Source organism: Lissotriton helveticus, chromosome 10 (genome assembly GCF_964261635.1).
Source record: "Lissotriton helveticus chromosome 10, aLisHel1.1, whole genome shotgun sequence".
NCBI classification, from domain to species: domain Eukaryota; kingdom Metazoa; phylum Chordata; class Amphibia; order Caudata; family Salamandridae; genus Lissotriton; species Lissotriton helveticus.
Window position 1 is genome coordinate 52,141,234 of NC_136071.1, and position 144,179 is coordinate 52,285,412.

The following is a 144,179-nucleotide window of genomic DNA, read 5'->3' on the forward strand; positions in this document are numbered from 1 at the left end:
CCTACGCTATCCAACGCTTTCCCTACTGTAGCACTCTTTGGAGTTGGAATAGTAACTTTTACCCCTACGCTATCCTACCGCTTTCCCTACTGTTTAATCCACTAGAGTGGGAATAGTAATTTTTACCCCTACGCTATCCAACTCTTTTCCTACTGTTGCACCCACTGGAGTGGGAATAGTATTTTTTACCTCTACGCTATCCAACGCTTTCCCTACTGTTGCACTCACTGGAGTGGGAATAGTAATTTTTACCCCCACACTATCCAACGCTTTCCCTACTGTTGCACCCACTGGAGTGGGAATAGTAATTTTTACCCCTATGCTATCCAACGCTTTCCCTACTGTTGCACCCTTTGGAGTGGGAATAGTCAGTTTTACCCCTACGCTATCCAACGCTTTCCTTACTGTTGCACTAGTAATTATTACCCCTACGCTATCCAACGCTTTCCCTACTGTTGCACCCACTGGAGTGGGAATAGTAATTTTTACCCCTACGCTATCCAACGCTTTCCCTACTGTTGCACTCACTGGAGTGGGGATAGTAATTTTTACCCCTACGCTATCCAACGCTTTCCCTACTGTTGCACTCTTTGGAGTGGGAATAGTCATTTTTACCCCTACGCTATCCAACGCTTTCCCTACTGTTGCACTCTTTGGAGTGGGAATAGTAATTTTTACACTTCCGCTATCGTACAGTAATAATATTGGATATTATTTAATTATAATATGTTAATATATATATATGGTTTAACAAATATGATTGTAATTTTTTTAATAACTTTTATTAATTATTTAATTATTATAAGGTAATTTAAGTATGTTTACGTGTATTTTAGTTATTAATTTTTAATATTAGTTTAATTTAACATTGTTTTTAATAAAGTCGATATTTTTATAAACCATATTTTTGTAAACGATATTTTTTAGTCGATATTTTTGTACTTACCTGTTTGTGGATACAAACTCGATATTCTGTCTGTCGATATTTTTTCGCCGATATTTTTGCTAGTCGATATTATGTCCATCGATATTATGTCAGTGATCCGCATAGTTTCCAATCAATCTAGGCAGAGTTAGTGGTTATAGGAATGATACATTGATGATGCACGCTTTATTAGAAATGGGAGTAGACAACAGGCAATTGCATGTAACCCTTGGATAAATAGCAGAGTTCCTCGCCTTACCATTACAAACACCAGCAGCAAAAAAAGTTTGGCATTCCACGATTTATTGATCATGGCAAAATAAGGTTAATTACTTATGCAGGTTAATTTCGAACCAAATTCAATTCCTAGGTTTTAAAGAAATGATCCAAAAGCTTACTGAGAGAATTTTCTTTTCAGCCAATTCCAATTCATTTGGCCACATAAGAATTGCTCTGAATTTCGATCTGTAAATTCCCAATAGGAAGCCTTGGAAAGAAAATTGAAAGCCAGAAATTATCCAAGAAAAACAATTCAGAAAGCCAAGAAAGGAGTTCTAAGCAGTAAAATATAAGTTGCTTACTGAAGACTCACACATATAAGGAAAATGACAGACTAATGGCCAGATTCACAATGGGTTTTAATTGTTCGCAAACTCTCTGGTTTGCTAAATCAAAGGATTTGCAAACACTAACAGCCTGATTCATGTACGGGCCGTTTTGCGTGGCCCTAATAGCGAATCATAGCGACTCGCTATTGAGGACACGCAAAACGGCATTCATGTAGGAATTGCTAAATCAATAGCGATTCCTACATGTTCTCTATTTGCAAGTAGCAATTTGCTACTCGCAAAAAAAGGAATAACTCCCCATTCATTCCTATGGGCCAAAAGGCCCATAGGAATGAATGGGGAGTATCCCTTATTTGCGAGTAGCAATTTGCTACTCGCAAATCAGATAGCGAATTTAAGGGTGCCAGGGGTGTCCAAAGGACACCCTGTAGCACCCCTTAAATGCACATTTGAACAGGTGTTGCGCACACACATGTCCAAAGGACATGTGTGTGTGCAACATGCAACTTAGACAAATGCTTTTAAAAGCATTTTTCTAAGTTTTTGCTATTTACCGAGAGGTCTGACCTCTCGGTAAATAGCGGCCCAAAATTGCTAATTCGCAATTTTTAAAAGTGTCATGAATAGCATTTAAGGAATCTATAATAGAGATTCCTTAAATGCTAATCCTCGCATATTTGCTAATTCTTAATTAGCGAATTTTGCATTTGGGATTGTGAATCCCAAATGCCAAAATTGCACTCGCAAAACGCAAGATTCTGAGAATCTTGCCCTTTGCGAGTGCAATTTAGCTTCATGAATCAGGCTGTAAGGGCCAGATGAACAAAGCATTTTTCCAGTCGCAAAAGGCCCGACTCGCAGAATCCAGTTGTTTGCAACCAGAATTTAATTTTTTTCAAATGTAGAAAATGCAATTTGGTAACTTGATTCTGAATCACATTTTGCATTTGCAATTTGGTATTTGGAAGGGGCGAAGCAGATACCGAATCAGTATGGCATAGATTTCTGTTTTGTGACTGAATTCTGGTTAAAAAACAGTAATACTTTACTAAGGTTGGACGATATACTCAGCTTCACTAGTGGAATTTGCCAAAACCTCCGTCCATTGCAGAGTAGCTGAGTTTACTGTCTACCCCCATACACTAAGCAAGAGCGGGGGCCCATGAATGTTAGCAGCACCTGCTGCGTGAGATGGAAGTCTATGCAGTGATTGGCTGAGGCCATGCTAGGCATGAAAGTAAGGAGAAGAGTGTGGCCCCGCTGCCTATCGCAATTGTCAGGCTCATGTCAGTCAGTATCTCACCCACCCCTTTCAAGCCACCGAAAGTCGTCCTCTAGATCTCCCCAATGCAAGTTGTCCTCAGCAAAGGTTGTCCTCGAGACCTCCCTGATGCAGCTTACAGAGAGCAGAAGTAGGTTCATATGGCAGCGAGGGCTTCCTGTAAGGTGAACAGACATGCAAAATGTCAGAATGAATTTGCTTACAGAAGGCCGGGTTTTTGTTTGAGCAGGCGGAATTCCAGTGCACTGAAGTTATTATATAACACAGTATTGAAGAACTTCCATCTTACATATAAAGTCTACATATAAAGTGCCCTTGATCCCTGTTCTTGTTAAGCTAAGAATGCTGGCCAAAAATAAAACTACTGGCTTTTGTTGATGTTTGTTTTTAAACTCTGTGCACCACTAAACTTCGAAAACATAGGGGGGCTTATTTATGAGCCCCTGCGTCCCTTTTTGTGACGCACCTTCAGGGTAAAAAATGTGGCATGTTGCGCTATATTTACAAAGTGACACATTTAGGTAGATGCGTCACTTTGTAAACCAGTGAGCCACATTATACTACCTGCCCCAGGTATAATGTATGCAGGGTGGGCGTTCTGATACAAGTAAGCATCGTAGAAGTGACGCAGTGAAATCTATGAGATTTCACTGCGTCACATTTAGGATGCAAATGCATCAATATCTTACGCCTACCTCACAGCAGGTGTAAGACTCACACAGGCACATTTGAAATGGGACTTGCACATTTGAAATGGGACTTGCCCATTTGAAATGACCCATTGATGGAGTTGCGTCACTTTCGTAACACACTCCAGCAATGCGTCATTTTTACGTCAGAAATACTGTAAATACTGTAAATATCACGCATCCAGCATGTTGCAAGGAGGGCAAAATGAAAAGTGATGTATTGCTGTTTTCACACAGCGATCTGTCACTTTTCATAAATGAGGCCCTGTGTTTGTTCTGAGGTTTTCCAGTCTTTTGATGTTGCTGTTCTGCTCGTATCTACTCCGTTGTGCAATTGAAAAGTGAGGGGCAGATTTACAAGCCCCTTGCGCCACTTTTGTGTCATTTTTAACATGGGAAAAGTGATGTAAGAGTGGTGCCCCTGAGATGTGAAGAGAGGGTGCAATAAAACATTATGAAAATCTTTCTCTGTCCTTATTGAATTGTGCACACTCGAACGATCATGTGAATTTTCTGCTCCCATTGTACAACCTAGTATGCCTGACAACATGACCGCCCTCAAACACGCCACCCGCAAGCACCACCAGCTTATCTGCACCACCAAGAAGAAATCCCTGAAGGAACGACTGGACAACAATACCCACGACAGCAAGGAACTCTTCAGCATCGTCAAGGAGTTCTCCAACCCCAGCACCGGCACCAACGACATCACTCCGTCACAAGACCTCTGCCACTCCCTCGTCTCGTTCTTCCACCACAAGATCGCCGACATCCATAACAGCTTCAGCGCTCCATCCATGCACCCCACCGTCGAACCAACACCCCCCACCACCACCACCACCCTGCGCACCTGGACCACGGTGACCACCAAGGACACAGCCCGCACGATGAACACCATCCACTCCGGATCACCGACCGACCCCTGCCCACACCACATCTTCAACAAGGCCGACTCCACCATCGCACCCCAACTCCGGAACATCATCAACACCTCCTTCAACACCGCCACCTTCCCGGAGAGCTGGAAGCACGCCGAGCTCAGCGCCCTCCTGAAGAAACCAACAGCGGACCCCTCGCTCCTCCCTTTTCCTGCCAAAGTCATCGAGAAGATCGTCAACAGACAGCTGGCCGCCTTCCTCGAGACGAACGGATCCCTCGACCCCTCACAGTCCGGCTTCAGAGCCAACCACAGCACCGATACCACCCTCATCGCAGCCACCGACGACATCCGGGCCCTGCTCGACAAGGGGGAAACAGTGGCCCTCATCCTCCTGGACCTCTCTGCTGCGTTCGACACTGTCTGCCACCGCACCCTAGTCCAGCGCCTCAGCAACATCGGTATCCAGGAGAAGGCACTGGAGTGGATCATCTCGTTCCTCGCCGGAAGAACACAGAGAGTCCGCCTCCCCCCGTTTCGATCCGAGGCCACCGAAGTCATCTGCAGCGTTCCGCAAGGATCCTCACTCAGCCCCACCCTCTTCAACGTCTACATGAGACCTCTTGCAGCCATCGCACGCCAGCACAACCTGAACATCATCTCTTACCCCGACGACACCCAGCTGATCCTCTCCCTCACCAGAGACCCCGACACCGCCAGAACCTGCCTACACAAAGGGATGAAAGACGTCGCCGAGTGGATGAAGGACAGCCGCCTAAAACTGAACTCGGACAAGACGGAAGTCCTCATCCTGGGATCTTCGCCCTCCGCCTGGGACGACTCCTGGTGGCCCCCGGCCCTGGGCACCGCACCCAAGCCAACCGACCACGCACGCAACCTGGGCTTCATCCTGGACTCCTCCCTCTCGATGACCAGACAAGTCAACGCCGTCTCCTCATCGTGCTTCAACACCCTGCGTATGCTTCGCAAGATCTTCCGCTGGATCCCGACTGAGACCAGGAAGACAGTCACCCAGGCACTCGTCACCAGCCGACTGGACTACGGAAACGCCCTCTACGCCGGAACCACAGCCAAGCTACAGAAAAGACTCCAGCGCATCCAGAACGCCTCCGCTCGACTCATCCTGGATGTCCCCCAACGCTGCCACATCTCCAGCCACCTGAGGAACCTGCACTGGCTCCCCGTCAACAAGAGGATCACGTTCCGGCTCCTCACCCACGCACACAAGTCTCTCCACGACCTGGGCCCCAAGTACCTCAACGACCGCATGACCTTCTACACGCCCACCCGCCAGCTACGGTCCACCAGCCTCGCCCTCGCCGCCGTACCACGCATCCGAAGAGCCACTGCCGGAGGAAGATCCTTCTCTTACCTGGCAGCCAAGACATGGAACTCCCTCCCCATCCACCTTCGGCTGACCCAGGACCATCTCGCCTTCAGGAGACAACTCAAGACCTGGCTGTTCGAGCAGTAGCATACCCCTTCCCCTAAGCGCCTTGAGACCCTCCCGGGTGAGTAGTGCGCTATACAAATGGTATGATTGATTGATTGATTGATTGATTGCGTTTTGTTTGATAATCCTTGAAGTTGTTTGTTTTACCGAAACTCTTCAGAATCCGCTCCAGCTGCATTGGAAGAATGCGCCACAGGGTGGTGCTTACTTAAACTCCGCTTTCAAAGGCTATCCTTTTATTGGATGAAATGCGTGGCTCTGAAACCTATGATGAGCAAATAGTGTTCCAATACATAAAGTGCACAGTAAAAATTTCAAAGCTTTCAAAGGTAATTAAATGTACATTGGTTCAGTGCACTTATAGATACCAATGCCTGCATATTACATGTGGAATACAATCACTCAGGTGTGTTTGCTTCAATAATACGGCAGATCATTCTATGCATGAATCTTGAAGGCACCCACTCTGCATGATTTGGGAAATGGGTTGAAGTTGGCCCGCGCGCCTCAACCGCTGACGTGGCAGCTAGCATGCTCGTCTCCCTGAGGTGCAGAAGGCTGATGAGCTCAGGAGTTTGAAGGGTACTTGTTATGTTATGTTATGTTATGTTACAGGCATTTATCGTGCGCACAGCTGCTCCAGCAAAGGAGCGTCCTGGCGCAAAACAAGGTAAAACACAACACCGCTAAAAGCAGGAACAGAAAAAGGACAACTGAGGGGCGGAGTTAAAATAAGAAAGTTTTGATAGCCTTACGAAACTGCAGAAGATCCTCCAACAAACGAATCTCAACCGGAAGAGAGTTCCAGATAGCCGCAGCTCTCACTCGAAAGGATCGGCCCCGGCACGGCAAAGCTTGAACCGGGGAACCACGGCGAGAGCCTGGCCCAAGGATCGGAGAGAGCCTGTTGGGACATACAAAGATAAAAGATTAGACAAGATCTATGGGGCAGTGCCTTTCAAAATTTTGAAGGCAAAACAAAGGACCTTAAAATGGATTCTCATCCTCACCGGTAACCAATGTAGAGAGCGAAGGGTGTTAGAAACGGGGCAAAATCTGGGCAAGCCAACTATCGCTCTGGCAGCAGCATTTTGGACACGCTGCAGGCGGGGGATTTCTGCTTGGTTAGCCCCCACCAGGAGGGAGCTGGCATAATCAAGCCGGGAAATTACCGTCGCCTGATTTACCAGCTGCCTGGTCGGGGCATCACAGAATTTGAGGACAGGTCTTAGGCCCCGAAGAACACCAAAGCAGCAGGCCGCGTTTTTTTTTTGTATGGCCAACAAAGTTAAGGCTAGAGTCCAGCCAAACTCCCAGGTTTCTTAATTCCGAAACCGGAGTCGGAGATGGTCCCAATTCCGAAGGCCACCACCTGTCCCCCCAGAGCTCCGCTCTCTTACCGACAATCATGATTTCTGTCTTTCTTGCGTTGAGCTGGAGACAGTTCGCAGTCATCCAGCTAGCCACCGCCTTCAGTCCGTTCTGATACCTAGGGGCATCCAGCTCCGCATCCCCACTTAGAGTAACCGCCAGCTGAGTGTCGTCGGCATATGAAACCATAGTCAGGCCCCACTGCTTTACGACCTCAGCCAGCGGTCTCACGTAGAGATTGAATAACGTGGGACTCAGCGAGGATCCCTGCGGAACCCCCATGGCCAGAGGATGGAATTTGGACTGATAAGGTGGGATGGCTACGCAAAAAGAACGATTGTCAAGGAAGGAGCGGGACCACTGCAGAGCAGGCCCCCCGATGCCGATCTCCTCCAAACGGTGCAGCAGAATGCGATGAGAGACGGTGTCAAAGGCGGCGCTGAGATCTAATAGTACAAGCGCCGCCGTCTGACCAGCATCCAACACCGCACGCAAATGCTCCACCATGTTGAAATGCATGTCTGAGCAACTTTGGGCCTCATTTATAAGGCCTTGCGTCAATTTTGTGCTTCCGATGCGTCACTATATGTGACGCATTGGCAGCGTAAAACATACCTCCTGTTGCGCACTATTTACAAAGTGACGCATCTAAGCAGATGCGTCACATTGTAACCCCCTGCGCTACATTATCCCTGCATCAGGTATAATATATGCAGGGGGGCGTTCCTCCGCAAAAAGCCTCGTAGAAGTGATGCAGTGATATCTATGAGATTTCATTGCATCACTTCCAGGACGCTGTTGCGTCAAAATCTTGCGCCTGCCTCACAGCAGGCGTAAGACTGAAGCAGGCCCTTTCACATGAGGCTTCCCCCATGTGAAAGGATGCATTGCTGGAGTTTCGTCACTTTTGTGACACACTCCAGTAATGCATCACTTTTGCGCTTACAGATACGTCAGAAATACTGACGTATCTGTAACTCCTTGCGACATGATGCGTCATACATTAAATATGACACATCAGGTATGTCGCAAGGAGTGAACACTGAGAAGTGACGCATCGCTGCTTTCAAGCAGCGATGCGTCATTTCTCATAAATGAGGCCCTTTGTATCTACACATTGGGCCATATTATCAAGAACGGCAATAACATTATCGCCGCTTTAGCAGCAGGAAACTACTGTTAAAGCGGCGATAAAGGGCTTGATAATATACCCTTGTGAATTCCCATAGAAGCCCAGGTTCTGGTGTGCAGGACATCTAACCTGGGCTTCTATGGGAATTCACAAGGGCATATTATCAAGCCCCTTATCGCTGATTCAGCTGCAGTTTCCTGTCACTAAAGCGGCAATATTGTTATTGCGGTTCTTGAGAATATGGCCCATTGTTTTTCAGGATCTTGAAGAGCATTTTTTTTTTTTTTTAAAGTTGTCTCTCTTCACCAGGCAGAGGCATGTTCTCATCTTATTTTATTCTGTGAACTCTGTTGTCACCTCTCACTCAAGCCGTGACAGGTCCCTGGCATTAATTGATCTATAACATTGTTCACTTTATGGCAGACGGTCACCGGGCTGTCCCAACCAACGCCATAAGCATGCTTCAAAGCAATCATTCTGAGACCACTGGAGTTGTGATGGAGAGAATAATGATTTGAGCAGATGACACTTTAGTTTGAAAAATGAGAGCGCTTTTAAAATTGGGTTCTATGCACGGATTCTGTGACTGTCCCGAAACACACACGTGTGCATGCTCCAATTCTCTCTTCACATTGATAAGCAAGTGCTTCTCAGGCTTCTTTCTCCCTGAGAGGAACAGAGTGGAATGGCGCAGAGTTTTAATGTAATGTGAATTCTGGAGAATGATACTCCGCGAGTTCCGCCCACTCCTGTACTTTACAACCAGTCTGAAACTGGTGGAAACCCATTCGCGATGGGGAAGGGCCCCTTCCCCTTTGAGAATGTAAATGAAAATCATTTTTAAGAGCAGGCAGTCCCACAGACCACTAACTAATGTTACTCAGGGCCACATTTATGAGGTTTTGCCATGGGGAAGCACTGCAGGCCTAACTGCTGCACTTCCCTACTGCAAAAGAAAAGGGCAGCGCCATATCTATAAGATAAGGGCCATTCCTGTCCTTTTCCCCTGCACCAGTGCACAGTGGGCTGCCGTGCGCCAATGCAGGCACCATTTCACCATGGTGCAATTGTGCCTGTATATAATTATTTAATTTAATTTAATTATTTTTGTACAGGAAGGGAAACCTTTCTGTACAAAAATAATCACAAGAGGCTTTTTCCTCTCTCTATATGTGCTGAATGCAGCACACATAGAAAAAGGAAAAACTAGGAGAAATAAAGATATTTTTCCTCCTTGTGCCTCCCTTACGCTGGAAGGAATAAGATTTAGCACTGCCTCACATTTACGATTTCTCGTCAATCTGGGGCAGTGTCAAAAGGCCATGGATGTTACTGGGAACGCCCCCAGCAACACCCATTGCACACACCTCTAACACAGAACACTGCGTTAAAGGGACTGATATTTATCAGGCAGCATTAAGCCAAGAAAAGTGGCTTAGTGCTGCCTGATTAATATCACACCAGCTTCTGCACCACGGAATGTCACAAAAAGTGACGTTCTGGCGGGGCAAGGAGTCTCATAAATGAGGCCCTGAGTACCCAGCATCCTGTTTCAGTTGTTGGAAATACCCAATTTAATGATAGGTTTTCATTCCAATGGGGTTTAGACCCTTGATACCCCAGTTTATGTAAGTTGAAGAGTGAAGTTAGTGTCTTCCCTTTTAGTAATGAATCATAGTGGCATCCACTTTTCTGTGACATTCACTTTTTATTTGAAGCTAAGTAAATGTTATTTGTAATACAGGGTTCTAAAAACAGCCAGCACATGTTTCGCTGCCTCAGGTTGATATGCATGGGGCTTTCTCAAGGCTGTGAGTATCAAAAAGACATTCCAAATTTTTGATTTAGGATCTATTGTTCCAAGATAACCATCATGATGAGTAAAAATAAAGGGCACTCAATGTTCCTTCTACTGTAAAGGGAGTAGAGATCTCCATCCATGATTCCAGAGATAGTAATGAGTGCATCAGATGATTTTGAGGGAAGCCCGATAAGGAGAATATAGTGGAGACCATAAGAATCAAAATAAATAATTGAATGGTAGCATAAAGAGAATTCTAGGGTGCTGGCAGGGCTCAATGTACATCATTAGTTCAGGCTGAACGTGGAAACAGCATTTGATAGGGTCAGGGGGGAAGAGTGAATTAATCTCATGCTTTAATCAATTTATTAGCATTAGTGTGTCTTAGTAAACCGATTCATGCAGTATTATGTGTGCTCCGGAAAACTAAGAGGGCAGCTGATGAGAAAGTGTAAATTCCAAGTTCACAATAAACCTGAATATCGCAGGTATACCTTAGAGAAAAAAGATAGTAAGTCCCTTTGCGTCTTCATTCAGAGAGTGATTGCAATTCTGTATACACCTAAATAAAATATGTGTTGCAAATATAAGTTTACATATCACTAACAATCAGAACAATGTCACAATAATGCATCATTTTTGTAAACACATCATTTCAGTCTGTATTTGAATGTCATCTATATTTCTGATATCTAATCCTATCTTATTTTCAAATACTTCAGAGAATCAAAGAGTCATTCATTCATTTAAATCTTTATTCAGCTATCAAGGAAAACAGCCATAAAAATACAAGCAAAAATAATACATCTAAAAAAGAGAATTATAAGCATATAATTACAGTGACAACTATTAAAAATCAGTTCATTTGTTACACTATAACATAATATTTTTCCTCACTTTAATCGATTATCTGATAAACAAAGCAACTTTATAACATGTTAAATGATCATCTAGTGTCACCAAAAATGTCATTGCTACTTTGTGTGACCTAATATTCTGAGCAGCAAACAATGGTTTAAGATAAAAGCACCAAATATTATGATAAAAGTTACAAAACAATAGAAAGTGCAATGTGCTTTGTTTACTTTTGTTATCACGGGGCATAGTACCATATCAGGTGGGCGGTACTTCATTTTTGGGAATGTGACTAGGTAATGAGCAATGCCGCATCTTAGTCTTATCAGCACAAAATGATTCTGTACATAAGTCACATGTGATAAGTAATTATTAGCTCCCTGATCCAAATGAAAATATTTACACAAGGCGACAGTTAGTTTATTCTGCTCGACCATTGATCTATGATCCAGTCTATGCTGGAAAAAGGAATCTTTAACGCCTTTCTTTGTAAGAGACAATACTTTTGAGGGATCTGACCAGACAAATATCTTGAACAGCCTTGAGAGAGAAACTGATATATAATAACCAGGGAATACTTAATGCATCATTCATGTTTAAACAGTCTAAAATAATTGATCTAGTGAATACCATTCCTTCCCTCTTCCAAAGTGAGGCCCACAATAGCAGTGGTCTAACCAATAAAAGAGCCTTTTAAAAACCAAAGTCCCGCCTCATGATGTACAATAGTGTTTGATGCAGAGGACGGTAAGTATAGTAAATGCTTTAAAAAGCAATTTTCTTCTGTTTGCAGGGCCGTGCTATTTGCACAAGTCCCGCCTCATGATGTAAAATAGTGTTTGATGCGGAGGATGGTAAGTATAGTAAATTATTTAAAAAGCAATGTTCTTCTGTTTGCAGGGCCGTGCTGTAGCAGGGATTCTGCTCATACACAGAACTGTGCATAGAGACTTGGAACCTCATTGAATTAGGGTGTACCAAAACTCACCTTAGTAGCCAAAATCCCCTACCAGACTAGCAATCAGTGTCTCATTGGTTCTTCCATACCCCCAATGATTAGACAACCCAGAACATGGAACTTAGAATACCTCAGGCAATGTGGAACACATGAACACTCTTTCGTTATACTCTCATACCAGTCCAAAACGGGGAGTAAATGAAGACACGTGCAAGTTTTAAATAATTATTTCTAATGCAGTGTTCTCAGGCGCAGTATCTTAGCTAATACAAGCAGACATATTATAAGCAACAAGATTATCAGCATAGTTACTATTCCATAAAATACAAAGGGAGAAAGCATGTGAAAATGCTAAATGAAAAAAGGCTAGATTATACATAGAAATCACCCTCTCTTGCTAGTACGTTATTTTATATCTACAGAAGGTCTCTTGGGTTTACAAGGGCGGCCCCATACCTCTGGTCCTAGTAGAAATTGATCACATCATTTTCTACACCAGCTCTCTGCATGCAAATGTTCTCCAAGTGTGTGAGCATGCCTGCGCAGTGCATTATTAAACGCGCCAAAATCAGAGGTGGCCACAGCTGCATATATGTTATGTCTAGAATGTGCCCTGATCAGACCGAACAACAACCACTGTGTTGGAATAACCTTGAAGGCCTCGGCACTCACTGATCAGACAAAGCTTACCAAGCAAGGCTGCTGGTATAGAAAAACATATTATTCTCGTGTGAAGCAAAACAGTCCACTAGACTCTAAACATTTATATTAATGTGTGCCGTGTGCAAAGGCAGCAGAAAGGAAAAATGGCGTTTAAGCTTCTAATAATCTCATGTCTACTTAACACAGTGTAAATGCAAGGCTCATCCCCATGACAGTGCTATTTGCACAACCCCAGAGACCTGCCCCACAAAGGGCTGCACTCACTCCTTTTGCTTTATAAATGGCTACCATTTTGTTAATTGGTCAATTCCCTAGTTTTGCGGAGAATTTAAAAATTCCTTGGGTTGCCCTATTCATTTTAGTTCTAGTATTTAAAATATGATGTGACGATGAGCACATCATATTCCCGAAAATAAAATACCAAGATAGCAAAAGAAATTCACTGTATGAATTGGAATGCTGTAAATAAAAAACGATTTGCAGGATTTGGGTTTAGGCCCACATACCATGGTGAATGTTTTAGATTTATTAATTACAATCTTCTATTGTGTCATAAAATCTAAAAAAGCGTCCAAAAGTCTCTTGAGGCCCACTGGGGTCTGTGCTAATAATACTGCGTCGTCTACATATAATAGTATCGGATGACAAACCGGGGGGCATCAGCCTGTTTCGTTTGTAAGTGGTTAACTACCCCATTAATGAAAATGGATAATAAAATTGGTGCTAGCACACATCCTTGCCGTATGCCACACCCTGCTTTACATTTAGGTGAGCATTCCCCCTAAGGACCAAAGCGGACTTGGCTAGTTAGGTTCTCATACAGACGGGAGAGAAACCAAATGATTGCCCTAGGTGCTCCCATAGAAATCAAAGTTTGCCAGTGTAAATTATGGTGGACCAGATCAAAATCACTACTTAAATTGGCAAAGCATAGATGAAGAGTACCTGCCTTGGCCCTAGTATACTTTCCGATAAGTAGCTCTAAGTTAATGCATTGCTCAATAGTCCCAAGTTGTTTCCTAAACCCAAACTGCACCGGGGTTCAGATCAAATGCTCTAGCGCCCATTCCTCCAGTCTTCATAACGAAACCCTACTCATCACTTTCAAGGAGTCTAGGAGCGAAACAGGCTGATAGTTTTTTTGGTCTGTTTTGTCCCCTTTTTTTAAATATTGGTACGATGATGGATTCTCTTCATGTCTTGGGGATCATATCTATTATGGCTGAGTTAAACACCCTGGTTAAAATGGGCCCCCATAATTCAGGGGCAGATTTAAAAACATCAATTTGAACTCCATCCTGGCCTGGGACCCGGCACCCGGCACTCACCTGAATAGGTATGCGACGTTAACGACGCAACCATTACAATGCCGTTACATTACGACGTGGTCATAACAATGAAAGTTGTTACAACGAATTGCGCTGGGGGGCGCTCAAGGATGATAAATCATTTAATTTACTATCCCAACACCTTCCCTACTATCCACGGCCCCCCCAACGCAAGTCGTTGTAACGACTTGCGTTGTTACAACCACGTTGTAATGGAACACGTTGTAAAAGTGTGCGTCATAATGACGTACATCCACCTGAATAGCCTGAAAAACTATTTCATTAGTTATATTCAGAGGGAGACGCCTCCCCTCACTCAACTCCCAATCAAACCCTTTCATTGTCTCTCCACTGTTACTAAAATTTCCAGAGAAATGTGTCACCCATGCATCTGAGGGAACAAAAGGACAAAACTCTGGGATATCATCATTATTTAATAAAGGAGCATTTACTGTGTCCCAGAAAAGTTTGGTATTCTTAGTTTTTGCAGAGATGGCCAGTTTTTCCCATGCTTCCACCTGGAGTGTCTTTTTCTGGGCAGCCATAGATAATTTATACTCGTTCCGAAGGAATTTAATCGTTGGTATATCTCGGGATTTAGAGAGGGCATACTTTAGTAACTGTAGTGCTTAAGGGCAAGTACCATCAAACTATCCCTTTTTGTTGGCACCCAGTGTACCTGGATACTTAGTTAAAAGTGATTTGATGGAAAGAGTGATGCAGGGGAAATTTTCAGTCACTATATTTGGGGCGATTTCATTCTGGAGACAGTTGGGTATTTCCCTATGGTTAGACACTGCTATTTTCTGCATGGTCATAAGTGGATCAATTCCCGTCCACTTAATTCTTACACTGTTTATCCTAGAGAGGTCAATAGTATTTACTAAATCAAATGAGTCCCTCCTTTGGCCCCAGAAGAAAAATTATAGTGTAAGTAAGTTATGTTCATTAAATATGGAGGGAGCAACACTAAGGTAACCCACACATAAAAATGGCGGAAGCAGACACTAATACGTGGTCTATGATAGAATACCAATTTCTCCCAGTAAGGTTGTGACTAGGGGGCATATTATCAAGGGCGGCGTTAAAATTATCGCCGGTTTAGCAGTAGCAAACTGCCGCTAAAGCAGCGATATTGGGCTTGATAATATGCCCTGGGAAATTCCAATGGAAGCCCATGTTCACACCAGAACAAGGACTTCTATTGGAATTCTCGAGGGCATATTATCAAGCCCATTATCGCCCCTTTAGCGGCAGTTTTCTGCCGCTAAACCGGCGATAATTTTTATTGCCGTGCTTGATAATATGCCCCTAGGTCCCCATTAGAACCATGGCCCCCTCTAAGTAATTGGAGATCATATTTAGGAATCATCCGGGTTAATGCTTCCTCATACTCGTTATGGCAAAAATGGGTGTTTCCCTCTCCACCGTAGTAAATATTGCTGCATGACTGGTTAGTAGATACTCTGCATGCCTGTATATAAAAATCTCCTGCCCAAAATAATAAAAACATTGTATTAATTGAAGCTAAAAAGTTTTCAAGGCAACGGTCAAGAGCTGTTGCCACACTACTATGTGTAGAGTTAAAAATATTGTTATAGAAGTTTAAAACTATCAGGTCTTTCCCTCCTTTTTACTTAGCCACACTAATTGTGCATAGGGGCTCACTGATGCAAACTTTTTAACATTAGTAGAAATTTTATTAGAAATAAGTATCTGTAATCCCCCTTTGGCTCACCCAGCTTGCTAAAAAATGTGAGGAGTATCCTTCTACATGTACAGGACTTATGCACCAGGTTTCGTGTAGACATATGATGTCATAGCCAGATATGGCACTAACCCAATAAGTATTCTCAGCCTTATCTAATAGCCCATTCCCATTCCAGGTTGTGAACTCGAACCCTCCTCAGATGGCTGACATACAGGGGAAATATTTGATGCACTTAAAGGTATGTTGCAAGAACTAAAATTATTTTCAGCAAATACCTTCACGGCCTTAGCTACAACCAGCCCACAAATAGCGGGTGCCCCCTCAATATATATATATACGATCTTTTAGGTCTTTGAGGTAGCTGGCTAATTATAAAATCCCTTCTCCAATAATTCCTAGGGTCCCCATCATAACTTTGATCAGGGCTGAGTCATTCATTATCATTTAATGTACTCAGTGACTCATATCTATTAGGCACTGCAAATTCCGAACCATGTGATGAGTGCAAGCTGGGAGTACACCAATTCAGTACACCAATAGAGCGTTGATCTAAACTCTGCAAGTGACGGTAAAAAAACAGTGGGAGTTTGCCCATATCTTGTGAGTCCATAGTTAGAACCCCCATCTTTATATGGATACCTCACTATCACCACCAATATGTTTTTTTCAGTGGCCCAATCCACCCCACTTTCATTGTAAACAGTATTTCATTTGCTCTACTGGGGGAGAATAAATGTTTAGAGCTAAGCCAGTGCACCACCTTGTTCTTCAGACATTCTGTAGTTTTTCTAGCACCTGGCTTTAGTGGAGGGAAGTTAACTAATACTACAACATATGTTCAGCTAGCGGGTGGCAAATGAATGCTAACTACATCTTGTGAAGGCATATTGGTATTAAGAGGGTATATGTTTGAACACGTTGGGTGTTGAGCCACAACATGTGTCATGGTGACAGGTCTCCTAGTAGATTCCCTATTAATCTCTTGTACATTTTCACCCAACATCGCATCTTGGCTGGAACCAGTCATAGCCCCAGCATGAGGGGGCATACCGCCTATAGCACTATTCAGTCAGTCTAGTGTCTAATAATGGGACCTCTCATCCAATGACATTTTGCTCACATTATTAGCTTTTTTCAATTCCTCCTCCACCCTACCCAGTTTTTCTTTGAGAGGGCTTAATAAACTGTTAATAACAGATGTTAGCTTATCCCAAAATGGAGCCCATATTGGTTTGTCCATAGAGTTGTTTTCATTTTCAACTCCCCCCAGCAGAGCAAGAACTTCCAGGGACCTTAGGTCAACAGGAGTTTCATGCTGTGCCTTTCTTCTCTGTTTGGCTTCTGGTTGACGAACTGCATTTGAAGCTTTTGCTGTACATATAATGGCTAGACCTGGGGGAGTAGAAGTTAATGCCTGCTCTGGTACAGTTTGTGTTTGGCAAATAGTTTCACTTTTGCATCCTGAGCTCTGGTCATCTTGTTCATTACCTAGGCCAGATTTCCCCTTTGTAGATGTTACACATTCGGTACACCCATTTTGGGCAGTTGTAGTAAGGGACATGCGCTGCTGAGCTGGATCAATTTCTTTGGATAAAGCTCCCACAGCAAAAGCCAGGAAGGTGTCTATCGTGGTTCGCTTAGGGGTGATAGTTTGCTCAATAGATGGCTTTGTATCCCGCACCTTTCATTTGCCCATATGGCTGGTTATAAGTTTAGATAATAAGGGGACAGAAGATGGAGGGTAAACAAACTTAAATTGCTCCAATCCTCGGAGTTACATGGCTGACATCCCTTACCGGCAGTACTGATCCACTAAGATCAATGAGTATATAAAACCAAGCAATTGGGCCCAGCTTGGGCTCTTCCGGCCACTGACTGGTGCAGACGGGCACGCCCACGCATGTCCTGCACTTTGGGATCCCTGAGTAGGTTTTATGCACCTCTTGCCACAAAATAGCAGAGGTGGTGGTGGCGGCGTGGGGCCTGGAAGCCACCATGCAGGCTGGAACATGTAGTTCCAGGCCAGTGGCAGCGTCCATACAACAAACTGGCTCCCGCACTGTGGGAGCCCTGAGCTGGTGATATCCGCCTTCTGGTGCGAAACTGCAGCAGTGACAGTGTCGACATGAGGCCTGGAAGCTGCTATGCAGGCTGGAGCATATAGTTCCGCACCCTTGGCAGCGTCCAAACAACAAACAGGCCCCCGCATTGAGTTGTATGCACCTCCTGGTATGAAACAGCAGCTGTGGCGGTGGTGGCGTGTGGCCTGGAAGCCCCTATGCAGGCTGGGACATGTAGTTCTGGGCCCCTGGCAGCATCCAAACAATCAAGGGGTCATATTATGCTTTCAGTAGTTGAGACCCGAAGTATAATTTGATCATATATAGCTCAAATCACGGGCACCATAGGTCTTTTAAAATCTCTTTGGGCAAAGCGTACGCTTTACTCTGTCGAAATCCCCGGTATCTAGCATTGGTGCACTCTGACTATTTGCAAACTAGGGGAAGTAAATCAAGGGAGTATTCCATGTGCATGTAAGGGTAATATTTAAGTGTAGCCCATGTGGATGATACAGAGAAGATTGCTGAAAACATGCATTCTGCATAGTTAAATTGAGTAATTTATTACGATTAATCTGTAACAATAGCGAGCTGCACTCGAAACCATTCTAAGGTCAGCAACAGGTTCTGTATTAGCTTTAAGAAAGCTCATTACATCCGTGATTGGTGAATTGTACAGAGTGTATACTCTATGGAATACAATTTGCATTGTTACAGAGAGTTAGTTAAATTCAATTATGAGTTAAAGACTCGAAGGATAATCTTTGAGGCAATTAGGTTCTTATTTCTACATCCACAGGGTGAATCCCTCACCAACGTTATTATTGCCGTTGTGTTCGAGCGCCATGTTTATGCATTCTTACAAATGCCGTTTTTTGTGTCACCTACAGTTTGATCAAGGGGACATCGACCGGCATTTCAAGGGCCGCCATCTTTGAATATGATCACTTTATGGTAATACTTCAGAAATTAACTGGATTATAGTTAAATGGCATAGGTTTATTTCAACTATTTAGAACGTAATTTGTTATAATGTTATTGGATCCAGAGCCGAAGAGCTGCTAACAAATGATAAAATCAATCTTTTTCTTGTCTGAATTGGATTATAGTTAAACGATCTTGTAAGTGTCAATGGGTTCATTCTGGTTGTTTGGAGAGCAATTTAATAGGATCTTCTTATTGGATCCAAAATCAATGAACAGTTTGGCCATAATAGGTTCAAAATGATCTTGTCTATGATACTCATCCCCATTTTCTATTAATATAATTACTTAGTTTTGAGGTATGAGCAGGGGAAGGACAATTCTTTTAAGATAATAATTTGTTTGATAAGGAAGTTGAGATGTAAGGATTAGGGGTGACAGAAAACTTTCTATCCTTAAGGAATATTCATAATGCTACTCCAACAGTTTTTCAGGATGTCTATTTGCATGGTGTCGAAATATTTTTCTTGATGTTCACAAGGGGAATAAAGTTAGTGTCACTCCCATGGAGAGGGATAAGGACAATGCAGTGAAAAGGAGATAAAACATTATTTCACATGGGGGGCATAGTTTGCCATGTTTGTTATTGGTAGACACTGAATGATTGACCGTGCACAAACCTAAATATGAGTTCATTTAGGTTATTGATGGCAAATTTGGACATCACAAGTCTTGCATACCGGGGCATGTATGTTTTATTGAGAGCCAGTAGTGCCATTCCACATCCGCATTTAAACCATTCTATACTGTTTTAAAGGGAACGATTAAGGCACTATCTTCTTGGCGTAGCTTCCATTTAACATCTCCCCCATGTTGACTCAATCTTGCTTTGAGTAGGCTGCAAAATGAAAAGGTTCGTTGATGCAGATGTTGTGTTAGGAAATGTTCAACTAGTGGGTGTTTAGAATCATCTTTATGGATGTTGCAATAATGTCCCTGTATCCTTATTGTGAGCGGTCTAGGTTGTGCTTCCAATGTAGTATTGATTACAAGGACAGGCTATTAGGTAAACCATATTGCAGCTTTCACAGTTTATAAAATCTTATATTGTGAAGATTTTTGCTCTTTATTCACATTTCCTTTGTTGTTGATGTTCCCAACTTACAAATTGAATAGTTCTGGCACAAATTGAATAGTTCTGGCAGGTGTAGAAGTCATTCAGAAACAAGAGGGCTCATTTGTTTTTTCCATTCGGTGCCCGCTTGAAGCTCAGTTGTGGAAATGTCAAGATCGTATCATGTAAGTTTGGGTTACAAGTGAGAAGGGACCAATGTCTCTTCAGAGTTTTACATATGTATTGATGACTGTTACTATATGTGGCAATGAAGTGACTTACTTGTTTGCTAGTGCTTTTTTTTTAACTCTATGTGTAAGTGGAATTTCTATTGGATGTTGAGAATTAGTTTTGGGATGAAATCAATTTTTGGTATCATATCCCCTAGTGGTTAAGCATAACCTGGGCAGAGTTCGCTGAGTCCGCAAAGTGCAAAAAATAACTCTGCCGCGCTATGCGGAGCTCCGCAAGTGGCAGAGTGCGTTAGATAAATGTCGCTAATGGCAGATGCTTGTCCACACTGTGCAAGCATCATGAGGATCACCCTACATGGGGCCCTCATGGCTGAATATTTCAGGGCAAAAATCTCACCCAATGGCCTGATAGTGAAGAACTTCCCCAGGATCTTTTGGGAAGATGGCCAATTCAAGATTGAATGGTCACAGATCTCATGGAAATGTACACATGATCTGCTCATTCTGCTTGTCAACACAGCCAAACGCCTAGCCGACGAACTTCTAGTGCGTATACAAGCGGGAGAAAATGCGCTAAAAACACCATGCCTAGCCTAGGTTTCAAGTCTAAACTCACCGAGCTTAATAAAGAACTTGCCGAACATAAGGAATACCTTATGAAGCAGAAAGTAACAAAACTCCAAAAGGACATTCAACGCTTCTCCAAAGAGAAGGTTTATCCTTACCTCAAGGACGACTATGTCCCCCCAGGTTCTGGGTATTTGTCAGACTCGAGTACTACATCATCAAGAAGGAATTCTAACACCGACAGCAACTCCAGTGGGGATGATGCTTCCGTCCAACACCGTGGAGGCAGAAAAAGAGGTGGTCGGCATGGTAGATACAACTACCCACAACAACCCCCCTTTCAGGGTCCTGCTTATTGGGAATACCCACAATTCCCACACCCATTCCCTCCTTATGGACCCCAATACCCCCCTCACTTTGCCCCACAAGGTGACAACCGGCCTTTTTTAGACAGAGGCTGGGGCAGAGGGTGAGGGCGAGAGCGAGGGAACGCACCAGAAAAGAGAGTGCAGTGGGAGAACACTCCCAATCAAGGGATGGACACGAGGAGCAAGACATCGAACAAGTGAGTCTGATGGTCAACCTCTCCTCACGCCAACTCAGCACAAGCGAGGAGAAAGTACTCCAAAAAGGTTTGGGTTTTGTTCCCACTCCAAAGGTCGACAACTTCCAACAAATGTGCGCACTAAAGCAATTTTTCCGTAAAATTCGGCTCAAAGCCTTCTTTGATGGAAGACCAAGGTAGACTCCTGAGGATTCAGGACTCCGTAATGCCTCGACATTTACCCCACACAGTGGCATGGTACCTAATGAGATATTGACATTTGAACAAGCGGTTCTTAAAGAGATCAGAGCCCTTCCGAGCTGTAATACTCACTCTAACATCTCTAAATCTGAGTCACAGCTGCTGTCCGCCCTAGCCAATGATCCGTCTATAACCATAAACCAAGCGGATAAAGGGGGAGCGACAGTCCTAATGGACACCACAGATTATGACACAGAATGTCTAAGACAACTGGGTGATAGAAGATATTATACACCCATTCCCAACAACCCAACTGAACGCCTAAAGGGTGCAATCACTGGCATAGTGGAATCTGCTGAATGCCAGGACTGGATCAGCAAGAAAGAAGCTGAATTCGTCATCAAGAGAGACCCCAGAGTCCCGTACTTTTACATCTTACCCAAGATACACAAGGGGACAACTCCGGTGCCAGGACTCCCTATAGTATCAGGTAAAGACTCTGTACTTGAGCCACTTTCACAATTCTGTGATCATTTTCTCCAGCCTCTAGTGAAACGCATCCCGTCCTATATCCAGGACACAACCGATGTCCTGCGACTGCTGGACAATTTTGAGGACAATGTCCAAATAGACTTCCTCATCACCCTGGATATAGAGGCCCTCTACACTAACATCCCACAGAGGGCCACACGAGGGGTGATCGAGGAGGTTCTCAACGCAGAACCATGGGCCTCACCAACACCGACAACTTTCATCATGGAATGTGCTACTATTGCCCTCACTGAGAACTACTTTGAATTCAAAGGCCAACATTATCACCAAACCCAGGGCACGTCAATGGGCAGCACATTTGCCCCGAGTGTGGCCTGCCTCTATATGGCAGATTTTGAAAGGCAGCACATCCATGATCAAGTCAACCCATACAATAACAATATAAGGCTGTGGAAGCGGTTCATAGATGATATTTTGATCTTCTGGACCGGTAACAAAGATGCATATGTTGCATTCTTTAGGTGGATTAACACTCTCAACCCATATCTGCACTTCACAATGACCGCGTCCCCGACACAGATCTCTTTTCTAGATCTGACAATTATGGTAGATGATGGACACCTCACGACCACCATGTTTAGGAAAGCAACAGATCGCAACAGCCTGCTCCACTACACGAGCCACCACCCAAAAGCTCTAAGGGAAAACCTGCCATTTGGGCAGTTTTTGAGGATAAGGTGGAACTGCAGCCAATTGGCTGAGTACAAGAAACAGTCCACTATCCTGTCAAGAAACCTTATGGACAGAGGTTACCCTAACAGGGAAATAACAAGAGCGAGGAAAAGGGCTCTGAACAACCATAGGGAGGGGCTACTGGAGAGAAGAGAACTAGATCCGGGTGAAGAGGAACCTCTAACATGTGTGACGACATTCACACCAGCTTTGAACACAATTAAAAAGGCACTTAAACGCCACTGGCAAATCCTGAATACTGGAGACATGGATTTTGATCTCCCAAGGTTTGCCTTCAAACGGTCGAAAAACATCAAGGATATCTTGAACATACAAGACCCAGGAAACCTAGACTGGTTAATCAACGAACTCTGTGGCACCTGCCACCAGTTACAGGTCACTACGCCTGTGGGTCCTGCAGTGTGTGTCCCTTCACATCTACATACAAGTCCATTCAATTAACCCCAACTTTTTTGTGGGAATTACGGGGCCACACTAACTGCAACACTAGTAAATGCATCTATCTCATAGTGTGCCCCTGTAATCTATACTATGTGGGCATGACCACTCGTCCAGTCAAGACACGTATGGCTGAACACCGCAGCAGTTTCCGCTGCAAAAAGAATAATACCAAGATGTGCAAGCACTTTCTTGACCCCAACCACAGCTCCGATTCCATCAAGTGGCTGATACTGGAAGCCAACACCAGCTCCACTAAACAAAGTCTGTTCTTCAAAGAACAGAGGTGGATCCACCGATTAACTTCGGACACGACGGGCCTCAATGAGGACATCCCCTGGGGTTCCCTATGAACAATGGCACACACTCCCTGCAGGAAATGAGCCATATTCGCAACCACCAGCACGCTCATTTAATCAATCCTATCTGCAACTTGTGTAGATAGGCTCATATCAAACTGGGCAGTAACCGGGTCCAAGCGAAACCTCCAGTGCATTATAGAAAACTCACTCACCAGTGCACGTGACTCCAATAACCTGAGGCACTTTCCAACCATTTTGCATACCAATTGGCGTGGGCACTGCTAGAATACGTTGAAATTCACACCCACAGTGGAACATACTCAACCGCCCCACTGGGTAACTCATCTGCTTCCACATGAATCCCAGTTACCGTGTCTGTCCCACATGGTAACTTGGCGTGAAGGAGGAGTGTCTGGGCAAACGTTTGGACGTGCTTATGCGCTATACTCTACCTAGAAGGAGCTAAACAGCGAGTCAGAACACTGGCTCGAGTTAATCTGTGCTCAATCCGGGGACAATTGCTTACGCAAGCCTTAGCCCTAAGGAGACGCAATACCGCTAGTAACCATTGTTTCCCTTGTGACACATGGCAGGACACAGTTCTTAGTCCTGATTCTACGTCGGGCAGAGAGCAATGTCACATAACACGACAGATGCCCCTATTGCAACACAGCGACTGTGCATTTACCTAGAAAGGACACCAATTTTCTAGCAATATTAATGTCAGTTGTGTATCACGCCTAGCCTGAATACTGTGAGGTTCACCCGCTGTTCTACCCACCGGGTACTGTTGTTGCCCACCATCATTTGATAGGTGAGTGCCATGAATGACTTGTTTTGAATTTGAATACTACTGCTGTGTTTTTAATTATCATTTTTTAACTACGTTCTTCCACATGAGCATGCTGATCACTGTGCTCACCATGGATGACATTTTATTGCTTTTAAATCACGTGCTAGTAGCACATTCACTGGCATGTATCACTGAGTGCTGTTAGGTCATCCACTATGCAATGCAACAGGTTATTTTACTCTGTGTGAATTGCTTTCTTTTGTCCCCCATTCCAGGAAGACAAAGCGCAACACAGGTACATAACTCCTTTCCATCTTATTATAACAATGCAATATAGAGGTAAAGGCTTCTTGTAGATAGTTTCCTGTCAAACAACATAATTAGACACTGGTCCTGAAGAATCGCCAGTCAATCTGACAAATAGGCGAGAAACATGTCGACCCAGTCACAAACTAGGTTAGCCTTGTACTAGGGTACATTATTTCCCTACAAGTCTAGTCCTTGTCCAATTTTAATTGGAGCTAAGGGACCTCTAGAATAAACTTGATCCTGGCACCATTGACTCCATTTTAATCACTTTCACATCTACACTTTCCAGACCCCACACCCGCACTTCACCCATACGGCAGTTGGAAAAAGATCTCCACCAAAGAGCCCCTCTTTGAGGTGTTGCCCGTTGGGTATTGCACCGCCGACCCAACGAGGAGCATTGCCGATGATGAAGCATGACACTCGCAAGGGTGTGTGAGGCCATTACATCCAACAAAATGGATGCCCGTTTGTAGGTACCTCATTGTGCCCTACAGCATCTTTGTCCTGACACTACCTAACACGCACTCTTCTAGGAACGGCCTGGTACCCTTTTTGTTCTACATGCTCATACTCGCCATCTGGATGTTGAGGATCGCGAACCAGGAAAAATCTCGCTGGGAGGTGGATTTTCCTAGTTCTTGCTCTCCAACTTGATGTTGACGAATGTGAGCTAGGCAAATAACTCTGCTCCGCTATGCACAGTTTTTCTGAACTCCGCGTAATGCAGAGTGAGGAAAACTCTGCAAACTCCTTGAGCAGAGCGGGGTTCACTGCTCAGACTTACTGAAGCATTTGGTGATCTGCTTGGCTTGTTGGTCATGATCTGTTTGCTTACTGCAGTTTGTTCTTTCTTGCCTGTATCCCCTTGTTATATTGGCAATGGTATATTATGGGTGGCAGCTGGTTGCATAGAGTATGAAGTTAGCTGCTGTCTGTTTATGGTCCATCATAGTGTCCAGGGCATTGCCTTCAAAGTAAATTGTAAGGTCAAGGAATTCAATTGGTTTGTGTGAGATGGTATATGTTACATCTATGCCCCATTTGTTCTGTGAGAATTTGTCAATAAATTGTCTGAGAAGTGTTTCACAACCTCGCCAGATTAATAGGATGTCATTGATGTAAGGATTCCATTTTCGGAAAGATGTTCCTGACCCTTGTTCCATAGCCAATGTCTCTCTACTGCCCTCATTAGAAGATAGGCATATAGGGTAGCGAATTGTGCTCCCATCGCAGTTCCATTCAGTTGAAAAAGAAATCCCCTCTGAACAAAAAGAAGTTGCTGTTAAGTCTCTAATATCATTACTTTTCTGACTATGTAATGTGCAGATCTCTTCGGTAGATATATACTTTTTTAGGTCGTAATTATTTATTGAAATTTAAAGAAGAACACAACATTGTTATAGACTCACAACATTGTACATCCAGGTAAGGTGTGACAATACAGGTTCATCTGTTTTGCAATAGGAGAGGGGGAAGAGGGGAGTGGTTAAGAGATTGGGAAGGATACTGCATACATCATATCCATTATATACAAAATCAGCATTGGCAGTGTACAGGTACATTCCAATACTATTACAGGCAATATGCAGTACTCTTGCACAGAATATTGTACAACATCTTTAATGTTGCAGCCAGATCCTCCTATGATAACTATATAGTAGGCATTGATGACAGGGTATCTGACTGGGGAAGGGGTAGGGAACATGCAATAGCACAGGTCACCTGTCTGATCTGAAAGTGTGCGAAAGATGTCTCGTCCATCGGTAACAGTTTACAGAGAGAGATAGATGGGATGTAATGTGTTGGGGGGAAGATGAAGGGGTGGTGTCATCTGGGATAAAAATATACAAGGTGGGTGCAGTGCAAGATGGGATCCCTAGGGGTGGGACATCAATATGCTAAGTTGTGAATATGCAAGAATAGCTGTCCAAATCATCTGAAGGGGAAAAAGGAATGGGTGCCAGTCCCCTCGCCCGGGGGATGTGAAAGAAGGAAGGAACAAGCAGGGGTGGAGGTTTGGGGAGGGTATAAGGGGATGGAAGGGGGGAAGGGAGGGAGAAGTGCTGGGTGGGGGTAGGTGGAGGTAAGAGTAATGGTCAGGCCTTAGGGAATGGTCTCCCGGAGAAAGGAGGCCCATGTTTGTTAAAACACCTCTTCTTGATCTTGCATGTTGTTTATGGTGTGCTTATGAGACGCAGTTTGGACCATCACCACCGTCCAGTCCTCCTGTGAGGGGGTAGGTGACCTCCATTGAAGTAAAATGCAGAGCTTAGCTGCAGGGAGCGCCGTATGTAGAAGGCAGCATTGTGGGTGAGTGAAGTCAGGGGAGTCTCTGATGTCATGCAAGAGGATACAGAGGGATTAGAGGGAGGCAGAGGGGCATGGACTCTCTCAGGGTCTCTACAATGTGGGACAAGAAAGGCTGGATGGAAGGGAAATCACATAGAATGTGGGGGAAGTCACAGCTCAGTCCTGGGCAACTTTAGTGTCTAGAATGTGCCAGCAGCACAACTAGTTGCAGCTTTAAAGGTGTCCAGTGCCAGTCATGTAGGGTTTTAAATAGGGAAAATTTCACTTGAGCTTCACGTGTTCCCTTGTCCAGGGCATCTATGATTTCCGACCAATCTCCGTCTTCTACAGTGATTTGTAAACACATGTGCCATTTTGCACAAAGCTTACGTAGGAGAGGCTTCTAATACAGGTGATTAATCAAGGCACCATAAAGTCCTGATATCACACACGTGTGACAGCCCACAAAAATAAATAGTCCACTATCGTCGAGAGTTGCAGTTTCAAAGGGTGGGAGCCTAGACAATGCCTCAAGCAGTGTTATAGCTGTAAATGCTGCCAGGCCTGTTGTGGAGGTAGGTCAAATTCTTCTCTGAGCTTGGAGAAGGGCTTCAGGTCACCGTCCTGCAGGACCTGATCTAGTATCTGTATGCCTGCTACTTTCCATCTGGGCCAGTGGATTTTTTTGCCATTCATTCGGATGCTATTGTTGCCCCATAGTGGTGCTTTGACATGTAAATGGTGGTTTACGCCTAGAAGCCAGTGCAGGTGATTCCATGCCTTGTGTGTAGCCTGTATCACTGGGTGTGGGGGAGATAAGTGGGAGCATGATTTCCTTTTTAAAAAAAAATATATTTATTAATTTTTACCCAACCACACAGCACATTAACAGCACAATAAGAAAACAAAACCTCACACCTCCAGAGAAACACAGCACATTATAGCACAATAATAGAATACACAGTAAATAATAAGAAACATTAAAAAAATACAGAAGAAACAAAAGATACCACTGTAGATACATGCTGTTTCCCCAGCTGCATCCATCCTACCTGCTGAGTGCGGGGTCCACAGATATCAACCCCTAACTATATAAAGAAAAAGCTGAACTAATATTCACTCATTATTCAGGCAAAACCCTCCTTCCAAGCCCTTATAGGCTCCCAGATTTTTTTACCTAGTCGCCGGCCTCTCCTCCCCCTCCTAGCATATATCCCTTTTCCCAAATTGTATACAACAAGGAGCATGGTAAGCCACTGTTGCATCACTGGAGGCATTTTATCCAACCATGTCCTAGCTATTGCTAGTCTAAACACCGCCATAGCCATAAATAAGAATTCGCCATATGTATTATCCAAATCTGTGCTGACTCCTAACATAATCAGAGGGGGGTGAGAGTGGTAACCACCCCCAGTGAATTGGCCAAAAAACCTTCGACTGCCTTGATAGGTACATGGAGCTGAGGGCAGGTAGCAAAAATATGAATACTGCCAGCCTCCGGTTCGTTGCATCTTGGGCAGGTTGTCCCGGAGGTTCTGCCCCACTGGGCTATTCTCGCCGGAGTGAAATATAAAGAAAATAATGTTTTATAATGTTGCGCTTGGAGTGAAGCTGAACAAAGCACTGAGCGTCCCAAATCTAGTGAGTCCTGAAAAAACCCTGAGTTGATCTCCAATTTATTCGTCCATTTGTCTCCATGTTTCCCCATGTTATCCGGTTTATTTGCTACCAGGGCTGCATACAGCCCTCGAATTGAACTCTCACCACCCTTTTCAATAGTCTCCATTATATTATTTCTAGCAAACCCACTAGTCCCCCCTCTCTTATTACTCAAAAAACTGCGCACATGGAGATACTTAAAAAAGCTCTGCCTATTTAAATGGTATTTAGCTTCCAGCGCTGAGAACTGCTGTATCCCCCATCCGATCCCAACAAGTCCCCTATTTTCAAAATCCCTTTGCTAGCCCATTCAAACATAATAGCATCGGCAAATATTGTTGGGGGTAAAGATCTATTTATACAGATCCGGGTATATCTATTATATCTTCCTAGGCCAAATTTCCTTGCAAATGCAGACCAGATCTTATATGCGGCTTGAATGGTCTTGAACTTTGTCCTTTTAAAATAGGAATAATCCGTACAGCTTAGGAAGCAATTTTCCGTCCTTGAGCCAAGAATAGTTGCATAAACTTCGGTGGAGGTTGATGTTATTCTACGGTCTGACCCCCCCCCCCTCCAATTAGACCCTGCATGAACTGAAGGACTGCTGCCCAGTAATAAAGTCTAAAATCCGGCGCCCCCCAACCACCCCTCTCCTTGGTAAAGTCATAAACCTGTACGCCCTCCTAGTTTTCCCGTGCGCCCATTTAAACCTATTCAAAAGTGCCTCCAATTTATTAAACCATATACCCTCTAAAAATAGTGGAATTGCCCTGAAAAAAATATAGAAACTTCGGGAGAATCAACATTTTAATTACGTTTGTGCGCTCTAGCAATGAAAGATGGAGGTTATTCATTCTCGCCAAATCCGAGGTCACTTTAGCCATTAGAGGCACCAGGTTTCGCTCCACTATAGTATTTAAATCTGCAGAGATCTCTACCCCAAGATAGATTGCAGAACTAACTGCCCTGGGATCACTGCACACTGCATATGAATTCTTAAATATTTGAGTCTTACTTCTATTTAATTTATACCCTGAAATTTCACCAAACAATCTTGGCTCAGACTCTATCTCTTGGATTGCTAGGGCAGGGTTGGGAGTAACTATTGCCACGTCGTCGGCGTACGCAAGAACATTAAACAGCCTGCCATTAAGATCTATTGGTGGTATATTATGGTTCCCTTCCAGCTTACGCAATAGAGGGTCCATGTACAATGCAAAGAGCAGAGGTGATGATTGACATCCCTGCCTAGTCCCCCTCCTGATGTATACCAATGCAGAAAGGCCTTTGTTGACCCTAATCCGAGCTGACGGTTCCCTATATTGTGCCTGAACTGCTTGAATATAACCGTCCCCTAATCCGTACCATCTCATAACTTCCCACAGGTAGTCCCAAGAGACCCTATCAAACGCCTTTTCTGCGTCTAAAAATAAGGCTGCGATAGGGTCTCCCGGGACTCCAGTGGCATCAAACAGGGTAATGACCTGCCTAATATGTTGGGTAGTACCCTTACCGGGTATAAACCCATGCTGAGATGAACTTACCATACCCTCAATCACCTTAGCCAATCTCTTTACTAATATCTTGGAGTAGACTTTTGCATCCAAATTCATTAGCGTAATAGGTCTATAAGACCCTGGAGCTGTCGATGGCTTACCTTTTTTTAAAATAACTATAACCTCAGCTCCACCCCATGAGTTAGGGATTGACTGTCCATTCTGTGCCTGCTTAACCGTATTTAATAAATCTGCTATCAACTCCTTCTGGAATACCTTGTAGAATTCCACTGGTATTTTATATGGACCTGCCGCTTTAGATGACGGGAGGTCTGTTATTGCTAAGGTCACTTCCTCCAGGTTGATTGGGGCATCCAAAGCTGCTTTATCTTCCTCTGATAACTCCGGTGCTAGGTTATGCCTAAAACAATCCTTAATCTCACTGCCTTTACCTCCCTCAGCTGTGGCATAGAGATCGGCATAAAACTCCCTTAACAACTCCCTGACCCCCTCTGTCTCTTCTACCAATGTACCCTGTCCATCCAGAATCCCCTTGATTTCTCCTGCTGCCGCCTGCTGTCTGGTGAGAATTGCCAGGATATGCCCAACCCTTTCACTTAATTCAAAGGATTGTTCCTTTTTAGCTAGGTATTTAGCAGCCACCTTACTAGCAATATCCTCTATTGCGTCAGATTTTAACGCCATGATTTTTAACAATTGTTGTTCCACAGGCATCCCTTGTTCAATTAATAAATTGAGACCCTCCTCTGCACTTGCTACCCTCCTAACAATTTCATCCACTCTCCTCCTTTCGGGCTTCTGCTTATGCACTGAGTAGCTAAGCGTCTCCCCTCTAACTCCTGCCTTGAATGTGTCCCAGGCATTCCCTCCTGATGTACTCCCTCTATTAATTGCCCAAAAGTCTTTAATCCAGTTATTCGTAAACCTAATATACCAATTGTCATTTAGCAGAGCCCTTTCAAATGTCCAGGTACATTGTTTAATAGCTGTCCCCATTAAATTTACTGTGAGAATCAGGGGGTTATGATCTGAAATAAGTTTTGGAGATTTTTCAATTTGGGATTTAGATACTAAAGAGTTGGAAATCAAAAAGTAATCTAGCCTGACCAGGACCCTATGGGGCGCTGAAAAAAAAGTACTACCATCCCGTTGTGGATTTAGCTTGGCCCATAGATCTACCAGCCCATTATGCTGTGCCATGGCTACTACTGCTCGGAAAACTCTCTTCTTCCTACCGGTATATCTACCCCCTCTTTGAATCTCATAGTCTGTGGGGCTATTGATGTTCAAATCACCGCAACAAATAATGGGCTCCGGCCAGCTAGCTAGTATCCGCGTCATCCTCTGTGGATCCATACACCGAAACCAAAGTAAGTTTCTCCCCCCTATATACTAATTCCACAATAACCCACCTCCCCCATACATCTTCAGCCTTTCTAGTAACTACGCAGCCCCTCTCTCTAGCCAGGATCGCAACCCCCCTTGTTTTAGACCCTTGTTTAGTGTGAGCTAGTAAGGTAAACCCCAGTTGTTCCAACAGAAAATCCTTCCTTCCCTCAACATGCGTCTCTTGTAAGCATACAAAGTCTAACTTCATTGTTTTAAGAAGTGCGGAGACCCGAATCCTTTTCTGTACATCGTTTAACCCGCAGACATTAATTGTGGCAATGCCACAAGTCATTAAAAAACATCAAATAATTGTTCTTCTATTTCCACCAAATATTTAGTTAGAAAAACCCCTGTGCTGTGCTGCATGTGCTGTGCGTGCCCTACCTCACCCTCCCCCCCACTCCCCCCTGCCACCCCACCCACCCCTAGTCTTCTACCCAGACCCTCTCCCCCTAACGGCAAATAGGTCATACATGTGGTCGCTTAGGAGTGTAGCTGCCGCCTCCTCCTCCCATCCTTATATATCCTTCGCTGAGAACTAAGTGATACCTTTCCTACCATCTTACCCATTACTGACCCCCTGTGACCCAGATCAGAGCCGTTACCCAACGCCTTTCACCCTCTCTAGTCAGCGACTCCCTTCCCTGTATACCAGAACCTCCATCATGTACTCTTTTGCTCTGATCTCTGAAAAAAACATGGAGAAAACAGGAGCTATCAGCTGCCTGAGCCTCCATCTGCGCTCCACCGTAACGTGGCAAAAGTCAGGTCTTGCAAAAAAAGAAACATTGTTAAAGGCGCGCTTCGCTTCCGGCTTTGCCTTTTCTAGTATTAATTGTCTCAACAAGAAATTTCTGATAAATATGAGGATTGCTCTAGGCCTCCCGTCTTTCCCCCCTCTTGATTGTAAAGGGGAAACGGTGTGCCCTCTGCACTTCCACCTCCAATTGCCATGAGGATAACTCCGGGAAAGCCCCCTTCAACAAATTCACCACAAAAAGCCTGACATCTTGTCCTTCGAGCCCCTCCTCAACCCCCAAAAGTCTAACGTTATTGCGCCTCAGGCGATTCTCGTAGTCCTCCAACTTCCACTACACATCCTCTGCGACTTTCTGTTGATCTTGCTTGAAAGTGTGGAAACTACCAAGGTCATCCTCCAACTTGCTCGTCCTTTCTTCGACTTGTGTAACCTAAGTATGGGCGAAATTTGCGAATTCGAATTCGCAATCCGCAAAATCCGCGAATTCGTGCGAATTTGCGGATATTTGTTTTTTTGCGTGTTCGCAGGGTTTTTTGCATGTTCGCGGGGCTTTTTGCGTGTTCGCAGGCCGCTTGCATGACGAAGTTACCCATGCAGTCGTGTATGGGCACGGCACCCTCTGGTTTACCACTGCCACCCTCTGGTTCATCACTGCCACCCTCTGGTTCACCACTGCCACCCTCTGGTTCACCCCTGCCACCCTCTGGTTCAGCACTGCCACTCTCTGGTTCACCCCTGCCACCCTCTGGATCAGCACTGTCACCCTCTGGTTCACAACTGCCACCCTCTGGTTCACAACTGCCACCCTCTGGTTCATCACAGCACCTTTGTTCACCACTGCCACCCTCTGGTTAACCACTGTCACCCTCTGGTTCAGCACTGCCACCCTCTGGTTCACCACTGCCACCCTCTGGTTCACCCCTGCCACCCTATGGTTCAGCACTGTCACCCTCTGGTTCCCCGCTGCCACCCTCTGGTTCACGACTGCCACCCTGTGGTTAATCACAGCACCTCTGGTTCACCACTGTCACCCTCTGGTTAACCACTGTCACCCTCTGGTTCAGCACTGCCACTCTCTGGTTCACCACTGCCACCCTCTGGTTCACCCCTGCCACCCTATGGTTCAGCACTGTCACCCTCTGGTTCACCACTGCCACCCTCTGGTTCACGACTGCCACCCTGGGGTTCATCACAGCACCTCTGGTTCACCACAGTCACCCTCTGGTTAACCACTGTCACCCTCTGGTTCAGCACTGTCACTCTCTGGTTCACCACTGCCACTCTCTGGTTCACCACTGCCACCCTCTGGTTCACCCATGCCACCCTCTGGTTCACAACTGCCACCCTCTGGTTCACCCCTGCCACCCTCTGGTTTAGCACTGTCACCCTCTGGTTCAGCACTGTCACCCTCTGGTTCACCCCAGCCACCCTCTGGTTCATCACTGTCACCCTCTGGTTCATCACTGCCACCTAAGCATGGGCGTAAAATCCGCTCCGATCGCGGATTTTTCGGATTTTCGGCAAATTCGCAATCCGCGAACTCTCGCGAATTTGTCGAAAATCCGTGAATCCGCTCGCGGCGGATTTTTTGCTTGGTTGCGGCGCGCGGCGTGGTGCACGGCGTTCACTTTCCGTCATTTTAGCGTTTGCCGAGTTGTTTTTCTTTGCGAGTGACGCGCCATTTTAGATCTTGCTGCGTGTTCCCGCGGGAGTTTGTCGCCCGCGAATACGTACTCGCGGCTTGCCACCTTGCACAGCACACCTCGCGAGAGTTCGCAATTGCGAACACGTAGTTGCGGCGGAAAGGAACAATCTCGCACTTGCGAAATAGAGATTTTGCAATTTCGCACAAGAAAATCACCAGCAAACAGGATAAACCTTCAGAAAATTATGATTTTTATCAGAATCACTCCTCAGGTTGACATTTGCATGGCCTTTTTTTTGCAAGGAGTCCATTTTGGGGGGGGGGGAGGAAGGAAGTGCCCCACAGTCTCCAACTTCCTGTTCCTGTCCAGCAGGCTCCTCCCAGTGCTTTGTCCATCTCCTGGTCACTTTCATTTGGATCTGGAGCTGGAAGGATTACTTTTTGTGGGTGCTGCTGGATATTTGGATTTGAGGCCTTTTTGACTGTCTTTGGATCACTTTTGGATTAGAAATCAACTTTCACAAGTAAGTTTGTTTGGGGCATTACAGTTGCTGCAAGTACAATTTTGGAACTTTTTCAGAAAATTAAATAAATTATATTGTGGGTAGCCACAGTATCCAGTAGGACCAGGGTTGGTTATGGGTGCATGATACAACTGTTTTGTTGAATTTAAACACCATTGAGGCCATGGATGGGCTGGGATTGTGCAGATTTTATTGTTTTTTGTCGTTTTTTTGGGCCTGCTGGTGTGGCCCTTTGCCCAGGGGTGGTGAGTGTTGCATGGGCCTAGTCTTTCTGTGGGGTGTCTTCTTGAATTTAAACATAATTGAGGCCATGGATGGGCTGGGATTGTGCTTATTTTATTGTTTTTGTCGTTTTTGGGGGGCTGCTGGTGTGGCCTTTTGCTTGCCCAGGGGTGGTGGTGGTGCATGGACTGAGTGTGCCTGTGGTGTTGTCTCACTCTCTTTGATGTAAACATCATGGATGGCATTGGATTGTGGTGATTTCTGGCTGTTTTTCTGTTTTTTGGGGGTGTACTGTTGATGTGGTCTGGCCATGTGGGTGGTGGTGGTGGCCATCTTGAGTGCTGGCTGGTACAGGCAACATGTGCTTGGGGTGTAAGGGGGCCATTTTGAGGAGAGGCAGTGTCTGAGGCCTGCACTTATTTTGCCTACTTTTCATCCCTTATGCCCAGGGGTAGTGAGTGTTGCATGGGCCTAGTGTTTCTGAGGGGTGTCTTCTTGAATTTAAACACCATTGAGGCCATGGATGGGCTGGGATTGTGCAGATTTTATTGTTTTTTGTCGTTTTTTTGGGCCTGCTGGTGTGGCCCTTTGCCCAGGGGTGGTGAGTGTTGCATGGGCCTAGTCTTTCTGTGGGGTGTCTTCTTGAATTTAAACACCATTGAGGCCATGGATGGGCTGGGATTGTGCAGATTTTATTGTTTTTTGTCGTTTTTTTGGGCCTGCTGGTGTGGCCCTTTGCCCAGGGGTGGTGAGTGTTGCATGGGCCTAGTCTTTCTGTGGGGTGTCTTCTTGAATTTAAACATAATTGAGGCCATGGATGGGCTGGGATTGTGCTTATTTTATTGTTTTTTGTCGTTTTTGGGGGGCTGCTGGTGTGGCCTTTTGCTTGCCCAGGGGTGGTGGTGGTGCATGGACTGAGTGTGCCTGTGGTGTGGTCTCACTCTCTTTGATGTAAACATCATGGATGGCATTGGATTGTGGTGATTTCTGGCTGTTTTTCTGTTTTTTGGGGGTGTACTGTTGATGTGGACTGGCCATGTGGGTGGTGGTGGTGGCCATCTTGAGTGCTGGCTGGTACAGGCAACATGTGCTTGGGGTGTAAGGGGGCCATTTTGAGGAGAGGCAGTGTCTGAGGCTGTGAGAAGTTGGCCTGATGTGCAGTGCTCACTATTCTAGTGATCACTATATATCAGTCCAAACAACCCTTATTGATGATTGGTTGTAAGTCAACCTTATAGACCAGCTATCCTAGTAGCATGGATACGAGCAGTCTAAGGCTAAGACTCTAGAGGGCGTGTTAAGCCAGCTGTTTTACCATCACATTACCCCTTGAACACCCAGTGAAAGGACACCACACAAGTGTTATGAAAATAAACAATGTATTTATTAGAATCACAACAACCCTGTACTCTTTATGAGGACAGGGTGCTAAGCACACAACAAAACTCTTACGAAAATACTTTTAAGTTAGCACGTTACACAAATGCCCGAGGGGCACGAAAAACCATATACTTTCAAAGTGGAATGCGAATTACTAGCAGGTAAGTAACGATTCTCAGAGGCTTTGGGATCGCTAGGACTGGACTACTGAACCTTTAGATTACTAGCAGGAGGCCTAGGGAACTCGGGTGCAGAGTGTGCACTCTCACGCGGGATGCGGGACAAAGTCTATGGAAGCTAGAAAAGGCAAAGTTAGTGTTCACGGGCGAACCCGACCTGGTAGGAAGAAAACGACAGTGGATCCTGACCCTAGGATAGTGAGGCTATGCTGGGACACCGAAGTGCCGAAGTTACCTAGCCCAGGGGCTGCAGCTGCATAGGTCTGAAAAGACGTCGGGGATCTCGTTGCCGGACCAGGAGCCTGGAAGGAAGAAGTTGCTGGCAGGCGACCAGTGAAGGAAAGTTCGATGGATCCAAGCCTGGATCAAGGAAGAAGAAACCTGAAAGCAGAGGGGACCAAGTTCTTGAATCACTAGCCAGTGATTAAGTGGGCACCAGGATGGCACCGGGCGAAGTCACCGCAGTCAGGTGAGTGGGCGCTGCTGGGCTCTGCAGTCTCTCGGACCAGGAGGCGTTGTCGGCGACCAGGATGGAGGTGCGAGCTGTCCCACGGAGGATGAAGTCGTTGGCGTCGAAGTTACCCAGGATTGGGCAACAAGCCTTGGCTAATTCAAGCCCACGCGGTGGACTCAAAATGGCGTCTTGAGTGGACCAGGAGGGTCCGGGGTGCTCCTCTTCTGGGAGGGAGCAAGGGCCAGTCTGGAGCAACCAGTCCAGCAGCAGAAATGTCGTCGGGCGTCGTCAGGGAGGCCACAAGCCAACGGGCTAGTAGCCAAACAACGCGGTGAGCAGCGGAAAGCAGAAGGGCCCCACGCAGATCGTGGAGATGCTGGGGGGCTGCTCTTCGGTGCTGGAGCTGCTCAGGGTGGGGGCTTCTCGGACCCCAAAGCACTCACCAGGAATTCACTCGGCGGGCTTGCTGGAAAGAAGTCGTGCAGTCTTGCAGATGGCCGGTCCCTTGAGGTCTCGTCGCACCCACGGTTCTCAGCTGGGCTGTAGAGGTGGGTAGAGGTCAGAGGTGCCAGGGAAGCCGGTTCTCGTCGAGCTGGGCAGTCGGATTCCGGAGGAAGGACTTACAGCAGACCGCAGTGTTCTTAGATGGTGCCTGCGGATGCAGGGTGACTACTCCTTAGTCACAAGGGAGAAATCTTAGGAAGAAGTCTTGAGTTCCTTTCGCAGAAAGTAGTTTCAGGATTCAAAGATGATCTGATTTGGAAGGGGGCCAGTCTCTACCTTTATCCTGTAAAAAGGGGCTGGCACGCGACTAGGTCCTGCCCTATGGGTGGGACCAGGAGGGGGGTGGTTACACCCACTTCCTTGGCGGGCTTTTCCCCAGCACAGGGTCTGGAGTGACCCTGGAACTGGTTCAAGCCGGCCTATGCACAGTGAGCACCGGGGTGCTACTTGCAGTCACCTTCCTCTAAAGCCCTGCCTACCTACAATACACAAAACCCTGTCTGGGACGGTGCTGGCACCGCCCCTGGCAGGAAACCCTTTGTCCTTATCTCCTGCTCTGGGAGGACTCCCAGCAGCAGGAGGGCAGACTTGTGTCTCGGTGGCAGCATCCATTTTGTGGATGCTAAGGCTCTGTCTGACTTTTAACCGGGTTATAGGTTACAGGCATGTCGTGTCCCTCTAGAAGGGTGGAATGCTAACCCCGTCGCCAGAATTGGCGAGGGGTTAGTATTCCAATTCGTATGACACCTTACTCGACATGTTTTGATAAAGCGATACCAGAGTTGGCACATAACCGCGAGGATTATAATGCACTTAAGAGTATATGGTATGCGATATCATGGAAACGGCTAAGGGATAGATCCCGAACGCCGCAGACAGGCTCAGCTCATGCCAGAGCACCCTCTCACACGATTCCAAGCACTCTGCCTTCAGGATTGTTAAGGCCTGCCATAGGAGTGACTGATAGGAGATCTGTGTGTCCATTTTAGGGTTAGATATAGGTATACTATATCTAAAGCAAAGGGTGAGTACACCACCTTGCCCCAGCTGTCGTGCAGCCAGTTGTGTCAGTTTTAGTTAGTCAATCCAGGGGTGGCATAATACATGCTTCAGCCCCTGGGAGACTTCTGGGTACACCTCAGCCCTGGGTACAGGGACTGGTAAGGTGACTCAGTATCCAATTTAGATATGTACCTAAGGTACATGGAATCCATTTTACAGAGAGAGCAGTAGGCCTGGGGTCCTGAATAGCAGGGCCCCAGGTCAACTAAGTCAGAAAACCAGCAAAACACCAGGCAAAAAGTTGGGGGCAACCATAGTCAGGGGTCAACCTTCCTACATAACCCCCCCCCAAACGAAAGGAGATAAGGCTATCCTTGTCCAGGTAAGCCTATATTGCCTAAGTGGCCATTTAAGGAAGTACCAGCACTGGCATGGTTACCCCCTATGTCATGGTCCACTAAGCAATCCCTCACCCTAAGGGTGTCTGAGGGTCTCCACCATAGGGAATCTCTACCTGTGGTGTGTTTTGTCAAAGAAAAAGGCTGGTGCTGAAATGGAGTACTGAAGTGAGGCTCCACTAATTTTGGGCCCAGCTTCCTCCAATCATTTTCCACCATATAGGCCTTTCTTTCCAAGACTGAGTTGTTTTGGGCTCTCAGGGTCAACCTCTGGCTACCTACAGCTGGAGGTTGGGTCCCTCTGTTTGGCTTACTGGAGGGACAGTTCAGGTCTGGGGCCCTCAGGTCCCAAGTTTGGCTGTGCCCAACAGTGTCCATCTGTGGGAGGTCCCTAACTAATTTTAAGGGGGATCCCTCAGGAGTGTGTCTTATTTTCACTTGGCTAGGTCTACTAGCTTCAGTGCCCTTAATCTGCTGATTGGGAAATTCTTTTGGACAGGGGGCCCCTTGGGGTCCAACCCTGGCCTCCCTGACCTCTACAGCCCTGGGCTGACTGAGGCAGGGTAGAGAGGGGCAGGTTACCTGCTCCAGACTGGGTCCCACCTTGGAAGGGTCCACTGACATCAGGGGTTCTGCCAGGCTAGGCCTGACTACCTCTGTGGCAGTTTCTTCACAAGGGGTCAGATCAGTTCCCTGAGGAGGCTGATCCTTTCCTAAAGTCTGGTGGGAGGGAGATTTCTCTTCCTCCTCAATACTCTCTGTCTGAGTGGGGTGATCCATAGTTTCAGGCTTCACAACACTGTCATCTGTCTGAGTTTGAGCTGTGGCCATCACAACTCTCCCAACCTTTTCAGGAGGGGGCTCAGTTTGGGTGTGGGCTGTTACCATGACAGCCTTGACAACCTGTTCTGGGAAGGAAGTTGTCTGAGATGGGGTTGTGACTGGCACAACCCTCCTGACCTGTTCAGGGAGGACATCTTGGACTGGGGCTGTGGCTACCACTGCCCCACTAACCTTACCATGGGTGTTCACCATTCTAGAATGGGTCTCTTGCTCTACTTCAGCCCAGGCTGAGAGCTCTAAATCATTCCCCAGTAGGCAATCTACAGGCAAGTTTGGTGACACTGCCACTCTCTTGTGGCCAGTGACACCTCCCCAGCTGAGATTGACCACTGCCATGGGATGATCTCTCTGTACTCCATCAATATTGGTCACCTGGTATGTGGCACCAGGTAAAAGTTGCCTTGAGGGGACTAGACTCTCAGTCACCATAGTGATGCTAGCCCCTGTATCTCTATAGGCCTCAACTTTTATACCATTGATGAGGGGCTCCTGTCTGTACTTGCCCAAAGTGTTGGGACAAGTTGTGAAGTTGGCAAACCCCATGCCAGTCTCACAGACAAGAGTATCTAAGTCAGGGGACCTGGTTAGGCCAGAGTCCCCAGGAACTCCCAAAGTAAATGCACCCAAATTCTTGGGGGCACTCCCACCACCTGGGGGATTACTACTAGTAGTAACAGGAGGTTTGGGAATGTTACTTGGGGGTATGTTTTCCTTATTGTTATTCTTTGGGCAACTGCTGTCAGTTTTTAAATGACCCACCTGTTTACAGGGATAACAATAAGGTTTCTTCTGGTTGTTGGAAGGATTTTGGGACCCACCCCCCTCAGAGGATTTTTGGGGCCCTGATGTGGTTTGATCTGTAGATTTATTCCCACCCTTCTCTTGAGGCTTGGTTGATTCCTTTTTCTGGTCACCACCTTGGTTCTTGGGCCTAATCCTGGTTCTGACCCATTTGTCTGCCCTCTTACCCAATTCTTGTGGAGAGGTCAGATCAGAGTCTACCAGGTGCTGGTGTAATAACTGGTTCTGACAATTATTTAAGACTTGCTCTCTCATAATTAGATTATACAATCCCTTGAAATCAGTAACCTTACTACCCAGTAGCCAGCCTTCCAAAGCCTTAGTGGCACAATCAACAAAGTCTGACCAGTCCTGAGACTGAGTTTTCTGGGTGTCTCTGAACAGCAACCTGTACTGCTCAGTGGTTAAACCAAACCCATCAACCAGTGCATTTTTCAGGACCTGGTAATTGTTAGCATCCTCAACTCTAGTAGTGAGGAGCTTATCTCTACCTTTGCCATCAAAGGAGAGCCACAGTATAGCTGCCCACTGACTCTGGGGAATGCACTGCACAGTGCAGGCCCTCTCCAAAGCAGCCATCCATTTCTGGATGTCATCCCCTTGCTTAAAGGGGGGCACTATTTTAGTCAGGTGTTTAGTGTCTAAACCCTTCTCTCTATCTCTTGGGAGATTGCTGCCACCAGTGGGAGCTAACCCACACATCTTCTGCTCTCTAGCAAATGCAAGCTTTTCTTTGGCCAGGGCAACTTCTTCCCTTTCAATCCTCAGTCTAGCTTGTCTCATCCTGGCTTCATGCTCTCTTCTCTGAGGGGAAGTCAATCTCCTCTGGGGAGAGTTCCTTCTCCCCTGAGAAGAGGCATTAGAGTGCAGAGATCTAATGGAGTCCCTAGAAAGAGATCTATCTCTCCTAACTCCAAGGTTAGGCCTTATTAGGGTCAGTACTGGGGGTCCCCCAGATCCTTCCCCAAGTAGGTCTAAGTTGGCCTTAGTTAGTCTTCTGACTACCTCAAGACCCTTGTCTACCTCATCCCCAGAGAGTACCTCCTGATCCTCCTCCTCAACTGCTGAATCAGTGTTGGGGAGGTCTGGATCCCCCGAGGTTCCCTCTAAGGCTGGCATGCTCTCATGTAACTGAGAGAGCTTTCTGGCATCATATGTCTCTAAGAGACCTATCAGAAAGGGAAGGGTGGGGTTAGACCCCTGCTTCAGTTTCCTGGAGACACAGAGTTGCCTCATCTCCTGAAAATTGAGAGCTGCATATCTTGAAGTGACCTGTGGAGGGTCAACACTGACCAGGGGAGTCTCAGTAGAGTCCCCCTGAGTCGACATGCTTTTCTAGTGAGGTGTAAGTGGTGCACTTACCTACACTATATGTTTGCCTACTGATCCCTTGCTAGAGTTGTAGTTTAGGGTGTGCTAGGCCCTAGGAGCTACAACAGCTGGTTCAGTAGAACTCAGAGTATTCTAAGCTAAGTTATATGTACCTTTAGTACTTATGTGATCTTTCACAAGATATTCTTAGGGCATGTGTGGTAAAACAACAGCAAGCTCAAATCCCAACCGCTGCTCACCAATGTGAGAAGTTGGCCTGATGTGCAGTGCTCACTATTCTAGTGATCACTATATATCAGTCCAAACAACCCTTATTGATGATTGGTTGTAAGTCAACCTTATAGACCAGCTATCCTAGTAGCATGGATACGAGCAGTCTAAGGCTAAGACTCTAGAGGGCGTGTTAAGCCAGCTGTTTTACCATCACATTACCCCTTGAACACCCAGTGAAAGGACACCACACAAGTGTTATGAAAATAAACAATGTATTTATTAGAATCACAACAACCCTGTACTCTTTATGAGGACAGGGTGCTAAGCACACAACAAAACTCTTACGAAAATACTTTTAAGTTAGCACGTTACACAAATGCCCGAGGGGCACGAAAAACCATATACTTTCAAAGTGGAATGCGAATTACTAGCAGGTAAGTAACGATTCTCAGAGGCTTTGGGATCGCTAGGACTGGACTACTGAACCTTTAGATTACTAGCAGGAGGCCTAGGGAACTCGGGTGCAGGGTGTGCACTCTCACGCGGGATGCGGGACAAAGTCTATGGAAGCTAGAAAAGGCAAAGTTAGTGTTCACGGGCGAACCCGACCTGGTAGGAAGAAAACGACAGTGGATCCTGACCCTAGGATAGTGAGGCTATGCTGGGACACCGAAGTGCCGAAGTTACCTAGCCCAGGGGCTGCAGCTGCATAGGTCTGAAAAGACGTCGGGGATCTCGTTGCCGGACCAGGAGCCTGGAAGGAAGAAGTTGCTGGCAGGCGACCAGTGAAGGAAAGTTCGATGGATCCAAGCCTGGATCAAGGAAGAAGAAACCTGAAAGCAGAGGGGACCAAGTTCTTGAATCACTAGCCAGTGATTAAGTGGGCACCAGGATGGCACCGGGCGAAGTCACCGCAGTCAGGTGAGTGGGCGCTGCTGGGCTCTGCAGTCTCTCGGACCAGGAGGCGTTGTCGGCGACCAGGATGGAGGTGCGAGCTGTCCCACGGAGGATGAAGTCGTTGGCGTCGAAGTTACCCAGGATTGGGCAACAAGCCTTGGCTAATTCAAGCCCACGCGGTGGACTCAAAATGGCGTCTTGAGTGGACCAGGAGGGTCCGGGGTGCTCCTCTTCTGGGAGGGAGCAAGGGCCAGTCTGGAGCAACCAGTCCAGCAGCAGAAATGTCGTCGGGCGTCGTCAGGGAGGCCACAAGCCAACGGGCTAGTAGCCAAACAACGCGGTGAGCAGCGGAAAGCAGAAGGGCCCCACGCAGATCGTGGAGATGCTGGGGGGCTGCTCTTCGGTGCTGGAGCTGCTCAGGGTGGGGGCTTCTCGGACCCCAAAGCACTCACCAGGAATTCACTCGGCGGGCTTGCTGGAAAGAAGTCGTGCAGTCTTGCAGATGGCCGGTCCCTTGAGGTCTCGTCGCACCCACGGTTCTCAGCTGGGCTGTAGAGGTGGGTAGAGGTCAGAGGTGCCAGGGAAGCCGGTTCTCGTCGAGCTGGGCAGTCGGATTCCGGAGGAAGGACTTACAGCAGACCGCAGTGTTCTTAGATGGTGCCTGCGGATGCAGGGTGACTACTCCTTAGTCACAAGGGAGAAATCTTAGGAAGAAGTCTTGAGTTCCTTTCGCAGAAAGTAGTTTCAGGATTCAAAGATGATCTGATTTGGAAGGGGGCCAGTCTCTACCTTTATCCTGTAAAAAGGGGCTGGCACGCGACTAGGTCCTGCCCTATGGGTGGGACCAGGAGGGGGGTGGTTACACCCACTTCCTTGGCGGGCTTTTCCCCAGCACAGGGTCTGGAGTGACCCTGGAACTGGTTCAAGCCGGCCTATGCACAGTGAGCACCGGGGTGCTACTTGCAGTCACCTTCCTCTAAAGCCCTGCCTACCTACAATACACAAAACCCTGTCTGGGACGGTGCTGGCACCGCCCCTGGCAGGAAACCCTTTGTCCTTATCTCCTGCTCTGGGAGGACTCCCAGCAGCAGGAGGGCAGACTTGTGTCTCGGTGGCAGCATCCATTTTGTGGATGCTAAGGCTCTGTCTGACTTTTAACCGGGTTATAGGTTACAGGCATGTCGTGTCCCTCTAGAAGGGTGGAATGCTAACCCCGTCGCCAGAATTGGCGAGGGGTTAGTATTCCAATTCGTATGACACCTTACTCGACATGTTTTGATAAAGCGATACCAGAGTTGGCACATAACCGCGAGGATTATAATGCACTTAAGAGTATATGGTATGCGATATCATGGAAACGGCTAAGGGATAGATCCCGAACGCCGCAGACAGGCTCAGCTCATGCCAGAGCACCCTCTCACACGATTCCAAGCACTCTGCCTTCAGGATTGTTAAGGCCTGCCATAGGAGTGACTGATAGGAGATCTGTGTGTCCATTTTAGGGTTAGATATAGGTATACTATATCTAAAGCAAAGGGTGAGTACACCACCTTGCCCCAGCTGTCGTGCAGCCAGTTGTGTCAGTTTTAGTTAGTCAATCCAGGGGTGGCATAATACATGCTTCAGCCCCTGGGAGACTTCTGGGTACACCTCAGCCCTGGGTACAGGGACTGGTAAGGTGACTCAGTATCCAATTTAGATATGTACCTAAGGTACATGGAATCCATTTTACAGAGAGAGCAGTAGGCCTGGGGTCCTGAATAGCAGGGCCCCAGGTCAACTAAGTCAGAAAACCAGCAAAACACCAGGCAAAAAGTTGGGGGCAACCATAGTCAGGGGTCAACCTTCCTACAGAGGCCTGCACTTATTTTGCCTACTTTTCATCCCTTATGCCCAGGGGTAGTGAGTGTTGCATGGGCCTAGTGTTTCTGAGGGGTGTCTTCTTGAATTTAAACACCATTGAGGCCATGGATGGGCTGGGATTGTGCAGATTGTATTGTTTTTAGTCGTTTTTCTGGGCCTGCTGGTGTGGCCCTTTGCCCAGGGGTGGTGAGTGTTGCATGGGCCTAGTCTTTCTGTGGGGTGTCTTCTTGAATTTAAACATAATTGAGGCCATGGATGGGTTGGGATTGTGCTTATTTTATTGTTTTTTGTCGTTTTTGGGGGGCTGCTGGTGTGGCCTTTTGCTTGCCCAGGGGTGGGGTGCATGGACTGAGTGTGCCTGTGGTGTTGTCTCACTCTCTTTGATGTAAACATCATGGATGGCATTGGATTGTGGTGATTTCTGGCTGTTTTTCTGTTTTTTGGGGGTGTACTGTTGATGTGGACTGGCCATGTGGGTGGTGGTGGTGGCCATCTTGAGTGCTGGCTGGTACAGGCAACATGTGCTTGGGGTGTAAGGGGGCCATTTTGAGGAGAGGCAGTGTCTGAGGCCTGCACTTATTTTGCCTACTTTTCATCCCTTATGCCCAGGGGTAGTGAGTGTTGCATGGGCCTAGTGTTTCTGAGGGGTGTCTTCTTGAATTTAAACACCATTGAGGCCATGGATGGGCTGGGATTGTGCAGATTTTATTGTTTTTTGTCGTTTTTTTGGGCCTGCTGGTGTGGCCCTTTGCCCAGGGGTGGTGAGTGTTGCATGGGCCTAGTCTTTCTGTGGGGTGTCTTCTTGAATTTAAACACCATTGAGGCCATGGATGGGCTGGGATTGTGCAGATTTTATTGGTTTTTGTCGTTTTTTTGGGCCTGCTGGTGTGGCCCTTTGCCCAGGGGTGGTGAGTGTTGCATGGGCCTAGTCTTTCTGTGGGATGTCTTCTTGAATGTAAACATATTTGAGGCCATGGATGGGCTGGGATTGTGCTTATTTTATTGTTTTTTGTCGTTTTTGGGGGGCTGCTGGTGTGGCCTTTTGCTTGCCCAGGGGTGGTGGTGGTGCATGGACTGAGTGTGCCTGTGGTGTTGTCTCACTCTCTTTGATGTAAACATCATGGATGGCATTGGATTGTGGTGATTTCTGGCTGTTTTTCTGTTTTTTGGGGGTGTACTGTTGATGTGGACTGGCCATGTGGGTGGTGGTGGTGGCCATCTTGAGTGCTGGCTGGTACAGGCAACATGTGCTTGGGGTGTAAGGGGGCCATTTTGAGGAGAGGCAGTGTCTGAGGCCTGCACTTATTTTGCCTACTTTTCATCCCTTATGCCCAGGGGTAGTGAGTGTTGCATACTTGCATGTCCCTAGTCTTTCTGTGGGGTGTCTTCAATGTAAACATCATGGATGGCATGGGATTGTGCTCATTTTTCTTTGTCGATTTTTTGGGGTGTATAACTGAACTGATGTTCCTCTGTCTTCCATTGCTTTTAGGTGCACAAGAAGACTCAATAGAACCACCAGTGCCAGGAAGAAGTCCTGCAGCGGTGTGTGCAGCATAACGTCACGCGACGTCACGTCTGGACACAGAACCCTCTGCAACTCGTGCAACTGCTGCCTGCTGACCTGCTCTGAAGAAGATGGCCCCAAAAAAAGTAACCCGTAGCTCCTCTAGCAAGAAAGGTGCCAGTAAGGAGCAGAAGAAGCAAGTTACCAAGGACACTGGTGTGCCGCCCGCCCCTTTTTTTGTGAGTAAAAAAAAAAGTATGCCTGCAGCAGCTGCAGCGGGATCTGCTGGGGACCAAGCTGGCAGCAGCACCCCCGCTCCATTGGGCTCAGTGCCACCACCACCACCTCGCCAACTTAAGTCCAAGCCCTTGAGTGCTGCAGAGGCAGCCAGTATACTTCTTCAATCACCATCGACCAGTGATGTTGGCTCATCGCAAGAAAGCAGCAGCAATGTCCCTCAATCAACACAGGTTGTTGTAGCTCATCTGACGAGTGTTGAACAACCACAGCGGCAACAACAATCACATGTGCAAGTACAAGCCCAAGTACATGTGGAAGGAGAGGCAGCGCAAGGAGATGCGCAAGCAGAGGTGCATGGAGGGTCACAACAAGTGCCCACAATAGTTGTTCCTCCCGAAGTAGGGGCACATCAGGAAATCGACAATCAAGGCGAGGTATCATTTGAGGAAGCCACTCCTCCTGATGATCCTTCATTGTCTTCCACACCCCTAGCAAGGAAGAGATCAAGGGTGGTGTCTACATCCTCTTCAAGCACACCTCCTTCTGATGATACGGATCAAACTTGGGAACAAACAAAGGTAGTTAAGCGTAAAAGGAAGCTCGTCCAAAGTCTCAGAGTTATGGAGTGTGATGAGTCTCAACAAGAAGTGGCGGATACTGCTGCTGATGAAGACTCTGCCAACGACGACCCAGTCATCATAAAGGTCACTGCAGCCCCAGCGGGCATGCAGCAAACAGACATTTTGACCCTAGCCCGAAGAGCTGCTGAGCGTGATGATGATGTTGTCGATGAGGAGGCAGTGGAAACACCACAATCATTGGAGTTAAGTAGTACACCAACTCGTCCCGCTTCCATATTTCTTTCTGGCAAGAAGAGACCTCCGTCAATCTCGACCTTAATTAGTGGCGGTGAAAGTGCAAAACGTACAAAAGTTGGGCAATCCACATCCTCCACTTCATCTGGCATTAGCTTCATGACCACCACCACCAGTATCGCCGCCTCCTCCATGTCCCACAGACACTTCAAGTCCCCAGTTTGGGACTTCTTTACTGTTTGTCCAAAAAATCCAAAGTTTGCCATTTGTACCATTTGTAAGCAAGCAGTTAGTCGTGGTAAGCCAGGTACCAACTATGGTACCGGAGGCCAGAGAGGTCATCTTAGGAGACAGCACACTGTCAAATGGTTTGCGCACCTAGATGCGATCAAGAAAGGCCAAATTCAAGGAAACGTTGATGTTTCATCTGATGATGACGAGCAGGAAGAAGACGTGTCAAACACTTCCCTTACACCCAGTACCCCTGTCAGCAGCACACCCAATGTGAGGCACACTAAGAGTGTTGGAGCGAGTGAGACACCAACGCACAAAAGTTCACCAGCGAGCAAAATTGGGTCAACGAAGTCATTATCAGCCCGTAAATGCTTGGTCCAGGGCAACATTAGAACAATGCTTACTTCAGACGTGCCATATGAACGCAACCACCCACTGACGCGTCTGTATAACACTAAGCTGGCTAAAATGCTAGCTGTGGACCTTCTACCTTTTTCTTTTGTAGAAGCGGTAGGTTTTCTTGAATTAGTGGCAACGCTCTGCCCTAAATGGAAGGTTCCGAGCCGGTTCTATTTTGCCAGAGTTGCGGTTCCAGCACTACATGAAGATGTGCTGCAGGCGATTGGGGCAGCTTTGCAGAAGAGTGCTGTTCACACAATACATCTGACAACAGACATGTGGACCAGTGGCCCAGGCGATGATTACATGTGCATCACTGCACACTGGGTCTCTTTTTCAGGTGTTATAGCAAAGCTAAACGCAGGTGTTGACCCGGACCAAGTTTTCAAAGCTGCTCGGAAACATGCAACACTAGCCATGTTTGGCTTGGAGAAAAGTCACACAGCAGAAAACCTTTTGGAAGAGTTTGACAAAAAGGTCTTGACAATGCTATCCCCCCTAAAACGCAAGATTGGTTATGTTTCCACGGATAATGGCGCCAATGTAGTTAAGGCCATGTCGAAGGGTGACCATGTTAGAGTGCCGTGTTTGGCGCACTGTATCAACCTGGTAGTTCAAAAATTCTTGAGTGATAAAGAGAGTCCAGCGTTCGAGGTAATGGCCACCTGCCGCAAAATGTGCAACCATTTCAGCCATTCTTTTAAGGCCGGAAGCATCTGCGGAGACTGCTACTTGAACGTGGAATGCCAGTGAAAGCACTCATCCAGGAGGTGGCAACACGTTGGAACTCAACCTTCTACATGCTTGAGCGTCTGTATGAGCAGTATACGGTACTCGATCACTATTTCTTGACAGAGGCTACATCTCAGAAGGAGGACCTGCGGATGAGTAAGGCGCAATGGGCCATAGTTAAAAGCCTGACAGACATGCTTCGTCCTTTTGAGTTCTTCACGCGTGCAGTCAGCCAGGAGGACTGTAATTTGGGAAAAGCTATCCCATTGTTGTGCATACTGGAGCACCAACTGATGGCGGTTTCTTCTGAGTTTCAAAATGATGAAAAAAAAAAAACCCATTTCATTTTGTCTGAGAAATTATTACATCGCCTACGTGGTGATGAACGTCTTAAAAACATCAACTCAGATCAGCATTACATTTGTGCTACTATTCTGGATCCACGCTACAAAAAGGCGCTGGCAGACAACGCATTCTTTCCTTTCGCTGATGCAGATGTTCAAAAGTACAAACATTGGTTAGCCTGGTCAGCCAAGAGGTTTGAAAAAGAACGGCAGGTTATTGAAGGAGAAGCCAGTACATCAGCATCAGCATCAGCAGGCCATCCGCAGTCACAAGAATCCACTTCTGCACCTGTGGCTGGGGCACAAGTGACCTCTCAGCCGTTAAAGACACCGGCAACTGGATCATCTGCACCACACACAATGACAACACTAACAGTGGCTGGGGAGGAGGATTGGCTAAGTTTGATGGGGTATGGTTCTCGAAAAAATGTCACAGCCAGCACAGCAAAAAGTAAGCAAAGTGGAGGAACAGTTGATGACCTTGAGTCGATGGTGCAGGACTATCTGAATGACTCAACAGTGGTCTTTCTTAATGAGGAGCCATTGCAGTATTGGCATGGCAAAAAACAATTGTGGCCACAGCTCTACAACCTGGCTATAAACTATTTGTCTTGCCCACTCGCAAGTGTGTCTTCTGAACGTGTTTTCAGTGCTGCTGGTGGCATTGTAACTCCCAAACGGAGCCGCCTCTCGCCCAAAAATGTGGAGCGGCTGACAATGATCAAGATGAATCAGCACCTCATACCACCAGATTACAAAGTACGAGAAAGCACGCCGCATGAAGACGAGGAGGACAGCAACGTAGATGAGGGGATTTTTTCTCTGTTCGGTGCCACTGACCTCATCCAGCCTGAATTCGCAGAGTATGATGACGAAATCTTGTTCTTATTCCCTGACACCGAGCCCTGAAAATGAGACAATCAATCAAGAACTTTCTTTTTCGTCCTTATTCACTTTTATTCCTGTGTGCTTTGTGTCTCTCTTTCTTTGTTTTGCACAGTTAATTTAATTCAAACTTTAATCACCTAATCCCAAAAACAAGACCATCATCAGAACTGTCTTCACTTGTTTGCTTATTGATTTGAAGGTGCCGCAGTCTACATTCCTCAGGTTCACAAGTTCTGAAGAACATGCTCCTCTATCCTCCTCCTCCAGACTGCGATTTCCCTCCAAGCAGAGTGCTGGATTACGCACAATGAAGAAAGACTCAGCACTTGTGGGGGTGTTGTACTTCTTTGCGGGTGAGTTGACGGTTTTGGGCCCATTGCTGTGAAGCTCTAATAATGGACAAAAGTGTTTTGGACCAAATATGAGGTGGAAATTTCTTGCCGTTTTTGCTGACTTGCTTGCCTTTGAGGTGCTCTTTGGCGGGGTTCCGGGGGTTTGTGTGTAATTTTTGGTGTCTGTCGAAGCACTGCTGCGACAGTCTAATCTTGATTGCATTTGCTTTTCAGGAAATCCGTGGTGGAAAACAGGAGTTATGATGATTGATGATGATGACGACCTAGCTGCACAGCGCCGCGTTTGGACCGAAGGCCGAGAGACATTGTAAGTATGAGATTTAGCTTTTCCGCTGTTTGGGGGTGTTGTGTCGGGTGTTTTTTTGCGGGTGGGTTGGCGGGTCTTGCCTGGGGCATTCCTGGGAAGGTCTAATACCGGATACAAGTGTTTTGGACAAAATCCATAAGGAACAGCCTTTTTTTTGCCATTTCTTCAGACATCTTGCTCAATGTAGCGTTTTGGGGGGCTTCCTGCTGTTCGTGGGTGGGTTGCGGCCGGGGTCTCTGTCGAAGCACTGCTGCGACAGTCTAATCTTGATTGCATTTGCTTTTCAGGAAATCCGTGGTGGAAAACAGGAGTTATGATGATTGATGATGACCTAGCTGCACAGCGCGTTACTTTGGACCGAAGGCCGAGAGATATTGTAAGTATGAGATTTAGCTTTTTCGCTGTTTGGGGGTGTTGTCGCGTGTTTTTTTGCGGGTGGGTTGGCGGGTCTTGGCTGGGGCATTCCTGGGAAGGTCTAATGCCGGATAGAAGTGTTTTGGACAAAATCCTTAAGGAAAAGCCTTTTTTTTGCCATTTCTTCAGACATCTTGCTCAATGTAGCGTTTTGGGGGGCTTCCTGCTGTTCGTGGGTGGGTTGCGGCCGGGGTCTCTGTCGAAGCACTGCTGCGACAGTCTAATCTTGATTGCATTTGCTTTTCAGGAAATCCGTGGTGGAAAACAGGAGTTATGATGATTGATGATGACCTAGCTGCACAGCGCGTTACTTTGGACCGAAGGCCGAGAGATATTGTAAGTATGAGATTTAGCTTTTTCGCTGTTTGGGGGTGTTGTCGCGTGTTTTTTGGCGGGTGGGTTGGCGGGTCTTGCCTGGGGCATTCCTGGGAAGGTCTAATACCGGCTAGAAGTTTGTTGGACAAAATCCATAAGGAAACACCAGTTTTGGCACTTTTTGTAAGTTAGGGTTCGTTAGGGTTAGCCCTAGCAGCAGGATTGCATGTGTTTAGGGGGGTTCTATTGCAACGCGGTTCTGTTGTTGTAGAGCACTGTTGGAGCGATGCTGGCTATGGATACTTTTGCTTGCAGGCAAGTGGTTTGAATACAATCCACGGTCTGTATTTGGGTCTACTGTTACTTTCAAAGTACGTTTTGTAACCATTTTTCTGCTAGGCATCGTTTTTGGAGATATGATTGGGTTCTTCTACATTTTTGCGACTGGCTTTAGTAAGGGTCTTGGTGGGAGCATTGCTGGGAAGGTCAAATTTTGTTCTAAAACACAGTAGTACACCCACCTTGAGGGGAAAGATCCGCTATAATATTTTGGCCATACTTATTGATCCTTAAAAAGGTGACTCAGACAGAGCACGCAATTTCAAAAATATTGTACTGTCTATTAGGGAAATCAAAGTGTCACTTTTTGAACCACACAGCGTACATACCTTTTATTTATTTATCAGTGGTATTGTAATAGCACTTCCTGTTTTCCGTTCAATAATTACAGGCCGGGTTTCAGTCAACATCCGCCAGGCAGGCAGTGGACAGGGTGTCTCTTCTGTCAGTGGTCACCACCACATTGATGGACGAAGCGTCAGCTGGAATGGAGGAGTGCCGCCAATAAGAGGAATTGTTTGCTGCATGCAACTTACTTACCAATTTCAACAGGACAACTCCAACAACATACGCAATACAGATACAGTATCCATTGTTGTCTTTTATTCTATGAGTGTGACTGCATGTGCTTACCTTTAGTTTGTAACCAAAGATTGTCTGTAAACTCTGTATCTTCAATTATTGTTTGTCCATGCTCTGCTTTTTTTTTCTTCTCTCAACAAAACCTACCCAAAAAGAAACCCCCATTCCCATCCATTTTACAAACCCTAACCCTCTTCCCCCGGGCTGTGTTGTTTTGCTTGATGTCTGACTAAAATGACATCAATAATTCCACACACTTGCTGGGGAGGATAAGGTGATAGCAGCAACAGGCTGGTGAAGGAATACGAGGATATCTTCTAGACTTACTCAGCTTCAGTACTATATCTTCTAGTAGTAGTAGCCAATGTCAAATAAATTCAACGCAAGTACTAGTTATACTTGCAATACTTTACCATTTGTTAGGCTACATTATGGCACTGTTCTAGTGTACTGTCACCTGCTATTTTCTCGATCGTACCGTAACCGTTGTAATGCTACAGTAAGGAGTACAAACAAGGTTTCGTTTTCTTTTTTTCCATAGGCATGCAACTGCCACTGTGTCACACCACTAGTACCACCGCAATGAGGAAATGTCACCCGCCCAGGAATGACAACGTTAATCCCCATTTCACCTGGAGCCAGCCCTGGGCCTAGCCCTAATTTCTAACACAAATTACAGGTAAGATAAGCGTTTGGTGGGAGGTAGTATAATGGAGTATTATTTCGGAGTAGACAAGAGATTGACGGTTGTACTACTAAAGTCCTACGACTGTTCAGGAAAACAAAGTTACTGTTACACCCCCGCCCCCCACCCACCAGACTGAAAAGCAGTAAAAAACAGGTATGGTCAGATAAAGTTGAAAAATATATTTATTTATCCCTAACAAAATAATCTCCCTCACCCACCCTAACCCCAACGATTGTCTCTGAAACGTCCCAAAACGATCCCAACTCCCAAATCCCACCCCCCAAAAGTCTATAAAAAAAGGGCAAGGGACACTCCACTACTGGAGGGTGCTGGTGCTGGTGCATGATGCGGCATGGGCATCATACTCCTTGCGGAGGGTGGCAAGCTCGGAGCGGAGGCCCTTAACCAAGGTCTTATACCTCAGGACCTCCTGCTCCAGGTTGGACATGCGGACTCGTAGGCGGCGTTGGCGTTCCTTGCAGCTCCTGTGGGGGGCAGCTGGTATTTCGGTTGCTTGGCGGTGGCGGTCGGCTTTCTTAGCCCGGCTCGGTCCCGCTGGCTTAGTCACGGAGGAGGATGCAGTGGTCACAGTCGAAGATGTTGCCCCGCTCGACTGCGTGTCCTCCTCCTCCTCCAGGGCCACCAGCCGCCGATACTCGGCGACTGTGGCCTCCAGCCTCCGTTGCCGGGCCAATCTAGCCTGCTCCCTCCTTGTTGTTGATTTGGAAGGAGCAACTATATGAAGAAAGAAAGACATAGTCTGTAACCAATGCTCCTTATTAATAACACAAAGTGATTGAGCCGAAAGTTGGGTCACAGAGTACAAGTAGCAAATTGAAAGCACAGTACATAACTATTGAGGACAGTATCTATGTAACCTCCCACTTCTGCATCCTTGCTCTAACAGTAGTGGTAGTTTAATGAACTAATTCTACGACCACTATGGACTTCCATTACAGTCGACTATGACAGTACACCAGTCTTATTCTTCTTCTTCTCTCTTGTTTAGGGAAATGGGTACGTTATCTTATGCAAGCCGGCAGAATGACATGGACACAGCACAGTGAAGTTGCACCCGAGAAAAAAAGTTGCACACCATGATGATGGAGACAGACTTGCGTTACTGTACCGGTCCAGTACATGCAGGTGGTGAAGCTATTACTTTTCTATTACGGGTGGCACTGAGAATACTCTGTTACAAGGGCTACTGCTTAATTAATTTACCTTTCACCCTACAGTGCAAATGAGTACTAGAAAAGGAAACTGAAGAAGCTAACTAATTTGATTATCTATCACTTCACATGGGACGTATTTAATGACAGATGAGATGACTTTAGGTGCTTTGCTTAATATTGAGTGAACAGTGATACACCCACACATGAATGACGTACTACAAGTAAACTAAAGTTATTAAGAGAGGTACGGAGTGTCCACCGTAATAACCAGATATATGCTGTGAATGCAAACGCAATACAAAGTACTGCTACTATTCATGGTAGTATTGGACACATTTACAATTTCTTTTCCTTGCCTTCCCTGCACTGGGACGGACGTGCGGGTGCGGTGGTACATGCTCTTCAAGGTAACACTTACTTCACCTGGCGACCATCTACTCTCTCTAGATACACATGTGCTATGTAAGAGTCAGAGAATACCATGCTCCAGGCATCCATTCAGTCAAAGTATACGCACACATACAGTTTCTGTTTCACCCACCCAGGCTGCTGTCCTTCCACCCATCCTTGCTTCATCATTGACCCAGCCATGCACCATACCATATTCTTTCCTTCCCAGCCACCTCTGGGTCCAAGCAAACACATATCGTTCTTCTTTGCCAGCCATCATACAAGTTCGCGTCCCACTTACTTACACCCTTCTTTCGCTTTTCGTTCATCCCATCCATCACGTTCGTCTAAGAACTTATTGGGATTCTTCTCACCAAAAACTTCACAGCTAAGTCGAAGTACATTTCGAGGAGGCTACTACCTGGTTGATTTGTAATTGTAATACACCCGTGCAGAAAGCACACTATGCAGTCTTCAATCTCAATAAGTAAGGAATATATAGCTTACCTGTTTCCGCCACCACCGTTTGATCCCCCACAGGAACGGCCACCAGCTCTTCTAACGCCGCCTCCTCCCCAGAGGCCTCCGAGTCCAAGTCCAACACAGCCACCTCCGCGCTGGCCCCGTCACCAGATGTTACACCTACAAAGTACATTTAAGAATGTTAGAATACACCACTCACTACTATATAATATTTGGTCTAGGAGAAATGTTAAAAAAACAGAATACAATGTAATAATTTGTGACTGTCTACTCCATAGTAAAAATGTCCCATTTTCCAGGGAAGGCTGTTGTCTTGCTGCACTTTTATGCACAACTGATGAATGCTTGCTTTTGATTTTTAACACGCACCACTTTTTCTCCTAACAGACAGAAGCTTGACTCCTGAGTCCTAAGAACACGACCAGGATCAAGTTCAAACTAGGTGAGAGTTCGGCTCGACCACAAGAAATGTGTCCAATTAATCGTCAGCACTAACCACTTTTCCGTTTACAGTTAAATAGTTTTATGACAAAGTAGATTTTAATAAATGTGTTTACTTTTAATAAAGCTTTTACACTTAAATAGACTCTGTGGTTTTTGTTCCTCTAGACTAGAGTGGATGAGCTAAAGGTTTTGGAATTTTTGCAAGCATGAGTGCCTCTGACACTTCTTGACTGTGCTGTGACTCCGTACTACTCTCTTGTCCTGCGTACGATAATCTAGAGATCATTGGGGATCTATAATCGGTGACTTCGGGAGCTGAATGACTCTGCCACACTATCTAGTCAGTAAGGAGACAGTGCATAGAGGTATTGCTGAATATAATGGGAGTCCAATGGAATTGCCAAATGTCCAATCTTAGTTAGCTACACAGACAGACTAATAAGAATAGTCTAGTAATACCACAGGGAGTCATATTCGAGGCAGGATAAGAATTTATATCCAGTCTACAAGAAGATCAAAGACGATTTAGAAAAAATCGAATGAGGAACGCTAGGAAAAAATAGGTACTGTTTATTAAAATGTAAACTTACTGGGGCCAGCAAAGGAGCCCTCGCCTGCCCGATCCTGGCCTGCATCCTCAGCACCCTCCTCCTGTGTCCTCTTGCCCTTGGGGGGAGCTGATGTACAACATGAAAGAAAGAAAAACCAGAAAACATGGATGAGATTTTTCAACCAAATCAAACATTTCAAAAGAACAATAACAACATATTTTGGAAAAATAGCAAATAGATAGACAACTATTCCACGGGATCTATCTCATGTGGTATACTACGTTATTCGTATTGCCTGATTTGCGGAACGTTGACTTAGAAAGTTCCTATGTAACTCAATAAACAGACTACTAAAGAGGTTTGCCTAGGCCTGGCACTGCAGGCAGCAGTGCGCAACACGTGACAGACAAAGTCCATCCTGCTTGCAGATCAGTGAATACTCAAACTATCAATCCACCCGCCACCACCGCCACTATTTCTTCTGATAGCCATGTGACTGTCTAAAGGAAGGACTGGACTTCAGTCTGTTGGGGCTGATTTATAAGTCCCTTGCGGAAGTTGCGGCTGATTTTCCTCCATTGTTGCGTGCCTTTTCTGACGCAGCGGCAGAACAAAAGACTCGCCATGGTGTTGGTGCGGCGTATATATTAAAAAAAAAAACACATATGGGCATATGGGCGATGCATCACGTTGTAAAGCCCTGCGCCATCAGGGGGCGTTCCGGCGCAAGGGAGGGCGTACCTGCGCAGGAACGAATCCTAAAAGTGGCTGAGGGAAATCTACAAGATGTCAATCAGTCATTTTTAGGACAATGATGCATGACTCAAACCCTGCGCGCTTGAAGCCGACGTACGGCTTGATGCAGCATTGGGGAGATAGGGTACCCCAGAGCATTGCTGGAGCTGCGCCATCGTTGGCACGCAACTCCAGCAATGCGCTGCCTTTACGGCACAGATGCGTAAGGCTTCTGTGACGTTTTGGGCCAATGGGTGGTGGTGGCATGGCACACAATTACTGCCGCATCCCTGCTACTTTGCAGGGATGCGCCGGTAATTGAAAATATGACCCTTACTGTCTAGCATTACGCAGTTCTTTTCTTTACAGTACACTCATACATAATTTCTCAGGCCAATGAAATGCTTCTGAACACAACATACAAAACAAAGAAGCATAGTAGCAAGCAAGGCTACTGAGAAGGAGAGCAGTGCACCTGAAAATGAAATGCATAGAAGATTTTGAAATATAATTTACCTCAATGTAATCGGCAGCATTATTGCTCTTGGTAAAGAACAAAGATTTGCAAATAACAGAGCAGGATAAAACAGAGTAGTAAATGTACTACTACTACTATTCACCAAGCCCGGGGACCTCTACGCCGAGCGCGTCCAGCAAGTCCCGCTCCCGGTCCATGACATCGGTCCAGCGGTGGGTGGCCTGGTTATATGTGCGCCGGACCCCAGAGATCTTGTACATGGCCCGGCACACCTTCTCCCACCGCTGGCGGCGCTCCCGGATGCCATAGCCGGTCGCGATCTTGCCGCCTCCCAGGATCGTCTTGGGGAGGCGGCGCTGGACGTGGAAGATCAGTGCCGCCACTTCCTCCGCGCTGAAGATCTCCCTCGGGACCACTTGCTCCCCCCTTAAACGCCCGCACGGGAGCCGGGCACGGGGTGCGGGACCCTTCCCCTTCTCAGGGTGCTTCCCGGCTCCCTTTACCATGGTCTGGGCAGAAATAAACTTAAATGATAAAGAAGAAATAGAATAGTGAAGAAGAAAAGAAAAGAGTTTAAAAAAGTAGTTTAAAAGTAAATAAAAGCTGCAGAAAACACAAAAATATAGAGCTAGAAAAATAGAGGGTTAGATAATAAGTAAAATTAGATCAAAAAAACTTCAAACAAGCAAAGGATGGCAGAGATTGAGAGAGGATACAGAAAGCATGCCCAGAACCATAGCAATGAATGAGAAACAAGATGGCCGCGCCCGTTCACGACCGCGTGGGTAAGTTCGCGCGAGATTTTCCTTGCGAGTACGCGCGAAATTGTACTAGCGAGCAGCACACTTTGCGAGATTACACATAGCGGGCGGAAACGGAATTACGTCACGCCAACAAGATGGCCGCGCCCGTGTACGACCGATAGGGTAACTTGGCAAACGAATAGCTAGAAGCGCCTCGCGAACACGCGCAAGATCACGCGAACATACACGTCGCAACAAAAACAATTTTGTATTCGCACGTATTCGCGGCTTCCGAAATCGATCTCGCACGGATTCGCGCCCCAAATAACGCGCGAAATTGCAAAAAAAACGATTTTAGCTAAAATGAAAGCAATGAGCAGGTGCAAAAGTTCAAACTTAACATTAGTAACATTCAAGGTAGTGCTTCCTGATGGGCCCCTCCAGAGTTTGCAACAATTCTATGACCCTGCTATGACCCAAACAGCAGGCTCATAGAATAGCACCATAAAGGTCCTGTAAAAAAAAAATTTCACTGCAACAAAAAGCAAATTACAGATAAGGAAGGAAGCAGGTGCCAGCCAGACTGGAACTTTCAAAATTACTGACACATTAATGAAACACAAATTAATTGATGGCAGTTGAAGAAGGGCAGGTGTGCTTGCTTTTTTCAACCACCATAATCTACAGTGATAAATAAACCTAATAGGTGCCAGTGAGGATGTACTAGAGGGTGGCATGGGTGTCCCAGAGGGTGGCAGTGGTGAAACAGAGGGTGCTGTGAACCTGTGATGATAAACCAGACGTAGAAACAACATAGTCGCGGCCGTTGCAAGCCGAAAAGTAAGTTCGCAATTGCGAACTTGTCCCAAAATCGGCGCGAACACGCGCCAACACAAAAAACGGAAAAATCCGCAAATCCGCTAGAGTTCGCGGATCTTCGCGGATTGCGAATCCGTAAATCCGCAAGTTCGCGTACGCGAGATCCGTTAGATCCGCCCATGCTTACTGCCACCCTCTGGTTCACCACTGCCACCCTCCAGTTCATCACAGCACCTTTGTTCACCACTGCCACCCTCTGGTTAACCACTGTCACCCTCTGGTTCAGCACTGCCACCCTCTGGTTCACCACTGCCACCCTCTGGTTCACCCCTGCCACCCTATGGTTCAGCACTGTCACCCTCTGGTTCACCACTGCCACCCTCTGGTTCACGACTGCCACCCTGTGGTTCATCACAGCACCTCTGGTTCACCACTGTCACCCTCTGGTTAACCACTGTCACCCTCTGGTTCAGCACTGCCACTCTCTGGTTCACCACTGCCACCCTCTGGTTCACCCCTGCCACCCTATGGTTCAGCACTGTCACCCTCTGGTTCACCACTGCCACCCTCTGGTTCACGACTGCCACCCTGGGGTTCATCACAGCACCTCTGGTTCACCACTGTCACCCTCTGGTTAACCACTGTCACCCTCTGGTTCAGCACTGCCACTCTCTGGTTCACCACTGCCACTCTCTGGTTCACCACTGCCACCCTCTGGTTCACCCATGCCACCCTCTTGTTCACCACTGCCACCCTCGGGTTCACCCCTGCCACCATCTGGTTCATCACTGCCACCCTCCGGTTCACAACTGCCACCCTCTGGTTCACCCCTGCCACCCTCTGGTTTAGCACTGTCACCCTCTGGTTCAGCACTGTCACCCTCTGGTTCACCCCAGCCACCCTCTGGTTCATCACTGTCACCCTCTGGTTCATCACTGCCACCCTCTGGTTCACCACTGCCACCCTCTACCGAGACCTTTTGTGAAGCAGTTGCAGCACAAAAGATGCGCCATGGTGCTGGGTATTAACAACGTGGCACATCTGAGAGATGCGTCACGTTGTAAAGCCCTGCGCCATCAGGAGGCGTTCCGGTGCAGGGGAGGGCGTTCCTGCGCAGGAACGCCTCCTAAAAGTGGCTGAGTGAAATCTACAAGATTTCACTCAGTCACTTTTAGGCCAATGCTGTGTCAAAACCCTACGCCTGCTTGAAGCAGGCGCAAGGCTTGATGCAGCATTGGGGAGATAGGGCCCCCCAGAGCATTGCTGGAGCTGCGTCGCAAGCGCAATGCAGCTCCAGCAATGCGCTGCTTTTACGGCACAGATGCGTGACGCATCTGTGCCGTTTTTGCCACATGGTGCGCCGCATTGTAAATGCGGCACACCATGGGTGGCGGAGCTGTGGTGCACAATAACTGGCGCATCCCTGGGGATGCGCCAGTTATTGTAAATCTGCCCCTATACATTTAGCCAACGAGGGAGCACTTACTGATTAGACAGTAGAAAGTACTCCAGTTGAGTAGAGGTATTGCACAAAAAGGTGGCATCTTCGTGGACAAACACGCAGGGCGGGATTCATTCTGCCCCCTGTTAGACTTGTTTTTTGTGCCCTTCTGCCCTCTGTTAGACTCGTTTTTCCCTTGTTTTTCTGCCCTTCTGCCCCCTGTTAGACTCGTTTTTGTGCCCTTGTGCCTTCTGTTAGACTCATTTTTCCCTTGTTTTTCTGCCCTTCTGCCCTCTCTTAGACTCGATTTTTGTGCCCTTCTGCCCTCTGTTACTCCCTTGTTTTTGTGCCCTTCTGCCCTCTGTTAGACTCGTTTTTTGTGCCCTTCTGCCCTCTGTTAGACTCGTTTTTGTGCCTTTCTGCCCTGTTAGACTGTTTTTTTGTGCCCTTCTGCCCTCTGTTAGACTCGTTTTTCCCTTGTATATCTGCCCTTCTGCCCTTTGTCAGACTGCTTTTTGTGCCTTTCTGCCCTCTGCATCACCACATCATCACTCAGCGCTACCCCAGCATCACTCAGCACCACCACATTATCACTCAGCACCACCACATTATCACTCAGCACCACCACAGCACCACTCAGCACCACTACAGCATCACTCAGCACCACAACAGCATCACTCAGCACCACCACAGCACCACTCAGCACCACCACATCACCACTCAGTGCCACCTCTGCATCACTCAGCACCACCACAGCATCACTCAGCACCACCACATTATCACTCAGCACCTCCACAGCACCACTCAGCACCTCCACAGTACCACTCAGCACCACCACAGCATCACTCAGCACCACCACAGCACCACTCAGCACCACCACAGCATCACTCAGCACCACCACAGCATCACTCAGCACCACAACAGCATCACTCAGCACCACCACAGCACCACTCAGCACCACCACAGCACCACTCAGTGCCACCACAGCATCACTCAGCACCACCACAGCATCACTCAGCACCACCACATTATCACTCAGCACCTCCACAGCACCACTCAGCACCACCACAGCATCACTCAGCACCACCACAGCATCACTCAGCACCACCACAGCACCACTCAGCACCACCACAGCATCACTCAGCACCACCACAGCACCACTCAGCACCACCACAGCACCACTCAGCACCACCACAGCACCACTCAGCGCCACCACAGCATCACTCAGCGCCACCACTGCATCACTCAGCGCCACCACTGCATCACTCAGCACCACCACAGCACCACTCAGCATCACCACAGCACCACGCAGCACCACCACAGCACCACTCAGCGCCACCCCTGCATCAATCTGCGCAACCACTCAACAACAACTGGTTCAAATATTTTCTCTCAATGTGTCAAACGTTATTACAAATGTCACAAAAAGATGTTAATATTTCACTTCTGTTCTTGGATTTTGTCACAATAAAATACACTGAACATAATCTTTACAAAAGTTATTTGCAAAAGTTTAAGCTATTGCCATTATAAATTAAAATCACTTTTATTTAAGTATTAATTATTTAAAAAAATTAAAAGCCATTGTAATTTGTAATATCAATACAGCTAAGTCACGTAAATACAAAACATGTTGCATTACAAATGCTATGCTATAGGTGTCACATTTGCGAAAGTTATAACTATTGGCATTGTAAATGACAAAGCTATTAATTTAGCTATTTTCAAAACCAACACATAAATAAAAAAATTTGTCATTCACAAGACCAATAGCTCAAACTTTCCTAATGCGAGACCTATTGCATTGCAAATGCTTGTTTTTATATCTGTCAGTGCTTCCTGTTGAGGTTTAATTTTCGTGACAGGCGCCTCATTGCCTACTTGTAACTATTCTCTGACCCTGCTTCAAGGGTCAGAGCAGGGTCAGAGAATAGTTGCAAGTAGGCAATGAGGCGCCAGGAAGCACTTACAGGCTTACAGCAGCAGTTGCCTAAGTTGAAGTTAATTTCTTTGTAACCCTTTTGTAAAAGGTTACAAAAAATTAGCTTCAACTTTTGCACCTGCTGCTGTAACCCTGTAAGTGCTTGGCTGAAAATTCGTCCCCGCTGATTCGCGGATTTAACCGCGATTTCGCGAGATTCGCGGATCGCGAAATTGCGGAAAATCTGCAAATCCTGCAAGCAGAACAGATTTTCAGCCCATGCTTAGTGTAACCCTCTCGGCAACCTCCTCATACAGCTTACTCATTTTCCTAAGAGAGTTCTGAATTTTTTTTGCGCCTTGTCTTGCTCTCCGACTTTCCACCCTCGCCTCACTTTGCATCGTTTTAAGGGTACTGAATAACAAATCTAAGGAGACAGGTTGGGGTTAGGGTGTCCCATGTGCTGTGATCTGTACCCTGGAGGGAGTGAGGCCTCCTCAGAGTCTTGGTAGGTCTGCGAGGTGGCTGAATAGTCCCACAATAGTTTTTTAGACGAGTCTGTGGGGCTGCCCAAAGGGTTAGATTTCTTTCTAGATCTCCTTTTCTCCTGTGTGTATTTAGGAGCTGTGGAGCTGCTCCCGGTATCAGTGACCTCTCCTGTGCTCTCTTCATCAGACTCCAGGGATTCTGAGTCCTCATTCACAGAAAAGAAGCGGTCTGGTGAGGTGCCCCCCCCCGCACCGCTCTCATGCTGCCCGGGCAGAGCTGTTTCCTGCTGTAGATCAGCCAGCGCTAATTTACTCCCCCAGGTTTTCAGGGTGTTTTTGCCCTCTCCATTCTGTTCTCCCGGTGGCCCATCAGCTCTTGCAGCCAAACCCTGGGATCTTACATGCGAGGAGTTGCCCTGTGAATCCGCAGTAAGTGCGCCGCTCCCATCTGCAGCAAGGACTGTGCCTAATGTACTCACAGTTCCAGGGGTCTGGTCGTGCGCCTCCTTTACTCCCGGACTACCATCCTTTGATGTGACCTCCGGTGCCGCACTCAATCCGCATTCATTGAGCTTTGCCGTCAGCGCCTGTGCTGGTTGCTTAGCAACCGGCGTGCCGGCGTCCACGAGGACGTTCTCCGCTTCAAGCATCTGTCTGCCGCTCGATCCCGCTGCACCTGCATCCTCCGTTCTTTCAGCGGCCAGCTCACCAGGTTTGTGGCAAAAACTTTCCGTCACTGTGGGCTGCCTCATGGTGACCTCCTTAGACTTTGGTTTGTTCAGTGTTTGACGGGGGAGCACTATCTCGTGGGGCCCCTGGGGTTGGAGCGACCTCGCCTCCGGTTCGAGAATCACTCATCTTTTTCGCCAAAGACCTTTTTGAAGAATTGATGGCGGTATTCTTCAGATCACTCATGCCGGTACCACCTTTTCCTTCGGCTTTCTCTTTTCCAGCTGGGTTTTTCAGTGATGCAGGGTCTTTTAGATCATTCCCTTTCACCGCCCTGGGTGGCATCTTCTATACCGCTCTGCAGGCCAGCGTAGTCAAAGCAGATATCGACTTGTAGGCACGGGCACGGGCAAGTAGCTCCTCTAGATAACGGGTGGTATTATATTGTCTCCACAGCCAGCTAGGTGAGACACTTAGAGTGTTGCTTGCGCCTCCATGATTCGGAGCCCAGGGCCTCGAGCTAATAACCTTCAGCGGGATCACTTCTTAGCCATTTCTGTAATGAACGGGAGGAGGAGTGAGATGCGACTTCTCACTACAACCCGTCAGCGGCCATCTTGCCTCCCGGGAGCATGATTTCCGTAGCGGGAGCCAAGGTCTTCCCTGCATGTGAGGAGTGATTGTTTCATTGTGACCCATTGCGGTGGATCCTGTGTTTTGGGTAGAATATAAGTGAGCTGTAAGATGTGTGGGCCAGAGAGTAGTGTTCCAGGTACAGCAGACTAAAGCCGTCGAAAGAGCAGTGGACCATGAGCTTGGATGCAGCTAGATGAGGGTGGGTAGAGCACCAGAAGAAGGCCCATATCCAAGTGTCTATGTGTCGCAGAGTATCTATGGGCACCCTGATGTGTAGCATACCCAGGATGTATCTAAAGCGTGGTAGTGTGACCATTCATATGGCTTGCACTCTGCTCCACATGGGGAAACCTAGGAGGGCCCACTTGTCAAAGTTGTTTTTCATTTATGTGATCAGGGTGGCTTTTACTGTTCTTGTAAATATGGGGCAGCAAAATGCGCCAACTGTGCATCACAAAAAGTGGGGCTTTTAACTATGCCCATTAGAATTAAATAGCCTAGCGAATCTGCCCTACTTATGGCCCAAGCAAAAGCCTTCTTTGATCCTTATAATTGTAAAGTTTCTGACAGAGCCCAACCTCCAAATTTTGCATTCAGAGCTGCTCATACCTGGCCTTACGTAGTCCGTATTCCTGCACTTGGCCCTCAACAAGTAGAGTCTGTTGTGACAGAAGTAAATATCGAAATGATAACATTTTTCAAAATGCTCTACTCTAAAAGGCTTCTTTCGGTCCATTATCCTTTTTTGCACATTGATGCATTTGTTCCCACACCCCTATATTAGTAATAACTTTCAAAACCTGCAAGCATGGTGTGCAATACATATTATGTCAATGAAATGAGCAAGGTACTTCATTCAACATGAGGCAATCAACCTTATACTTACCCATGAAATTGTTGAGTAATATTTCAGATAATAAAAATAAGTGGGGCGGGGCAGGTTCTGAAGAGTAATTGGTTTGCATCCTATGGATCATAAAATACTGATGTATAGTTTAAATCTCAGTTGATGTCATCAAACACTACAATAAGATCAAGGAAGGTCAGAAAGAGTATTCCTCCCCTAATGGTTCTGTACTTCATATAGAAAGAAAAGAGGATTATGTCATATTAATACCTACAAACAATATCACATTCAATTCAATTCAAGTTAATTTATTATATAGTTAATTAAAACCATAGCAAACGAACATCTCATTAGTACAGACAAAACATGAGTTAACATCAAAACACATTATAAAAAGGTGGGCAGATCGAGATAAGGTGTTGATTATAAAAGATAATTTTTGGGTAAATGACAAACTATATCAATGTCATTATAGTGCCAGAAAAAAAGTGCAGGATGCAAAAAATGCCATCGCTTGGATTCTAACATGAAGGACATTTATACTGTGACAGCAAGAAAACAATTACATATAAATTTAAGGTATCTTCCTAATTGGTCCTCATATTAGAAATCATGTGTCCCTTACAGTGCATAAGCACTATGCTCTATTCAAAGTAGCCTAAATTCAGATATATTATGCAAGCACTGGTACCAGTGAGTAGTCCGTTGGGCATAGTAGTAATTATTTTGCAGACGCATTTTAAAATGTTGTATATCGGCAATTGACCTTTGGGTCTATGGATTGCAAACATGCAATGACAGCTTCTTTGAGGAGCCAATATCCTGGTCATTAAAAAAAGTTTTCACAAATGTTCTTCTTACTTTTATCAATCCTGGACACACACACACACAATCCAGACAATGTTCTCAACCCCTTTATTGCAGAGTCTGCAGGATGTTCTTGTAGATGACTTATAAATGTGAAAAACAAGGACCCCCTGAATAGTAAATATATTTCAATTCCAAGGACAGGGAAACAGGTGTAAGGAAGTACTGTGTTGCCAATCATTGAAATTATATTGTTCTCTAGGGAATTGTAATAACGCAAATTATATATGTGTGCTTTATTGTTTAATGTCATAAATCAAAGGCAAATGTATCTAACGCTGTGCTTAAGGATATCTATTTTTGACAAAATATTAGGATACAGTGTATTTACAGATGTAAGTAAGTGACAATATTGAATGTCTTTTTATTACTGTTTTTAGGTTAATCAGTGGCTACTCCTGAAGAAGGCGTTTTGATTACACCGAAATGCGTGTCGATACCATTGATAAAGAATATAAAATTGCCACTATTATTAATTTGTGTTTTCTTTTTATGTATTTGATTGAACTATTATGAAATTAATTTTTTATTGTGTGATTAACATTGTTTTTAATCCTACGTCCTTTTCAATACAATTAAAAATCACTATATGTTTTATATAATTCTCATTGTTTACTTTTCCCTGACTTATGCATATATGTGTATTGGACTGATTGAAATTGCCTAGGAATTATTTCTCACTCGAATCTTGTAGATGACTTATTTCATTCATTTTATTCTACTGGGATTTTGCCGAAACTGTAGAGCATAAAATCAATTTTAAATTTTTTAGACCAGCCGGATTGTAAATATGATTTAATTTTAAGATATTTGTATTCCCTAATTACTGACCAGGCATGGGCTCTAATGGCTAATTTCTCCTTATCCTTTAAACCAGGCACTTTCTATGTCATCGTATTAATTAGTTATTGAAAAGCGCTATGCAGAAGAGAATTTACCCATATTGACTGAATACTTAATTCATTTATTGCTGTGTGTGAGAAAATGTTGGCTGGAGCTTTTTCATTCCATTGCATCTCCTGCCACAAGGCTTTACACAGATGAATTTCAGAGGCAGTTATTATTCTATTCCACGTTTTCACGTTTGTTCTCATCCCTGCTATTGTTTGATCAGTGGGACCGGATTCCAGTCTTATCTGGGCTAGAAATGCGTTCAGAGGTAGATGGAAAAGAGATCTAAAAACTTTGGAGAGTATCAGATTTAAGAGACTAGTCCAGCCCGAACTTCCAAGCCAGGCCTCCCTTGAACCGGAAACAAGCATCCTGGGTCTGGTTTCGGGGTAACCAGCCTTCCTCAGTCAGGCTAGCTTGAATCACCTAAAGTTGACAGGGTATGCCCAGACGTGGGACCCTGGCTCACTTTGCCACTGGATTCAAGCTAGTCTGGCTGATGAAGGGTGTTACCCAGAAACCGGGCCCAGGACGCTTGTTTCCGGTCTAGGGAAGACCAGGCTTGGCAATTCGGGCTGGACTGTTCCCATGAGGCACAGGGCCAAGACTGATTTGCATATAGCTGGGACTGAACTGAGGTGGGGAATGGAGCTCAAGAATGATGATGGATTCAACCCAGATGTGTGACTGAGGGTGAGTGTCTGACAAGTTTCAGCGCTCCATCCATCATCTCCTTGTGTTTGCTTTGTTAGCCCTAAGTTGGCAGGGTATGCCCAGACGTGGGTCTCTCGCTCACTTTGCCACTGGATTACACCTACTCTTACGGATGAAGGGTGTTACCCAGAAACCGGTCCCAGGATGCTTGTTTCCGGTTGAGGGAAGACCTGGTTTGGCAGTTCCGGCTGGACTATTCCCATGATTGACAGGATCAAGACTGATTTGCATATAGCTGAGTTTGAACTGAGGTGACAAATTGAGCTGAAGAATGATGATGGATTCCACCCAGATCTATGACTGGGGGTGAGTGTCTGAAAGGTTTCAGCGCTCCGTCCAACATCTCCTTGTGTTTTTGCATAGTTCGCCCTAAGGTTGCAGGGTGTGCCCAGACATGTGTCCCTTGCTGACTTTGACAATGGATCCAAGCTAGTCCGGCTGATGAAGGTCGTTAGCCAGAAACCGGTCCCAGGATGCTTGTTTCTGATCTAGGGAAGACCTGGCTTGGCAATTCGGGCTGGGCTGTTCCCGTGAGGCACAGGGACAAGACTGATTTGCATATAGCTCGGTCTGCAGTGAGGTGGTCAAGTGAGCTAAAGAATTGTGATGGATTCAAGTCGTATCTGAGACTGGGGGTGAGTGTCTGAAAAGTTTTAGTGTTCCGTCCATCATCTCCTTGTGTTTTCTTTGTTTGCCCTAAGTTGGCAGGGTATGGCCAGACATGTGTCCCTTGCTCACTTTGCCAGTGGATCCAAACTAGTCCGGCTGATGAAGGGTGTTACCCAGAAACCGGTCCCAGGATGCATGTTTCTGGTCTAGGGAAGACCTGGCTTGGCAATTCGGGCTGGACTGTTCCCATGAGGCACAGAGACAAGACTGATTTGCATATAGCTTGCTCTGTAGTGAGGTGGCCAAGTGAGCTAAAGAATTATGACAGATTCAAACCAGATCTGTGACTGGCAGTTAGTGTCGGAAAAGTTTCAGCGCTCGGTCCATCATCTCCTTGTGTTTGCTTTGTTCACACTGAGTTGGCAGGGTATGGCCAGATGTGGGTCCCTTGCTCACTTTGCCACTGGATTCAAGGTAGTTCCGCTGATGAAGGGAGTTACCCAGAAACTGGTCCAAAGATGCTTTTTACCGGTTCAGGGAAGTGCTGGCTTTTCAGAGCGGACTGGACTGTTCCCATTAGGTACAGGGTCAAGACTGAATTGCATATAGCTGGGTCTGAACTGAGTTGGCGAAGTGAGATAAAGAATGATGATGGATTCATCCCATATCTGTGTCTGGGGGTAGGTGTCTAAAATGTTTTAGTGCTCCATCCATCATCTCTTTGTGTTTGCTTTTTTCTCCCTAAGTTGGCAGCGTATGGCCAGTGGTGGGCCTCTTGCTCCCTTTGCCGCTGGAATCAAGTTAGTCCAGCTGATGAAGGGGGTTACCCAGAAACCAGTCCCAGGATGTTTGTTTCAGGTTCAGGGAAGACATGGCTTGGCAGTTTGGGCTGGACTGTTTCCATGAGGCAAAGGGTCAAGATTGATTTACATATAGCTGGGTCGTGAACTGAGTTGGTGCAGTGAGCTAAAGAATGATGATGGATTAAATCCAGATCTGTGACGGGGGGTGAGTGTCTGAAAAGTTTCAGCACTCCATCTACCATCTTCTTGTGTTTGCTTTGTTTGCCCTAAAATGAAAGGGTATGCACAGACGTGGGTCCCTTGCTCACTTTGCCACTGGATTCAAGCTAGTCTGGCTGATGAAGGGTGTTACCCAGAAACCTGTCCCAGGATGCCAGTTTCCAGTCTAGGGAAGACCTGGCTTGGCAATTCGGGCTGGAGTGTTCCCATGAGGCACATGGTCAAGACTGATCTGCATATAGCTGGGTCTGAACTGAGGCGGCAAAGTGAGCTAAAGAATGATGATGGATTCAACTCAGATCTGTGACTGGGGTGAGTGTCTGAAAAGATTCAGCAATCCGTCCATCATCTCCTTGTGTTTTTTTTGTTCACCCTACGTTGGCAGGGTATGCCCAGACATGGGTCCCTTGCTCACTTTGCCTATGGATTCATGCTAGTCTGGCTGATGAAGGGTGTGACCTAGAAACTGGTCCCAGGATACTTCTTTCCGGTTCAGGCTTGGCAGTGCAGGCTGGACTGTTGCCATGAGGCACAGGGTCAAGGCTGATTTGTAAATAGCTGGGTCTGAACTGAGATGGCGAAGTGAGCTAAAGAATGATGATGGATTCAACCCAGATATGTGACTGGGGGTGAGAGTCTGAAAAGTTTCAGCGCTCCACCCATCATCTCCTTGTGTTTGCTTTGTTCACCCAAAGTTGGCAGGGTGTGCTGGGACGTGGGTCCCTTGCTCACTTTGCTAATATATTCAAGCTAGTCCGGCTGATGAAGACCAGGCTTGGCAGTTTGAGCTGGACTGTTCCCATGCGGCACAGGGTCAAGACCGATTTGCATATATCTGAGTCTGAACTGAGGTGGCAAAGTTAGCTAAAGAATGATGATGGATTTATCCCAGATCTGTGACTGGGGTTGAGTGACTGAAAACTTTCAGTAATCTGTGCTTCATGGCGTTGTGTTCGCTTTGTTCACCCTAAGTTGGCAGGGTGTGCCCAGATGTGGGTCCCTTGCTCACTTTGCCACTGGATTCAAGCTTGCCTGGCAGATGAAGGGATTTACTCACAATCCGGTCCCAGGATGCTTGTTTCTGGTTTAGGGTAGACCTGGCTTGGCATTTTGGGTTGGACTGTTTTCTATAAGGCACAGAGTCAAGACTGATTTGCATATAGCTGGGTCAGAACCGAGGAGGCGAAGTGAGCTAAAGAATGATGATGGATTCAACCCAGATCTGTGTCTGGGGGTGAGTGTCTGAAACATTTCAGCGCTCCGTCCATCATCTCGATGGTTTGCTTTGTTCGCCATAAGTTGGCAAGGTATGCCCAGATGGAGGTCTCCTGCTCACTTTGCCACTGGATTCATGCTAGTCTGGCTGATGAAGGGTGTTACCCAGAACACAGTCCCAGGATGCTTGTTTCCAGTTGAGGGAAGCCCTGGCTTGGCAGTTTAGACTTGACTGCTCCTATGAGGCACAAAGTCAAGACTGATTTGCAAATAACTGGGTCTGAACTGAGGAGGCAAAGTGAACTAAAAAATGATGATGGATTCAACCCAGATCTGTGACTGAGAGTGAGTGTCTGAAAAGTTTCAGCGCTATGTCCATCATCTCCATAGTTTGCTTTGTCGCCCTAAGATGGCAATGTATGCCCAGAAGCGGGTACCTTGCTCACTTTGCCACTGGATTCAAGCTAGTCTGGCTGATGAAGGGTGTTACCCAGGAACCAGGCCCATGATGCTCGTTTCAGGTTCAGGGAAACCCTGGCTTGGCAGTTTAGGCTGGACTATTCTCATGAGGCACAGGGTCAAGACTGCTTTGCATATAGCGAAGGTCTGAACTGAGGTGGCGAAGTGAACGAAAGAATGATGATGGATTCAATCCAGATCTGTGACTGAGGATGAGTGTTCAAAAATTTTCAGCCATCGTTCCATCATCTTCTTGTGTTTGCTTTGTTCACCCAAAGTTGGCAGGGTATGCCCAGACGTGGGTCCCTTCCTCACTTTGTCACTGGATTCTAGTTAGCTAGTTTGGCTGATGAAGGGTGTTACCAAGAAACTGGTCCGAAGATGCTTGTTTCCGGTTCAGGGAAGACCTGGCTGAGCAGTTCAGGCTGGACTGTTCCCTTGAGGCACAGGGTCAAGACGACTTGCATATAGCTGGTTCTGAACTGAGGTGGCAAAGTGAGCTATATAATGATAATCGATTCAAGCCAGACCTGTGACTGGGGGGGAGTGTCTGAAAACTTTCAGTGCTCCGTCCATCATCTCCATGTGTTTCCTTTGGTCACCCTAATTTGGCAGAGTATGACCGATGTGGGGCCCTTGCTCACTTTGCCACTGGATTCAAGCTAGTCTGACTGATGAAGGGTGTTACCCAGAAACCGGTCCCAGGATGCTTGTTTCCGGTCTAGGGATGACCTGGCTTGGCAATTCGGGCTGGAGTGTTCCCATTTTTTTTTTTTTTTAATTATTTTTATTGCATCATCAATATAAGTGTACAGACAAATATGCAGCAAAAACAACATGACACGAACCGATACAATTGAAGATAGTCGCTCCCCATCCGGGGGGATCATCCCACTCTTGATGAGGGTGGCTTCCGTTCCGTTCTGGTTCCATACTTCTTACATTGTCTGACCGCTGTATTGTGCACATAACCCTGGAATGCTATTGTGATTTACGCCCCTCCCCCAATTTCGGTACCCCAACATCCCTCCAATCCAGCTTCCTACCCGCCCTCCCCCGTGGTCGCGCTACGCTTGGATAACCATGTGTCAGTGCCCGGTGTGTTGTAGGAGGAAGCAAACAATCACTAAGGTGTGTTCTCCTGTACAGTGGTAGGGTCTGCTCCAGCTTGTTCGCTCTCGCCTTCCTGCCCCTCATCGTGTACATCCCTGAGCGCCTGCACCATCACCTCCCAAGCAGTCGCCCTTTCCAGTGCTTTCTCGTCATTCGACCTCCAAGCCATCTGGTACCGTAAGGTACTATCACACGCGGCCCATCTCAGACATTCCCCATACCATCTTTTATACGTTGGCCCCGCTCTGGACTTCCAATTTCGTGTGATCTCCCGCTTGGCCAAGATAAGCCCTAGATCTATAAATTTACTCGACAACTTATTTCTAGGAGTGTGTGGGAACCAGTGAAGGATGCCAACTGCTTTAGTATACCGGAGATCTCTGTCCGTCGCACCGTTAAGGGCCCGCCCGACTTCCTGCCAATAATCGCCTAAAGTGGGGCAGTCCCACAGCATATGACATAGATCCGCCCCCGCCGTATTACATCTGGGGCAAGCAGCGTCGGTCACCCCAAAGTACTGGTGGATTTTCCCGGGCGTGAGGTATGCCCTGTGGATAACATAAAAGTGGATCAATTGGAACCTTGCATTCCTCGAGCTCTTCCGCGCCCTCCTCAGCAGTTGGCCCCAGGTCGTGTCTGGTATCTCCACCTGGAGGTCCAGCTCCCACTTGGCCTTCAGGGCTGCCAAAGGCTGCAGGGCCTCCCGCTGCATCCTCGCGTACAGGCACGTGACGGCCTTAAAGGTACCAGCCGCCATCATGACGTACTGGCAAACCATCGAGGTGCCCGGCTCCTGCAGCCCTTCCCCCCAGTGGGCTCGCAAGGCGCCCGTAACCGCCGCGTGCAGCAGGTAGTCACCCCTTGGTAGGTCAAATCTCTCCTGCAGGTCCCGAAACGGCAGCAACACCCCATCTTCGTAGAGGTCACCCAGCACTTGCACTCCCGCCTCTTCCCACCCTAGCAAGCGTGACCAATCACCTCCATGCGGGAGGGCAGTGACCATTCCCAGAGGTATTTCGGGGGCGTACATAAGGCGGACACCCGCCCGCTTACGGGCCCGGTCCCAACAGAGCCGGAAAGTCTGTTCCTCGACCGTCAGGTCTCCCACTCGGAGTTTCTGGTGCAGCGTAATATAAGCCAGGACGTGTCGCGGGGTGCCTTCGGCTCTCGCGGCTTCGGGACCTCTATACACTCTTGCCACCTCCTGAGTAAAGGTCTGCAGCTGCGCGGCGAGGTAATAGCCTTCAAAGTCTGGCACTGCCATGCCCCCCTCATCTTTGGGGCGTAACAGCGTGTCGAGCGCTATGCGCCTCCTACCCGGGCCCCACAGGAACGCTATAATCAGCGACCTCAGGCGCTTGAAAACCGAACTCGGGACCCATACCGGCAGTGTCCTAAAATAATACAGAAGCCTGGGCAGGGCTATCATTTTAAGCAGGGAAATTCTACCAGCCAGGGACAGCGGCAGAGTCGCCCAGAAGTCCATAGATCCACACAGGGCGTTAACACAACGAATTATGTTGCCATCCAGCAGGTCGGACGGGGCGTGGTAAACATAAACCCCTAGGTAATGTAGGCAGCGCGGCTCCCACCGGAGTTCCAGAGCAGTGAGTGGGCACGGCTCTCCCGGCCTCAGGGGAAACAGACAGGATTTGGGCCAGTTGACCCTTAGGCCCGACAACCTACCGAATTGCTCCAGTAGCCTCCGCGCCCCCTGAAGTTCGGCGCCGGCATCGGCCAAAAACATCAACAAGTCATCCGCATATAGGGAGATGAGGTGTGGCCTCCCCCTAAAAGACAAACCTGCGTAGTGGCGGCCCAGTCTGGCTACCGCAGCGAAGGGTTCCATTGCCAACGCAAACAGTAGCGGGGACAGGGAACAACCCTGTCTAGTGCCACGCCTAATCGGGTATTGTCTGGAGATCAGTGCACCCACCCGGACCCTTGCTACCGCCTCAGTATAGAGGACCTTGGTCCACCGTATATATCCGTCCCCCAACCCAAAGCGACGCATCACCTCATACAAGTATCCCCATTCGAGGCTGTCAAATGCCTTCTCAATGTCAATGGACAGGACAAATGGGGAGACGGTGTCTGGCCAATCCGCACCCATCAGTCTCGTGAGTCTACGGATGTTATGAGTGGTATTGCGTGTCGGTATGAAACCGCACTGGTCACCATGAACCAGGTCCGTCATGTGCACTAGTAACCTGTTGGCCAGAATTTTACTGAGGATCTTGTAGTCCGTCGTCAACATAGACAACGGACGATACGAGGACAGCGCCGCATCCTCTCTGCCCGGCTTCAAAAGTGGAATCATGAGGGCCTCGCACATAGAGCCCGGGAGTCGGCCCTTCTCCTGCGCCTCATTATATACCTCGCGCAGCCTTGGAGCAAGATGGTCTAGGTACTTGCCATAAAATTCGATCGGTAGGCCGTCGAGGCCCGGGGTCTTGTTTCTAGCCATCTGTTTTACTGCACAACCTATTTCTCCGAGGGAGATGGGCCGTCCTAACTCTTCCGCCTCCGAGTCCTCCACTCGTGGCAATTCCAGCCCGTCCAAGAACTCCTCAAGCTCCTCCGTCCCTCCCGTGTCACCACTCAGATAGAGCCCTTCATAGTAAATTCGGAACTTGTTCAGGATCCCGGGTTGGGAGTGGCAAGGCTCCTCCCCTGGCTCCTGGATCCTCATGATCGGCCCTCCCCCTCGGATAGGGTTAGCAAGCCAAGCCAACATCGCCCCCGCCTTATCACCTTCCGCATGCGCCCTCGTCACGTACGCCTTGTAGTCGAAGCTACGCAGCCGCTCCAGCTCCACCGCTAGCCCCTCCCGCGCCCCGCTAAGCCCCTCTTGCAGTTCAGGGTGATGCGGGCGCCTCTTCTCAAGATCCCTCAGCCGTGTCTCAGCCTTGTCTAAATCATCCAACAGAGTCTTCCGCGCCCCTGCCGTGTGCCCAATACAATGTCCCCGCACCACCACCTTGAAAGCATCCCATTCAACCGCCCTCGTGGAAGCCGAGCCACAGTTCTCCTCAAAATACCTCTCAATACGTTCACTCAGGGCCTCCCTGAACAACAAGTCGTCCAGGGTGTCAGGCTGCAGGCGCCATGTTGGTACGCAGTTAACAGTCACCATCCACTCCAGAGACATCAACAAGGGGTTATGGTCTGATAACGTCCTGGCCAAGTATTCCGCCCCTCCCACCGCGGGGAGCACACATTCCGAACAAAGAAACGCATCCAGCCTCACATGTAAATCATGCAGGTGCGAGTGAAAGGAGTAGTCCCTAGTAGTGGGGTGCAACGCCCTCCATGCATCCGTGAGGGCCCAGCTCTCCTGCCATTCCAATCTACGCTTGGCGATCCTATGTGCTGGGGACGCGCGCAGCGGGGGATGGGACCTGTCCAGTAGCACGTCCTCAACTGAGTTGAAGTCCCCCCCCAAGAGGACCGGCCCTGCCAAATAACCCGCCAATTTGCCCGAGATGTTAGACAAGAAAGCGGGCAGATCCACATTAGGAGCATACACATTACAGAGAGAAATCATCCTACCTCTCAGCCTTCCCTCCACCGCCACATACCTGCCCTCTGGGTCTATCGACACCTTCGAGACCTGGAAGGGGACCCCCGCCCGTATCCAAATCAATGTCCCCCTCGCAAATGCCGAAAACGTCGTATAGAATAACTGCCCCCTCCAGCGTCTGCGTAGAGCCGCCCCTTCTTGCTTATTTAGGTGTGTCTCCTGCAAAAACGCTATGTGAACCCCCCTACGCTTGAGGTAGGCCTGAACCTTATGTCTGCGCGTCATGGACTGCATACCCCGCACATTCCAGGTCACACACTTCAACGCTCCAGTACTAGCCATTCCCCCCTACACAACCGGACCAGACCGCAAAGAACAGTATTCGCTGAAGTCCCGCGACCACGGGCCCTCCCCCCCACCCTCCCCAAACAGGAAGCCAAACCCCTCCAACAACTACAACCCCCTGAGCAACCCCAACTGCTCGCAACTCCCACCCCCCCAGGACAGGCCCCCCCGCAACTGGAAGTACCCCCATCCAAACCAACACTCCCGACCACCCCTCAAGGAAAGGTGGTAATATTCGCAGTCTCCACTGCGATGACCTTAGGGGCCAGTAAGGCGCGGCTCAATGCTATAAGACTCCAACAAGTCAGCCCCGCGCGCTCCACCCCACAATCCCCACATTACAGCTCCCCAAAACCTCAATCAACATCCGCTGCGGGTCCATCGCCCCGGTGTCCAACCATCAAATCCAATCCACCAAACCAGTTCAGCACGCCTCCAGTATCTCTCCCGAGGTCTGCGGCGTCACAAGAGGGCCCCGGGCTCCACCAAATTCCGATTGTCCTGTCTCTGAGCCCGTTCCCGGGGCCTCCGAATCCGTACCCTTCCCAGACTGAGTCCTGGCGGCTCTAGATAAGTCCACCACCGCCTGTAGGGCCGTCTGCCTCTCCGCCTCCGTCTGCGACATCGATGGTTTCCCGGTCCTCCTGCGGTTCCTTCTGATCCGTTGGGACTGCCTGATCGGCTTTTCCACCTTAGCCTCCTCCTCCCTGGCCTTAGCACCGTCCGTTCCTGCCTTATAAGTGTCCCACCAGTCCCAAGCGTCCGCGGAAGTCGTGAAAAATAAAGACTTCTCATCCACTACCACTCTCAGCTTGGCAGGAAACAACAGGGAGTACTTGATGCCCTCCTGGCGAAGCTCCCGCTTGAGGGACAGGAAGTTTGCCCGGAGTCGCTGAGTCTCAAACGTATAGTCTGGGAACATGGTGACTCTGTTGTTTTCCACTTGGAAGGGCCCTGCCTCCCTCGCCCTCTGTAGAAGCCAGTCCCTGTCCCGGTAATGAAGCAACTTGAACACCACCGGGCGAGGAGGAAGGCCCAAGGCTGGCGGATGCGCCGGAACTCTATGTGCCCGCTCCAGGGAGAAGAAGGGGGACAGACCTTCTGGTGCCACCTCCGTCCGCAGCCAGTTATCCAAATAGCCCACCATGTCGTCGCCTTCAATTTTCTCTGGCAGGCCCACTAGGCGTACGTTGTTGCGCCTGTTCCTATTTTCTGCAGCCTCGGCCCTCCTTTCCAGCACCGTCAGACGGTCCATCACGTCGGCCATCTGGGCCTTCACCGTTGCCTGGGCCGGGGCTAAGTCCTTAACCGTGGACTCCACAGATTTCACCCTGTCCTTTAGTTTGTCGTGGTCGGCCTTCAGGAGGCCCAAGCCCGTCGCCACCTGAGCTATGTCTCGCTGCAGGGCATCCTTAGTGGTGGCGATGGCTTCCAGGATACGATCCTGCATCCGCTGCAACGCCGCTTGGTCTCTCTCCGCTCCTTCCGCTGCCTCAGTGTCGGTCGCGGCATCTCCTTTCCCCTTCGGCTTCCCCATTGGGGCCGGAATGGGCGGTGGCCTCCAAGTGTATACCAGGTCGCCCTCCGATCGAGGCCGGGCACCGTCCTCCGGCCGAGTTCTCAGGCCCAGAAGTGTCACCAAGAAGCAGGAAGCACCGAGCGGTCACGGCCCGGCCAGCGCCAGCTACGCCAGAGGTCCGGGGTCCCCGCCTCCGGTTCACTGTCGCACCGCTGCTGCCCCAATCAGGAGACGGTCCTCAACCCCCGGCCAAGGGCGCGCCAAAAGTCCATCCGGCACCTGGGGAGGGGCGCGACGCGGTAACCAACACCTCTAGCGTGTCCGGGAATGATCTGCAGTGGGTCTCCGGGCAGACGTCTCCGTCACTAGCTATCGCACGCCCTCGCCGCCATCTTGAGGGCCGCGACTTCTCGGCCGAGTGTAGCTTTCAAAGTCGAGAGACTGCTGCGGGAAGGCTCGGTGTCGTCCTCCGTGGGCGCCGGACCCTCCGCAGTATCGTCCAGTGCCGGATAATGTCCTTTATCTCGGGGAGCAAATGAATTTTCAGGATATTATCCGGGATCGGGCACGGAGCTCCGAGCTCACGCTGCCTACCTCCTCGGCATCCAAGCCACGCCCCCCTGGAGTGTTCCCATGAGGCACATGGTCAAGACTGATCTGCATATAGCTGGGTCTGAACTGAGGTGGCAAATTTAGCTAAAGAATGATGATGGATTCAACTCAGATCTGTGACTGGGGTGAGTGTCTGAAAAGATTCAGCAATCCGTCCATCATCTCCTTGTGTTTTTTTTGTTCACCCTACGTTGGCAGGGTATGCCCAGACATGGGTCCCTTGCTCACTTTACCACTGTATTCAAGCTAGGCCGGCTGATGAAGACCTGGCTTGGCAGTTCGGGCTTGACTGTTCCCATGCGGTACAGGGTCAAGACTGATCAGCATATAGCTGGGTCTGAACTGAGGCGGCAAAGTGAGCTAAAGAATGATGATGGATTAAACTCAGATCTGTGACTGGGGTGAGTGTCTGAAAAGATTCAGCAATCCGTCCATCATCTCCTTGTGTTTTTTTTGTTCACCCTACGTTGGCAGGGTATGCCCAGACATGGGTCCCTTGCTCACTTTGCCAATGGATTCATGCTAGTCTGGCTGATGAAGGGTGTTACCCAGAAACTGGTCCCAGGATACTTCTTTCCGGTTCAGGCTTGGCAGTGCAGGCTGGACTGTTCCCATGAGGCACAGGGTCAAGGCTGATTTGTAAATAGCTGGGTCTGAACTGAGGTGGCAAAGTGAGCTAAAGAATGATGATGGATTCAACCCAGATATGTGACTGGGGGTGAGAGTCTGAAAAGTTTCAGCGCTCCACCCATCATCTCCTTGTGTTTGCTTTGTTCGCCCAAAGTTGGCAGGGTGTGCTGGGACGTGGGTCCCTTGCTCACTTTGCTAATATATTCAAGCTAGTCCGGCTGATGAAGACCAGGCTTGGCAGTTTGAGCTGGACTGTTCCCATGCGGCACAGGGTCAAGACCGATTTGCATATAGCTGAGTCTGAACTGAGGTGGCAAAGTTAGCTAAAGAATGATGATGGATTTATCCCAGATCTGTGACTGGGGTTGAGTGACTGAAAACTTTCAGTAATCTGTGCTTCATGGCGTTGTGTTCACTTTGTTCACCCTAAGTTGGTAGGGTGTGCCCAGATGTGGGTCCCTTGCTCACTTTGCCACTGGATTCAAGCTTGCCTCGCAGATGAAGGGATTTACTCACAATCCGGTCCCAGGATGCTTGTTTCTGGTTTAGGGTAGACCTGGCTTGGCATTTTGGGTTGGACTGTTTCTATAAGGCACAGAGTCAAGACTGATTTGCATATAGCTGGGTCAGAACCGAGGAGGCGAAGTGAGCTAAAGAATGATGATGGATTCAACCCAGATCTGTGACTGGGGGTGAGTGTCTGAAACATTTCAGCGCTCCGTCCATCATCTCAATGGTTTGCTTTGTTCGCCATAAGTTGGCAAGGTATGCCCAGATGGAGGTCTCCTGCTCACTTTGCCACTGGATTCATGCTGGTCTGGCTGATGAAGGGTGTTACCCAGAACCCAGTCCCAGGATGCTTGTTTCCAGTTGAGGGAAGCCCTGGCTTGGCAGTTTAGACTGGACTGCTCCTATGAGGCACAAAGTCAAGACTGATTTGCAAATAACTGGGTCTGAACTGAGGAGGCAAAGTGAACTAAAAAATGATGATGGATTCAACCCAGATCTGTGACTGAGAGTGAGTGTCTGAAAAGTTTCAGCGCTATGTCCATCATCTCCATAGTTTGCTTTGTTCGCCCTAAGATGGCAAGGTATGCCCAGAAGCGGGTACCTTGCTCACTTTGCCACTGGATTCAAGCTAGTCTGGCTGATGAAGGGTGTTACCCAGAAACCAGGCCCATGATGCTCGTTTCAGGTTCAGGGAAACCCTGGCTTGGCAGTTTAGGCTGGACTGTTCTCATGAGGCACAGGGTCAAGACTGCTTTGCATATAGCGAAGGTCTGAACTGAGGTGGCGAAGTGAACGAAAGAATGATGATGAATTCAATCCAGATCTGTGACTGAGGATGAGTGTTCAAAATTTTTCAGCCATCGTTCCATCATCTCCCTGTGTTTGCTTTGTTCACCCAAAGTTGGCAGGGTATGCCCAGACGTGGGTCCCTTCCTCACTTTGTCACTGGATTCTAGTTAGCTAGTTTGGCTGATGAAGGGTGTTACCAAGAAACTGGTCCGAAGATGCTTGTTTCCGGTTCAGGGAAGACCTGGCTGAGCAGTTCAGGCTGGACTGTTCCCTTGAGGCACAGGGTCAAGACCGACTTGCATATAGCTGGTTCTGAACTGAGGTGGCGAAGCGAGCTATATAATGATAATGGATTCATGCCAGACCTGTGACTGGGGGGGAGTGTCTGAAAACTTTTAGTGCTCCGTCCATCATCTCCTTGTGTTTCCTATGGTCACCCTAATTTGGCAGAGTATGGCCGATGTGGGGCCCTTGCTCACTTTGCCACTGGATTCAAGCTAGTCTGACTGATGAAGGGTGTTACCCAGAAACCGGTCCCAGGATGCTTGTTTCCGGTCTAGGGATGACCTGGCTTGGCAATTCGGGCTGGAGTGTTCCCATGAGGCACATGGTCAAGACTGATCTGCATATAGCTGGGTCTGAACTGAGGTGGCAAAGTGAGCTAAAGAATGATGATGGATTCAACTCAGATCTGTGACTGGGGTGAGTGTCTGAAAAGATTAAGCAATCCGTCCATCATCTCCTTGTGTTTTTTTTGTTCACCCTACGTTGGCAGGGTATGCCCAGACATGGGTCCCTTGCTCACTTTGCCACTGTATTCAAGCTAGGCCGGCTGATGAAGACCTGGCTTGGCAGTTCGGGCTTGACTGTTCCCATGCGGTACAGGGTCAAGACTGATCTGCATATAGCTGGGTCTGAACTGAGGCGACAAAGTGAGCTAAAGAATGATGATGGATTCAACTCAGATCTGTGACTGGGGTGAGTGTCTGAAAAGATTCAGCAATCCGTCCATCATCTCCTTGTGTTTTTTTTGTTCACCCTACGTTGGCAGGGTATGCCCAGACATGGGTCCCTTGCTCACTTTGCCAATGGATTCATGCTAGTCTGGCTGATGAAGGGTGTTACCCAGAAACTGGCCCCAGGATACTTCTTTCCGGTTCAGGCTTGGCAGTGCAGGCTGGACTGTTCCCATGAGGCACAGGGTCAAGGCTGATTTTTAAATAGCTGGGTATGAACTGAGGTGGCGAAGTGAGCTAAAGAATGATGATGGATTCAACCCAGATATGTGACTGGGGGTGAGAGTCTGAAAAGTTTCAGCGCTCCACCCATCATCTCCTTGTGTTTGCCTTGCTCTCCCAAAGTTGGCAGGGTGTGCTGGGACGTGGGTCCCTTGCTCACTTTGCTAATATATTCAAGCTAGTCCGGCTGATGAAGACCAGGCTTGGCAGTTTGAGCTGGACTGTTCCCATGTGGCACAGGGTCAAGACCGATTTGCATATAGCTGAGTCTGAACTGAGGTGGCAAAGTTAGCTAAAGAATGATGATGGATTTATCCCAGATCTGTGACTGGGGTTGAGTGACTGAAAACTTTCAGTAATTTGTGCTTCATGGCGTTGTGTTCGCTTTGTTCACCCTAAGTTGGCAGGGTGTGCCCAGATGTGGGTCCCTTGCTCACTTTGCCACTGGATTCAAGCTTGCCTGGCAGATGAAGGGATTTACTCACAATCCGGTCCCAGGATGCTTGTTTCTGGTTTAGGGTAGACCTGGCTTGGCATTTTGGGTTGGACTGTTTCTATAAGGCACAGAGTCAAGACTGATTTGCATATAGCTGGGTCAGAACCGAGTAGGCGAAGTGAGCTAAAGAATGATGATGGATTCAACCCAGATCTGTGACTGGGGGTGAGTGTCTGAAACATTTCAGCGCTCCGTCCATCATCTCGATGGTTTGCTTTGTTCGCCATAAGTTGGCAAGGTATGCCCAGATGGAGGTCTCCTGCTCACTTTGCCACTGGATTCATGCTAGTCTGGCTGATGAAGGGTGTTACCCAGAACCCAGTCCCAGGATGCTTGTTTCCAGTTGAGGCAAGCCCTGGCTTGGCAGTTTAGACTTGACTGCTCCCATGAGGCACAAAGTCAAGACTGATTTGCAAATAACTGGGTCTGAACTGAGGAGGCAAAGTGAACTAAAAAATGATGATGGATTCAACCCAGATCTGTGACTGAGAGTCAGTGTCTGAAAAGTTTCAGCGCTATGTCCATCATCTCCATAGTTTGCTTTGTTCGCCCTAAGATGGCAAGGTATGCCCAGAAGCGGGTACCTTGCTCACTTTGCCACTGGATTCAAGGTAGTCTGGCTGATGAAGGGTGTTACCCAGAAACCAGGCCCATGATGCTCGTTTCAGGTTCAGGGAAGCCCTGGCTTGGCAGTTTAGGCTGGACTGTTCTCATGAGGCACAGGGTCAAGACTGCTTTGCATATAGCGAAGGTCTGAACTGAGGTGGCGAAGTGAACGAAAGAATGATGATGGATTCAATCCAGATCTGTGACTGAGGATGAGTGTTCAAAAATTTTCAGCCATCGTTCCATCATCTCCTTGTGTTTGCTTTGTTCACCCAAAGTTGGCAGGGTATGCCCAGACGTGGGTCCCTTCCTCACTTTGTCACTGGATTCTAGTTAGCTAGTTTGGCTGATGAAGGGTGTTACCAAGAAACTGGTCCGAAGATGCTTGTTTCCGGTTCAGGGAAGACCTGGCTGAGCAGTTCAGGCTGGACTGTTCCCTTGAGGCACAGGGTCAAGACGACTTGCATATAGCTGGTTCTGAACTGAGGTGGCGAAGTGAGCTATATAATGATAATGGATTCAAGCCAGACCTGTGACTGGGGGGGAGTGTCTGAAAACTTTCAGTGCTCCGTCCATCATCTCCTTGTGTTTCCTTTGGTCACCCTAATTTGGCAGAGTATGGCCGATGTGGGGCCCTTGCTCACTTTGCCACTGGATTCAAGCTAGTCTGACTGATGAAGGGTGTTACACAGATACCGGTCCCAGGATGCTTGTTTCCGGTCTAGGGATGACCTGGCTTGGCAATTCGGGCTGGAGTGTTCCCATGAGGCACATGGTCAAGACTGATCTGCATATAGCTGGGTCTGAACTGAGGTGGCAAAGTGAGCTAAAGAATGATGATGGATTCAACTCAGATCTGTGACTGGGGTGAGTGTCTGAAAAGATTCAGCAATCCGTCCATCATCTCCTTGTGTTTTTTTTGTTCACCCTACGTTGGCAGGGTATGCCCAGACATGGGTCCCTTGCTCACTTTGCCACTGTATTCAAGCTAGGCCGGCTGATGAAGACCTGGCTTGGCAGTTCGGGCTTGATTGTTCCCATGCGGTGTAGGGTCAAGATCGATTTGCATATAGCTGGTTCTGAACTGAGGCGGCAAAGTGAGCTAAAGAATGATGATGGATTCAACTCAGATCTGTGACTGGGGTGAGTGTCTGAAAAGATTCAGTACTCTGTGCTTCACTCGTTGTGTTTGCTTTGTTCGCCCTAAGTTGGCAGGGTGTGCCCAGATGTGGGTCCCTTGCTCACTTTGCCACTGGATTCAAGCTTGCCTGGCTGATGAAGGAAGTTACCTAGAATCCGGTCCCAGGTGCTTGTTTTTGGTTCAGGAAAGACCTGGCTTGGCATTTGGGCTGGACTGTTTCCATAAGGCACAGGGTCAACACTGATTCGCATATAGCTGGGTCAGAACTGAAGAGGCAAAGTGAGCTAAAGAATGATGATGGATTCAACCCAGATCTGTGACTGGGGGTTAGCTTCTGAAACGTTTCTGTGCTCCGGCCATCATTTCCATGTGTTTCCTTTATTTGTCCTAAGTTGGAAGGGTGTGCGGAGATGTGGGTCCCTTGCTCACTTTGCTACTGTATTCAACATATTCCGACTGATGATGTGTGTTACCCAGAAACCGGTCCCATGATGCTTGTTTCAGGTTCAGGGAAGCCCTGGCTTGGCAGTTTAGGCTGGACTGTTCTCATGAGGCACAGGGTCAAGACTGCTTTGCATATAGCGAAGGTCTGAACTGAGGTGGCGAAGTGAACGAAAGAACGATGATGGATTCAATCCAGATCAGTGACTGAGGATGAGTGTTCAAAAATGTTCAGCCATCGTTCCATCATCTCCTTGTGTTTGCTTTATTCACCCAAAGTTGGCAGGGTATGCCCAGACGTGGGTCCCTTCCTCACTTTGTCACTGGATTCTAGTTAGCTAGTTTGGCTGATGAAGGGTGTTACCAAGAAACTGGTCTGAGGATGCTTGCTTCCGGTTCAGGGAAGACCTGGCTGAGCAGTTCAGGCTGACTGTTCCCTTGAGGCACAGGGTCAAGACCGACTTGCATATAGCTGGTTCTGAACTGAGGTGGCAAAGTGAGCTATATAATGATAATGGATTTAAGCCAGACCTGTGACTGGGGGGAAGTGTCTGAAAACTTTCAGTGCTCCGTCCATCATCTCCTTGTGTTTCCTTTGGTCACCCTAATTTGGCAGAGTATGGCCGATGTGGGGCCCTTGCTCACTTTGCCACTGGATTCAAGCTAGTCTGACTGATGAAGGGTGTTACCCAGAAACCGGTCCCAGGATGCTTGTTTCCGGTCTAGGGATGGCCTGGCTTGGCAATTCGGGCTGGAGTGTTCCCATGAGGCACATGGTCAAGACTGATCTGCATATAGCTGGGTCTGAACTGAGGTGGCAAAGTGAGCTAAAGAATGATGATGGATTCAACTCAGATCTGTGACTGGGGTGAGTGTCTGAAAAGATTCAGCAATCCGTCCATCATCTCCTTGTGTTTTTTTTGTTCACCCTACGTTGGCAGGGTATGCCCAGACATGGGTCCCTTGCTCACTTTGCCAATGGATTCATGCTAGTCTGGCTGATGAAGGGTGTTACCCAGAAACTGGCCCCAGGATACTTCTTTCCGGTTCAGGCTTGGCAGTGCAGGCTGGACTGTTCCCATGAGGCACAGGGTCAAGGCTGATTTGTAAATAGCTGGGTCTGAACTGAGGTGGCGAAGTGAGCTAAAGAATGATGATGGATTCAACCCAGATATGTGACTGGGGGTGAGAGTCTGAAAAGTTTCAGCGCTCCACCCATCATCTCCTTGTGTTTTCTTTGTTCGCCTAAAGTTGGCAGGGTGTGCTGGGACGTGGGTCCCTTGCTCACTTTGCTAATATATTCAAGCTAGTCCGGCTGATGAAGACCAGGCTTGGCAGTTTGAGCTGGACTGTTCCCATGTGGCACAGGGTCAAGACCGATTTGCATATAGCTGAGTCTGAACTGAGGTGGCAAAGTTAGCTAAAGAATGATGATGGATTTATCCCAGATCTGTGACTGGGGTTGAGTGACTGAAAACTTTCAGTAATCTGTGCTTCATGGCGTTGTGTTCGCTTTGTTCACCCTAAGTTGGCAGGGTGTGTCCAGATGTGGGTCCCTTGCTCACTTTGCCACTGGATTCAAGCTTGCCTGGCAGATGAAGGGATTTACTCACAATCCGGTCCCAGGATGCTTGTTTCTGGTTTAGGGTAGACCTGGCTTGGCATTTTGGGTTGGACTGTTTCTATAAGGCACAGAGTCAAGACTGATTTGCATATAGCTGGGTCAGAACCGAGGAGGCGAAGTGAGCTAAAGAATGATGATGGATTCAACCCAGATCTGTGACTGGGGGTGAGTGTCTGAAACATTTCAGCGCTCCGTCCATCATCTCGATGGTTTGCTTTGTTCGCCATAAGTTGGCAAGGTATGCCCAGATGGAGGTCTCCTGCTCACTTTGCCACTGGATTCATGCTAGTCTGGCTGATGAAGGGTGTTACCCAGAACCCAGTCCCAGGATGCTTGTTTCCAGTTGAGGCAAGCCCTGGCTTGGCAGTTTAGACTTGACTGCTCCCATGAGGCACAAAGTCAAGACTGATTTGCAAATAACTGGGTATGAACTGAGGAGGCAAAGTGAACTAAAAAATGATGATGGATTCAACCCAGATCTGTGACTGAGAGTCAGTGTCTGAAAAGTTTCAGCGCTATGTCCATCATCTCCATAGTTTGCTTTGTTCGCCCTAAGATGGCAAGGTATGCCCAGAAGCGGGTACCTTGCTCACTTTGCCACTGGATTCAAGCTAGTCTGGCTGATGAAGGGTGTTACCCAGAAACCAGGCCCATGATGCTCGTTTCAGGTTCAGGGAAGCCCTGGCTTGGCAGTTTAGGCTGGACTGTTCTCATGAGGCACAGGGTCAAGACTGCTTTGCATATAGCGAAGGTCTGAACTGAGGTGGCGAAGTGAACGAAAGAATGATGATGGATTCAATCCAGATCTGTGACTGAGGATGAGTGTTCAAAAATTTTCAGCCATCGTTCCATCATCTCCTTGTGTTTGCTTTGTTCACCCAAAGTTGGCAGGGTATGCCCAGACGTGGGTCCCTTCCTCACTTTGTCACTGGATTCTAGTTAGCTAGTTTGGCTGATGAAGGGTGTTACCAAGAAACTGGTCCGAAGATGCTTGTTTCCGGTTCAGGGAAGACCTGGCTGAGCAGTTCAGGCTGGACTGTTCCCTTGAGGCACAGGGTCAAGACGACTTGCATATAGCTGGTTCTGAACTGAGGTGGCGAAGTGAGCTATATAATGATAATGGATTCAAGCCAGACCTGTGACTGGGGGGGAGTGTCTGAAAACTTTCAGTGGTCCGTCCATCATCTCCTTGTGTTTCCTTTGGTCACCCTAATTTGGCAGAGTATGGCCGATGTGGGGCCCTTGCTCACTTTGCCACTGGATTCAAGCTAGTCTGACTGATGAAGGGTGTTACCCAGATACCGGTCCCAGGATGCTTGTTTCCGGTCTAGGGATGACCTGGCTTGGCAATTCAGGCTGGAGTGTTCCCATGAGGCACATGGTCAAGACTGATCTGCATATAGCTGGGTCTGAACTGAGGTGGCAAAGTGAGCTAAAGAATGATGATGGATTCAACTCAGATCTGTGACTGGGGTGAGTGTCTGAAAAGATTCAGCAATCCGTCCATCATCTCCTTGTGTTTTTTTTGTTCACCCTACGTTGGCAGGGTATGCCCAGACATGGGTCCCTTGCTCACTTTGCCACTGTATTCAAGCTAGGCCGGCTGATGAAGACCTGGCTTGGCAGTTCGGGCTTGACTGTTCCCATGCGGTTTAGGGTCAAGATCGATTTGCATATAGCTGGTTCTGAACTGAGGCAGCAAAGTGAGCTAAAGAATGATGATGGATTCAACTCAGATCTGTGACTGGAGTGAGTGTCTGAAAAGATTCAGTACTCTGTGCTTCACTCGTTGTGTTTGCTTTGTTCGCCCTAAGTTGGCAGGGTGTGCCCAGATGTGGGTCCCTTGCTCACTTTGCCACTGGATTCAAGCTTGCCTGGCAGATGAAGGGAGTTACCTAGAATCCGGTCCCAGGTGCTTGTTTTTGGTTCAGGAAAGACCTGGCTTGGCATTTGGGCTGGACTGTTTCCATAAGGCACAGGGTCAACACTGATTTGCATATAGCTGGGTCAGAACTGAGGAGGCAAAGTGAGCTAAAGAATGATGATGGATTCAACCCAGATCTGTGACTGGGGGTTAGCTTCTGAAACGTTTCTGTGCTCCGGCCATCATCTCCATGTGTTTCCTTTATTTGTCCTAAGTTGGAAGGGTGTGCGGAGATGTGGGTCCCTTGCTCACTTTGCTACTGTATTCAACATATTCCGACTGATGATGTGTGTTACCCAGAAACCGGTCCCATGATGCTTGTTTCAGGTTCAGGGAAGCCCTGGCTGGCAGTTTAGGCTGGACTGTTCTCATGAGGCACAGGTCAAGACTGCTTTGCATATAGCGAAGGTCTGAACTGAGGTGGCGAAGTGAACGAAAGAACGATGATGGATTCAATCCAGATCTGTGACTGAGGATGAGTGTTCAAAAATGTTCAGCCATCGTTCCATCATCTCCTTGTGTTTGCTTTATTCACCCAAAGTTGGCAGGGTATGCCCAGACGTGGGTCCCTTCCTCACTTTGTCACTGGATTCTAGTTAGCTAGTTTGGCTGATGAAGGGTGTTACCAAGAAACTGGTCCGAGGATGCTTGCTTCCGGTTCAGGGAAGACCTGGCTGAGCAGTTCAGGCTGGACTGTTCCCTTGAGGCACAGGGTCAAGACCGACTTGCATATAGCTGGTTCTGAACTGAGGTGGCAAAGTGAGCTATATAATGATAATGGATTTAAGCCAGACCTGTGACTGGGGGGAAGTGTCTGAAAACTTTCAGTGCTCCGTCCATCATCTCCTTGTGTTTCCTTTGGTCACCCTAATTTGGCAGAGTATGGCCGATGTGGGGCCCTTGCTCACTTTGCCACTGGATTCAAGCTAGTCTGACTGATGAAGGGTGTTACCCAGAAACCGGTCTCAGGATGCTTGTTTCCGGTCTAGGGATGACCTGGCTTGGCAATTCGGGCTGGAGTGTTCCCATGAGGCACATGGTCAAGACTGATCTGCATATAGCTGGGTCTGAACTGAGGTGGCAAAGTGAGCTAAAGAATGATGATGGATTCAACTCAGATCTGTGACTGGGGTGAGTGTCTGAAAAGATTCAGCAATCCGTCCATCATCTCCTTGTGTTTTTTTTGTTCACCCTACGTTGGCAGGGTATGCCCAGACATGGGTCCCTTGCTCACTTTGCCAATGGATTCATGCTAGTCTGGCTGATGAAGGGTGTTACCCAGAAACTGGCCCCAGGATACTTCTTTCCGGTTCAGGCTTGGCAGTGCAGGCTGGACTGTTCCCATGAGGCACAGGGTCAAGGCTGATTTGTAAATAGCTGGGTCTGAACTGAGGTGGCGAAGTGAGCTAAAGAATGATGATGGATTCAACCCAGATATGTGACTGGGGTTGAGAGTCTGAAAAGTTTCAGCGCTCCACCCATCATCTCCTTGTGTTTGCTTTGTTCGCCCAAAGTTGGCAGGGTGTGCTGGGACGTGGGTCCCTTGCTCACTTTGCTAATATATTCAAGCTAGTCCGGCTGATGAAGACCAGGTTTGGCAGTTTGAGCTGGACTGTTCCCATGTGGCACAGGGTCAAGACCGATTTGCATATAGCTGAGTCTGAACTGAGGTGGCAAAGTTAGCTAAAGAATGATGATGGATTTATCCCAGATCTGTGACTGGGGTTGAGTGACTGAAAACTTTCAGTAATCTGTGCTTCATGGCGTTGTGTTCGCTTTGTTCACCCTAAGTTGGCAGGGTGTGCCCAGATGTGGGTCCCTTGCTCACTTTGCCACTGGATTCAAGCTTGCCTGGCAGATGAAGGGATTTACTCACAATCCGGTCCCAGGATGCTTGTTTCTGGTTTAGGGTAGACCTGGCTTGGCATTTTGGGTTGGACTGTTTCTATAAGGCACAGAGTCAAGACTGATTTGCATATAGCTGGGTCAGAACCGAGGAGGCGAAGTGAGCTAAAGAATGATGATGGATTCAACCCAGATCTGTGACTGGGGGTGAGTGTCTGAAACATTTCAGCGCTCCGTCCATCATCTCGATGGTTTGCTTTGTTCGCCATAAGTTGGCAAGGTATGCCCAGATGGAGGTCTCCTGCTCACTTTGCCACTGGATTCATGCTAGTCTGGCTGATGAAGGGTGTTACCCAGAACCCAGTCCCAGGATGCTTGTTTCCAGTTGAGGCAAGCCCTGGCTTGGCAGTTTAGACTTGACTGCTCCCATGAGGCACAAAGTCAAGACTGATTTGCAAATAACTGGGTCTGAACTGAGGAGGCAAAGTGAACTAAAAAATGATGATGGATTCAACCCAGATCTGTGACTGAGAGTCAGTGTCTGAAAAGTTTCAGCGCTATGTCCATCATCTCCATAGTTTGCTTTGTTCGCCCTAAGATGGCAAGGTATGCCCAGAAGCGGGTACCTTGCTCACTTTGCCACTGGATTCAAGCTAGTCTGGCTGATGAAGGGTGTTACCCAGAAACCAGGCCCATGATGCTCGTTTCAGGTTCAGGGAAGCCCTGGCTTGGCAGTTTAGGCTGGACTGTTCTCATGAGGCACAGGGTCAAGACTGCTTTGCATATAGCGAAGGTCTGAACTGAGGTGGCGAAGTGAACGAAAGAATGATGATGGATTCAATCCAGATCTGTGACTGAGGATGAGTGTTCAAAAATTTTCAGCCATCGTTCCATCATCTCCTTGTGTTTGCTTTGTTCACCCAAAGTTGGCAGGGTATGCCCAGACGTGGGTCCCTTCCTCACTTTGTCACTGGATTCTAGTTAGCTAGTTTGGCTGATGAAGGGTGTTACCAAGAAACTGGTCCGAAGATGCTTGTTTCCGGTTCAGGGAAGACCTGGCTGAGCAGTTCAGGCTGGACTGTTCCCTTGAGGCACAGGGTCAAGACGACTTGCATATAGCTGGTTCTGAACTGAGGTGGCGAAGTGAGCTATATAATGATAATGGATTCAAGCCAGACCTGTGACTGGGGGGGAGTGTCTGAAAACTTTCAGTGCTCCGTCCATCATCTCCTTGTGTTTCCTTTGGTCACCCTAATTTGGCAGAGTATGGCCGATGTGGGGCCCTTGCTCACTTTGCCACTGGATTCAAGCTAGTCTGACTGATGAAGGGTGTTACCCAGATACCGGTCCCAGGATGCTTGTTTCCGGTCTAGGGATGACCTGGCTTGGCAATTCGGGCTGGAGTGTTCCCATGAGGCACATGGTCAAGACTGATCTGCATATAGCTGGGTCTGAACTGAGGTGGCAAAGTGAGCTAAAGAATGATGATGGATTCAACTCAGATCTGTGACTGGGGTGAGTGTCTGAAAAGATTCAGCAATCCGTCCATCATCTCCTTGTGTTTTTTTTGTTCACCCTACGTTGGCAGGGTATGCCCAGACATGGGTCCCTTGCTCACTTTGCCACTGTATTCAAGCTAGGCCGGCTGATGATGACCTGGCTTGGCAGTTCGGGCTTGACTGTTCCCATGCGGTGTAGGGTCAAGATCGATTTGCATATAGCTGGTTCTGAACTGAGGCGGCAAAGTGAGCTAAAGAATGATGATGGATTCAACTCAGATCTGTGACTGGGGTGAGTGTCTGAAAAGATTCAGTACTCTGTGCTTCACTCGTTGTGTTTGCTTTGTTCGCCCTAAGTTGGCAGGGTGTGCCCAGATGTGGGTCCCTTGCTCACTTTGCCACTGGATTCAAGCTTGCCTGGCAGATGAAGGGAGTTACCTAGAATCCGGTCCCAGGTGCTTGTTTTTGGTTCAGGAAAGACCTGGCTTGGCATTTGGGCTGGACTGTTTCCATAAGGCACAGGGTCAACACTGATTTGCATATAGCTGGGTCAGAACTGAGGAGGCAAAGTGAGCTAAAGAATGATGATGGATTCAACCCAGATCTGTGACTGGGGGTTAGCTTCTGAAACGTTTCTGTGCTCCGGCCATCATCTCCATGTGTTTCCTTTATTTGTCCTAAGTTGGAAGGGTGTGCGGAGATGTGGGTCCCTTGCTCACTTTGCTACTGTATTCAACATATTCCGACTGATGATGTGTGTTACCCAGAAACCGGTCTCATGATGCTTGTTTCAGGTTCAGGGAAGCCCTGGCTTGGCAGTTTAGGCTGGACTGTTCTCATGAGGCACAGGGTCAAGACTGCTTTGCATATAGCGAAGGTCTGAACTGAGGTGGCGAAGTGAACGAAAGAACGATGATGGATTCAATCCAGATCTGTGACTGAGGATGAGTGTTCAAAAATGTTCAGCCATCGTTCCATCATCTCCTTGTGTTTGCTTTATTCACCCAAAGTTGGCAGGGTATGCCCAGACGTGGGTCCCTTCCTCACTTTGTCACTGGATTCTAGTTAGCTAGTTTGGCTGATGAAGGGTGTTACCAAGAAACTGGTCCGAGGATGCTTGCTTCCGGTTCAGGGAAGACCTGGCTGAGCAGTTCAGGCTGGACTGTTCCCTTGAGGCACTGGGTCAAGACCGACTTGCATATAGCTGGTTCTGAACTGAGGTGGCAAAGTGAGCTATATAATGATAATGGATTTAAGCCAGACCTGTGACTGGGGGGAAGTGTCTGAAAACTTTCAGTGCTCCGTCCATCTTCTCCTTGTGTTTCCTTTGGTCACCCTAATTTGGCAGAGTATGGCCGATGTGGGGCCCTTGCTCACTTTGCCACTGGATTCAAGCTAGTCTGACTGATGAAGGGTGTTACCCAGAAACCGGTCCCAGGATGCTTGTTTCCGGTCTAGGGATGACCTGGCTTGGCAATTCGGGCTGGAGTGTTCCCATGAGGCACATGGTCAAGACTGATCTGCATATAGCTGGGTCTGAACTGAGGTGGCAAAGTGAGCTAAAGAATGATGATGGATTCAACTCAGATCTGTGACTGGGGTGAGTGTCTGAAAAGATTCAGCAATCCGTCCATCATCTCCTTGTGTTTTTTTTGTTCACCCTACGTTGGCAGGGTATGCCCAGACATGGGTCCCTTGCTCACTTTGCCAATGGATTCATGCTAGTCTGGCTGATGAAGGGTGTTACCCAGAAACTGGCCCCAGGATACTTCTTTCCGGTTCAGGCTTGGCAGTGCAGGCTGGACTGTTCCCATGAGGCACAGGGTCAAGGCTGATTTGTAAATAGCTGGGTCTGAACTGAGGTGGCGAAGTGAGCTAAAGAATGATGATGGATTCAACCCAGATATGTGACTGGGGGTGAGAGTCTGAAAAGTTTCAGCGCTCCACCCATCATCTGCTTGTGTTTGCTTTGTCCGCACAAAGTTGGCAGGGTGTGCTGGGACGTGGGTCCCTTGCTCACTTTGCTAATATATTCAAGCTAGTCCGGCTGATGAAGACCAGGCTTGGCAGTTTGAGCTGGACTGTTCCCATGTGGCACAGGGTCAAGACCGATTTGCTTATAGCTGAGTCTGAACTGAGGTGGCAAAGTTAGCTAAAGAATGATGATGGATTTATCCCAGATCTGTGACTGGGGTTGAGTGACTGAAAACTTTCAGTAATCTGTGCTTCATGGCGTTGTGTTCGCTTTGTTCACCCTAAGTTGGCAGGGTGTGCCCAGATGTGGGTCCCTTGCTCACTTTGCCACTGGATTCAAGCTTGCCTGGCAGATGAAGGGATTTACTCACAATCCGGTCCCAGGATGCTTGTTTCTGGTTTAGGGTAGACCTGGCTTGGCATTTTGGGTTGGACTGTTTCTATAAGGCACAGAGTCAAGACTGATTTGCATATAGCTGGGTCAGAACCGAGGAGGCGAAGTGAGCTAAAGAATGATGATGGATTCAACCCAGATCTGTGACTGGGGGTGAGTGTCTGAAACATTTCAGCGCTCCGTCCATCATCTCGATGGTTTGCTTTGTTCGCCATAAGTTGGCAAGGTATGCCCAGATGGAGGTCTCCTGCTCACTTTGCCACTGGATTCATGCTAGTCTGGCTGATGAAGGGTGTTACCCAGAACCCAGTCCCAGGATGCTTGTTTCCAGTTGAGGCAAGCCCTGGCTTGGCAGTTTAGACTTGACTGCTCCCATGAGGCACAAAGTCAAGACTGATTTGCAAATAACTGGGTCTGAACTGAGGAGGCAAAGTGAACTAAAAAATGATGATGGATTCAACCCAGATCTGTGACTGAGAGTCAGTGTCTGAAAAGTTTCAGCGCTATGTCCATCATCTCCATAGTTTGCTTTGTTCGCCCTAAGATGGCAAGGTATGCCCAGAAGCGGGTACCTTGCTCACTTTGCCACTGGATTCAAGCTAGTCTGGCTGATGAAGGGTGTTACCCAGAAACCAGGCCCATGATGCTCGTTTCAGGTTCAGGGAAGCCCTGGCTTGGCAGTTTAGGCTGGACTGTTCTCATGAGGCACAGGGTCAAGACTGCTCTGCATATAGCGAAGGTCTGAACTGAGGTGGCGAAGTGAACGAAAGAATGATGATGGATTCAATCCAGATCTGTGACTGAGGATGAGTGTTCAAAAATTTTCAGCCATCGTTCCATCATCTCCTTGTGTTTGCTTTGTTCACCCAAAGTTGGCAGGGTATGCCCAGACGTGGGTCCCTTCCTCACTTTGTCACTGGATTCTAGTTAGCTAGTTTGGCTGATGAAGGGTGTTACCAAGAAACTGGTCCGAAGATGCTTGTTTCCGGTTCAGGGAAGACCTGGCTGAGCAGTTCAGGCTGGACTGTACCCTTGAGGCACAGGGTCAAGACGACTTGCATATAGCTGGTTCTGAACTGAGGTGGCGAAGTGAGCTATATAATGATAATGGATTCAAGCCAGACCTGTGACTGGGGGGGAGTGTCTGAAAACTTTCAGTGCTCCGTCCATCATCTCCTTGTGTTTCCTTTGGTCACCCTAATTTGGCAGAGTATGGCCGATGTGGGGCCCTTGCTCACTTTGCCACTGGATTCAAGCTAGTCTGACTGATGAAGGGTGTTACCCAGATACCGGTCCCAGGATGCTTGTTTCCGGTCTAGGGATGACCTGGCTTGGCAATTCGGGCTGGAGTGTTCCCATGAGGCACATGGTCAAGACTGATCTGCATATAGCTGGGTCTGAACTGAGGTGGCAAAGTGAGCTAAAGAATGATGATGGATTCAACTCAGATCTGTGACTGGGGTGAGTGTCTGAAAAGATTCAGCAATCCGTCCATCATCTCGTTGTGTTTTTTTTGTTCACCCTACGTTGGCAGGGTATGCCCAGACATGGGTCCCTTGCTCACTTTGCCACTGTATTCAAGCTAGGCCGGCTGATGAAGACCTGGCTTGGCAGTTCGGGCTTGACTGTTCCCATGCGGTGTAGGGTCAAGATCGATTTGCATATAGCTGGTTCTGAACTGAGGCGGCAAAGTGAGCTAAAGAATGATGATGGATTCAACTCAGATCTGTGACTGGGGTGAGTGTCTGAAAAGATTCAGTACTCTGTGCTTCACTCGTTGTGTTTGCTTTGTTCGCCCTAAGTTGGCAGGGTGTGCCCAGATGTGGGTCCCTTGCTCACTTTGCCACTGGATTCAAGCTTGCCTGGCAGATGAAGGGAGTTACCTAGAATCCGGTCCCAGGTGCTTGTTTTTGGTTCAGGAAAGACCTGGCTTGGCATTTGGGCTGGACTGTTTCCATAAGGCACAGGGTCAACACTGATTTGCATATAGCTGGGTCAGAACTGAGGAGGCAAAGTGAGCTAAAGAATGATGATGGATTCAACCCAGATCTGTGACTGGGGGTTAGCTTCTGAAACGTTTCTGTGCTCCGGCCATCATCTCCATGTGTTTCCTTTATTTGTCCTAAGTTGGAAGGGTGTGCGGAGATGTGGGTCCCTTGCTCACTTTGCTACTGTATTCAACATATTCCGACTGATGATGTGTGTTACCCAGAAACCGGTCCCATGATGCTTGTTTCAGGTTCAGGGAAGCCCTGGCTTGGCAGTTTAGGCTGGACTGTTCTCATGAGGCACAGGGTCAAGACTGCTTTGCATATAGCGAAGGTCTGAACTGAGGTGGCGAAGTGAACGAAAGAACGATGATGGATTCAATCCAGATCTGTGACTGAGGATGAGTGTTCAAAAATGTTCAGCCATCGTTCCATCATCTCCTTGTGTTTGCTTTATTCACCCAAAGTTGGCAGGGTATGCCCAGACGTGGGTCCCTTCCTCACTTTGTCACTGGATTCTAGTTAGCTAGTTTGGCTGATGAAGGGTGTTACCAAGAAACTGGTCCGAGGATGCTTGCTTCCGGTTCAGGGAAGACCTGGCTGAGCAGTTCAGGCTGGACTGTTCCCTTGAGGCACAGGGTCAAGACCGACTTGCATATAGCTGGTTCTGAACTGAGGTGGCAAAGTGAGCTATATAATGATAATGGATTTAAGCCAGACCTGTGACTGGGGGGAAGTGTCTGAAAACTTTCAGTGCTCCGTCCATCATCTCCTTGTGTTTCCTTTGGTCACCCTAATTTGGCAGAGTATGGCCGATGTGGGGCCCTTGCTCACTTTGCCACTGGATTCAAGCTAGTCTGACTGATGAAGGGTGTTACCCAGAAACCGGTCCCAGGATGCTTGTTTCCGGTCTAGGGATGACCTGGCTTGGCAATTCGGGCTGGAGTGTTCCCATGAGGCACATGGTCAAGACTGATCTGCATATAGCTGGGTCTGAACTGAGGTGGCAAAGTGAGCTAAAGAATGATGATGGATTCAACTCAGATCTGTGACTGGGGTGAGTGTCTGAAAAGATTCAGCAATCCGTCCATCATCTCCTTGTGTTTTTTTTGTTCACCCTACGTTGGCATGGTATGCCCAGACATGGGTCCCTTGCTCACTTTGCCACTGTATTCCACCTAGGCCGGCTGATGAAGACCTGGCTTGGCAGTTCGGGCTTGACTGTTCCCATGCGGTACAGGGTCAAGATCGATTTGCATATAGCTGGGTCTGAACTGAGGTGGCAAAGTGAGCTAAAGAATGACAATGAAGTAATCCCAGATCTGTGACTGGGGTTGAGTGACTGAAAACTTTCAGTACTCTGTGCTTCACTCGTTGTGTTTGCTTTGTTCGCCCTAAGTTGGCAGGGTGTGCCCAGATGTGGGTCCCTTGCTCACTTTGCCACTGGATTCAAGCTTGCCTGGCAGATGAAGGGAGTTACCTAGAATCCGGTCCCAGGTGCTTGTTTTTGGTTCATGAAAGACCTGGCTTGGCATTTGGGCTGGACTGTTTCCATAAGGCACAGGGTCAACACTGATTTGCATATAGCTGGGTCAGAACTGAGGAGGCGAAGTGAGCTAAAGAATGATGATGGATTCAACCCAGATCTGTGACTGGGGGTTAGCTTCTGAAAAGTTTCTGTGCTCCGGCCATCATCTCCATGTGTTTCCTTTATTTGTCCTAAGTTGGAAGGGTGTGCGGAGATGTGGGTCCTTTGCTCACTTTGCTACTGTATTCAAGCTAGTCCGACTGATGAAGGGTGTTACCCAGAAACCGGTCCCATGATGCTTGTTTCCAGTTCGGGGAAGATCTGGCTTGGCAGTTCAGGCTAGACTGTTCCCATTAGGCACCGGGTCAAGACCTTCAAATGGATCCCCCCGACTGCAGAAAGACCGCCACCCACGCACTCATACCCAGCAGACAAGACTACGGAAACGCCCTCTATGCCGGGATCAACAAACTCTTCTACACAAACTCCAAACCATACAGAACACCACAGCCAGACTAGTCCACAGGACACCGCGCCACTAGCACATGACGCAACACCTACAAAGCATCCAGTGGCTCCCCGTCGAGAAGAGGGTCACCTTTAACCTCCTCACCCACGCCTACAAATCCCTCAACAACATCGGACCCAAATACCTCAACAACAGAGTTTGCTTCCACGTACCCAGGAGGAACCTCAGCTCCGCCAACCTTGCCCTGGCAGAGGTCCCCCGCATCTACAGAAAAAAAACTGATGGGAGAGCTTTGTCCTACATTGCAGCCAAGACCTGGAACGGGCTTCCTGTTAATATCAGACGCTCCCCGATCCTACACACATTCAGGAAGGACCTCAAGACCTCGGTCTTCGACTGATGGAGATCTGCTCCCCGCCCAGCGCCTTAAGACCCTCACGGGTGAGTAACACGCTCTACAACTCCTGATTGATTTATTGATTGAAGACTGATTTGCATATAGCTGGGTCTGAACTGAGGTGGCGAAGTGAGCTAAAGAATGATGATGGATTCAACCCAGATCTGTGACTGGGGGTGAGTGTCTGAAAAATGTCAGCCCTCCGTCCATCATCTCTATGGTTTTCTTTGTTCTCCCTAAGTTGGCAGGGTATGCCCAGATGGCGGTCCCTTGCTCACTTTGCCACTGGATTCAAGCTAGTCAGGCTTATGAGGGATGTTATCCAGAAACCAGTCCCAGGATGCTTGTTTCCAGTCTAGGGAAGACCTGGCTTGGCAATTCGGGCTGGACTGTTTCCATGAGGCACAGGGTCAAGACGCATATAGCTTGGTCTATAGTGAGGTAGCCAAGTGAGCTAAATAATTATGATGGATTCAACCCAGATCTGTGACTGAGGATGAGTGTCTGAAAGGTTTAAGCCATCCATCCATCATCTCCTTGTGTTTGCTTTGTTAACCCTAGGTTGGCACGTTATGCCCAGACTTGGGTCTCTTGCTCACTTGAATCTGAATTCAAGCTAGTCTGGCTGATGAAGGATGTTACCTAGAAACTGGTCCCAGGATGCTTGTTTCTGGTTCAGGGAAGACCTGACTTGGCAATTTGTGCTGGACTGTGCCCACGAGGCACAGGGTCAAGACTGATTTGCACATAGCTGTGTCTAAACTGAGGTGGTGCAGTGAGCTAAAGAATGATGATGGTTTCAACCCAGATCTGTGAATGGGGGTGAGTATCTGAAAAGCTTTAGCCCTCCTTCCATCATCTCCTTGTGTTTGCTTTGTTCACACAAAGTTGGCAGGGTATGCCTAGACGTGGGTCCCTTGCTCACTTTGCCACCGGATTCAATCTAGTCTGGCTGATGAAGGGCGTTACCCAGACACCGGTCCCAGGATGCTTGTTTCCAATTCTGGGAATACCTGTTTTGGCAATTCGGGCTGGACTGTTTCCATGATGCACAGGGTCAAGACTGATTTGCATATAGCTAGGTCTGACCAGAGGTGACGAAGTGAGCTAAAGAATGATGATGAATTCAACCCAGATCTGTGACTGGGGGTGAGTATCTGAAAATTTTCAGCGCTCCATCCATCATCTCCTTGTGGTTGCTTTGTTCGCTCTAAAGTAAACCTTTTGCCATTTCCAAACCTTCCTTTATAATACAGGGTGGGCCCTAGACAAACCTGAGACAGTGTGCAATGTATTTAAAAAGTAGGACATGCATTTTTAAGTTTTACATGTGCTGGTTGTGAAACACTCTTACATTCATTTTACACTACTGTAAGGACTACTTCTCCCTCCGGACACCATTACAGATACCTTATTATATTGAATATGCTGCAATATCCAAATAGGTGCAGGTGCAAAGTTTATGTCTGGTACCTTTGGAATTATAATAAAATATTCAAACTGATGGTGAAGTTGAATTTTAAATTACAGTTTTAAAAATGAAACTTTTAGAAAGTTGCCATTTTCCTGCCTAAGCCAGTTGGTGTATTCAACCTGTCTCTGACTTCTATGACTGGGTATGGTTGACAGTTAAGCTTAGTGTATTCCTCTTAGACAGCCACACTGAATGGGGAACTTAGGTGTGCCTCGATGGCAATCAATGACAGAATGGGAGGGAGGAGTTGGACCCAGCTCCACTTACATATGAATAGGCTCTGCCCTGCCTCCACACAATGGGATGTATATCCCTGTAGTTAGTCTGGAGCCAGTGACAGGAAAGCATGGCACCTGCGCACTTCAAAGACCTGCTCCTCCCCACTTTAAAGGCACAACTGGGTATACAAAATGGGCTCAGATCCGAGGCATCACTTCGGCTGCGTGACGCATCTTCGACATGAATCCCCACAACGCTCGGCTAGCCAGGATTTAAGGTACTCTGTCCTTTAGCCGGCCCATACTCCATCACGTCGGGCTGAAATTGTGACTTTGTCACAATCTGTAGCAAGCAGATATCCACAGTTGCTGCTTTGTGGTGCTACTTTTACTAAAATCTTTAAAAATGAATATCTCCAGTTTTACTAATTGGATTTCTATCATTTTTGTTCTGTTCTATTTATTAAAACTAACTCTATTTGTCTAACTTGGTGTAGGATCCTTTTTTGTGGTGTTTCTTACTTCATTGCAGTTTGAAGTGTTGCGCAAATACTTTACACATTGCCTCAAAGTCTGACTGCTCTGTGCCAAGTTACCAGAGGGTTGGGCACATGTTAATTTAGAGCTGGTTTGTGCCTCATACTGACAAAGATTGTGGTTGCTGATTGATCAGGGCTCACACCCCAGTCAACCAACAACTCAATTTCTTGCATAGATGATCAGGGGTGAGGAACAAGACTTGTAGTTGTGCAGTGTCATACATGGATTTTGTATACACTACCACCTCATATCTAAGACCAATTCAAGTTTTAATGTATTCTCCTTGATTGACTTATTTTTTTTCCCCAGGTTCACCCTTTTACTGTTGTGCCTGAAACCACACCTGCAAGGATAGAAGTCAAGGTCTACACTGTGGCCCAGCTCAAGGAGTTCTGCAAGGAGACGCAACTTCCAGCCAAGAGCACCACAAGGAAGGTGCTTAAGACCTCGGCGGAGGCTTACCATTGATAGGTTGAAGACACAGATGGGGATAATGAGTTGGAAAAACAAGGAGAGGACCTCAATAAGATGTGGCATTCAACTGAGGTGGATACCTTGACCCCCGAGTTGGAACTACCTGCCAGATCAAGTAGAAGTGGGTCTTCTTGCAACCTTTCCCCAGAGGAGGTGGCAGAAAGGAAGGCAGAGAGGGGGTTTAAGCTGCAGATGGCCCACAATAGAGGAAACTGACCATAGAGGAAAAGATGGCTAAGAGAGCCTTGGAGGTGTGAAAAATGTAACTAGTTCATTAACTAAGTCTGATGGAGCTAAACCTCAATGCCAGGCAGGCATAGTCCTGCAGTGATGGTAGCAACATTTCTACAGTTCCCTATGGAGACCGTAAAGTCCATAATCCCAAAAGGTCTTGTGCCTAACGTTGTTGTAGAGGATAACATGGACTAGTGGTTTAAAGCATATGATGGGGCTTTGCAGATAGACAGAATCCCCGGGGAGGAGTGGGGAGGCTAACCTCTTGAAGAACGAAGGGAGGGATGCCCTACTCCCACTAGATAAAGTGGACAGGGTGGTGTATACCCACATGAAGAAACCCATAACCAGACAGTATGGCTGTATCCCTGAGAAGTAACGGCAGAAGTTTAGGTACAGCTGAAGCAGTCCCAGCAGTCATAGGTGGGTTGTGTAGACTCATTTGGCTAGGCACTGGATGGTTGGGTGAAGGAAGTAAAGTACAGGATTATCAGGGTCTGTATAATTTGATGGCAAGAGAGCATTTGTTCAGTCTTCGTTTTGCAAGTCTGCACCAGCACCTTGATAGTAAGTTCAGTGACCCCAGTAACCTTGCTATTGAGTCGGACGCCTGGATCATCAGCAGGTTCCACAATAAGGTATCTCAGGGGATCACCATGAGAGTGGTCAGGGACCCCCCAAAAGAAGGAGGGGGAGACAAACATAAAATCAAGGAATTCTCTGAAGGGCTCAAACTAGTTCTAAGGGTAAGAATTACAAATACCCACCTGAGTAGAAGATGAAGTGGTTCCCTGATAGTGCATCATCGGGAAAGGCACCCACTAAGCGCTATCATTTTCAACAGGTTGGGCACTACAAGGGGGGTGGCAAGTGTTCCAAGCAGGCATAATCCTCTACTGGAGGTCAGATACTGGGGTTAGTTATTGTAGCACTTGGGAGGAGATTACCTCAGATAGTGCAGGGAGAGCATAGCACTTACCCTTGTGTACTTGGGTCATAGAGAGATGGTGCAGATAACTCACATGCCTAGTTACACAAGGAAATACAGGCAGTTGATCGCAGTCACTTGGCAGAGGTTGGATGTTCTGAGAGAGACTGGAGCCAGCATGACAACTACCATATGTCATCTGGTGACCTCAGAGAGGTAGTCCCTAATGCATTCCACCAATTTGTTGCAGTCAACAACTATGAGGGTCTTCATTGCCCAGTTGCTCTGGTTATCTTTGGGAGATGGGGGAGGTCTCAGGTTCCTTGATGAAAGGTGTGAGTCCGTCGAAGCCTGTGGATTATATGCATGGCAATGACCTAGACCACACCATCTGGAACAAGGTGGAGGTCAGGTCGTACCTGGAGACGTCAGGGTTTTCTGAGTGGGTGTGCCTGACGAGATAGTACATAGCCACCCGGGAGGGTAGTCAGGAGGACCTGGGGCCTTGATGGATGGCCCAGGTGCCTGCCAGAAAAAGCACGGCAAGGGGCATGGGAAACACACTCCTGAAATTCTGATGGCCCAGGAGGAGCCGGAAGGTGACTCCCACAGCCTACAGGGGAGAACATTGCCAAACTTTGAAGCCTACCTGAGCTGGCCAAATAGGAAGGGGGTCCCACCAGCGAGGAGTTATGTCCCCCCCCCCTTTTAATTAAAGCACCTTATATAATTATTTATGTATTCACAGGTATCTATGAACTGAACTTTAATTTAAAGGTAGATACAGGTCACCCTAAGCAAAAGGCAATTCAGCGGACTCAGTAAGGCGCTTATATGGGGTGCTGCACATGACGGCAGAACCGACATCAGAGGAATCCATATCTCTCTCTGTGGAAGCGAAAATGGAATTCAATAGCATAGATGGTCCTATTTGTTTGCGGCCTGGCCCATTTTTGGGCTTCGGCTCTAAATTCTGAACCTGGGTCCAACTCCTTTACCAAGACCCTGTGGCGAGGTTGTGAGTAAACGGCGTTGTTTCTCACACCTTTACTCTGCATGGGGGAACGTGTCAGGGATGCCCCCTGTCGCAGATGCTCTTCGCCTTTGCACCGGAGCCTCTGGCTGCCTGGATTTGATAGGGTTCTCTCCTATGAAGGATTCGGAGGGACAAGGCATGAGAGGACAGGATCTCCCTGTATGCCGATGACATCCTGGGGGCAAATTATGCATTTTCATTGTTTGTGCCCAGTGCACCTATTAAAAGGTGTGCCTTGTGCAAACAATGAAAGTGTACCCGATTACGGTGAATGTGCTGCCTCTAGGGCAGTACATTCAGCTGATAGCACGGAGCAGCTGCTTGCGGCCTTTCCGTGTTTTGACAGTGTAGGCGGGTGCAGTCAGTCCCCCTTCCAGAGGGCTGATCTCAGGGGGCACACTCACAGTGCATCACCTTCTAGGTGAATGTGAGTGAACCCCCTGAGAGCTTCTTTGCCTCTGCACTCGCATCTGTAATTTGGCGCGGATGCAGAGGCAACAGAATTCCCTAATTAGCATGGGGCACGCTTCCATGCCAATGAAGGAATGCTCCCTGAAGGTAGTGCTGTCGATTTAAGTGCACCAAGCGCTATCTGTATTACTGAAGGGGACATATAAGCATCTCCACCCCCTTATGTAATACCAAAGTGCTGCGGGGGTGCACAAAGTGGGAGCAAACGCCTGTTGCGCCCACGTTGTACTTACTGTATTACTGCTCCTGATGCACATCACACAACCCCATCTCTCGTGGGCAGAATTCTGCACACATCTTCTACCTCTTTGAGGGTTATTTGGGCTTTCAAATCAATTGGGACAAGTTCCACATCTTCCCACTGAAGGGGGGCCGCCCGGTTCTCCCGGTATAATACCTGGCTCGGGTGGTATTGCAGGGTTTTCATTACCTGGGTATCTTTGTGACTAGAGAAATAGAGGAATTCATGAAACTGAATCTATTTGCTGAGCTAGAGCACTTTAGGGAGATGTAGCGCACTGGAGAACAATGCCAATCTCAGTGATGGGCAGGTCAGTTATTTTTAAGATGATGACCCTCCCCCACCTGGGGTATGCCCTTCTAAATACCCCGTATAAAGTGCTGCATCACTTTTTTAACAAAGTCAATGGAGAAGTGTATGAACTCCTCTGGAATAGAGGCAGCTCACGAATCTTCCTCTGGAAGCTACAACGGGCTGTTCAAAGGCAGAATGGTTGTCCCTGACATCCACACTTACTACTGGGCTGTCCAACTGATGATCATTAACAAATATTTAGGTATTTAGAGAAATGGAGGAACCAGCCTACAGCGTCAAGTGTGAGGGGATGATTTCCTTCCATCCTGTATGACAGAAAGCGAACAGGCACATTCTCATGCCACACTCAGGTGGTCATTAGGACGTGGCTGGAAGCTAACAGGCACGTGGGTTGGAAAGGTAAAGTGACAGCCATGACTTCACTACAGGACGTCGATCAACTTGAGGAGGTACAGAACTATAAGACCTCCTTCGATGGGGACTGATAGGATTCGATCGTCTGGGGACATTTGGAGGGGAGGCACTCTTGTCGGTTGAAGTCCTTCAGGCCGAGTATGAGATGGGGGCCGGGGAGAAATACCGATACTTACAACTGAGACACGCACTATGTTGTCACATGCCTGAGGGAGAAAAGCTACTGGAGCCCTCATCATTGGAGGACCGTCTGAAGTTAAACCCAATGCTGGTAAAGGCGGTTTCCCTATTATACCGGAAAATACTGAATAATTCACCCGACCTTCTCTGCTTACTAAGGGAAGCCTGGAAGGAAAAAGTAGGACTCAAAGAAGACAGTGACTGGGTGAAGACCCTCCACAGACATGGAAAAATAGCCATAAAGGCCAATTCTGTCTCACACAGTTAAGCATACTACATAGATCCTAGTACTCAAGATCCTTGCTGCATCACATGGGTCTCTATGACTCGTCCCTCTGTGCCAGGGGTTGTGGACTAGTTGGCTCCTTCTTCCATATTCTTTGAGAATGCCTTGTGATCTAACAGTTCTGGAGGGAAGCCATAATGTTCCTGGCCGCCCTATCGGGCCTTGATGTTCCCTTTGATGCTAGATGGCTGGTGCTGGGCATATCGGGGAAGGAGAACTGGTCCCGATATCTAAAAATCTGGTTGATGTTGGCAGCAGGGGTGGCCAAATGTAACATTGCGAAAGCATGAGGGGTTAGTCAACCCCTGGTCATCCGGGATTGGATGTCAGTTAGCAGAGCGTAAGGTCTATCAGACGAAAAGATCTGGGGCAAATGTATCCAATACACCGAGTCCTAAGGAAGGGTCAGGAGTAACGTGGGAGGGGCAGGAGGTGGGTAGTTCCAACTTGGAATGCTTTGCTATGTTCCACTGTGCCTGTAATGTTGTACATATGTGACATTTGTCGATATCATCACTTTTTGAAAGGCTGTGGATTGATTCTCTACATGCTGTCTAACTCTATGAACCATTAATTTTGCGATACTGATGTATACTGAGCTTCTGTTAAAAATGTACGACCATTTTGCATGCACAAAATCGGTCGCAAAATGATTTGTGCATGCAATAAATGCCGTACATAATGTACGAAAGGCACTCTGAAATGACAAAATAGCGCTGAGAGAGAATACCAACTAGCAAAAAAAGCGGCAGCTTTTTGCGTTACCAAAGTAGCGAATCGCAAATTATGCATGCTATTTACCATTAACCAGAAACAAGTGGTAACCAGGTCCAACCTAATAAAATAGCCCCAGAATGCATCAGAAACCTTTCCACAATGGATGTCCTGTACGTGATAGCTAGGAGGAGGTGGATACTGGCTGCCCTACAGAGGAAGAGGAGACAGGAGAGGATATTCAGCGTCAGGCCAACATTGTTGGATAAGAGAGAGGAGGAGATATATGACCAGTACAGGCTGAGTAGAACTGTAAGTCTAGACCTCATGTGCAGGTGTTGTGATTCCTCCACCTCTTGGCCACTGGTAGTTACCAGGATGTACTTGCAGAGGCTGGTGTTGTATCTCAGAGTGCAGTTTCGCATTTTTTTCATATTTTCCTAGACACCATGCTATACCACATCCATCAACACATATACATTCCCTGGGATGATGAGGAACTAGATCAAACAAAACTTGATTTTTACAGATTAGCAAGGTTCCCACAGGTCATACGGTGCAGAGATGGTACCCATGTGTCCATATGTCCACCATCCTGCATAGAATACATCTTCCGTAATAGGAAAAGCACATATTCCCTCAACATCCAAGTTGTCTGTGACGCAAAGAGCATCATGAAAGACCTGGTTGCAAAATTTCCTGGTAGCACCCATGATGCATACATTTTCAGACACAGTGGCATACACCAAAGGTTAGAATGAGATGACTATGATGATGGATACCTCCTAGGTAATTATATTATCAGTCTTCAGAAAAATGTTTTAGAACTTTATGTCTGTAAGCATATAATCTCACCATCATATATCTCACAACAGGTGCATATGCCCTGAGGCCATGGATCCTCACGTCGTACCTGTCTCCCAATAATATACATGAAAGGCGGTACAACAAGGCACACAGGCGCACAAGGACAGTGATTGAGCGCACTTTTGGGATCATGAAATCGCGCTTCAGGTGCCTACACAAGAGTGGTGGAGCTCTGCAGTATGCACCAGAGACAGTCTGTAAAATTGTGGCAACATGTGCCATGCTCCACAACATGGCCTGCAGGGGTGAATTGCCCATGGAGGTGTCAGACACAGATTCGGAGGATGAGGACCCTGGACCACCTGCCCTACATCAAAGGGATGGTGTTGCAGCAGCGGAGGGCAGAAGGCACAAGGACCGGATTGCCAACAACTATTTTTAATGGTACGTACACATTTGTTAGCCACTCACCCATACATAAGACAGAACAAATTGTGACTATCAATTGGTGCTTTATTGTGCAAGCATCCACAAAGAAACTAAGGACAACCTGCTGATCAGAAAATGTAGGCATAAACTACAAAGTAACTCTGTTGTGGGTACGTCACCACAACATAGAAAGTATATGTGGCAGAAACTTAGTGTAGTGACCCTCCACAGATAATTTTTTGCCTCTCCGCCCAGCCTGGCCAGAGCTGCCACTTCCCAAACCAACGTGCCAGGTGCTGCTACAGGGCATCACAGGTGTATCCGTAGCTGAGATGCTACTACGTCTTTAGACTTCACTATCTGTGTCTGCGGCTTTAGACTTCACTATCTGTGCACCTCCACCAACAATCAAATTTGTCTGCAGTGTTTCTACTGCTGTAGTGATCTTCTCTAGGTCACGGGCAGCATCCCCACTGTAGTGGCCCATCTCCACCTGGAGCCCCAGGATGAACTGGTGGTGTTGGCTTGTTGCATGAGCGAGCCTACGATGTCCCTGCTCAGGGTGTCCAATATGTAGCACTTGCTGTGCTCCATGTGCCTAAGCTGTGCCCTTTCCTCTGCCCATTCTTTGGCTAGGTCTGCAACTGTGTTTGTGAGGGCATCCAGTTTTGCATCCAGCCGGGCCTGATTTGCTGAAAGTTGGGCTGCAATCATGCAGAAGCCCTGTGTCATCCTCACATTCCTTTGCAGGCTCTGTATTTGCAACATCGCCTTATCCAATGCTCGAGACATTTGCTGACTGGCTGCTCCAGTAGAGGTCAGATTTTGCATCTGCTGTAGGGACTGCTGTGTTGGTCGAGTCATCCGCACCCTGGTGGCAAGAGAGCATCGGGATGTTGGTGTCTGATGTGAGGGTGGTGTGACACTGGCTGTGGCCTGTGCAGTTGTTGGTGCATCAGTTGCTGGGACTTCTGATCAGCTGGGCCCACTTGTTTCTCCCACATCCTGCCCTTCCTCCATCTAGTCTGGCTCCTTGATACTCACAGTGTAATTAGCACTGTGCTCTCCCCCCAGTAGTGTGTCTATGTGCCAAAAGATGAAAGAAGTCAATAAAATATGTGAGTCACTGTTTCAGTGGTGTTGCAATGTTTATCAGCTCAAGTCATTCCTGAACTACACTGTATATGTCAAAGACTACATCTCCCATGAGGCAACATTAGTGTTGTTTATTTGGTGGACATGGATGATTGGTTGTGGATGATTAGTATGCATACACAGAACAGGCATTTGTGGATATTCACACATCACAAACACATTTCTCACTTACCAGGATTTATTGCTGGCTGGGATGTGTCTAGGCTCCCAAAGCCTACAACAGCCGCCCTCTCCATGTTACTTTGCACCATGGCTTCAGCTGCTGAAGGTTCATATGAAGTGGATGGCTCCCCTCCGGTCGTTGTGCCTCTTGTAGACGTGCTGCCACCTTCTCCTTGGCCCTTGAGCATAGATCATACCAGCTCTTCTTTATATCATCAATGAACCTGTGTGCAACTCCAAGGGCATTTATGCGCTGCTGCATACGACGTCAGATCTTGCCTTTGTCAGACTCTGGCACATGGTGTGAGGCACTACCAAATACCTCCTCATGGTCATTGCAGCATTCCTCAGTTATGATATCCAGCTCCTTTTCAGCAAACTTCAGCTTCCTCATTCTCTCCTTGGCACCCTTCTTTCTGGCCTTGCTGCTCATGCTGTAGGTCATGCTCACACAGCAGCTTAGAACTGTGCTGCTGCACCTGGACATGTGCTTAGGATTTTTATCAGGAGTATCCTTGGACACAACTTCCTGTTTTAGGGTCCTTCAGCTCAACCAGGAAGTGTTTACCATGTTTTTTTTAACCTTGCAATTTGCGAATGCATTTTTGGGCTGTTTCTGCCTAACTCACAATCTGCGAATGCAAAAAAATTGAAGTTTAACGGGTGTCGCTATTTGCGTGCCTTTTGCGACTTGCTAATTGAGAGGAGTCGAAATTGCATTGCAAGTCATTACCCACTCGCAATCAAGTGTTGTCTTCCATTCGTAGGTACAAAATAGCGACTCGCTATTTGTGACTCACAATTTTTCACAAATTGCTAGTCGCTATTTTTGAAGGTCGTACATCTGGCCCTAAAAAAACAATTTAAAAAAACCTTGCTTTTCCAACCCCAGTCTCCAGCCAGAGACAGCCTTTTAATTGACAGGAATTGCTTAGTAAGAAGGCCCCACATTAACACTTGACAGGCTTTGTTGATCTATCTTGAGACAGCTGTATCTCCCATCAGTGGCATCCTTTTGTAAGGAGCCCCACCTCCTGCAACAGGAATAACCTAGACTTCTTTTCTGGAAAGCTGAGGGGGTGGGGGTGAGCAATCCCCTTGGAACTCTGTCTCTTTGAGATAGCATCCAATAATATTGAACCCTGAAAATTAGTCAATTAGCCATTACCACTAATCTTCAATCACCTTGACTATGGCCATTGTTTTGCTGTTTATTGCTCCAGCTATTCCAGACTATAAGACAGACCTCAGGTTAGTGCACTAACCGGGTGCATTTAGTTTTGGTATTCTGTTTTTCTTAAAGGACACGCTAGTAATTTGAGTTTGAATATGAAATCCTTGGCTAAAGGAAAAGGACTAGTTCTGTGAAGTAACACACATTTTAGGACTGATACAAATTTTGGATTCATCTGAGAAGAAGCTAAATGATATGCTCTCAGGATTCAGCCTGGGAGTGAGTACTCAAAGGCCCCTAACATGGGCTAGAATTTCTTACAGTCATTTTTGTTTGGTATGATACATTAAGGGCTCCCAACTGAGGCTGATTGCAAAGCATTCATAGTTGTCTGAAATGATTGTGTTCTTGTTTCAAAGTACCTCTCCTGACTGAAGGAGTGCACCTTGCCGCTAGAACTTGAAGGTTCCTGCCCAGATTGATTAACACCCACCCATGATCCATTTCAGCGTCCTGGGAATTCAGGTGAGTGGTCCTTGCTGTGACACCACTGACACTAGTGCATGGATGCATAATATTGAATACATGCCTAGGACTCTCTTTGACCATTACCCAGGTGTCCTCGCTATTGATGTGTCTGGAGTTTCCCCTCTGCAGAGCTGCTTAACCTCGTCTTTAAGGCTCATATTGCACAAGCGATTGAAGATTTTATCTAAATGAATACTAGATCAGTCTCCTTTTTCCTGACGGTCAGGAAAACATTTAAAGTTTGTTCTCAGGGGATAGCTATTTCCAAGCAGTGGGAGGTTCTGAAGGCTCTTCGGTTTAAACTCCAATCCGTGGAGGCTAAATTAGCAGATGTCCAGCACCACTGTGATTCAACTTGAGAGACAACCTCACTGGCTGTACTTGATGGGCTAGTAGATCTCTTTGGAGAAACTATATATCGCAAAGTGGCATATCTGAGTGAGCATACATAGGCTTGTGTGTATGGGAAGGGGGAGAGACTTAGTAGATCACTTATCTAGCTCTTTAGAAGTACATAACTAAGAACAATAGTACCATTGCTAGGCTCGTATGCATGTGATCCTGTAGTTGGCATGGAAGTGAGTCTCTGTACTTATTACCCATATTACAAAGATCTTTTCACATCAGAATTGTCACACTTGAATGACCAAATAGAGACATTGTTAAATGATGTCATTGTGGTCTGGGTGGAGGGTGGAACACAGTAATTCTTTTTTAACCACAAATATATTATTTGAAATACAGCAGGATATAGATGGTTTTCCTGGCAGCAAGGTTAGTGGGCTGGATGGCCTAATTGCTTAATGTTTTGCTGAGTTTAAGGATTCCCTTGCCCCATGGCTGCCGGAGCTGTACCAGGAGGCCCTTGAGTCCCCTCCACCAAACACAAAAGATGCTCTTGTTTCTATTATTTTAAAAACTTGGAAAAGACCAGAGGGCTGCTAGATACTATAGACCGTTGTCCCTGGTCCCTTTTAAACATGGAGAACTTAAAACTGGAGATTTAAGCAATCTTTTTTTTTTTACACAGAGAAAGTCTTCGACTTGCTGGAAGGATCCTTCTTATTTTCAGTCATTCACCAGATGGGCCTAGGACATTAATTCATTGTTTTGACAAAACTACTATGTATGAACCTGATGGCAAGGATCATACTCAATGGTTATCTAACATCAGCATTTGGGTATGTGGGAGCATCCTATAGTGTTGCTCCCTGTTGCCATTATTGTTTAATCCCCATGTCCCTTGAGAAACGTTCCTATTCTGGGCTCTGAAAGTGGTGCTGGCTGTGATGTTCTCTCCCTTTCCCCTTTAACACTCGTGGGTCTTTACTTGTGTTCTTAGATCTTGGAATGTAATTCTGATGAGAATTCTGTACTTGGCCAGTTGCTGTTGGCTGTTTTAGAATGAGGTTTTAATAAACCCACCTTACCTCTTAAAACGTGTTATTCTTCATTTCACTTCTTATTCAACAACTTTATATTGGCGACGATCGGAAATCACCTCAACTAAACAACTTAGCAAAGCAATCTGACCTTGTCTCTCCTCCGGCGGCTGTTCTTCGATTTATGAAGCGAAGCGTTGACTTCACAGCGGCTGAAATTGAGTCTGATTCAATGGTGAGGAGAGCAGGAGGCATAATTAAAGAAAAACGATACTGGGACTTAAAAAACTAATTTATTCTGAAGTTAGGAAGGGATCCTGGTCTGCGCGTAAAGTAAACGTTTTTTTTGTGCTCGCGCTGCTTTCCTAGCTGGGCTGCTCGCGCTGACAACAACGTCACTTATGTTGCGTTCCAAGTAAAAAAAAAAATTAAAAAAAAGGAACGTATTACGCGCTGGATTCCTCACGTTCCTCTATAACGCTGCGCTTCAAAGAACTCTGCGCTGCGTTCCAGCATCACGTCCTTCTGTTTAACTCTGTGTTTTGAAGAACTCTCCGCTGCGTTCCAATATCACGTTCTCAATAATTGTATTAGAACGTCTTCAATTGTACTACATTCTAAAAGAACGTCCTTATTATTCAATTGTTCCTCACGGCGGAGTACATTTAACAAAGGACAATGCAAGATGCATAAATCAGGAGTGTCTTAAAAAAAAAAAAAGAAGCTAACAATAAGAAACACTCCATATTATAAATCAAGAGGAATTCTATTTATGAAAAGGAGATTTATAATGAAATCAAACATTTTTCTTTAATTTAAAAGAGGAAAATAATATAAACACTATAAATAAGTGATTATTTACATATATCTTTACTTACCACTTAAAAAAAAATGCAAAATGTAACTCAGCCAGCATTTTTTCTTACGAGTCCAGGTGAACCAAATGTGAAATGGAAAAAGTGGAAACATTTTTTTGCAAATTACGCAAGAGTTCGGAAAGAAAACATTCACTTCTCCTACATTGTCTGGGAGGTGAAGGGCAAGATGTTCTTGAACATTTACCAGACCTATCGGCTGCCGAACAAAGAAATCTAAATGAATATGAAATAGCAATTCTACAACTTGATAGACACTACTTACCTAGACTCAGTACTATTATGGAAAGATATCATTTTGGACTGAGAGAACAAAAGAAAGATGAGTCAGTAGAAGATTATGTATCTTCTTTAAGGAAACTCGCATCGTCTTGTAACTTTGGACAAACCCTCGATGAAAGGATTCGAGATCAATTTGTGTTAAGATGTGCACATGATGAAATTAGAAAAGAACGTTGGTTGAAGGATGAACCTCCTCTTGAAGAAGTTTTAGTAATAGCTAAGCAAGTTGAACATATGACAAGATGTGTTGGAGAATTAAAAAAAGAGAAAGAGAAACCTTCTACTTCTGAGTCGAAAGATGAAATAAAAGTTGATGAGACTGTTTGTCAATTAAAAAAGACAGAAAGTGTGAATCTTGAAGATAAGCAAATTAGGTCATCAAATCCAACAAATTACAAATGTTCTTGTTTTAGATGTGGTCAAATTAATCATTTGGCTAATTCTCCTATTTGTCCTGCTTTAAAGGTAACCTGTAATTTATGTAATAAAAAAGGACACTATGCTAAATTTTGCAGGACAAAAACACATAACGGAGATAACTCAAGGAGAAGATGGTCTCAACCTCAAGTAAGATCTATTTGTTTTGAGGTGCATGATGATAATTCAGATCATCCATCGTTCATGGTTAAGGTAGAAAATTCAATGGTGAATTTTAAATTTGATTCTTGCTCTAAGATAACGATAATTGATGAAAAACTGTTTAATGAGTTGTTTTAAAAAAAATTGAAAATGTTCAAATGTGATATTCTGCCTTTAGGTTATAGTGAGAAGCCTATTTCCATGTTAGGATATTTCATGGCTGAGATAGAACTTGGATCTCGCATTATTGTGGGAAAAGTTTATGTGTCAAAAAAAGGGGTGCGTTATTAGGTTGGTTGCATCAACGTCAATTAGGTGTTACACTTGATCCCAATGCCTCTCCTCAAGTTCAGATTCAAGAGATATTTAATACTGTATGTAACGTAAGTGACGAAAACTTGTCATTGAGTATGGCAAAACAATTTCCAAATGTTTTTAAAGAGGATTTGGGATGTTTACGTGGTTACAAACATCACATTAAATTGAAAGATAATGCTCTCCCTGTTGTAGCAAAGGTTAGGAGGATTCCTCTCATGGAGCAAGTAAAAGTTCAGGAAGAGCTAGATAAACTTGTTAAGAATAACATAATTGTACCGGTTGAGGCAACTGAATGGCTTGCTCCAGTTGTTATAGCAAAGAAACCTACTGGCGAGATTCGTCTTTGCATTGATTTAAGATCACTAAATAAAGAAGTTGTGGTTGATAGGTTTCCTCTTCCCAACATAGATGAGATGATTTGTACTTTGAAAGGAGCTAAATATTTTACTACTCTTGACTTAGCTTCCGCCTACCATCAGGTGGAGCTAGATGATTCTTCTCAAGAGTTGACTGCCTTCATTACACCTATGGGTACGTTTAAATTTAAGAGAATGCCTTTTGGTCTTGTTTCTGCGGCCTCTGTTTTCCAACGAATCATGTCAAAAATTTTAAGGGGATTAATTGGTGTTAAGTGCTATCAGGATGATTTATTAATTTATGGTAGCAACATTCTTGAGCACGATACTCGTGTGTCTTTGGTATTGAAACGTTTGGATGGTGCTGGAATGACTTTAAAAAGGTCTAAATGCAAATTCAGAGTACAAGAGGTTAATTATTTAGGACACCGCATCACCGGTGATGGTGTCTTTCCTAAGAAAGAGTTAGTTGAGGCCATTGACAAAGTGAAAGAACCCACTTGCAAAGATGAACTTCTCTCATTTTTGGGAATGGTGGAGTTATATGGTAAATTCATTTTTAATTTTGCTGACAAAACACATAATTTAAGAAAGTTGACTGTAAAGAATGCTGTTTTTGACTGGTCAAGTGAGTGCAAGGCAGAATTTTTAAGTATTAAGAAGGAGTTGAATAAAGCGCCTTCCCTCCACGCATTTGTTCCTGGTCTTCCCACTGTCATGTTTACTGACGCAAGCGATAAGGAACTAGGAGCTGTTTTGGTTCAGAAGAGAAATGGTAAAGATTTCTTGATCTGCTGTTCTTCTCGTTGTCTCAGAGGGTCAGAGTGTAATTACTCTGTAATAGAAAAGGAGTCTCTTGCAATCTTTTGGGCGTTAAGAAAGTTAAAAAACTTGATTTGGGGCACGAAAGTTTGCGTTTTGTCTGATCATAAGCCTTTGAGAGAGGTGTTTTCAAAAAAAGGACTAGATGCAATATCTTCTAGAATTAGAAAATGGATTGTTTCTTTGCAAGAATTTGAGTTTGAAGTTGATTATATTCCTGGGATAGCTAACAGATCAGCTGATTGCTTATCAAGATTGGTTGACTGTGATAATTCTGAGTTGGATGATTCATATGAGCTGGAAGAATTTACAAATGTGTGTGAGGTGACAGATGGTGCCATTGATGAATCTGAATGGAGATTAGAGTTGGAGAAGGATGAGGAAATTTCAAAGGTCATTCTTTCTTTGAAGAATAATACTCGTTTGAGTAAACCTTGGTTATTGAAGTAAACCTTATGTTGAGCAGAACCAACTTCTCGCTTCTCACAAGCGGGTTTTCGCTCGGGTCATTCGACCGAATCTGTGGTGCTCGCCGTTCTTGACGAGCTGAAAGCCAAGGCCGACACTAATTCTCCCCAAGCTTTGGTTCTCCTCGACCTGTCCGCTGCGTTTGACACGGTCGACCATAACATTCTTTTGGACCGTGTCAGCGCAGCGGGCATTAGAGGTGTTGCCCTTTCCTGGATCACGTCCTATCTAACAGGACGTTCACAAGCTGTTCACCTCCCCGGTTTTTCTGCCCCTCCCCTCTCGGTGCCCTGCGGGGTTCCCCAAGGCTCTTCCCTTTCTCCTCTTCTCTTCAATCTTTATATCCATCCACTTATCTCTTCTCTTCTTCAGCTGGGGGTCTCGGTGTTTAATTACGCAGATGACCTCCAGCTTGTCTTTGACCTTTCTTCTTCTTCTCACTCCTTATCCTTTTTTCGTTCCACCATGGCTTTTATGTCTGGGTGGATGGGCGCCAATCACCTCAAGCTCAACCCAGACAAGACTGAGCTTGTTCTGACTGGCGGCTCATCCAGCCCTTGGTCCTCTGCTTTCTGGCCCCCCTCCCTTGGTCCCCCTCCCACCCCGGTTGCCTCCGTAAAAACATTGGGCATTAAGGTCAGCCAGGACCTGTCTATGCATGGCCAGGTCAGTGCTGTAGTATCTTCCTGTTTTCTTTCCCTTCGGTTGATCCGAAAAATTTCTCGTTTCTTTTCCCTTGAATCTCTTAAAATTATTATTTCTGCCCTCATCACTTCCCGCCTTGATTATGGAAACAGCTTGTTCGTGGGCATTCCTGCCTACGAAACCCGCCGCCTCCAAGCAATCCAAAATCAGGCGGCCCGTCTCATCTTCCACTTGCCCAAAACTCATCATATCACTCCTGTCCTCAAATCCCTTCACTGGTTACCCATTCTGCAGAGATCCTTGTTCAAACTTGGTTGCCTTGTTTACCGGGCCCTTGATCGCTCTGCACCGGCGTTCATCAACTCTCTTATCTCCTCCCACACCCCTGTCTGCACTCTCCGCTCATCTTCTTCTGCCCTTCTCACGGTCCCTCGCTTTCGCAAAACTCGCACTGGTGGGTCTAGATTTTCTGTTCTTGCACCCCGGTTTTGGAATTCCCTCCCTCTCTCTATGCGTTCTATTCCTATCTTTTCACACTTCCGTAAAGCGCTCAAAACATTCTTGTTCGCCTTGGCCTACCCCTGTTAATTCTCCCTGGCCTTGTTTGTTCTGCCCCCCAGACCTCTCAGCGCCAGGAAGCCGTTTGGCCATCGTGCGCTCTACAAATAATTTCATTCATTCATTGGTTTCTGATGAACTTTCTGTAAACTATGGTCTTTTGACTCGAGGTACTAAACTTGTTCCTCCCAGTACTTTAAGGAAAAAATTGTTGTCTCATGCCCATTGCGGACATTTGGGCATTGCAAAAACTAAAGAGTTTCTACGCATGCAATTTTGGTGGCCTGGGATGGACCTAGAAATTGAGAGGATGGTCAGAGAATGTTCTGATTGTTGTTCTAGTGACAAGATTTTGAAAACAAAGCAGATGCCTATGGTCAAGAGGGTTTTACCTGGTCATCCTTGGGATGAGGTTGCCATTGACATTTTGGGCCCACTATCTGGTGTTTCTGATACTCCTTACCTTATAGTGTTGATTGATCTCTACTCTAGGTGGATTGAAGTTTGTGCTGTCAGGGAAATTACTTCTGATTCAATCATTAAGTTTTTGGAGCCCTTGTTTAATAAGGAAAGTTTTCCTAATAGTTTATTATTCGACAATGGTCCTCAATTCTGTTCCTCTTTGTTTGTTGATTTTCTGAAGAAATGTGGGATAGTTCATAAAAGGTGTTCACTATACCATCCTGAAACCAATGGTGCTGTTGAGAGGGTTAATAAGACACTGAAAGAGTCAATACAGCTTGCTCGCTCTTCCGGTTTAAATTGGAAAACCACTCTTCAGGACAGGGTTAACACTTATCGTTTTGCCCCTCATTCTTCTACTGGTAGGTCCCCATTTGAGTTGTTCAAAGGGAGGGTTCCTAACACGTTGTTGTGTCCTGGGTGGATGTGCTTGAATAAAGGTCTTGTTAACAATGACATTGGTGATTGGAGAACTAAGGAATTACTTAAACAAGATGCTCGCAAGGCATACTTTGACAAAAAGAAAAGTGTGTGTTTTCAGGAAGTCAAAGTGGGGGACTTTGTAAAAATAAAGACTCCTGTAGGACGCAAACCGTGTTCTAAATACACTGACATCAGAGCTGTTGTTAAGATTTTAAAAAATGCTGTTAAGACTGAAGATGGAAGAATTTGGAATAAGAGTCGTGTAGTTGTTGTTAATCCTAATTTGTCTCTTCCAAGTGACTCTGCCCATAATGATGATTTGTGCAATAATTTTCATTTTGTTCCTAACTCTTCCTTTGACAGGTCATCGTCTTCTTTCAAAAGAAGTCAAAGAACTCGTAGAGCTCCTTGTTATTTAAAAGACTATGTTTGAACATGTTCATTCTTTTCCTTGTTCTTCATGGTCTTCCTTGTGTTTATCTTTTGTTTACTTAGTTTTAATTTGCATTTGCTTAATAATGTATTTTCGTTTTTTTCCTTTATTTATTTAAATGAATGAAAGGGAGATGTGTGATGTTCTCTCCCTTTCCCCTTTAAGACTCGTGGGTCTTTACTTGTGTTCTTAGATCTTGGAATGTAATTCTGATGAGAATTCTGTACTTGGTCAGTTGCTGTTGGCTGTTTTAGGATGAGGTTTTAATAAACCCACCTTACCTCTTAAAACGTGTTATTCTTCATTTCACTTCTTATTCAACAACTTTATACTGGCTTATACTCACAATCAAGGAATTGTCCTTTCCCCTTAGCATTATAGTTTATTATGAGCTTGCTTCAATGGTAGATGGACGCCTACTATGTCCCCTTATTTGTCCAATTCTTGCCCATAATTGTCAGGTTACTTTGATGTTTTTAACTTTAATATATGTAACATTGATAGAGAACAGAAATGTTGTTGACTGAATCGCTCTGACCCGCATGTCAATGTTTAATTGGTTCCTTGGATGCTGTAGTGATGTAGGAATGCTAAATGTGGCACTGCTATTTTATGTAATATTTTTTGTCACAAATGTGTTGCCTGTCTAAAAAAGCCCCATTGTTGCCATACCCACAAGAAAGGGTGGATTGTTGGGGGGCGTGGCCAGCAACATGGCCGACTAGACGTGCCTGAACAGAGCTCCGGCCGAGCCTGCTTATTATCCGGCATTCACTATCCCCCAAGACCCAGAACCGGCACCAAAAGTGAGGAACTGACGCCCGGACACCTGCCAAGGGCTGCTGCAGTCCCGAAACGGAGCCGACCCCGCCTGGCCATTGTGCGTGACGGTGTCTCCTCTATGCCCCGGAGATCGTCCTGACGGCCTGGGAGACGGGAGGAAGAGGAGCGCGCCAAGTGCCGGCATTCCCGCAAATAGCTGTCGCGGGCTGATGGAGGCTTGATCGGGTGCTCGGCCACCGGGCGGACGATCACACACCGCCGCCGCCGGACAGCGGGAGCAGGACGGAGGTGACCGACGACCACCTACTCAAGATGGCGACCGTCGTGGCGATGGAGAGGTAGCGACGGCGAGATCCCCGCATTGGTTCCGACGCTGTGCAGATTCTGTGCCTGGGAGCAGAGACGGAGGGCCGGTGAGCCTTCCACCGAGGTGAGGAGGGCCGCACCTGTCCTGGGCCTGGCACTGGGGTTGATCTCGGTGGCGGCGCCCGCCTTTACCAAGATGGCGGCCGCGCACTGACGACCCACGGAGAGACGGCCCTCGAGCCGCGACAGACTACGGAGGCCTGCTCCTCCTGCCCTGGAACTCCTGTGGCCCGCTCCGGCTCGGGAGCGGCTGGTTGTCACCGCCGGCACCACCCTGCCTGTGCCCACGCCTGGTGATCCGGCACTGCGACAGGGAGAATCCCGGGGGGGACGCGCACGAGGCACAGGCTGAGGAGCACCCCCTGGCCCCCGCGGCGCGGACAGGGGTGAAGACGGGGCCCCCTCCAGTATTGCAGCCGGGGTGAATCTGCGACCAGAGCCCGGCCCCAGCGCTCCACATCAGGACAGGGAGTGTACGCGGGCCCCGGCCCAGAGGTTCCCAGGACCATAATTAGGGGCCGCCCAAGGGCATTGCGTTGTCGAGGCGCTACTTCACTCTGCCTCTGTTCCCGGCGCACGGCCGAGCCCAGCGATACCGCGGAGGGAGGCAAGTTCATCCCAGAAGCCCCTGGCCTCTAGACAACGCCGCTATGGGTAAGAATGCAACGGCACCCAAGACCAAGGGGCAAGGCCCAATGGACAATTTCGCTGCTCCGCGACCCGCGGTGGAACAACGGCCCGTGCAATCAGGAGCACGCAATGACACGGACATGCTGCTGGAGGCCATACAGGCGTCTAGAACGGACATCCAAGCTTCACGAGCGGCCTTGGAAACCAAAATCGGGGAGGTAGGATCCGAGGTTACGCTGCTACGCCAGGACTTTCGTAACTTAACCGACAGGGTCACGGTGACTGAGACAAGGTTGACGGACAATGAGAAGTCGGTGGCTGAGCTAAGGAAGGACATGGCAGAGCTCCAGGCCTCCCACCGTCAACTTCTGTGGAAGGTGGACGATGCCGAGAACAGGTCAAGGCGGAACAACCTGCGCTTCGTGGGCTTTAGAGAAGGGATTGAAGAAAGGAGTATGACCGCCTTCCTCCTTGACTGGCTCAAAAAGACCTTCCCTACGGCGCGGTTTTCCCCGTGTTTTATCATAGAGAGGGCGCACAGGGCGCTCTTGGCCAAACCACCGGAGGGTGCGAGACCAAGACCGGTCATAGCCCGGTTTCTGAACTTTGCCGATCGAGATCTGATATTGCGAGAGGCCAGGACACTGGGTGAGATCCGCTTTGAAAATGCCACCATAATGATCTTCCCGGACTACAGTCAGGAAGTCTCCAAACAACGCCGCTCCTTTGACGCCGTAAAAGCAAAGCTGAGGTCCCTCAACATCCAGTATATGCTCCTCTTCCCGGCCAAGCTCAAGGTCATTTATCAGGACAAATCCATCTTTTTTGCACACCCGGACGACGCGTGGCAATGGCTGGAGGAGCGGCCTATCCTGAATAGTAGGGAGGCGGCGGGCCGGGCAGAGCTAGACCGGTCACTACGGGAACGTCCGACATGGGAGAGGCCGAAGCCGCAAAGACGGAGATTGAAGAGGACACAGCACAAGACGCCGCAAACTCCATACAGGACCAGCAACCAGCAGGACAGGAGGCGAGGCAGGTCGGCGTCACCGGGCTCCGACTCCGTGGCAGGCTCGAGGTTTGGTAGCCTGAGAAATGGAATCCGCTCGGAGGAAGAAGAAATAGAGGAATCGGAGGGCCGCGCATCCGGAGGAGAGGAGGATGATACAAGGAGTGATTCGTTGCACCCTCTGGCCAAAGAGATCCGGCAGCTGGAGCAAGACTCTACAGGTCGTGAGGAACGGATGGACACACAAGACTCACACTCGTGAACAACGATGCACTGGGAAAGGGAAAAGATGACGGCTCGGCGATGCAGAGCAAGCAAGTTGGCACCCCCCTAGTACTGTTTTTTGTGTTTTTTAGCACTGGTTGAGGTTTCTTGAGGGTGGGATGTGTGGGAGGGCGACAGGCCTACTCCCGTGGATAGTTGAGACCCGGATGGGGATGCAACTGGAAGGGGAGGGAGGTGGGGTGGGGGGAGCGGGATGGGGCTTTGTTACCATGTTACCCCACGTTGGGGTTGTTGAGAGAGCTGGGGAGGGAGGGGGGAAGTTCGTCAAAAAACAGCAGCAGCAGCAAGTTCGGGAAAGTTTACCCTTGCCACCGTCCCGGCCCTGGGGCCCGGTGCTGGATAGTCCTCAAGTGGAACAATGGCGAGTACACTAGCTACACCCCACGGTGAAGGCGCTGGGGTTAAGGCGCTGACCTGGAACGTAAACGGACTGGGTTCCAAAATTAAGAGGAGCCTGGTCACTGCATATATTAAACGAGTGGCACCTGACATCGTTTTCCTCCAGGAAACACATTTGAGGGGGAACCGCTGTGCCTTTTTAGCGCGCGGGCAGTACACAGTTCTGGCACACGCGGGTTACACCATGGACTCACGGGGCACGGCAATACTAGTTAGGAAAACAGCACCTTTCGCAGTCACACGTACATGGTTAGACCCACAGGGCTCGTTTGCCGGGGTGCAGGGGACATGGAGGAGGCGAAGGTACACTCTACTGTCGGTATATGCTCCACCCAAATTACAAACACGAACAATGCAGGAGATCACGGCCATTCTGCTAGACACGGCGGACACAATACAGATTGTGGGGGGGGATTTCAACGACGTGATGAGCACGACGCGCGATAGATCTGGGAACCCCCACACAGTGGCTGCAGAGACGGCTTTGGTGCGCAGAATGGACACGATCGGTCTTACTGACGTTTGGCGGTGGCTACATCCTGCCCACGTGGCTTACTCATTTTACTCTGGGGCCCACAAGGTCTTCTCTAGGCTAGATTACATTTTCACATCTAGGCAGGAGCTTTCGGCGGGAGACGAGGCGGACTATAGGGCGAGGGGTATCTCGGACCATTCTCCGCTGTTCGTACACATAGGTCGGGGAAGGGGGAGAGGCCAGGCACAGTGGCATATGTCGCCATGGGATTTACAGACTCCTGAAATTCTAAGGGGCATAAGAGCGGATATCAAAGTTTTTATGGCCGAAAATGAGGGATCGGTACAGTCCGGAGTGACACTGTGGGAAGCCATGAAAACGGTGTTGAGGGACCGCTTCCAATCCAGGGTAGGGGAGGCCAGAAGGAAACGCACGGAAGCCATAGCGAAGGAGGAGGCAAACATCTTGACCCGAGAGGCAGAATATCACAGAACGAAGGAGGAGGTTGATCTTAGACTACTGCTAGATACGCAAAGGCTGTATAGAGAACTAAGTACGGACGAGGCGCGTACACAGGCGCTGGCCACCCTACATCGCTTATACGATGTTGGCGACAAATCCGGTAAACTCATGGCATGGTTGAGCAGGCGCGAGAGAGCTGCCAGGTGGGTGGATTGGGTTGAGCTCCCTAGTAAGGCGCGGGCGTCCACAGACGGCGCCATTGCAGAGGCCTTTGCGACCTATTACGAAGACTTCTACAGGGCGAGGGACCTAGGGGACTGCGAGGTGGCGCGATCGTTCCTGGGTAGCGTGGACATTCCGCAGTTGACCCCTGAAGATAGTGAGGCTTTGGAAGCCGCCCTGTCCCTAGATGAAATTGCAGAGGCGATGGCTGCCCTGAAACCGGGGAAGGCTCCGGGACCTAATGGTTTCCCGGCGGAGTTCTTCAAACGAACGGGGGACCTCCTTTCGTGTCACATGAAGTCGCTGTATGAGGGTGCGTTTGCCTCCGGAGGCCTCCCGCCGGACCTGGCCCTAGCTACCATAATCCCGATCCACAAGGAAGGCAAGCCCCTTGGAGACTGTTCCTCCTATCGCCCAATCTCGTTGCTAAATATTGAGACCAAAATCCTAGCCACTATTCTTGCAAGGCGCTTGCGTCAGGTAATTACGGGCCTGATCCACCCGGACCAGTCCGGGTTCCTGCCGGACAGGGCCACCAAACTCAACCTGCGGCGCGCCCACAACTGGCTCCAAGAAGTCTGTGACAGGAGGGAGCCACATTGGTTCCTCTCCTTGGACGCGGAAAAAGCGTTCGATGCGGTCCACTGGCCTTTCCTAATGGGGACCCTTGAACGGTTTGGGTTTGGGCCCAAGTTCCAGCGCTGGGTGAAACTTCTATACTCGAAACCTAGGGCTAGAGTGCGCGTAAACGGGCGAATGTCGAGAGAGTTCGCGATAGAGCGGGGGACGCGACAGGGGTGTCCGCTATCCCCACTCCTTTTTACCCTCACGATCGAGATCCTTGCGATCCGCATCCGGCTCAACCGAGCTGTGACTGGCTTCCACTGGGGGGAATCGGCCACTGACCAGGAGAAGATCTCCCTTTACGCCGATGATGTGCTGCTGTATGTGACCGACCCGGCCACGACGATACCGGCCTTATTCAGGGAACTGGACGACTTTGGGGCGGTAGCCGGCCATACTATAAACTGGCATAAGTCGGTCCTATACGACCCACAAGGTGCCCCGCGAGGGGAGGAGCTGCCTGAGCTGCTCATTCACACCACGGCAGGCTTCCGGTATCTGGGGGTCTTTATCACCCGAGATGTGCAGCGCTCCTACACGGACAATGTCGATAGAATTTTGGTGGCGGCAAAGGCGGAGATGGATAGGTGGCGGCCGCTCCCGCTCACCATTTTGGGCAGGGCTGCCCTGTATAAAATGATCCTACTCCCAAAGTTTTTATACGCCCTGCAAAATGAGTATTATCCCCTCCCGGCTCAGACTCTGCGGAAAATCCATACCGATCTCCGCTCCTTCTTGTGGCTGGGGAAGCAGGCCCGGGTGGCACTCACGACTATGCAGCGCCACCAATATAGTGGGGGTCTCTCATTGCCTAATTTGGAGGCCTATTACTGGGCGGAACACCTCACACCGATCAACGATTGGATACACGCCCCGGCGGACCACCCCACCTATGCACTAGAGAGGTCTAAATGGGGCAATAAGACGGTGCTCCACTTTTTATATGGGGGGAGGGGAGGCCGCCAGCTTCTTCCCGCGACTAGGATCACCCTGACGGCGTGGCGCAGAGCGTCGGTTAGAATGGGTTGGCATGAAAGGCTCACCCGCCAAACCCCCCTATGGGCATGTAGGTGGCTGACTGAACTGAACAAGTTGCGCGGGTTTCAAAGGTGGGATGACATTGGCATCTCCACAGTTGGGGATGTCATAGCAAAGGGGGAGCTTAAAACATTCCAAGCACTGCAACAGGAGTTTGGACTCCAGAGAACCCAATATTACAAATACATACAGCTGCGACATGCATGGGGAGCCCAACACATATCTCTCACTGACATTCCCCAGTTTGCACCACTTGAGGGCCGCCTACTGCAAGAACAGATGCAGAGGGGGGCGGTATCCATGACCTACAAAACACTGACAAATAACATGTTGGGTGATCTACAGGTCCTCAGGGAGAGGTGGGAGGCGGATGTGGGCACGCTGGAGGACCTAGACTGGGAACTCATACTCATGCACCCCCGAGAAGTGGCCATAAAATCGAGGCTTCGCCTCATTCAGTTTAAGGTCCTTCATCGGGCATACTTTGACAGGGTGAGGCTTTTCCGGATGGGGAGGGTTACTAACACCGCATGTCTACGATGCCAGCACCCAACGGGCGACTTCTTCCACATCATCTGGGGATGCACAGTGATACAGGAATATTGGGACGAGATTTTCAATGAATTGAGTGAGATACTGGAGGTGGAGATACCCAGGGACCCCAAATTGGCGCTCTTGGGAATGTCCACGGAGGTGGATATCACGCGATACTTGCTCATTTTTCTGCTGCTGGCCCTGGTGGTCGCAAAAAGGGACATTGCAAGACTGTGGGGGGCGCCTGGGAAACCAAATCTCGAGGAATGGAGAAGAGGCCTGGATATGTATATGGCAGCTGAACGTGTTACGTATAAAGCTAGGGGGTGCCCCCGAAAATTTAGAAAAATATGGGCCAAGTGGAGGCACTACCATGGACTGGAGTAGGAGGGCGGGACCGGGGGGGGGAAGTGGGCGGGTGGTAGGATGAAGCACAGACATGGTGTGTAGGTCGCTGATTCCAGCATATGTGCACTTGAAGGCTACGGGCCATGGGGAGTGCTTATACTCATTGACACACAACTTTGAGGACCGAGAGAGCCATGAGGGGCGGGGGGGGAGGGAGTGGTTGGAAGGGTTCATGCTGCTGGGGGGGGAGGGGAAGAAGGGTGGGGGGGGCTTCGAGCAGAGGTCCCTCAGTTACTGCCTTTACTTATAGTTGATGGGGGGGGGGGGGAGTTCGGGGTGAAAATGAAAAATAATAAGTTCGTCAGGATGAATGCAATGTAACTGTCTATTTAAAAAGTTGCGTAACGGCGGGTAGAGCGGAATGTTGACGCTCCCCCGCGATGTCTTGTTCATGGTACTAATGATTCACCTGATGCAACAATAAAAAGAATTAAAAAAAAAAAAAAGAAAGGGTGGATTGTTAGCCCTCAAACTTTTATCTTCTGTTTGACTAAATTACTGATTGAGTATTACTTTTCCTGGGCATACATTTTATACCCAGAGTATGATTTTTTTGTACAGCACTTAGGGACCGCTGTTCATAATAACCATCAATTATTGTTTAATCTGGCCATAGAGGCCCTTGCCTCCCAGCTTTCAGAGAGACACATACACAGATGCTGAAGATTTCTTATACAGCAATACTTCTGTTGCTTTACGCCAATGGCATATTTGTATTTAATATATTATGATATTATATATTTGGGTTACTTAGCAGAACTACACATTAACTGGGAAAAGCCTCAAATATCCCACCTTACAGATGACGCCCAGGGTATCATTCTAGACTTTCCACAGGCATGGAGGAATGACTTCTCATTATCTGGGTATATAGATCATTAGAACGTGCAGCTGAATGCTAGGGCACAATTATGAATGAGCTTATGACATGGGTTTAGCGTTGGATCACTCTCCCCTCTTCTTTAGGTGGGAGGGTGGCCTTAGAGAAGTTACCAGCAGTAATGTGAAAACAACTTTGTTAATTTACAATGCCACTACTCGGGTAATACATAACAGCCACACCTGAAATGTCCCAGGTGCAAAAATAATTATATTAGTAATAAGTCTCTCCACATAATTTATCACTCAAAAATCAGCTTTGAATATATTTTGGAAACGTAGCCATTTTTCTCCAAACATTAGCTTTATGAGTTCTGAAAATACATATAATTTTGTCTAAAATTCTCAATTTTGGCATCCAGGTCAAGTGGAACATAGCTTCACAGCTTGGGGCCAAGAGGCTGAAGGAGTGGCCACCCATCTGAGCTCTTTCCACCCTTGGAGCAAATGCTAGCCTGATTTTCAGTAGATCTGAGACACCTGTTAGGTCTATAAGGCTTAATCACTGTGTGAAGGTATTAAACACCTCTATTGTTTAGAATTGTATGGCAGAAATAAAGGGATTTGAAGGGTACTCTTTTACCAATTGGGAGCTAGTAAGTTTAATAGGTGCTGGTCCCAGAGAGGAGCATCAAGGGATATTCAGTAGCAGCTGGGCTGCTGCTTTTTGCACTCTTCGGAGCATCTTCAGCCTGCCTTGGGTGGCACCTAGGTAGATGCGCGGCATATTCTCGATTCAGGGGAATCGTGCCTTCTGATTCTTCTTGACCTCTCTGCAGCTTTTGACACTGTTAATCACAACACCCTCCTGAACATTCTTCATCAGAGAATGGGCGTGGAAGGCACAGTACTCAAATGGTTTGCCTCTTTCCTCTCGGACAGATTCCAAATGATTAAGATTGCGAACAGTCTCTCATCTCCACTGGTGGTTGGTCAAGGCGTCCCTCAAGGTTCTATCCTTGCTCCCACTCTGTTTAATCTTTATCTGGAACCATTAGGGAACCTCCTAAGCAAATCTGGAATCCTCTACCATCTCTATGCGGACGACACCCAAATATACCTCAAGGTATCTTCCCCTCATGATCTCTCACTACTCAGCTCTACTCTCAACGCTATTCACAACTGGATGTTAGTGCACCAACTCATTCTCAATCCCTCTAATACGGAATTCCTCCTCTTATCTAACTCTCCCTCCCCGCCTCCTGCTCAATCCTGGTTGGATCAGTTGAATCTACTCAACAGTAAACCCATCATTGTAGACTGCGCTAAATCCTTAGGTGTCATACTGGACAAAAGAGTCAACCTAATCTCACACATCAATTCCATGGGCAAAAGCGCACGTTATCAGCTGCGTCTTCTTTGGAGGATTCGTCGGTTCTTCCCGGAGAATGACCTAAAAACATTGGTTCAATCGCTAGTTCTTTCTAGATTGGACTATTGTAATTCTCTTCTCACTGGCCTTCCCAAATATCACCTCTCCCCCCTCAAATCCGTCCTCCATTCAGCAGCTCACTTCATTTCAGGGTCCAAACGAAGTGACCACATCACCCCTATCCTGTCTTCTCGCCGATGGCTTCCCATCGAGGCTAGAGCTATCTACAAAACGGCGTGCATCACCCACAAAGCTTTGCACTCTTCCTCCCCTCGCTATCTGGCGAATAAACTGAAATTGTCTGGAGGATCAAGACCATCTCGGAATGCGGAAAAGTTCCTTCTTGAGCCCCCCTCCTTCAAAAGGGCAAACTTGATGGCACAATCATTCTCAGGTAATGCGGTGAGAATCTGGAACTCACTTCCTCCTTCGCTCCGTGCCATCAACTCCATCCAGATCTTCAAAGCGGACCTCAAATCTCTTTTATTCCAAAGACACTTTCAGAACTAATTCCCCCCTTCTCAGACCTCGCCAGGAAGTTCTTTAGTCATTGTAAATGTGTCACATATATTTATATTTTTATTTGTACATCCTGTGGTTGCTGCGTTTGATTTTGTGTTCCGTTTGCCTGAGTTGTTTTGAGTCTATGGCCTGCTATTTTTCCCCAGGAAGTTCTTTATTCATTGTAAAATTTGTCATTTATATTCATATTTTTGCTTGTACATTCTGTGCTTGCTGTGCCTGAGATTGTGTACCTTATGCTTATGTTGCTTTGATTCTATGGCATGCTATTTTTATTTGTTCCATTCCTGTAACAGTTGTCTCATGTAACGTAACTGGTTCTATTGTACAGTGCTCTCACACCTTCGGGGAAAGTCCGCGCTTTATAAGAATGCATTAAATAAATAAAATAAATAAATAAATAAATAAGTACTGTTATGTCTTGATAAGTTACATGGAATGCAGCGTGGTGTTCTGAAGTCTGGCTGTGCCCAGGTTTCATAGCACGCACTGCTTGGTGGTGGAAATTGTCGGTTGGGCCCCCTCCTGGTTGGACGCAATACACTTACTTTGGAAACTACATGTTACGTCTGATGGGCTCCCTCCTGGTTGGACGCAATAAACTTACCTTGGAAACTATACATGCTCCAAAGTCCTATGCTTTTCATTGGCAATTGAGGATGGTGTTCTGACTGGGAGGATAACCTTCGTGAGGTCATGCTGCCGTTGCGTGAGGTCCTGCTGCTGTTTTGAGTGACGGTTGCTGTATTCTCGCCTGCCGTTCTGGTGCTCTTCTTGGCTGACTCCTCTTCTGCTCTGCTGCTGGTTGTGGCCATGTTGCAATCATATGGGTGCTTCTTCAGTCTGTATTTTATTTTATTCCATAATAAGGAAAGGCAAATTACTGCAAAGCACGCACTTTGCAATGTTTGCTTGTGACGCACTGCGCGATCCCAGATTCCGCTGCTTAGCAACTTCTAGTGCCTAGGTGCATTACCGCGTGGACCTCCCTGATTGTCAAGGCTTGGTGGCAGAGGTGCTTCACCGCGGGAATCACTGTTGCTTACCAACGCTCGTAGTGCAGATGCATCACTATTTGTTTATTCTCATTGCATCTGTAGTGTTGTTGCCCAGCAAGGCCACACACTGGAAAGTGCCACCGTGAGGTAATCCTGTTGAAGATTTACATTTGGTGAAACTTGAAGCAATGTTACTTGTTTCTATTGCAAACATCTTTTCATGGGTTCTATTCACAGGAGAAGATTTAAGTGTGTCAATAATGTGTTTCTCAGCTGGAATTCAGGTATTCAAATGAATGTGAGTATTTTTTTAGTGACATGCTCATTTCTGGGTTAATCTGCATGTGTATTTGTATATTAGTTCACTATAAGGATAACTTTGTTCTTTCATCATTCTTTCATCTGTCACTGTCGCGGAAGGTTTAGTGGCTCCCACTTATTTTTTTACATAGCCCCATAGAGCCTGCAATACCACAAGCAAGCTAAAAAGAATGTTTTGAAGCCTATGTGCAAGCTATTGGGGTGATATTTTCACTTCGGCTAGGAAATTGCCCATGTTAAAACATTACTTAGGGACTGAGGATAGACACATTTTAATGCACTTACCAATTACCTCCACTGAAAGTTTTCAATATGAGAGGCTAAGGGATCAGCTTGTGCTAAAACTGAACAAGAAAGTACAAGAGAGACTCTTGAACATGAAATGGTTGACTCTTCAAATGGCAATTGATATAATGTATAGAGCTGAATTGTCAGATGAAGAGCTAAAGGAACTAAAATTGGTAGAAAAGGTTGAAGCAGTTCAGAGAAAGACATTCAAACAAGCTAGAGAGGATGACAGTGGATTTGAGAGAATGGAGATCAAGAAAGATGTATTGTGTTTTATTTATGGATACAGAGGCCATGTGGCTATTGATGAGTCATGCCCTGAATTAGGACAAATATGAAGGAGGTGTAGAAATAAAGGGCATTTTGAAAGGATGTATAAGGGCAAAATGGGGAGTATGAATAGAAGGAGACCCTCAGTGAGTATGATAGAGGAGGTGAATAATGACAGCAAAGGGCGAGACGTTATTTTGGAAATCCAACACATTGGGTAAATAAGTAAGGATAATCCATTTTACATTATCAGTATTGATGGTGTTGAAGTAAAATGATGGTTGATTCAGGGGCAGGGTATACCCTTCTTGGTGAAAAACACTTGAATATGTTCCCTGGTCACACCCTCAGGAATCCTGATGTGAGATTGGTAGCTTATGGGAACAAATTGATTGATATAGTGGGTTTCATTGAAGCTCAGATGAAATTTTAGCAGGTATGTCAAAGGTATACTATTCCATGGAGGGTTTGTGTCTGTTGGGTTGGCCTCAACAAAGGAATGTGGGTATTCGTTTGGATCCCAACCATCCAGATCAGGTGTTGGGCACTCAGATGGACATATGTGAGTTGGAGGTGCTGATACCATACATTACAGATTTTCCAGCTGTATTCAAAGATCAAGTAGGTTTTCTCAAGGGATTAATGCATACAATTGTGTTGAATGATGGGCCAACAACTGTAGCTCATAATCCACATAGTGTGCCACTGGTGATGAAGGGACCTTTGCGTCAAGAATTACATAAGTTGTGTGAGAGTGGAACAATTGAGGAGATAGAATTGTTAGAGTGGTTAGCTCCAATACTAATAACTAAGAAAGGTAACGGTGACATCAGATTGTGTGTGGAATTGAGGGATTTGAATGCTGCTATCTGGGTGGGCATGCATCCCATACCTAATATTGGAGAAATGTTGACCACCATCAAAGTGGCAAAGATTTTATCCACCTTAGCTCTCTCTCGGCCTACCACCAGATTGTCTTACATCCTGGCCTATCTTCTGCAGCAGTCGTTTTTCAGGAGGGCTGTGCGCCATTTATGTAAAGACATCTCTAGTGTCACTTACTTTCAGGATGATATTTTGGTGTTTGAGACTAATGAAACGGAACATGATATAATCTTGAGGAAGTTGTTAAAGTAGTTAACTATTAAGAAGGAGAAATGGAAATTTAAGGTTGAAGGTATGGAGTATTTAGGACACTGTATTAGTGGTGAGAGAATATCTCCCAAGATAAAATCAGTTTCTGCAATTGAGAATGCTTCTTACCCCCACTTGTCAAGGTCAGATGCGTTAATTTTTGGGGTTGGCTGAATATTATTCTCATTGTATACCCAGGTTTGCAGATACAACAAAAAACATGCACAGTCTCACGGTCAAAAATACAGTTTGTGGGTGTGAAAATTGTGAAGAAGAATTTAAAAATGTGAAACTTAATGTTGTCACAGCACCTACTCTCAAACCGCTTATCACCAAGAACCCCATTATAGTAAACATTGAGGCTTGCCAGGTGGGTTTGGGTGTGGTGGTATTACAAAGAAGGAATGGCCCAGATGTTACGATTGCATATGCTTCAAGACCATTAAGAGATGTTGCGAAAAATGACTCCACCATAGATAGGGAGGCATTGGCTGTATGGTGGTGTGTAAATCACTTTAGAATATACATGTGGGGTACGAGCTTCATGGTCAGAACTGACCATCATCCCTTAATGGAGGTGTTTACATTAAGTGGAGGATTGAGAGCTTCTCCTAGAATTGCAAGATGGTCCTTGAGTGTGTTGGAATACAATTTCCACATGGAATATCTAACCGAGAAGAATAATGTACTGGCCACCGATTTATCCCGACTACCTTCAAGTGTTATGACTGATGCTTTGAGTGAGGATGAAGAATGCTTGGTGGCTAGTGTGAATGAGATTTCTGATGGTGACTGAACAGAGGGTGTGTTTCTTCTGAGGCAGAATGTTTCTGTCAGATTAATCAAGAGTTGTTGGTTGTAGATGAAGTTTTGATAAGAGGAAATGTGCTTGTTTTACCTGCAGGGTTAAGGAAGTGGATAATTAATCTGGCACATGAAGGGCACATTGGCATGAGTGCTACCAAAAGACGATTATGGGATGAGTATTGGTAGCCTGCATTGGATCATGCATTTGAGAGGAACATTTGGGAATGTGTTTTATGTGCTTATGTGCTTGGAGCGATAAATCACAGAAGACTATGAAGTACCCTCCTGTGGAGACTGACAATTTTGACAGACTCTAGAATAAGATAGGTATTGATATTACAGGTCCTTTACATGTTGTGAGAAGTTGCACAAAATATGCCATAGTGGTGATGGATTATTTTTTGAGGTGGCCTGAAGTAAAATTTACAAGGGAAGTTGCCTCAGAAACGGTGATTGTAATTTTAAAAGAGTTGTTCATAAGACAAGGAGTGCCAGAGAGCATTGTTTCCAATTTGTGTCTCAGCATCTGAAAGACTTTCTACGTAAACAGGGCATTGGGCATGTTGACTCGTCTGTGTATTATCCACAAAACAATGGTCTTGTAGAGAGGTGGAACAGGACATTGAAGGAGGTCCACGGATGGCTTTTTTGGGTGCTGTGGATTGGAAGGTGGCCATGAGAAAGCTGCCGCGGTTGTACCATACCAACCCTCATTGTGTGATAGGGAAATTTCTATTTGAGGTAATGAGAGGTAGGAACGCCAGGGCATTGATGCCCAAAGGTGTGGAGCTCACCAAGGAGGTGGTGAAGAGTAATTCTGGCAAGGACGGTGATTATGTGAAGGGTGATTGGGTGCAAGTGAAAAAGTGGTACATAGTGCTAAAAGGACAATCCAAATATTCAGAACCTCTTCGGATGAAGAAAGTGAATAAATACAAAATGTTGCTAAGTGATGGGAATGTATGGAATTGTAGGAAGTTTGCGAGTGCTCCATTGGGAAAAGAGCAGTGTGAACAAAACAAGCAGTGTTTGTTTCCAGGTTAAGGGAGTGTGGTAGAAAGGTGACCAGAGTACTTAGGGATTGGTTAGAGACCAGGACTCTAAGGCAGTTTGATGAATTTGTAATGTGACTAAGGGTATGTTTTTGGTCCTTATATTTATCTTATGACAACCAATGCTTACATTCATCTGTAATACATTTATGGCATTTGACCTGGATGGTCACATGTTTTGTATAGTAGTCTTAGTTTTCTTTAGTCTTTTTAATTGGTTTATCATGTGTTCATTGCTTTAATTATAAATGTTAGTTTAACATTGTTTAGTTTGGCCTATTAATTTATTAAAAGAGGGAGATGTATTAAGTCTTGATAACTTACAAGGAATCCAGCATGGTGTTCTGGAGTCTGGCTGCATCCAGATTTCAGAGCACACACTGTTGGGTGGAAATTGTTGGCTGGGCTCCCTCCCAATTGTGTGCAATAAACGTACCTTGGAAACTACACATGTTCCAGTGTGCTATACCTCTGTATGTTACAGTAATCTGGTCTGTAAACCAGAAGTGCTTTGATTACAATCTTCCTGGCTGCTTCTGGAAGTGGACCTAAGAACTTACATAGTATTTTAAGAAGGCCAAAACATTCACCTGCAAGTTTGGATATCTGGTTGTCAAAAGTCAGATTGCTGTCAAATAAGATTCCACAATTCTTTATTTATGGTTTAGAAGTTGGTTCTGGACCCAAAACATCCAGCTACCATGCTGTGGACAAGATGGATAGCAGTTTCCTCACAATGAGAACCTCAGTTTTCACTGCATTTAGTTTGAGGCAATTCTGGTTCCTCCCTTTCTGCTAGGCTAACCAGGCAGGTTTGAGAACCTGCTGTGAAGGTTCCATTGTCCATTGTCAAGGTGATGATAAGTTGAGTGCCATCAGTGTATGACACCATTTTTATTACATGACGCTCAACCACATCAGTGAGGAGACTCATATACAAGTTAAAATGTGTCAAGCTCAACATAGAGCCTTGTGGGACACCCTGTTGAAGTGTGACAGCCTCCGATGAGCATGAGTGTTGGACCACCTGATAAATGCAATTCTGAAGAAAACGGAAAAATTAGCCATCTTAAGGCAAGGCCTGCGACACCATAAGACCACAACACTCCAATTAAAGGGCCAGATTGCGGGGCAAAGGGGTCTCTGGCTTGTATGGGGAAGGTCTCATATATCTTAGCATTTTTGATTGAAAAGAAGTGAGAAATTTCATTGCATTTCTCCACCAAAGGCACCATGGCAGGGGAGATGCGTTCTAGAGAGGATTGAGGTTTCACTATCGGAAACAATTCATGAGATGAGTTTTGTGCTTGCTCAATCTAATGAGCGTAAAATTGGCTATGTACAAGCCTGATCTTCTTGTTGTAGGACTTTATGATATTTGGCCTTTATTATGCCATCATATTCCTTGCGCCATTTGCGCTTCAATCTTGGAGTTATTTTTTAACAGGAAGAGCTCATTATCGAGATACTTTGGAAATGCTTTGGTTTGAGTGGCTGTACAGGTAGTTAGCCGAGTGACACAGTCTATGTGCACTATTAATCCAGTTTTCTGTGTGTGTTTGCTGTTTCAGATCGTCATTAAGGGTCGATGGTATGTTCCCAGAGTCACTGTAAAGCAGGCTGGAGAAATTCTAGGCCACTTCCACATTTGTCAGTGCTGGCTGCCTAGTGGCATTAGTGTTTGAGAGGAAATGGTGATCTGAAAAGAAAGTAGAAAGTTGTTTGACCAAACCACGAGTATAGGCGGGTTGTGCTCACAAGGAGAACATTGGAAAATAAGGGGTACCACGTGTGACCTTGCTTATGTGTGAGAACGTGGACCAATTAAAAGAACTGAAAGGTGTTTGGATTCTTCCTAAAGGAGGTTATTGAGGGACATGTGGTATCCTCAAAATATAGGTGAAGGTCACCCAAGATTAAAAAGTTTGAATATCGTAGTTTGTAAGTGGGTATAACATCAATCAAGGCAGTTAGGAATCGTGAGGCTAAGCCAGGATGGCGGTAAATCAAAAGCCCTGCTATTGTTCAGCTGCTTGACAGTGTCATGGAAAACACAGCCACTTCACAGACCGCAATAGTGACCTTAGAGAAGGAACATGGTCGTTTAAAAAAGAGTGCAATCCCCCCTCCAGTCTCAAGAACATGCAGTCTTGTGGGACAGCATCGAGAATTTCAGGAGCTGAATGAGTTGTTAGTCAAGTTTCAGACAGAAAGAGCACATTGGGGTGTAGGTCTGTCAGTAGGTCATGAATCTCAGTCTTATGTTTTGGCAAGGAGCGGCAAGTAGAAATAGTAGCAGCGCGCTATACGCGGGTTAGCACCTTCTCTGTTTCCCCCAGAAGCCTCTCGGATGCTTGAGGATCGATAAAGCCTGCATTCCCCCCAAATTACCATGCTCTTATAGACATCTATTTAATGCCTACATGCCTCAGGGCAGGTTGGCTTGAGTTGCATGATCTCCTTGGCCATGTAATGCTTGATATTTGATTTTCCAGAAGCAGGGATCCTAGCCCCCAGCTAACCGTCCTGTCGCGGACGAGCGTAGACCGTCTTGCCTTAGGCACATCAGCGGCTAGCCTGTAGCCAATCTGCACACCTGCCATGTTTAAATGGGCTTCCAAAAGGGGCATGACTAGAGTATATTAGGCGCAAAAACTGGGGGTCAAATTAACAAAAAACGGATTCCAGCAGCTCCACTTCTACCTGCAAGGCTTCCCTCCCAGGAGGAATTACTGCAAATGAATGCTGCAATTTAAAATAAAAACAGAAAACAAAAGTGGAAATACAAACTCATAAAAGTTGTATGTGCCCAGTGTGTTCCAAGGAAATCAAATGGCAGAGAAGTCAGGCTTGTTAATAGCTTTGCCAGATAGTCAGCCGCTGCAGCCGTGCAGCTGCCAGGATTAAATAGCCCACCAAGAAGGGGCATTGCTAGAGAGTATCAGGCGTGAAAAAAAAGTGGGGCCAAATTAACACAAATGAAATAAAGTAATGCAGAGATGAATACATGTAGCAACCATGTAATCTGTGGAAACATCATGAGTGTTTGGAAGTAGTGTTGGTGATTGTGGGTTTGACAATTTGTCTAGATAATTAGGATGTGAGTGGCAGCCATAACATACCTATTTTAATCATGAGAAGGGTTGTACTGGCATTTGCTCTGTCCAGTCTGTGATGGTGACAAAGAGAGTTCCACCAACCTATAAATAATATTTTGCTGTTATACTTCCAATTTGATGTGATTATTTGTAATACAATTGCAATAAGCAAATCAATACATTTTCCCACCATAACTTGAGATTGCCATATGGGAATGAGCTTCCTAAAAGGAGGTGCAGGTTATTAAAAGGTATATTGGTGGACAATCCTTGTGAACAACTAAGGTGTATATATGCATTTATTTCTAATTACTGTGCACATCTAGGGTGTGATGGTGGTCTGAGTAGATTCCAACAATTAGCAATCATTGTATAGTCTATCCCCCCAGGATATTAAAATCCATTAGGTGAGCTGGTTCCTTTGCAAATAGCCATCTAAAATATGTTGCCTCAAGCCCTGTATGTTATGCGCTTATTGTCACACGCCCGTCTCCTTCCCTCTCCACCCTGAAATACCAGCAAACACTTGTGGTTTGATAGATCAGTGCATCACTTTACTATGTTCAATTATTGCGTCCACTGTTTGTTAGAAAAAGAGATGATCACTTGGTTACCTGTGTATATTGTGAAATCAAGATTGATACTGGTTGGCACATGTATTCTTCCCATGAGTGTTGTAAAATCGAGGCTTTCAACGTGTTCCCCTATGCATGTGCATGAGTGCTCTCACGCATTCAGAAGACAGTTGAGCTCATGCATTGTCAATGAACCCCACACACGGCAACTGCCAAAGACGGGTGTATGCAAATAATCCCCAACGTGTGAATTGGAGCCTATTTAAACCTCTCCCATTCACCTTTGTGTGCTTGGCCTCGTTGCTGTTCAATCACATACCTGGTTCTAGTTCTCCGCATCGGCGTCCTCTATATAAACAACAAAAGAACACAGGGTATAAGGCAATAATGACTGCACCTATCGATAGTCTGGTAAAGGTAATCCTAATCATAGGGTGCCAGGGACCTGAAGCTCAATACCCCTAAGCTTTCAAGGGAAATTCCCACAATTTACAATGAAATACAATGGTTCAGCACTCCACTTAAAGTTAGCAATAATCAAGTTTAACAAGATCAAAATCCAATCAGCAGGTCTTTGTATCAATGTTCTTTATTCATATTCTTCTTGAGTATCACACGACCGTAGCCAATGCGTTTCGTCCCTAAGGACTTCTTCAGGGCGAAAAATAATAGCAGGACGTTTTTCTAACTTGTCCTCCTGCCAATACTGGCGATCTGTCACTCTCTTGTAAAGCAGCCACCTATGACCTCAGTAATTTCCAATATCATTCTCCCCACATGTGGGGGATCCAATTATAGTACGAGCTCCCAGTAAAACATAAACGGCGATAACCAGTCTCCGTTGGTAATGCGGAATCAATCTGCACCCGTCGAGCGGTCCTTCCAAAGGTGTTGACACTTTAGGTAGGGAGAACGATATTGGAAATTACTGAGGTCATAGGTGGCTGCTTTATGCTGATGGGATTTTAATCTTGTTAAACTTGATTTTTGCTTACTTTGAGTGGAGTGCTGGACCATTGTATTGCATCGGCGTCCTCTGATCGGCAGCTGGGCATCAGCTTCCTGACTTCCTCATTCAGGATGGATTATTTCTCTCAGACGGCTTCCTGGTACTGTATTACCTGAAAGAAAAGAGCAGAAAGAAAAGCGCGCATTAGATATTATTATTTGAAAACTTCAATTCCACGGTGAGTACGTTTCACTAATGATGTCTCAAGACATTACCCTGCTGATCACTTTATTTTAAAGAGACTTTACCTAACGAACTAGAGAGGAATGCAACACTTGAATGCTGTGGTAGTAATTAACTTATTTTTAAGAAACAATTGACACCATAAAAAAAGTGACTGAAACCTTTTAGGTTGTGCTTTTTAAAAGTGGACTACAATTTGCAAAAGTCAATATTGTAGAGGACTACAGTTTCTTGATGTAAGCTTCTATTTTATGAAATTGTTTTTTTCTTTTACTCATTTATTTAATTTATTAGTCAAGTATTTACACAACTCCCAAATCGTGACATCTGATAAAAAGGTTCACAGAAGAATTCAGGTACCCAACCATTATGTTGTGTTAATTGAAATAATAATATTAGTGGAATTGATATGTGAATATTTATACTGGCATTGTTTATTGCAGATTGCTCAATCTATATTAGAGTTGTTATGCAATACGTAACTCTGGTTCAACAGAATTGTTAGATAGATAAGGATAATCAAGGAGATATGTTCAAGATTTGATTGATAATTGATTTGATTGTGTTAAGGTACTAATTACCCAAGTTTACGGTTTATTTTTTCTCTCTGTACTTAATAGATAGGATTCTAGTGGAAGTCTCAAGCCACCCAAGATTATCCGGTCACGATATTATTCCCTGTATCCGGTATTCTTCTCAGTCTGCAGAAATCCTGTTTCCCCAAAAGAAGACAGCTGGAACCTTCTTGTCTCTGTTTCTCTCTCTTCTCACTCAAAACCCCTTTCCCCTTGAGACTTTCAGATAAACTCCTAGTCTCCTTCCAGGGGGGTCACGCTGTTAGTTTTTATGGGGTATTGGGAATTGTCATCCCTTAGTATTCTTTGTCGTCAAGGTGAAGCAATCTGGAACGCAGGTGAGTGCCTCTCTAACGGAAGGCCAAGCTCAACTTGTTTCACCTTGACAACGGCTTAAATATGGATGTATCAGACCAGATATCACAGTTAACTGATATCATTAGGAATCTTCAAATAGAAATGCAGCAAATTAAACTAAAAAATCTTACATTAAGAGAGGAATTATTGAAGGCTAGGCCGTGCTTCACACAATGGAGAGACCCCAAAAATTCAGACATCTGTCCTATAATGAGCCCACCAAAATTCGGTCAAAGTCCTTTCTCAGTGTCAGATCCTAGTCAGCAATGCTCTGATTAAAATGTGAAAGTAGCTGTGGTAAGTCCAAGTCCTGTCCCGTTGTCCAACCCTGAGCGTTTATTAAGTGACAGTTCTAGATTTCTTGTTTCATGAGTCAGTGTCAGTTGCATTTTATATGCAAACCACAGGTCTTCCCTTCTGATACCGAAAACATTGTGTTTATTATTTCATATCTAGGCGGAGTAGGCGCGGATTGGACACTACCTTTAACAGAAAATAATTACCCTCTTCTACATAATTACGCTCGATTTAAAGACGCCATGTGCTCCATTTTCATTATTGAATTTCATCACTGTATCTTTAAATGCTATTTGTTATGTTTTAGTTGCTCATAGTTCCATTGGAACTGCTGTGTTCCATAACCTGTGAGAGTCAGTTATCTGACTGGATGGACTGCACTGCCTGGCTGTTATCTCCTGTTGCTGTGCTACTTATCAATAAATCTACAACTACAATCTTCCTGCCTCTTGGATTTATTACAAATTTTGGCGACGGGGTGAACTCTTCTAACAAGCAGCACAGGAGTAGAATCAAATTTTGGACATTTTCAATTTTTTTTGGCTGTGTGAACCTTATCGCTACTGGAGACGTCTGGATGAAGTAAAGGATTATTCCCTGTCTCAATCATCACACCACGCTGGAAATCCGGAAAAATTTGATCGAACCAACAGTGAGTGAGCCTATTTTCACTGTTTTCACAAGTTTGCAGCGTTAAAGACTTTGTTTATTTTTGATTGCGCTGTACCTGAAGACTCGCGGACCTCCTTGAACATTCCGCCGCAACAGGAGCCTGGTAGAACCTTCTGTGTGTGAGCTTCCACAGCGCATAAGCGGAGAAAGGACAAGTTTCCTTATGCGTCTTCATCACGCACCACGCACTGCGCACCGCGTCATCTGGTGGCCATTTTATTGACGCGTTCATCACGTTAGTGCGCACCGCGTCACCGTTTCCATAGTAACCCGGGAAACGCGAGTGCCAAATAGCGGAGGTGCCGATTGCTGCAATTCTTCGTGAATATTTGGATTTCTTCGCTAATATTTTAAAATACTTTGAATTCCAGCGGGATACGTAGTAAGTTTGTGGCAGTGTGGAATTTCATTCTAATTTTCAATATATAACTTTCCTCAAAAATTTGGAACGTCAATATTTGACACATAAGCACGAGTTTCTATTGTCTAAATTGACAGTTTTTATTGGATGCTATTTCGTGATTAGTTTTAATTATTAACACCTTGGAATACAATCTTCAGTTTAATTCAGTAACAATTTTGCAAATATGCAGTTTGACCCACCAGAAAAATTTCTACAAAATAAAGGCGATCCTCCCATTCCGTGGACACGATGGAAAGAAGAGTTCTTCAATTATATGAAGGCCATCGATGGTGAACGTATGGGTTCCGAAAGGAAAAAAAGTATTTTACTGCATTGTCTAGGTTCAGAAGGACAGATGGTATTCAGGGCTTTACCACCCATCGCACCAGCAGAAGGGGAGAGTGAGGGTTCAAATGTATATAAGGAAGCATTACTCAGAATTGAGAAAAGATTTAAACCTGTGTCAAATATTGCCTTAAATAGGTATAAATTTTATACGCGTGCACAACATGATTTGGAATCTTTTGATGATTTCATCACTGCATTGAGATCATTATCTATACATTGTAATTTTGGTAGTATATGTGATGAAATGATAAGAGATCAAATTATTGTTCATGTAAAAAATAAGAAAACTCAAGAACGTTTGTGGGAGTTGGGGGATCCTAAATTATCAGAAGCAATTTCTATAGCTAAGTCTTTAGAACAGTCAGAGAAGTGGATGTTAACTGTTAAAAAACATTCGGAGCAGAAATCTGACACCATTCCTGATGAGGTTTGTGTGGTTAAACAATTAGATTCTCAAGCTGGTGAGAATTTGCAAGTTTCACAAAAATTTTCTAAGGTGAATGGTTCAGGGCAATTTAAAAGGTTTGACAAAAATGTTACTTGTTATAAGTGTGGAAGTAAAGGACATTTTGCATCATATGCTGGGTGTCCTGCCATTAACAAAGAATGTAAAAAATGTGGCAGACTCGGTCATTTCTCTATTGTTTGTAGAGATGTGAGAAAATTCGTACAAAACACTAGGAACAAAATAGCGTATGCTTCTGAAGAGAGTATAAAAACGTGCAATTGCTCTTGTGTATCTGGTTCGTCGTGTACTGACGATAAAAAAGGTTTTGTGGTTTATCTTTCTGATAATATTGGTTGTGTAAATGCATGTTTGGAGGAGTTTCTGATCAAAAAGCCGATTTGTGAAATGTTTGTGTTGGGTATAAAAATTGATCTCATGGCAGATTCAGGTTCACCGTGGACGATAGTGACAAAGGACTATTTTATGGAACGTTTAAGTTCAGTTCTTAATTTGAATAACATTGTACCACCTGATATATCTCCGTTGAGTTTTAATAGCACTAGGATTGATGTCTTAGGTTTTTTTCTGGTTGATCTCATTTTTAGATCTAGGTGTGTTAAGGTTAAATTATATGTGGCAATAAAAGGTGTTAATGTTGTAGGTTGGAAAGACCAGTGGAAATTTGGAATAATACTTAATCCACGTGCTAAGGATCCAATTTCTTTAGATAGCACGTTTGAGGGCAACTATATTTCCTCAATAGTGTCTCAAGAAAAAGCTGACATGATCCGATCAGAATTTGAGGATGTTTTTTCTGACAAGTTGGGCAGGATACAAATGTTTTCTCATCAAATAAAACTCAAAAAAGATGTATCTCCAGTAAAACAGAGGTTAAGAGGCGTGCCAATAAATGTCAGAGAAGAGCTTAAATTTTTTTTAGATGATTTAGTTTTGGAGGGGATCATTGAACCTATTGAGTCAGCAGAATGGGTTTCTCCAATTGTTTTGGTGAGGAAACCTGACAAAAGTTTGAGGATGTGTGTCGACCTAAGAGCTTTAAATACTGCAATTGTTGTGGATTGTCATCCGCTTCCTAACATAAATGAAGTTGTATCCATGTTGGAAGGAGCGAAAGTCTTCTCCACCCTTGATTTAAGATCTGCATATCATCAGATCCCTTTAACTGAAGATTCTAAGAGTCTTACCGCATTCATTACTCCTCAGGGTCTATATCAGTACACTAGGATGCCGTTTGGATTGGCATCCGCAGCCTCCGTCTTTCAAAGGGTTATGTTTAATATTTTCAGGGATGTTGATAAATTTGTCAAGTGTTTCCAAGATGATATTCTCATTTTTTCTACTAATGCTGAAGAACATGTGGTACATCTGCGTTGTGTGTGCGAGAAACTGAGGAAAAGTGGTCTCACACTTAAGTCTAATAAGTGTAAACTGTTTCAGGATTCTGTTGAATATCTTGGTCACACATTGTCTGGTGATGGGGTTGTACCAAAAAAATCCAATGTTGAGGGTATCACCAACGCTCCTCCTCCATCCAACAAGGAACAGTTACTTTCCTTCGCAGGCATGTGCGAATATTATAGTAAATTTGTAAATAATTTCGCAGCAAAAATGGAGCCACTTAGGAGGCTCCTCAGACAAAGCAATGCGTTTGAGTGGGGTTCTGAGCAGCAAACTGCTTTTGAAAATATCAAATTAGAAATTTTACATGCTCCCACACTGAAGCCGTTTTGTTTAAACAAAACTTGTATTATTACTGTGGATGCCAGCATGTATGGTATTGGTTCTGTGCTATCTCAGAGATCTGGGAAAGAGGAATGGAATGTTTGTTTTGCCTCACGGACTCTGAATGATAGTGAACGCAGATATGCTGTCATAGAAAAAGAGCTATTAGCTTGTGTCTGGGCAATTGAGCACTTCAGGAACTATATATGGGGCAGTAAATTTATTTTAAAAACAGATCACAAACCCCTTGTTAATATCCTCTCTCCAGGTGGGGGGTGGAATTCAACTGCACGCATTGCCAGATTAACTTCTAGGTTACAAGAATACTGTTTTACACCAGAATATGTTCCTGGAAAAAAAAATGTAATTGCTGATTTTATGTCTCGACTTCCTTGTCAAATGTACTCAAATGATATCCTTGATGATACTGATGTTGTTACATCTTTGCAAGATGTGTTGTTGGGTACTTTTGAGGATATTTCGGAGGAATCATGGTCGCTTGCTGATGAACAAGATCTGTCTTTACAGACTATTAGGAAATATATTTTAGAAGGTTGGCCTGACAAGATAAATGTTACAGAAGATTTTATGCCCATGTTTAAGGTGTATGATGAATTAGAGTTAGAGAACAATTTTGTTTTCAAGTCTGGAAAATGTGTTCCCCCGTTTCCTATGCAAGCTGTAATTTTGGATTTGGCTCACAGAATGCATCCAGGGATGTCTGCAATGAAGCGGTTAATAAGAAACTACTTTTGGTGGCCAGGCTTGGATCGTATGGTTGATCGAAAGGTCAGAGAGTGTTCTGTTTGTATGGGGAGTGAGAAAATGTTAAAAGTTAATGTTCCCCCTTTGAAAACAACACCTTGGCCAACTGTTCCTTGGAAAAAAATAGCGTTTGACATTTCTGGCCCTTTTATGTGGTTACCTTCTGACTCACGTTATGCCCTTGTGCTCATCGATTATCACTCTAAGTGGCCTGAGGTCAAATTTGTTTCTTCAGCTTCTACATCAAATGTGATTGAGTTTTTTAAAGAAGTGTTTTCTAGAGAAGGTTGTCCCTCAACCCTGGTATCTGACAATGGGGTCCAATTAACTTCCTTAGAAATGGGGGGTTTTCTTAAACAACAGGATATTTTTCATCACACTGTCTCAGACTATGAACCACATGAAAATGGTTTAGTTGAGCGTTTCAACAGGGTTTTGAAGGGTTTTGTTTCTGATGTTATTAAGTCTGGGTCAGATTGGAAAAATGTTTTGAGAGAAAAAATCTGGTTGTATCGTATAACACCACATTCAACCACTGAAATTAGTCCTTTCCGTCTTCTTAAAGGACGCGATCCTGCTTCTAATATCTGTCCTTGGTGGATCAAAGAGAAATGTGCTGGTAGACCTTTTTCTGAAGTAGCCATTGATGATGTTGCTCACAAGATTGCAAATAAACAGGCTAAATCTAAAGTGTTGTATGACAGTAAGTGGAATGCCAAAACTTCCAAATTATCTGTAGGTGACTGGATCAGAGTTAGGAGGCCAGGTTTTCTTACTAAATGTTCAGCTAAATTTGGGAAGCCCATGAAGGTGGTTAAGCTTTTCACTAACAGTGTGATTACACAGGATGGCAAATTATGGAACATTAGACGTGTTGCCAAATGTCCTGATTTTCACAATGATGCTGTTCATGACAGTTCTGTTCTTCCCACACCACATAAATGTTGTGATTCTATTGCTTCTAGAGTTAAGTCCTTTGCTCGTCCTATATCTGTTCCCACTAGATTTTCTGATTTTATTTCTTAGTTCTTTTTCTCACTTTGTTTCCTATCTCCTCTCTCTGTCCTCAGTCTTCCAATTTCCTTTATTTCTTCGTTTCTCCTATTGGGGGAGATGTGTTACATTTTCATTATTGAATTTCATCACTGTATCTTTAAATGCTATTTGTTATGTTTTAATTGCTCATAGTTCCATTGGAACTGCTGTGTTCCATAACCTGTGAGAGTCAGTTATCTGACTGGACGGACTGCACTGCCTGGCTGTTATCTCCTGTTGCTGTGCTGCTTATCAATAAATCTACAACTACAATCTTCCTGCCTCTTGGATTTATTACACCATGTCTCGTCTATTTGCCCGTCACACGTCCATTCAGGCCAGAGATAATAAACTTCTAAATTTGCAACAGGGTTCTAAGGATTTCATTACTTTCATGACCACATTTCACAGCCTCTTGCTTGAAACTCATTGGCCTGAGGAAAAGCAAATTTCTCTTTTTTACAGAGGTTTAAGGAAGGACCTAAAAGACTCTTTAGCCCACATTGTGGACTAAAGATTCAAAGTGACAACTACTCAGAATTTTTGGATTTGGTTGTGAAACTGGATCACAGACTTGGAGAAAGAAAACAAGACAAACCCAGGTTTGACGCTAACATTATTTCACTTAAGTCTGAGAAAGAAGATAATGAGGATAAAACTGAACCTATGCAAATAGAAGATATCAAAGGCCCGTTGACAACAAAAGAAAAAGATAGACAAAGGAAAGGAAATCTTTGTCTTTATTGTGGCAAGGCAGGCCATTTCGCTCGAGATTGCCCAATAAAACCTAAAAAGAAAAAAGCAATAGTTAGCGTTACCTCCAATCCAAATGAGTCAGAAAACTAAATGTCTCAAGGGATGAAGAGATCGCTCCTTTGCGAACTAATGACATCAAGATCTCTCAGTATGCTACTATCAATCGTATTCCTCGGCACATGACCATACAAATTACCTTTATATTCTCTGACCAACAAAGATATAGTCTGTCTGTTTTACTTGATTAAGGTGCTATAGGAAACTTTTTTGACTTGACCGTAGTAAAAGATTTGGCAATACTCACGTTCCGAAAGAACAACCAGGGCCAGTAAGGGCAGTTGATGGCTCTGCGTTGTCTTCTGGCCTGATTTGTTTTCACACCCCGCCTTTGATACTTGTTAGTGAAAATGGTCACACCGAACAAACAATGTTTGTCCTTATCGATACCCCTACATTTGGAATAATTCTAGGAATACCTTGGTTAGAACTGCATAACCCGAAGAAAGATTGGGTTCAATGAACTGTAACCTTGGATTCTGCATTCTGCAGAACACATTCATATAAGGAGACACAAGATCCCATCCATCCGCTATATTGTGCCTCCACATTGGATCAAACTACAATCTTACCAGAACATTATCAAGACTTCTCTGCTGTATTCGACCCAGTACAAGCCACACAATTGCCACCTCATAGGGTGTATGATTGTGGAATAGACCTAGTGCCAAGAGCAGTCTTGCCTTGTAGTCGGATATATGCCCTTACCGATCCAGAGACACAATACCTGAGAAAATATCTAGACAAATTGTTACAATTAGGTTTTATAAGATACTCCACGTCACCTGTCTCTTCTCCACTCTTCTTCGTGCAAAAAAGTCAGGAAATGTTCGTGCATGTATAGATTACTGCGCAGTTAACAAAGTTACAATAAAACATTGTTACCCTTTGCCTTTAATCCCTGTATTGTTAAATCAAGTTAAGGGATCTACCATTTATACTAAATTGGAGTTGCAGGCGCCTACCATCTCATTCATGTCAAGGAAGGCGACGAATGGAAAACTGAATTTCGCACAAAATTCAGAATCTTTGAGCA